The 144179-nt window shown below is 43.9% G+C and overlaps 2 long non-coding RNA genes across 2 annotated transcripts; one reads left to right on the top strand and one right to left on the bottom strand.

Moving 5' to 3' along the window:
- Positions 1-51334: 51334 nt before the first annotated feature.
- LOC137544206 (uncharacterized) lies at positions 51335-59152 on the bottom strand. Its single transcript, XR_011025780.1, has 3 exons — positions 59094-59152; positions 54981-55103; positions 51335-51524 (listed from the first exon to the last, which is right to left on the bottom strand). It is a non-coding gene; the product is annotated as an uncharacterized lncRNA (long non-coding RNA).
- Positions 59153-59238: 86 nt separating this feature from the next.
- LOC137544207 (uncharacterized) lies at positions 59239-113867 on the top strand. Its single transcript, XR_011025781.1, has 3 exons — positions 59239-59356; positions 74501-74653; positions 113761-113867. It is a non-coding gene; the product is annotated as an uncharacterized lncRNA (long non-coding RNA).
- Positions 113868-144179: the final 30312 nt, after the last annotated feature.

Here is a 144179-nt window from a genome sequence, read left to right on the forward strand (position 1 = left end):
CCTCTGGCTACCTAATTCTAAGGGACAGCTGGAGCTACCTATGAAGGGCAAGGGAAGTAAAGAAGAAGTGACAGCTAGGACTGCCAGCACATATACGGTGCGGGTCAGTGTGAGTTTGTAGGTTCATGGAGGGCGAAGTCTTAGGTGCCAGGACATCTGTGCCTATAGGCTCTTGTGATCTCCTGGCACTGCTATTGAAATCAATAGTGTAAACTGTTCCACTGTATAGCGGTAATCATTAACAAACTGTTCCCCATCCCTTTCTTGCACCTCTGACACTGTAATTGCCATTGGCAGGTTTTGGTATGTCATATCAATTGTTATGTATAGAGTGCTTGGGGGCCCCATTGCAAAATTTGCATCGGGGCCCTTAGTCCTTAGGCCAGCTAGAACAACTGGTGCTAAAGCACAGCCTTCAGTTTCCAGCTTCTTGGGGGCTCCCACCAGCAGTTGCTTTAATGTACAGCAGCCAGTCTCTCTATTGGGCCTATCCACACTGGCTGTGTTTTCATTTTTTTTTTAGAAATGCTGCATGCAACAATTTTGCATTGATTCATTCACTTGAATGGCAAACGCAATTGCGGCAAAATAACAGAAAAATCAGCCCTGATATGGACATAGATGGATGCAGCTACCCTAGCATTTTATAATATAGGATAGTGATTTTTTTTTACAAAAATGTTTGACTTTATATTTTGGTTATTTTTTGTAAAAAAAAAAAAAAAAAAGAAACAATAATAATAACAGAAGAAAACATAATATTAAATAACAGCATAAAAATATGCCATAAATGTTAAACATGACCGCATCAGAGAGGCTAACATATACTGCATAACCAGGTGTATGTATCCCACATAAAGGACGAAGGTAAGTGTGCCACCCAAACTAACCATAGACCAAAGCATACATTTCAAAAATCGTGGACAAACTGACAGTGCCACCAACAGTTCACTTGACAAGCGGGCAATTTGCAACCCCTAAAACATGTGCCATTTGTAGTTAGGGCTCTTTAGACCAGCTGTCGAGGAGTCTGAAACCAGTCATATAGTATTCTAAAGTTCCTCTCCTTCATAGTGCAATTGATTAAGGTCCTAGCCACAGCAACAAATGGGTCAGACCATTCTTCCTCACTCTGCTGAGCATTTAATCTGTCCTGCCATTTAACCATTGTTGGAGAGAGGGTCGGATGATTCTGGTACCAGACTTCATAATATGCCAAGGAAAGAAAGGCCATCCTAAAGTCTAGGTGAAGAATGAACCCTCTCTAGGTTATTAATAGTCAGTCTAAACCCACTCCTACTCTTTGCATTCACAAAATGACAAAGTTGAAGATACCTTAAAAGGTCTGAGGAAGGGAGGTTATACTTTTCAACCATTTGGGGCCATACTAAGAGTGCACCATCTTGTAAGGTGTTCCCAGTGTTGCTCATACCCCTTGAGAACCAGGATACACAGCCTTCCCCATTCACCCTAGAAGAAAAATCAAAGTGTCAGAATATTAATTCAACGGTGGATTCAAAGGTGGTCCTGCGCATATCCCAGCTTTCTGAATAGAAATTTCTTGAACTGTATGTATCCATTCACTATAAAGGATTAAGTCTGAGTTGGTACACTAGGATTGGAAGTCCACATATACCAATTAAGGTAGTGATTTGTTCTGTGTTTTAAGTTCTTACCTTGCTTTTACCACTATACAGGTTTTTTTTTTACTTATTTAGTAAAAAAAATACGTATATTTATTGTTAATGTGTGATGTTGGTGGTTGAGTACAATATTTCATCCTGTCATTATTTGTTTAATCAATATACAAGTATTTTTTCACAAGCTTTTTAAAAATTATCTACCATATTTTTGGGACCATATAACACACCTTTTCTTCCCCAAAGTGTGGAGAAAAAGTCACTGTGTCCTAAGGTCCAAATACAGGGAGTCCCTGATTTACGAACAACTGACACTACTGTTGCATACTTTCATTCATAGAATGTTTATACATTTTAGAGCTTGTAGTGCTAATAGCATCACTATATTCTAACTGATTTGTATTGATTTGATACGTGGCTATTATAAGGTTTTTAATAAAGTTGTCTATTATACAGCACACAGTGGCCTACCTTTATTGAAACCTTTTCTTTTGTTTCACCTTGCCATACAGACATTGATTTTTAAATGAAAACATTGTGATGATTGCCATAAATGTCACAAATATGTAGATCAATTAGAGAAAGAGCGATGTGAAGAAAAGCAATTGTTTCAGAATTTCCAGCACAAGGATTTAATATTTATAAATGTACTAATTGAAAACAATAAAATGGATGTGAAAGTGCTCACTTAGCTTAGCTGATTATCATGTCCATGATGGCTTTTAATTCTGCATTGATATTAATGGAGCAAGGTTTTTTAAATTAGGCATGTATCTAATGTGCTTTTCCAGTACCATTGGAACTAGTTTGTACTGAAATTTCCATGTGCATTTACTGTGATAATGTTAATGGGCAATCATGGCAATTATGGCTATGGACTACTTTGCACATGCGCACATCAGGCCAGAACCAAGTCTGGAACCATTGAGGCTAACTGTTTCCAGAGCACGTTGGTTGAAATCTACAGTACATCCTGCAGGTAGCTGCACTGCTTTGACAGGATGCAGATTTCAATTTTTTATGGACAGGGTCAGGAGCCAATGAAAGCGGCTCCTGACTGGTGCACAGAGCTCTGTCGTCATAGAGACAGCAGAGAGAGGGACTTGTGGTGATGGGAAAGCAGCATGACTGGTGAGAGTGGAGGGTATGTGCGGCGATTCATCAGTAAGCACTGTTTTGTGGTACCAGCAGTCTCTGGTCCTTAAACCCCCTAAAGACCAGGCCATTTTTTGCTAATTAGGCCACTGCAGCTTTAAGGCCTCGCTGCAGGGTCATACAACTCAGCACACAAGTTATCCCCCCCCTTTTTCTGCCCACCAACAAAGCTCTCTGTTGGTGGGCTTTGATCGCTCCTGGTGTGTTTGTTTGTTTGTAAATATTTTTGTCTTAATTTTAAAAATACGGTACATTTCCTTATTTTTTATTTATTTATTTTACCCTCCCTCCCTCAGCCAGCCAATCAGTGAGATTGGCTGTTATAGGCTTCTGTTCGCCGTCTAACAGACTCCAAGCGGCGATTGCCGCTGGGAGGCTGATGATGGAGTGGAGCTGGGGAAACCACCGTGTTCCCGGTTAAGGGGCCAGAGACTGCTAATATGCAAGAGGTTAATAGCGAGGGGAGTAAACAACTTAGGGCTCTTTCACATTAGGGCATATTTTTTGCGTTTCAACGCAATGGGTAAAGTTTGCGTTACCCAAGGTAAAATGAAAGTCCATAGACTTTCATTTTAGCTTTCACATATAACACTGCATTTTTGTGCGTTGCTTTACGACGCACCCAGGTGCAGTTTTTCGGCCGATGCTAGCTTTATGCGTTAAAATTTTAGTCAATGTAAAACGCACAATATGCGCGTTTTTAAAATGTTAACGCAGGCAATCAGTCCCAGAATGCAACAAAGGAACAATGTAGAAAGTTGAAAACTAAAAAGAAAAAAAAAATTACCTGCATTTTCCTATGTGCTGTAACGCATTGAAAACGCATGAAAAACGCACACTCACTGCAGTGCAACGCATATCAAAATGCATTAAAACGCATACAACAAAATGTATGCTTTCAGCGTTCTCCAATGCCAGCTCTAATGTGAAAGAGCCCTCAAGCTAAATAATAATAGTACTAGTACATGGTTGTCAGCAATTCAAAACAAAATTATATTAGCATCATTGATAAGTACATGAATAGGCCTACTCAGCAGGGGCATGTGGCACATACATGGGATACAATAGCCTTCAGCCGGGGAAATCCAGTTGCTAGAGGTAATTTTGTGAATTCTTAAGTATCATCAAAGGTCAGACACACTCCACCAAAAAAGTGTGTTCATTTTTAATTAATACATGTGCTATAAGGAATTTTACAATGACAGCAGATTGTGGCTTAAGACTGCAATAGAAAAGCATTTCCAAAAGAGTACTGTATACATATTGCCAAAATCATTAATAAGAAATTTATATTTTTAAACCAAATTGTTACATTTTGGAATTATATAAGGCTTTATCACTCTATTTGTATTTTGAGGGTACAGAGCACTCCTATCAAGGCCCAGCTAAAAAAAATAATCTGTTGATGCCATTTTCAGTCTCTTGCCCCTCACAAATCATAGCAGTTGGTGAGACCATAAACAGACTGTACATTCAGACTGTAAAGTGTGTGGCAGGCTTAAGTTTCCTATCAATCTACATACATTATAAGTACAAATAATTCATCCATCACCTGGTATAGGATCCCATTTTAATAAAGTTAAAAAGAAATCAACTGTTATACTTTTCACTGAAAAGTCTATTTACTTTGTGCAAATCCTTGCTTTGTTTCAATTGTGTATCATGTGGCCATGGTTGCTACAAAGTTTCTTCTATATCAAATCAAAAGCAAGCAGACTTGAGTGGACATTTATAAATGGGAACCCTTACATATTTATTTACGGGAAATCCACTTGGATTCTTAAGGGAAACCTGAGCCCAAAGAGGTCTCAGGTTTTATACTTACCTGGGGCTTCCTTCATCCCCCTCGAGGCAGTTCAGTCCCTTGCCACCTCCCTGGGCTGCTAGGTACTGTGGCTGAGTCGCGCTTCATTGTGCATATGCAACCCAGCCACACCCGTTCCCCTGTTGTGCTCCCACAGCCGAGAGCGTTCTGCACCTGCGCAATAGTTACTTTCCCCTTTGGCCAAGTATTATAGTGTAGTATTATTAATGTAGTAATGTAGTATCGTGTTTTAATGGGCAGTAGCATCCCTCTCATTCCATGTGCAGTAGCCACCATGTGTATTATGTATGAACTGTGGCCCCTCTTTCATATACAGCTCCCTTGGGCATCAGTTTCCCTTTTAAATGTGTTGCTCCCCATTTTAAATCTTCTTTCAAATGTAGCAACCCCACTTTCATGTCCAGGTGCACCCTTAGGCTGCAGCCACCCAATGCCCAGGCCTTTGTTGCCTTTCCAGAAATCTGGCCATGATTACAAGAAAGACGTTTCCTAAATTCCCCAATTGTTTAATGTGAAGCAGAATCCAGTTTATGAGTCCATATAATACTACTTGATTTAAATGCTGACAAGGAGCCATTCTCACAGGAGAAGGCTGTGTCACATATGATGGACTAAACAGCAATTTTCAATTTCTCATGACCTAATAAACTGTAACATTTTATTCACATAATACAACCTTTCCTATTGGAATATTGTTTGCAGACTTGGCATTAGTTAGTCTTTTAGTCCTAATGGTTGCAAAGCTTGTAGGTTCATAAGACAAAATGCAAGACCTGAGTTGAGGCTTTTGCTGGTTTATTTTGTTATACTAAAATGGCAGTTGCATTTATGATATCCCGTGGGACACATTGGTTTTCCAGTAGTAGTACCTGATCACCAACATATATTTTTTTGCATTAGAACTTTTTGCATATCTTGACATTAATATTCATCAACTTTTACTCAAATTTAACACAGCTGTGCTTCTTGAAATCTGTATATGTCTCCTAGAGGAAAAGATAAGAAATAGCGGGTATCTCTGGCAACAGTACACCCTGTGCTCATATACACACTGTGCAGGAGACCTTCCACCACATGCAGGTTGGGGACCAGCCCCCCTAGGTGCCCTGCTCACCAGATATTCCTCTTGCTCACAAGCGTATCAATAAGTCTTTCCACCACTCCAGAGTTCCCAGCAGTGAAGTGAAATCAGCCCTCTACCAGAATAAGGAGAGGGCTGATTTCACTTCACTGCTGGGAACTCAGTATACTAGTAATAATAATTATAACAATTATAGCTAAGGTATAGGATAGAAATATTCATGACCATGTTCAGTGAATATAGTGATACAGAATTACTACAAAGGGGGCGGGGGGCTGGGACTTGTCACTAAGCATAAACAAAAACATAAGTTGATAACTGATAAGTAACTACAATTACACTGATTTTCTTCTCTCACATTGAAGGGCTTTTAAAATATAATCACCAAACAAAGAACCAATTTTATGTACTAATACAAAGTCTCATCATTATTATAATTTCATGAGAATAAAACGGAACAATTAAATTGTAGTAATCTCATAGAAAAGATTATAAATTCACAAACAAAAAATAAATCCATGCACAAAATATATCTATGTTCTAAGTTTTTGTGTAAAGCTACCTAAAGTAATGTCCATGTGTTGAAATGCTTTCAAAATAGAGAGCATTGATCTCCATAGTGAATGAGGTTGTCAGTGTAAAGAAATAATTTTGCGATGGTTAGACTTATTCCAATGAGCAATAACTGCCATCAGTTTGTGCGGCTGTGTTTACATTTTTGTAAGATCAAAGCCAGATGTTCAGAGAACATTGTTCAAATACATATAAACAATTCCCACTGGTAACTGTGTATGTTTGAAAACAGAACATCCCTTTATAGCTCACTATATATTATTTAAAGTTGTTAAATATATACTGTTTATATAAAAACATTAATGATTATCACATTGGTGGGCAGACTGTGAACAGTGATGACAGAAACAGAAAAGGAAGTTATTTAGCTATTAATAATAAATCATAAAATTAATGTATGTTTATGTGAGCGTAAAAGTAAGCCATGTAACTTTTTGGGATCAAGTGTTATAGGACTTTGATTTAGTACTAAAGAACAAGTAAATGTACAGACTTAAGTGCATGTAACCTTTTGCCTAAATCAAATGAATGGTTGACTCCCATGAAGTTTTCAGGCATCCCTTAACAAGATAAAAAAGAAAACAATTTAAAGGTCCATACAGTACAGGTATTTATTTCATTTTAATGGTTAAAGATAAACATCTTCCTTTCTCCCACCAGTTGCACCAGTATTTTTCACCCTTTGCCAGCCCTTACCAGAGTGGTTCCCATTGCAATAGGTACCCCCATTATGCAGAGTATGCACATGAAGGGTCTTACACAATTACAAAACCAAGGCAGAGGTAAGCAATGCCATTGTCAAAATCATACAATTTCTCAGTATTAGCTTGCCCAACAGTGTGAGAAATACATTTTTCTCATCCCAAGGCCATTCCCCCTGTTATATATATATATATATATATATATATATATATTTATATATATATGTATATAAATATATATATATATATATATATATATATATATACATATATATATATATATATATATATATATATATATATATATATATATATATATATATATATATATATATATATATATATATATATATATATATATATATTGTAACGATCGGTGTAACACAGAGCGGACCTCTGGACACCTGAGAGATGAGAGTGTTTTGGTGCAACAGTAATACTTTGAGGAACACACCCGAAAGATGGGTGCTAGGTAGTAACAGATACTGCTATGGAACAGATTTCTTCTACAGGCCTGCAGCTCCCCAAGGGGAGAAGCAAGGCTGAGAGAGAGAGAAGGACAGAAGGTGAGTGACACCAATGGTGAAGTGTCACTGACAGGACTGTGAACTATCTCCAGACAGGGAAGATAGTTCTCGAGGTCGGACAGGCCAGGTCGGCAACAGGCAGACAGATAAGGTACAGAGACAGGAGGCAGATGCGGATTCCAGAGACTAGCCGAGTTCAGCAACAGAGTATCAGAATGACAAAGGTACACAATCAGAGATCAGAAGAATGGTCAGGAAAGCAGAAGGTCATAACAAATAATCAACAATGCCTAGACTTGAGTGTGAGCTCCAAGATTCTCACACTCCAGGAACTAGACTAGATAATACAAATATACAAATGGTACAAAATTCCTAGACTAAGGTGTGAGATCCTTGGCCATCAACACCTTTGGAAACTGGTCTAATAACACAGATACAGACAAGGTCTGAGTGCTACCACGTTGTTATCGCAACGGCAGACAACCAGCAAATGCCCAGCCACCAGTATATAAAGTTCAGCGCTCTCCAGCACCTCCCCCAAGTGCTGGACCAATGGAAACCGTCTCTGGCGTCAGCTGACCAGCTTGGTCAGCTGATCCCACACTGATTGGTACAAAGCTCTTTCTCTAAGCGCGCGTGCACGTCCACCTAAACCAATGTGGACTACAGCTCCCAGCCACACCAGAACCCTGCTGCGAAATGCCTCTTGTGCTGCACGCGGAATCCGCCGCCATGCCGCCAGCGCATGCCGCAGTTCCTCCGCGTTCAGGCAAACACAAAGACGCGTGAGCACATACATCAGTGGCCACGCTGGACGCGGAATCCGCCGCCTTGCCTTGATTGCGTGCTTCCGCGTTTTCTCACACACATACATATATATATATATATATATATATATATATATATATATATATATTGAGACAAGCTAGGCTTTCTCTTGGCGTTACCTGTTTCCTAAGTGTCTTCTAACTTATGATAATTTTACAGGGGAAAATATAAATAAAAGCAGAAAATACAAATTTTTCATTCTTCACCCTCCTAATTTTCATGAAACAAATTCCACTTTATAAAAATACCTAAAAATGATTCCCTGACTCGTCCTGATTCATTACAAGTTGAGCATGCAGTGAATCATTATTCCCAGACTGTGAATCTGTATTGATTGGATATGATCGCTACAGGCATCTGATTGCTACATGCAGCAGTCACTACAGATCAGGGTTGCTCGCCAGTGATCTCGTATTAGAATTTACCAGTGATCACGGGGAGTTTTTTATGAATCCAGAAGTCAAATTCAAATTCGAAGATCGATACCGATCACGAATTCGATTGTATCCGAATTTTACTCTCGAATTCGGCCATGATCATGGGTGTTAAACCCGTGATCACGAATTCGGATTCAGCTACTGTCGCCCAAAACCCGCCGACTTTAAGGGTTGATAGCAAAGCCCCCTTAAAAGCCAGAATCACCAAATTTGCAGGTTATGTTACGAAGAAAAATGGGAGCAAGGATAATTTTTTTTTTCAAAAAGACCATATACTTTCAGAGAAAATCGATTTTAAAAGTTCAAAGAAAAAAAACAATACATTTAAATACCGGCCAATGACAGATCATGGGAAATATTTCCCAGCAGTTAATAGCAAAGTCCTCTTACATCCTAGCAACACCAAATTTGCAGGATATGTTAAAAAGATATTGGGAAACAATATTTAAAAAATATATATTTTTGGGTAATTTTCTGAGTGTGGGAAATCTGTAAAAAAATGTCATGGGGTCCTCCTTCCTGAGCCTCTGTAACACCTTGTTCTCCATGCAGGCTGGGATAGCCAGAATGCGGAGCCCCAGCTGACTGGGGCTTCACACCCTGAGCTATACCAGCCCGGATGGTCCATGGTATGGGGGGGCTCCGGGGGAGAGGGGCGTGCCAAGCCTTCCCCTCTCCCCTCGAGCCCTTGTCCTCCTCCGGTGCCCCAGGAGGAGGTGGGGGTGACGACTCCCTAGGGGGGTTCATGGTGGGATCTGGGAGTCCCCCTTATGAAGGGGACCCCAGATAACCACCCCCTCCCACGAGAAATGAGTATAGGGGTACCCTTACCCATTTCCACAAAGGGTTAAATGAAATAAAAACACAACCACAAAAAAAGTATTTTAATATACTTAATTAACCAGAAATACTTACCTGTACCTTTAAAAAAATGTTCCCGCGCCCATAATGTTCCCACCGGGTTCCAGCCTAGGTGTGGGTGACAGGTGTAGCCAGGTAGGAAGAGACAGCGGGAGCCACACTGCTATACGTCCACACAGGACGCATTCTAGGCTATAGTAACCGGCTCATTAACCGGCTCATGAATGAGCCGGTTCTTTTTGTATTGAATCAAATGAATCGCTCTGAACTGATTAATTTGATTCAATACAAAAAGAACCGGCTCATTCATGAGCCGGTTACTATAGCTTAGAATGCGTCCTGTGCAGACGTATAACAGTGCAGGTCCTGCTGTCTCTCCCCACCTGGCTGCACCTGTCACCCTCACCTAGGCTGGTACCCGGTGCACCCATGGGTGCACCAGGTGCCTGAATCAGCGCTGCGTAATATGTGGGCGCTTTATAAATACAATAAATAATAATAATAATAATAATATTGTTGTACTTGCACTCCAATTTTGGGGTCCCTATATCTCTGCAAACCAGAGTTATGGGGGTGAAAAAGTGCTAAAATCCCCCATAGGCTTTCATTGGGGCTTAAGTTTTGAGGGTACAAAAGCGCAGGTTTCTGCGGAACGGTAAGGAAAGAGCCCGAAACTTACCAGCCCTGAGCCCCCTTAAACTCCCTACAAAGCCTGAAAATTTGGGGCTGCTCAGCCGTACCGTTCTGCAGAAACCTGCGCTTTTGTACCCTCAAAACCAAGGCCCCAATAAAAGCTTATGGGGGAATTTTATCACATTTGCACCCCCGTAACTGTGGTTTGCAGAGATGTAGGGAACCCAAAATTGGAGTGCTAGTACAACAATATGCCTTCTACCTGCATGCCAAATGTCGTGAGCTTTAGACTTTGCTAACGGCCATAGCTGTGATTTATGTTCGTCAGAATCGCCACCAGTACCATTGCAAAAATAAACAGATTTTTGTGACCCTAGGCTATGACCTCTTTGGCCTAGGGGCCCCAAACTCACCAGTTATGTGCGCCTTAAGAGTCCCTACAATGCTAGAAAATTTGCCACTGCTGAGCCATCGTCCTTTTAAAAAATGTGAGATTTTGGAAAATGAAAAATAGGAAGCCCGATGAAAGCCTATGGGGGATTTTAGCACATTTGCACCCCGTCACTTTGGTTTGCAGAGGTGTACGGAACCCAAAATTGGAGTGGAAGTACAACAGTATGCCTTCTACCTGCATGCCAAATTTCGTGAGCTTTAGACCTTGCTAACGGCCATGGCTGTGATTTATGTTCGTCAGAATCGCCACCAGTACAATTGCAAAAATAAACAGATTTTTGTGACCCTAGGCTATGACCTCTGTGGCCTAGGGGCCCAAAACTCACCAGTTATGTGCGCCCTAAGAGTCCCTACAATGCTAGAAAATTTGCCACTGCTGAGCCATCGTCCTTTTAAAAAATGTGAGATTTTGGAAAATGAAAAATAGGAAGCCCGATGAAAGCCTATGGGGGATTTTAGCACTTTTGCACCCCCGTCACTTTGGTTTGCAGAGATGTACGGAACCCAAAATTGGAGTGGAAGTACAACAGTATGCCTTCTACCTGCATGCCAAATTTCGTGAGCTTTAGACCTTGCTAATGGCCATGGCTGTGATTTATGTTCGTCAGAATCGCCACCAGTACAATTGCAAAAATAAACAGGTTTTTGTGACCCTAGGCTATGACCTCTTTGGCCTAGGGGCCCAAAACTCACCAGTTATGAGCCCCCTAAGAGTCCCTACAATGCTAGAAAATTTGCCACTGCTGAGCCATCGTCCTTTGGAAAAATTTGAGATTTTGGAAAGTGAAATAGGAAGCCCAATGAAAGCCAACGGCAAAATTCAGCATGTTTGCACCCCTAAAACTCTGGTTGATTTATCACCCACCGACTTTAGCAGTTAATAGCAAAGGCCCCTTACATCCTAACTCCAAATTTTCAGGATTTGTTAAAAAGATAGTGGAAAACAATATTTAAAAAAAATAAAAAAAATAATTTTTGGGGAATGTTCTGTGTGTGGGAAATCTGAAAAAAATGGCATGGGGTCCCCCTTCCCGAGCCTCTGTAACCCCTTGTCCCCCATGCAGGCTGGGATAGCCAGAAAGTGGAGCCCCGGCCAACTGGGGCTTCACACCCTGAGCTATACCAGCCCGCATGGTCCATGGTATGGGGGGCTCTGGGGGAGAGGGGGGCCAAGCCTTCCCCTCTCCCCCTGAGCCCTTGTCCAATCCATGGACAAGGGGTTCTTCCCCACCTCCGGTGCCCCAAGAGGAGGTGGGGGCAACGACTCTCTGGGGGGGTTCATGGTGGCATCTGGGAGTCCCCTTTAAGAAGGGAACCCCAGATGCCCACCCCCCTCCCAGGAGGTTAAATTAAATAAAAAGGGTTAAATGAAATAAAAGGGTTAAATGAAATAAAAACACAACCACAAGCAAAGTATTTTAATATTCTTAATTAACCAGAAATACTTCCTTGTACCTTTAAAAAAAATGTTCCCACGCCCATATCCTCTGTAAATGATCCAACGAATACAGTATCCTCCAATCTTGTGATCTTCAATTACCTTGAATGAAGATCTCCCATGGCAATTAGCTTTACTATACCTTAGAATGCGTCCTGCCAACGCATAGCGCTGGCTCCCGCTGTCCTCCCCGCCGCCTCACCTGTCACCCTCACCTAGGCTGGCACCTGGGGTCCCCTTCTTAAAGGGGACTCCCAGATGCCACTATGAACCCCCCAGGGATTCGTCACCCTCACCTCCTCCTGGGGCACCGGAGGTGGGGAAGAGTCCATGGATTGGACAAGGGCTCGGGGGGAGAGGGGAAGGCTTGGTAGCCCCTCTCCCCCAGAGCCCCCCCACATACCATGGACCATGCAGGCTGGTATAGCTCAGGGTGCGAAGCCCCAGTCGGCCGGGGCTCCGCATTCTGACTATCCCAGCCTGCATATGGGACAAGGGGTTACAAAGGCTTGGGAGGGGGGACCCCACATCATTTTTTTCAGATTTCCCACACTCAGACAAAACATTCCCCAAAATTAGAAATGTTTAATTTTTTTTTTCAAATATTGTTTCCCACTATCTTTTTAACATATCCTGCAAATTTGGTGTTGCTAAGATGTAAGGGGCTTTTGCTATTAACTGCTGAGAAATATGTCCCACACCCTTTGACCAGCGGCATTTAAAAGTATCGTTTTTTTTTTTCTTTGAACTTTTAAAATCGATTTTCTCAAAAAGTATAAGGTCTTTTTGAAAAAAAAAATTCCCCTTGCTTCCACTTTTCTTCTTAACATAACCTGCAAATTTGGTGATTCTGGCATTTAAGGTGGCTTTGCAATTAACCCTGAAAGTCGGCAGGTTTTGAATTACGAATTCGTGATCACGGCCGAAGATTCCATTTGAACCGGCTGAATCCAAATTTAACCCGGACCCGAATTCGAATGTACTCAAATCGAATTTGGGTACATTCGAGCATCCCTGCTATAGATGTGCAGAAATCTTAAAGGATACCCGAACTGACATGTGACATGATGATATAGACATGTGTATGTACCGTGCCTAGCACACAAATAACTATGCTGTGTTCCTTTTTTTCTTTCTCTGCCTGAAAGAGTTAAATATCAGGTATGCAAATGGCTGACTCAGTCCTGACTCAGACAGGAAGTGACTATAGTGTGCCCCTTACTGATATGAAATTCCCCTTTTTTACCTCTTTCTTGCTCTCAGAAGCCATTTTCTGCTAGGAAAATGTTTTATAGTTGGAATTCCTTATCACACTGTAGTCACTTCCTGTCTGAGTCAGGGCTGAGTCAGCCACTTACATACCTGATATTTAACTCTTTCAGGCATAGAAAGAACGAAAGGAACACAGATTAGTTATTTGTGTGCTAGGCACTGTACATACCCATGTGTATCTCATCATGTCACATGTCAGCTCGGGTATCCTTTAAAGGACTCACGAGGTGAAATACTAAGAAAAAGTTAAATACCTGCAGGAAATTTGAATGCACGGAGGACGCCATCCGCGCCCTCCGTGCCGTTCCGCTGGGTCCCCGCTGTTCAATTGCCCCCCGGGCCGTCTCCCAACCCCACCGCCCTGTCGGGCTTTTCTGCCTCCATCAAAATGGCCACTGGAGCTGGCCGCGGCTGCGCAGTCCACATAGACGCGAGTGCGGCTGTGCAGCTCTAGGGTTTTTAGTGATTATAACCCTGCTGTGCGTCAAATCCGTAATTTTCCCCGGGAATTTTGGCATGTATCCCACTCCGCCATGCTCCGTAGTTTTTAAAGTTCGCCTGCCCATTGAAGTCTATTGCGGTTTACAAAGTTTGCAGATTCACAAACTTTTTCGGAAGTTCGAGTTCGAGGTTTGCCATCTCTAAGTATATTGCTACAAAGGGTGGTCATGTGCTTAGTGACTGTGGGGCCCTTTACCAGAGGCGGGACAAGGTTCTCCAGCACCCAAGGCTGAGACCAGGGGCGTAGCATTCAGTATAGCCTCCATAGCGGTTGCTATGGGGCCCCTACGTCACCCATGCCGAGTCAGAGGACTTTTATTTTTTAAATTATAATAATAATGCCGTCCGCGCCCCCCCCCCCCCCAATAATTTTAGCACAGCGCCCAGGCCTCCCCCGGCCCACCTCCTCTGATAACGTGGCTGGTGAGGAGGGGGACTACGTGACGGCTCATTGCTCGTTCCTGGTGGCCGGGCCGACACTTACTGTATAGCTCTGGCTTCCGGCCAGCCAGGGAGGGAGAAGGAGGACAGTCTCAGACGGACGTGCGACAAGGAGGGAGCGGACCGGCTGCGAGGAGGAGAGCGGAGCACCGACCCAACGCAAGCTGGCAAGCTGCAGCTGCAGGTATTGTAAGTATGTTGTGCATGCCTGGTGCAGCTACCTGCAGTGGACGGAGGTGGGTGAGTGGAAATGGGGGCTTGCCCGGGGGACTTGCTGGCTGCTGCCTGACTACATATACTGGGCACATATAACCCTGACTACATATACTGGACACATATAACCCTGACTACATATACTGGGCACATATAACCCTGACTACATATACTGGGCACATATAACCCTGACTACATATACTGGGAACATATACCCCTGGCTACATATACTGGGCACATATAACCCTGACTACATATACTGGGCACATATAACCCTGACTACATATACTGGACACATATAACCCTGACTACATATACTGGGCACATATAACCCTGACTACATATACTGGGCACATATAACCCTGACTACATATACTGGGAACATATACCCCTGGCTACATATACTGGACACATATAACCCTGACTACATATACTGGGCACATATACCCTGACTACATATACTGGGCACATATACCCCTGCCTACATATACTGGGGACATACCTCTGGCTAAATATACTGGGCATAGTGGACGGAGGTGGGTGGGTGGAAATGGGAGCCGGCCCGGGTGACTTGCTGGCTGCTGCCTGACTGCATATACTGGGCACATATAACCCTGACTATATATACTGGGCACATATAACCCTGACTACATATACTGGGCACATATACCCCTGCCTACATATACTGGGGACATACCGCTCTGACTAAATATACTGGGCACATATACCTCTGGCTACATATACTGGGCACATATACCTCTGTCTACATAGACTGGGCACATATACCCCTGCCTACATATACTGGGGACATATACCTCTGGCTACATATACTGGGGACATATACTTCTGGCTACATATACTGGCTATATATACCTCTGGCTACATATACTGGGCACATATACCCCTGACTACGTATACTGGGCACATATACCTGTGACTACATATACTGGGTACATATACCCCTAACTACATATACTGGGCACATATACCCCTGACTACATATACTGGGGACATATATCTCTGGCTACATATACTGGGCACATATACCCCTGACTACATATACTGGGCACATATACCCCTGACTACATATACTGGGCACATATACCCCTGACTACATATACTGGGCACATATACCCTGACTACATATACTGGGGACATATACCCCTGACTACATATACTGGGCACATATACCCTGACTACATATACTGGGGACATATACCCCTGACTACATATACTGGGCACATATACCCCTGCCTACATATACTGGTAAAGATATAAAACAGAAGACCAAGAGCCCAATATAGTGTAGTATGCACTGGATGAAGGTGAAAGTAATGTAGATCGTAAGTATTATACTCACAAACCAGAGTTACCTCCAAGGTAACCACTGAAGAGGCAGGTGGGGAGAACAAGCCTGTCCCCACTCAGGATTAAGATGTCGCTCTCTGCGGATAGGAGGAAGAAAAGTAGGGTTTAACACCCTTCCGCCAAGGGTGGATTCTACATATACTGGGGACATACCTCTGGCTACATATACTGTGCACATATTCCTCTGGCTACATATACTGGGCACATATACCCCTGGCTACATATACTGTGGACATATACCTCTGGCTACATATACTGGGGACATATACCTCTGGCTACATATACTGGGCATTTATACCTCTGGCTACAGATACTGGGCATATATACCTCTTGCTACAGATACTGGGCACATATACCCCTGACTACATATACTGGGCACATATACCCCTGACTACATATACTGGGCACATATACCCCTGACTACATATACTGGGCACATATACCTTTGACTACATATACTGGGGACATATACCCCTGCCTACATATACTGGGGACATATACCTCTGGCTACATATACTGGGAACAGATATCCCTGGCTACATATACTGGGGACACTGGCTGTTTGTCATTATGTGCATTTACTGGTAAAAAGCTGTCTCTTATTATGTGCATTTACTGGTGAAAAGCTGTCTCTTATTATGTGCACTTACTGGTGAAAAGCTGTCTCTAATTATGTGCATTTACTGGTGAAAAGCTGTCTCTTATTATGTGCATTTACTGGTGAAAAGCTGTCTCGTATTATGTGCACTTGCTGGTGAAAAGCTGTCTCTAATTATGTGCACTTGCTGGTGAAAAGCTGTCTCTAATTATGTGCATTTACTGGTGAAAAGCTGTCTTTTATTACCGTGTTTCCCCTAAAGTTAGACCTACCCCGAAAGTAAGGCCTACCTTATATTTCAAGTGTGCTTGAAATATAAGCCCTACTCCGATATTAAGACCTAGCTGAGGGACGCTTTGTGTATGGGGAGGTGTGTGGTCTCTTACCGTACCTCCCTTGTGGCTGCGTCCCCCTCCATTCCTAGCAATTCCTCCGGTGGCAGCGGCGGCATTGTAATTCATCTGTGAGGGCACCCTTTGATCCTCACGCAGTATACTAGGTTGGGCTCTGCGCTGGCGCTCTCTACCCTGTCATCATGTGCGCCCGGCTGGGACGCATCCTGTCATCATGTGCGCCCGGCATTGAATCAATGTGCGGCTGGGACGCATCAGCCGGGCCCACAAGATGACAGGGTAGAGAGCGCCAGCGCAGAGCCCGACCTAGCGTACTGCGTGAGGGTCAAAGGGAGCCCTCACAGATGAATTACAATGCTGACGCCGCTGCCACTGGAGGAATTACTAGGAACGGAGGGGGATGCAGCTACAAGAGAGGTATGGTAAGAGCCTCCCCATACACACAGCGTCTAGCCCCTCCCACCCCCGAAAATAAGCCCTAATTTTCTGCCCAAAAAGAATATAAGACAGTGTCTTATATACGGGGAAAGACGGCATGTGCATTTACTGGTGAAATGCTGTCTCTTATGTGCATTTACTGGTTAAAAGCTGCTTCTGATGTGCATTTACTGGTGAAAAGCTGCTTCTTATGTGCATTTACTGGTGAAAAGCTGTCTCTTATTATGTGCACTTGCTGGTGAAAAGCTGTCTCTTATGTGCATTTACTGGTGAAAAGCTGTCTCTTATGTGCATGTACTGGGGAAACGCTGTCTCTCATTACGTGCATTTACTGGTGAAAGGCTGTCTGTTATTATGTGCATTTACTGGTGAAATGCTGTCTCTTATATGCATTTAGTGGGGAAACGCTGTCTCTCATTACATGCATTTACTGGGAAAACGCTGTCTGTCATTGTGTGCATTTACTTCATATTTTTTTATGTAACTACATTAGCTAGTATAACTACATTACAGTTAGCCCCACCCACCTGACATCATGGCCATGCCGATTTAAAAATTTTCTCGAACATGTTGCCCCCTACCCATTTTGACTGCCCCCTCATATGTGCCAGTCTAGAACCGGCCCTGTACCCCTGCCTCCATATACTGGGCACATATACCCCTGGCTACCTGTTGTGGGGACATCTCTACCCCTTGCTACCTGTTCTGGGGACACCTATAGACCTGGCTACTTATACTGTACTTAGAGGGGTGTGGGAATGTTTGGATGGAGGGTCCTGGAGGAATGTTTGGACGGGAGGTCCGTGGGGTTGGAAAGTCGTGGGGGGGGGGGCATAAAAATGTTTTGCTATGGGGCCCAGTCATTCCTAGCTACGCCCCTGGTTGAGACATCAAAGTGCGCCCCCCATCCCTCCCAGCCCAGCCGTCGCACACTGAATGCTATTAGACAAGGCACCCCAGGGCCCCCAACACCTTAATCTCTAGTTATCTGGCTTGTAGTCACTGCCATGTATCTTCTTTTCTTATTTCTTTCTGCTTCAAACACAATAAGGGAATGATATTTGAGTAAGTTGTGTGCCCTCTCCTACACTGCGTCCTGAGGGTGAAGCATCTCTCACCTCCGCCTCGGCCCGGCCCATCACAATTTCATTATTAGAGGCAGAATGCACCTAAAGATGCCTTTAAAATATACCTGATGTGTGTTATCCTTTCCTCTGAAGATAACAATGTATACATTTCTTAAATTTGTCTCTTATTTCCACAAATATCCTCACTTCCTTACTTTTCCATTTTCTCTCACTCAGAAGCAGTTATTAACATTTTGGACTTGCCCTCCTCCCACCTGTCCCTCTGTAATGTAAACATTGTTAATTGAAAAATTGACTGTTTAAATGTGAAAAAAAAAAAAAAAAGAATATTAGATGCATGTGCTGTCTTCTTCACAACTTGCAGATAGCAGAATGGCAGCCCTCATGACACAATATATTCTGCACTTCTGGCCAGAAACTCTAGATGGCAATACGCCTTAGTTAATCACTTTCTTTAATGAATATACAACATGGCAAAGATAATATCAAGTGAATTAAAGTTTAGACTACATTTGCTTTAAAAAAATACAATGTAAACTGTTTCCCAGAAAAAAAGGTTTTAAAGGACAACTGTAGTGAGAAGAATATGGAGGCAGCCATATTTATTTCCTTTTTTGACAATACCAGTTGCCTGGCAGCCCTACTGATCTATTGTGCAGTGGTGTCTGACTAACTCCAGAAACAAACATGCAGCTAATCTTGTCAGTAGTGGTGCTCAAATACCCCTTTTCAAAATTCGAGTTAGGTCGAATTCGAATAGTAAATTATTCGAGATCAGTCGAATATTCGAGTCGAATAATTTTTACTATTCGATTCGACCTCGGAATTCGAGCTCACTATTCGAGTCGGTATTCGAGCTCATTATTCGAGCTGACTATTCGAAATGGCCTTAAATAGCTTCCAACACTTGTTTTGAGGGTGAATGATGCAAGAAACCTCTTTTTTTCCAAGTAACAACAGCAAGTGATTATGTGGGGATGTTCCTTTAAAAAAAAAAGTTGAAAAGAGAAGTTGTGTCCAGAAATTTGTTCAGTACTGTATATACTTCTTCTTCTTCTTCTTCTTTATCTTCTATATCTTCTTCTTCTTCTTCTTCTTCTTCTTCTTCTTCTTCTTCTTCTTCTTCTTCTTCTTCTTCTATATCTTCTTCTTCTATATCTTCTTCTTCTATATCTTCTTCTATATCTTCTTCTTCTTCTTTTATATTGTCTTCTTCTTCTTCTTCTTCTTCATCTTCTTCATCATCATCTTCTTCTTCTTCATCTTCTTTTTCTTCATCTTCTTCATCTTCTTCTTCATCTTCTTCATCTTCTTCTTCATCTTCTTCATCTTCTTCTTCTTCTTCTTCTTCATCTTCTTCATCTTCAACTTCTTCATCTTCTTCTTCTTCTTCATCTTCTTCATCTTCTTCTTCTTCTTCTTCATCTTCTTCATCTTTAACTTCTTCATCTTCTTCTTCTTCATCATCTTCTTCATCTTCTTCATCTTCTTCTTCTTCTTCATCATCTTCTTCTTCTTCATCTTCTTCATCTTCTTCATCTTCTTCATCTTCTTCTTCTTCATCATCTTCATCTTCTTCTTCATCTTCTTCTTCTTCATCATCTTCATCTTCTTCTTCTTCATCTTCTTCATCATCTTCATCTTCTTCATCTTCTTCTTCTTCTTCTTCTTCATCATCTTCATCTTCTTCTTCATCTTCTTCTTCTTCATCATCTTCATCTTCTTCTTCTTCATCTTCTTCTTCTTCATCTTCTTCTTCTTCATCTTCTTCATCTTCATCTTCTTCATCTTCTTCTTCTTCTTCATCATCTTCTTCTTCTTCATCTTCTTCATCTTCTTCTATATCATCTTCTTCTTCACTTATTTCTCTTTTCAATTTTTTTTTTTAAAGAAATGCAGCTATTTTTGAGCGTAACAAATAGCTGGTGGCGCACGCATGTTGGAAGCGCCATTGTATGTGCTCCCTGGCAGTGGAAACACACAGACAGCAGGAGGTAAATTCAGCAGCAGGAGGAGGAGGATGAGTGTGTGGCAGCAGGCAGCCAATGAGGCAGGCAGCGTGACATAATAGCCCTGGTACCTAGCGGTGATACCAGGGCTGTAAATAAACACAGCAGGCAGGAGGTCCCAGACAGCGGTCGTGCAGCCCACATTGTGTCCAATACACAACTGGGACAACACAGTTTTCAACCCGGGCACCTCAGAAAAATTAAACCTTGTTTTTTTTTTATGGTTTTGTAGTTTTGTTTTTACAACAAATTACACAGACAGATATAGCTATTTTTTGACGTAATAGCTGGTGGCAGAGTGGCAGCAGAAGGTAAATCTGTGTACCCTGGCGTTGGGAAACACAGACAGACAGACAGCAGCAGCAGCAGCAGGAGGAATGGAGGAGTAATGTGAGCAGCTATTGTTTGACGTAATAGCTGGTGGCAGAGTGGCAGCAGAAGGTAAATCTGTGTACCCTGGCGTTGGGAAACACAGACAGACAGCAGCATCAGCAGGAGGAATGGAGGAGTAGTGTGAGTGTGGCAGCAGGCAGGCAGCGTGACATAATAGCCCTGGTACCTAGCGGTGATACCAGGCCGTAAATGAACACAACAGGAGGTCCCAGACAGCGGTCGTGCAGCCCACATCGTGTCCAATACACAACTGGGACAACACAGTTTTCAACCCGGGCACCTCAGAAAAATTAAACCTTTTTTTTTTTTTTTTTTTATGGTTTTGTAGTTTTGGTTTTACAACCAATTACACAGATATAGCTATTTTTTGACGTAATAGCTGGTGGCAGAGTGGCAGCAGAAGGTAAATCTGTGTATCCTGGCATTGGGAAACACAGACAGACAGCAGCATCAGCAGGAGGAATGGAGGAGTAGTGTGAGTGTGGCAGCAGGCAGGCAGCGTGACATAATAGCCCTGGTACCTAGCGGTGATACCAGGGCTGTAAATAAACACAGCAGGCAGGAGGTCCCAGACAGCGGTCGTGTAGCCCACATTGTGTCCAATACACAACTGGGACAACACAGTTTTCAACCCGGGCACCTCAGAAAAATTAAACCTTTTTTTTTTTTTTTTTATGGTTTTGTAGTTTTGGTTTTACAACCAATTACACAGATATAGCTATTTTTTGACGTAATAGCTGGTGGCAGAGTGGCAGCAGAAGGTAAATCTGTGTACCCTGGCAGTGGGAAACACAGACAGACAGCAGAAGGGCAGTACACAGCAGCCCACTGTAGGTGTAAAATGTGTGGCTGCAGGCGACTTAATAGTCAAAGTGAACCAGGCTGGCTTAGTGAGCAGGAGCCAGGAGGTGGTAAAGGGTGGTAAGGCACATTAACAATGGTTCTTAGCCAGTTCATGTCCCCCTCTCGCCGACAACAGGGGCCAGGAACTCGCCTTCCACCCACGCCTGGTTCATCTTGAGAAACGTCAGTCTGTCCACAGACTTGTGAGACAGACGTGAGCGTTTCTCGGTGACCACGCCACCAGCTGCACTGAAGCAGCGCTCGGACAGCACGCTGGAAGGGGGGCAGGACAGCACTTCCAGGGCGTACTGCGCCAGCTCGCTCCAGATCTCCAGGCGCTTGACCCAATACTCCATGGGATCAACAGGGGCATCGCTGTCAAGCCCGCTGTAGGACCCCATGTAGTCAGCCACCATGCGGGTCAGGCGCTGGCTGTGACCGGTGGAGGATGCTGCTGCATGCACCTCCTCTCTAGTCACTGCTGCCGGAGCCTCTACAGTCCTGTAGAGCTCGTGGCTGAGAGACAGCAGGTCTGTGGGGCGCTTGCTGCTGGATGCAGGCACCTGCTGCTGCCTCTGTGCTGGCTGCTGGACAGTGGGGGTGGAAGGCTGGGGGAAGGCTTCCTCCAAGCGCTCAACAAGGGCCTGCTGCAAGCTCCTTATTTGTTGCGCTGGGTCTCCTCCTGCAGGCGGCAGGAACTGGCTCAACTTCCCCTTGAGGCGTGGGTCCAACATCATGCTGATCCAGATGTCCTCCCTCTGCTTCATCTGGATCACCCTGGGGTCTCTGCGCAGGCACGTCAGCATGTGCGCTGCCATTGGGAAGAGGCGGGCCACGTCTGCTGGCACATCGACGGCAGTGCTGCTGTCCTCATCCTCCTCCTCTGCCTCGTCAGCCTCATCCTCTCTCCACCCCCGCACCAACTCAGCTGCACTGTGCTGCTCCCCCTCATCAGCAGCAAGGTCAGGGACCTCCACCAAGTCCTCCTCCTCCTCCCCCTCAGAGGTGGACTGTGCAGCTGCTTGCCGCTCCTGCTGGTCCAAGGCTGCCGCTCCCTGTTCCAGCAAAGCATCGAGGGCCCTGTTCAGCAGACAAACCAGGGGCACCCACTCGCAGACCATAGCATGGTCCCTGCTCACCATGTTAGTGGCCTGCAGAAAGGGAGCCAGCACTAAGCACACCTGCTGCATGTGCCTCCAGTCATCATCGGGGACGATGGATGGGATGTTGCTGGTCTTGTCCCTTCTCTGAGCGGCGGAAACAGTGGCCAGGGCAAGGTACTGTTTGACAGCGCGCTTCTGTTCAACCAGACGCTCCAACATCGCCAGGGTGAAGTTCCAGCGAGTCGGAACGTCAAGGATCAGCCGATGGCGTGGCAGATCCAGCTCCTTTTGCACGTCTTCCAGGCTCGCACAGGCTGCAGCCGAGCGCCGGAAGTGACGCACAACGTTCCTTGCCGTTTCCAGCAGTTCGCCCATCCCTTGGTAGGTGCGCAAGAACTTCTGCACTACCAGGTTCAGCACGTGGGCAAGACAAGGGATGTGGGTCAGGTTTCCCCTGTCTATTGCGGCAACCAGATTGGCCCCATTGTCGGCCACCACCTCTCCGACTCTGAGGCCTCTGGGGGTCAGCCAAATCCTCTCCTGCTCCTGGAGTTTGGCCAACACATGGGTTGCCGTCAGCTTGGTCTTCCCAAGGCTGACCAAGTGCAGCAGCGCTTGGCAGTGGCGGGCCTTCACGCTGCTGCTGAGGCGGGGGGTTTGGCCAGGTGTGCCGGAGGATGGCAGAGGATCGGAGGAACCTGCTGCAGTTCCCCTGACCCTGCGGGGTGGCACCACCCACTGTGTTGCTGCTGCTGCTGTGCCCGCTGCTGCTCTCCCATCCTCACCCCCTTCCACCAAGCTGACCCAGTGGACAGTGAAGGACAGTTAGCGGCCTGTCCCGAAGCGGCTGCTCCAGGAGTCCATGGTGACATGGACCCTTTCACCAACCGCGTGCTCCAGCCCTCGCTCCACATTGGCCATCACAAAGCGGTGCAGTGCAGGAATGGCCTTGCGGGAGAAAAAGTGTCTGCTGGGGAGCTGCCAGTCTGGGGCTGCGCAAGCAAGCAGCGCACGAATGTCGCTCCCCTCCTGCACGAGCGTGTACGGCAGGAGTTGGGAGCACATGGCCCGTGCCAGCAAGCCGTTCAGCTGCCGCACGCGACGGCTGCTGGGAGGCAGAGCCCTAACCACCCCCTGGAAGGACTCGCTCAAAAGGCTCTGGCGTGGCCTTTTGCTGGCACGGGAATCAGCAGACACAGCGGAGGAGGCCACTGAGGACTGGCTGCCAGAACAGGCCTCAGTGTCGGCGGCAGGAGTTGCAGAGGGGGGAGGAGCAGTGCGTTTCCGCACTCCTGCTGGTGCTGCTGGAGGAGCAGGAGGGCGGGTGGCTGCTGTTGCTGCTGCTGCTGAAGGCTGTGCAGTGATGGGTGTGGTGCCACTGCCAGCACCAGATGCCTTCAGCCTCTGGAACTCCTGATGCTGGTGGAAATGTTTCGCAGCAAGGTGGTTGATGAGCGAGCTGGTGCAGAACTTTAAGGGGTCTGCTCCTCTGCTCAACTTCCGCTGACAGTGGTTGCAAGTGGCGTACTTGCTGTACACTGTGGGCATGGTGAAAAAGCGCCAGATTGGTGACAGAAACATCCCCCTACGGCATGGAAGCGCTGCTGCCTGTCTCCCTGTGGTGGTTGGGGGTGGGGCTTGGGGGGCTTGGGTGCGGCTGGTGGTGGTACTGGCAGATGCTGCTGCTGCTGCTGCTGAGCCTGAGACACCAGCAGGCTGTGGGACCTGCCTACTGCTGCTGCCAATGCTTGCAATGATGCGCCTCCTTGCAAGGCCCACAAGAGCATCCTCCTCCTCCTCCTCAGAGCTGCTGAGGACGACATCCCCTGGAGGTGGTGGCACCCAGTCTCTGTCTGTCACCGGGTCATCAACATCCTCCCCCTCCTGAAACATGTCCTGCTGGGATGAGGACCCCCCAAACTCCTCTCCTGATGCATGGATGGGCTGCTTGACTGTCGAAACAGTCTTGCTGTCCAATCCCTCATCCCCCAAAGTGCCCATCAGCATCTCCTCCTCAAGATCGCCAACAACAGCAGACAATTTACTCATGATGCCTGGGGTCAAAAGACTGCTGAATGACAGGTCGGCGAGTGACGGTGAACTGGCCTCCTCCCCAGACCCTGCTGGGCGGCTGCTGCGAACAGGGGTGGTGGTGGTGGTGGTGAGGGTGGAGGCCTCAGATGCAGAGCTGATGGCGGGCTGCTCATCCTCCGTCATGAGTTGCACCACAGTGTCTGCATGCTTTTCCTCAATGGGACGTTTCCGACCCGGCTGGAGGAAAATCGGAGCAGGTGCTACACGCTGCTGCTACTGTGTCTCTGCAGCGTGAGTTGCATATGCTCCTGCTGGGCGGCGCCCAAGGCGTCCACGGCCAGTGGCTATGGGAGGAATGTTAGCCACTGACGCTGCTGCTGCGGAACTGTGCATGGTGGCGCGCCCGCGGCTTGCCACAATGCTGCTCCCTCTCCTCCTGATTCCCTTACTGCCCTTCCCCTTGCCCAAACCGCGCTGGCTGCCACTTCCAGACATCTTCGATGTTTTGGGCGTATAGACAAAAGTTTTTTAAAAGGGCGGGTGAAAAGTGGGGTACTTTAATGGAGTGGGTTGGTGGGTGAGGTGACTGAGTGAGTGTCCCTAGTACAGTAAGTAAGTAGTAACAGTCAGGAAGTACAACTAGCAGTTACAATAATCAGTAGTAATCACAAGTAAATTTAGTGTGTGTACACTACAGACAGTGAGTGCACGCACGCGCAAACACGCGCAGGAGCTAGCCTATGAACAGTGACTGAGTGAGTGTCCCTAGTACAGTAAGTAAGTAAGTAGTAACAGTCAGTAAGTACAACTAACTAATTACAATAATCAATCAGTTATCAGAAGGAAATAGAGTGTGTGTAGTGTGTACACAGACAGTGAGTGCACACACGCAGGAGCTAGTAGCCTATGAACAGTGACTGAGTGTCCTAGACTCCTAGTACAGTAAGTAGTAACAGTAAGTACAACTAACTAATTACAATAATCAATCAGTTATCAGAAGGAAATAGAGTGTGTGTAGTGTGTACACAGACAGTGAGTGCACACACGCAGGAGCTAGTAGCCTATGAACAGTGACTGAGTGTCCTAGACTCCTAGTACAGTAAGTAGTAACAGTCAGTAAGTACAACTAACTAATTACAGTAATCAATCAGTTATCAGAAGGAAATAGAGTGTGTGTAGTGTGTACACAGACAGTGAGTGCACACACGCAGGAGCTAGTAGCCTATGAACAGTGACTGAGTGTCCTAGACTCCTAGTACAGTAAGTAGTAACAGTAAGTACAACTAACTAATTACAATAATCAATCAGTTATCAGAAGGAAATAGAGTGTGTGTAGTGTGTACACAGACAGTGAGTGCACACACGCAGGAGCTAGTAGCCTATGAACAGTGACTGAGTGTCCTAGACTCCTAGTACAGTAAGTAGTAACAGTGAGTACAACTAACTAATTACAATATTCAATTACAATAATCAATCAGTTATCAGAACTTGGAAATAGAGTGTTTGTAGTGTGTACACAGACAGTGAGTGCACACACGCAGGAGCAGCTAGTAGCCTATGAACAGTGACAGTGAGTGTCCTAGTACAGTTACAGTATATAACTACAATACTAATACAATCAGTAGTAAAGGACAGCAGAAATACTGGTATAGAATAGAGAGAAATAAACAGAGGACAGGAGGACAGCTGCCCACACAGGCAGGCCCTGAGGCCTAAAGCTGTAAGCCTGCAGCAGCTGGCCTGTCTCTATGTAACACAAAAGCTACTAACTAAAATACAATGTCTAACTAACTAACAACAATATAGGTGTGTATAGGAGGTGTATGTGAGCAAAAACGCTAGGTAAATGACCACAATAAAGCTCTTGCTAAGCCAAAGCACAAAGGAGCAACTCTCTCTCTATGCAAGTCTCAGGCAAGGACGGAGAAACGTAACATGGCGGCCGCTATTTATAGGGTAGGGGCTGGCCAGGGTCCCCCTCTGTGATTGGCTGCCGTCAGAGGGCCTGGGAGCCCTCTGATTGGCTCTAAGGACATCAATCTGGGCTATGACGCTATTCGAGCTCGGTACCGAGCTCGAATAGCGCCGTTTGCTCGAATAGCTCGAATAGTGAATGGGCTATTCGAGTGTACGCGAATAGCCCATTCGAATAGCTACAGCTATTCGGAGCTCGAATACCGAGCTCGAAGAGCTGGAAAAGAGCTCGAATATTCGAGCTACTCGAATATTCGAGCTCTGCTGAGCACCACTGCTTGTCAGATCTGACAATGTCAGAAACACTTCATCTGATGCATGCTTGTTCAGGGGCTATGGCTAAAAGTATTAGAGACAGTGCATCAGCAGGACAGCCAGGCCACTGAATCAAGAGGGATATGGAGGCAATACACATGGCAGCCTCCATATCCCTCTCGATTCAGTTGTCCTTTAAGTATATGTCTTTTGTTTTAATCATTTCTGTTTGTTTGTTTGTATATATGTATGTATATATGCATGTATTTATTCTGTGATACATTTATTTCAAAAGTAATATTTTAATTGGTGGAACCTGCCAGGAGTAAGGGCTACTGGATCCAACACTGCCTGCTGCAGGTTTGGAGGTCAAGAAGGAGTTTAAAACATTATAGTCCCTGGAAAATGACTCAAAAGAGGAGAAGGAGGTGAAGGAAGAACATTGAGCAACAACAAGAAATGCCTATGCAACAGTTGTTGGGAGCTAGTGTTTATTACTGGATGAGAGACAGAGTGGACAACAAGAAATGCCTATGCAACAGTTGTTGGGAGCTAGTGTTTATTACTGGATGAGAGACAGAGTGGACAACAAGAAATGCCTATGCAACAGTTGTTGGGAGCTAGTGTTTATTACTGGATGAGAGACAGAGTGGACATGCACCAGGGCCTCTTCATTCAGCATGTTGCAAAGACCTCAGAAGATTACAAGGATCGAGACACTTATTGTAACTTGAATTACAGCTTGGAACAAAAATACTTTTTTTTCTTTAATTGTTTCAATAAAGTTCTTTTTTCATCCTCTTTACCTTTTACCATGCCCCCAATGAACCCTACACATATTCTCATGGTGGTCCTGTATTATTTAACAGGAATTGCAAATTTTAAGATATGTTCCCACTATACTACTAGTAGTCCCCTCTTTCCTCTTGGGGACATGGAGTTGCGGAGCTTGTTCCTGTATCTAAAATATAACATGCACTGAATAATCATTTTTTTCATTATTATGTTTTACTTTATTTATCTGGACCATACCATTATAATTTGACTATTTTGACACTTTTGTGCATCAGTTCCACTATATAAACAAATACTACCTTTATATTTCCTAGATGGGTATATTTTATTCAAGATTAGCTTTGTTAATAGCACAAAGGCCAAAGGGAAGGTTCATCTGACATATCTGATCCAAAGCATGTGCATCAATGCACATAATTACCAAAAGACAATACAAAGCCTGTTAACAGACACCAAGTGAAAGTCCAAGGAAAATAAATCAAGTCTTACAGTGTGAACATGTGAAGTAATGACAGCACTAAATGAATGGTGCAAGTCATGCATGGGCCATTTAGTAAGCATACTTTACGTATTATTTGGTGGATCATTAATTTGAGAAAATTGAATCTTCCTTCTGAATAAATTAGCTTGTACTATTTAAAAACTTGTTTATTGACATATAGTGAATTACAGATAAACAGTTTGCTGTTGTTTAAACAAAGTACGTTCACTTTAGAAATTACTTTTTAGGCTAAAAGCATTTCATTTATTTTTTAAATGGTATATAAATATAAAACTACAACAGGGTTCTACTGGAGGCTACTCTATAATAGCTTCTGCTGTCTGTGCTGACAATGTGGATTTTAGTTTTACAAATTAGAACTTACAATGTAAACTAAAAAATGCAGGGCTCTCCCCTACTATGTCTATACACAATTCCTTAGCTGTGTTTAATTGTGTATTACATGCAGTGGTATTTTCGGGGACAGACATTCTAGACACTTGTCTGGAGTGCCATTGGCACAAAGGGTGCACACTCCTTGCACTGAGCTCTATATGGTGTCTCTCATTCTTATCTCACCCTGCCATATGGTGGAGGATGCAATGCAGGTGGAGGATGAGATGGCTGCAGGAACAAGCCTATTTTGCTTCTTTGCTATGTGACTTTATGAAATGTTTTTCATTTGCATACTTTTTTTACAGCAAAGGTAATTTTCCTTACATTCAGAAGCCAGTCTTAGGATAGGCAATATAATAGTTAGCAGTCCCAAAATTCTTAAGGTAGGAAATGGCCAATTTTCCCATTACAGTTGATACCTTAAAGATGGTAATATCAGATGTACAACAATTACATGAGAACTGGGTGGTGTAATTGTTTACATATTTGCTTTGTACTTTTTATTCTTTTTAATGTTACATTGTTTCATGTATATCTATGTGAAAGCTAATGGCACATATTTAAAAGCTTTATCTACCATATATTATGATGCAATTAACATAGGGGAGAGTCCTCTCAACCAGATGTAAAGCCAATGTTTATGATGCAATTAATACAATGGCCACAATGCAACAAATATTCTTTTTTTTTAACAAATTTTAGTTAGAAAGCTCAAAAAAATTGTTCAAATTCTCTACATCTAATTAATAGAACTCAACTGTAAGTGGTATAAAACTCAGAAATGTCACATCTGCTCTAAAATATTAAACAATTTAGTAATTTTAACCCTCCTCCCCCCCTTAGATTGTAAACCTTTGGCAGGATCCTTCCTTCCCTAGTGTAATCTACAGAATCATGTGCTATGACAGCCTGTACTTGTATTACTGGGCCTACCTAACCAGCCCATAATCACATGATCATGTATCTTGTAACATTTGCCATGTATTACTTTGTTCTATGTCGTATAACATTGTTATGGCTGTCATCCTTTATTTATTGTCCAGCGCTGCATAATATGTTGGCGCTTTATAAATACAATAAATTATAATAATAATAACACAGCATAAAACAAATAGAAAAATTTCACTGGATAATATTGTGGATTGCCAGAGAAAATGTCTTGTAATTAAGTGTTTAAGGCCCTTTTTACAGTGCTCTTGCTTTGCAGAATAGTTCTGCATGTCAACTCACTGCCCATACAATATGACGGTTCTGTTCACAGTACTGCGCTGTAACTGACCATTTTATTCTAACTTTCTGCATGCAGGTTTGGATTAAAGTATATGCCCAGTCTCCATTGCAGTTCACATCTATTACAACACGTGAGTTATGCAACTGACCATTGTGAACCTAGCCTGAAAGAGGAAGCAAAGCAGAAAAGCTTCTCCTGCATCCAGTGGGTATGCAGAAAACTTTATTCAGATTGTCCAATTTATCCCAGATCAGGAGGATCATCTCTACATAACTCAGCTTGCATGTACCTAAAAGGTATCCTACACATACAGTGCTGCCCATACTTATCCATACCCCTGGCACATTTTTACTTAAAGTTACTTTTATTCAACTAGCAAGTATTTTTTTGATGGGAACTGACAACTGACATAGTTGTCTTTCAAAAGATAATAAAACAATGTACAAGAGGCATTATTGTGGAAAAAAACACTTCTCAGGTTTTATTTACATTTAAGCAAAAAGTTTCCAGTCCAAAATTATTCATACCCTTCTCAATAATCAATAGAAAAGCCTTTATTTGGTATTACCGCACTAAAGTGCTTCCTATAATTGCAGAGCAGCTTTTTTCATCTCTCCACGGGTATTTTTGCCCATTCATCTTTAGCAATCAGCTCCAAATCTTTCAGGTTGGAGGGTCTTCTTGCCATCACCCTGATCTTTAGCTCCCACCACAGATTCTCAATGGGATTCAAGTCAGGACTCTGACTGGGCCACTCCAAATTGTTAATGTTGTTGTCTGCTAACCATTTCTTCACCACTTGTGCTGTGTGTTTTGGGTCATTGTCATGCTGAAATTTCCACTGGTGCACAAGGCCAAGTTTCTCTGCAGACCTGATGTTGTTGTTGAGAATCCTCATGTATTGCTCTTTTTTTCATGGTGTCATTTACTGTGGTCACTGGTTAGGTTCCCTGGTTCACTGGCTGAAAAAACACCCCCAAAGCATTAGGTTCCCACCACCATGTTTGACAGTGGGGATGGTGTTCTTTGGATTGAAGGCTTCTCCTTTTTTTACGTTAAATGAAAGAAACATCATTTGTGACCAAACAATTACATTTTTTGTTTCATCTGACCATAACACAAAAGACCAGAAGTCTTCTTCTGTGGAACCCAGCAGTGTGCAGTGTCTTTTGGATTGTCTGCCTTGATACATTTCCACCATCAGAGCCCAGATTCATTAGGATGGCCTTGGTGGTGATCCTTGGATTCTTTTTCACCTAACTCACTATCCTCCTGGCCAGCACAGGTGTCACTTTTGGATCCCGACCAAGTTCTATGAGATTTTCAACAGTGCGGAACATTTGCACTGTAGTCACTGGAACTTGAAAACATTTAGTAATGACCTTGTAGCCCTTTCCTGACTTGTGAGCAGCCACAATGTGCAGCCGCAGGTCCTCACTGGTCTCCTTTGTCTTAGCCATGACAGTCCACAAACCAACTGCAGAGAGCTGCTGTTTTTCACCTTTTGAGTTGATTAAAACAGCTGTTCCCAATTAATCAGGGTAATTATGATGATTTAGAACAGCTTGGACTATTTGAAATGTTATAGAACTTTGGATTTTCCCACAGACTGTGACAGCTTGTGAGGGGAATGAACAATTTTGGACTGGAAACTTTTTGCTCAAATGTAAATATAAAAGCTGAGAATTGTTTTTTTTTTTCCCACAATAATGCCTCTTGTACATTGTCTTATTATCTTTTGGTAGACACCTATGTCATTTCCCATAAAAAAAAAAAAAATACTTGCTGGTTGAATAAAAGTAACGTTAAGGCTACTTGCACACTAAGACGTTGCGTTAGGTGCCACGTTAAGGTTGCATAACGTGCACCTAACGCGACGCCTGGTGCTCATCGTTGTGGACGTCAGAGTGAGCCGCGTTGTGCAGCTCACTCTGGCGTCCGTGATGCCATGATGCGTACTCTTGTGCGCATGCGGCATCACGTGATCCCTCCGGCCAATCACTGCACAGAGCGGGCGCTCCAGGAACTAAACACTGCACGTCACAACGTGCAGTGAATATTAATTAGCCATGTGCCTGGCCGCTCTCCGCTCCTCCCCAAAATGACTGCGCATGTGCAGACAGTCTAACGCGGCTTAAGCCGCTGTAACGCCATAGCATGCTGCACTTCCTTAAGAACGTGCAGCGTTACATGTAACGCAACGTGGGCTGTGTGAGCAGCCCACTTGTGTTACATTGCTGTGCGTTGGGGAGTGTTACAGGCTGCACTAATGTGCGCCTGTAACGTCTTAGTGTGTAAGCAGCCTAAGTCAAAATTTGCCAGGCTATGAATAATTATGGGCAGCACTGTACACATCACACTAGACTTTTCCTATTACACTAGGTGTAGACAGATGTAGGCTGGAATACATACCACCAAATGTATATGCCCAGTATGCCATGACACTAACAACTTTTGAACATGGTTAAAATTATTTTGTCCATTACTATGCTGTGTAGTGTTTTTTGAAAGATTGTAGTCAAAGGGAAGCTTTTTTGGCACTTTGGGACACTGTTTAAGACATTAACAAAAATAGAGATGGCCCAACCTCCGATTTTTGGTTTGCGAACCGCGTTTGCAATAGTGTTGGGCGAACAGTGTTCGCCACTGTTCGGGTTCTGCAGAACATCACCCTGTTCGGGTGATGTTCGAGTTCGGCCGAACACCTGACGGTGCTCGGCCAAACCGTTCGGCCATATGGCCGAACTAAGAGCGCATGGCCGAACGTTCCCCGAACGTTCGGCTAGCGCTGTGATTGGCCGAACGGGTCACGTGGTTCGGACCCGAACGCGCTCTGATTGGCCGAACTGTCACGTGGTTCGGGTAAATAAATACCCGAACCACGTCATATCTCCGCCATTTGTCTGTGGGTTTAGCTTTGGGTAGGCAGGCAGGGTAGTTCGCGCTCCAGCCACGCTAGCCAGGGTCCCCCCCAGTCATTGTGTGTCGCTGCTGGGAACAGTAGTACACCGCTCGTTCAGCCACACTATATAGCATTCTGTGTACTGTTCTGTGTCTGCTGGGAACAGTAGTACACCGCTCGTTCAGCCACACTATATAGCATTCTGTGTACTGTTCTGTGTCTGCTGGGAACAGTAGTACACCGCTCGTTCAGCCACACTATATAGCATTCTGTGTACTGTTCTGTGTCTGCTGGGAACAGTAGTACACCGCTCGTTCAGCCACACTATATAGCATTCTGTGTACTGTTCTGTGTCTGCTGGGAACAGTAGTACACCGCTCGTTCAGCCACACTATATAGCATTCTGTGTACTGTTCTGTGTCTGCTGGGAACAGTAGTACACCGCTCGTTCAGCCACACTATATAGCATTCTGTGTACTGTTCTGTGTCTGCTGGGAACAGTAGTACACCGCTCGTTCAGCCACACTATATAGCATTCTGTGTACTGTTCTGTGTCTGCTGGGAACAGTAGTACACCGCTCGTTCAGCCACACTATATAGCATTCTGTGTACTGTTCTGTGTCTGCTGGGAACAGTAGTACACCGCTCGTTCAGCCACACTATATAGCATTCTGTGTACTGTTCTGTGTCTGCTGGGAACAGTCGTACACCGCTCGTTCAGCCACACTATATAGCATTCTGTGTACTGTTCTGTGTCTGCTGGGAACAGTAGTACACCGCTCGTTCAGCCACACTATATAGCATTCTGTGTACTGTTCTGTGTCTGCTGGGAACAGTAGTACACCGCTCGTTCAGCCACACTATATAGCATTCTGTGTACTGTTCTGTGTCTGCTGGGAACAGTAGTACACCGCTCGTTCAGCCACACTATATAGCATTCTGTGTACTGTTCTGTGTCTGCTGGGAACAGTAGTACACCGCTCGTTCAGCCACACTATATAGCATTCTGTGTACTGTTCTGTGTCTGCTGGGAACAGTAGTACACCGCTCGTTCAGCCACACTATATAGCATTCTGTGTACTGTTCTGTGTCTGCTGGGAACAGTAGTACACCGCTCGTTCAGCCACACTATATAGCATTCTGTGTACTGTTCTGTGTCTGCTGGGAATAGTGGTACACCGCTCGTTCAGCCACACTATATAGCATTCTGTGTACTGTTCTGTGTCTGCTGGGAACAGTAGTACACCGCTCGTTCAGCCACACTATATAGCATTCTGTGTACTGTTCTGTGTCTGCTGGGAATAGTGGTACACCGCTCGTTCAGCCACACTATATAGCATTCTGTGTACTGTTCTGTGTCTGCTGGGAACAGTAGTACACCGCTCGTTCAGCCACACTATATAGCATTCTGTGTACTGTTCTGTGTCTGCTGGGAACAGTGGTACACCGCTCGTTCAGCCACACTATATAGCATTCTGTGTACTGTTCTGTGTCTGCTGGGAATAGTGGTACACCGCTCACCCGTCACTGTATAGCATTGTGCTCTGTGTCGCTGCTGGGAATAGTGGTACTGTATAGCATTTCTGTACTGCCACTGTACTGCTGCCAGTCAGCGTGTACTGTAAGGATAAGTGAAATGAGGAAGAAATCCGGTGAAAGAGGGAGGGGCAAGGGAAGAGGTGTTTCCCCTGACGGTTCACGTACAGGCCACAGGGGAGCACCCAAGAAAACCCACTCAATACCGCCCATGTTGTCCAGGACAACAACCCTCACAAATCCAAAAGAACAGGACCAGATAATTACTTGGATGACCTCTCAAGCGTCCAGCAGTGGGTTAAGCAGCACCAGCACATCACGCACGAGGTCCGAGTCCTCAGCCAGTTACAAGGAGCCAGTGGGCACAAAGCTGACACAACCGGCAGCGACACCACGCACACAACTGCCAGATAACCAGTCCGATGAATTACCTCAGGACACAATGGGGTATTCGCAGGAGCTATTCCCAGCCCAACAAACTTCCACCTTTCAAAGGTCAATGGAGGAACAGCCAGAAATGTTGTGCCTGGATTCACAACCGTTAACTGTGGGAAATGCACCGCGCACTGAAATACGAGGCGAGTCCGAAGAGGACTCGGAAACCCAAATCCCAGAGCAATTTGGGCAGGAGGGGTTGCAATTGCAGGAGGTCGGCCGACAAGATCTGGAAGACGACGTTGGAGTGTGCTGCGCAGAGGTTGTTGTGGGGAGCTCTACTCCACGGCGGTGGCCCACAATGACATATGACGAGTTTGAGGAGATGGAAGAGGAGGGTATGGACAATGTGGACAGAGACCCAGATTTTGTTTGTGAACGAGAACATCGCCGTCGTAGCAGCAGCACAGATGAGTCTGTTGAAGAACACACTGCTGCACGAGTTCGCCTTGTGCCACAAGGTAGGCGGCGCGCAATTTCAGGCACCACAAGCGTGGAAGTTCAAGTGAGAGGCAAAAGAGGAGCAAACAGAAATCGCCAGCAAGGAGGCAGGTGCTCCAAAGTCTGGGCTTTCTTTGAAGACTGCACTGAGGATGTTACCATGGCGATTTGCAAGGTGTGCAAGACCCGCCTGAGCAGGGGGAAAAATATTAACAACCTCTCCACCACCAGCATGAGCCGTCACATGCTATCCAAACATCCCACTCTTTGGGCAAACGCGTCAGGACAGGGTACCAGAAACAACACTGCCTCCCTTGGGTTCACCAGACCCGCCTCAGCAGCAGCAGTAGCCCAGCCATTGCGTGGTTCACAACATTCACAAACATCAGACGACGCTGACACTGTCACTTTCCGGAGTAGTGCTCTTGAGGTCTCCCAGTGTTCATCAAACACAACAACCAACAGCCCTTCCGTGTGCAGCGCTACGGTTCAGTTGTCTGTGTCGGAGATGTTTGAGCGCAAGAGGAAATTGCCAGCAAATGACCCCCGGGCCGTGGCAGTAACAGCCAGCATAGCCAAGCTTCTGGCCTGCGAAATGCTGCCATATCGATTGGTGGAGACAAACAGCTTCAAGGGCATGATGTCAGTGGCCATCCCACGTTACGTGGTTCCCAGCCGCTACCACTTTGCACGCTCTGCAGTGCCTGAGTTGCATGAGCACGTGGTCAGCAAAATAACCCGAAGCTTGAAGAATGCCGTTGCCTGCAAGGTTCACCTCACCACTGACACCTGGACGAGTGCGTTCGGCCAGGGTCGATACATCTCCCTTACCGCGCACTGGGTGAACCTTGTGGAGCCTGGCAGCGATTCCTCACCTGCTACGGCACGGGTGTTGCCCACGCCACAAACAGCTGCACCGCCGTCCCTCCCACTGGATAACAGCAGCACCTACCTCTCTGACTCCTTCTCCTCCAACGCATCTCAAAGCTGTACCTCATCCGGAAACGCTAACCCAGCAGCAGTAGGATCGTGGAAGCAGTGCAGCACAGCTGTTGGCATGCGTCAGCAAGCGTTGCTGAAGCTAATCTGCCTTGGGGATAAGCAGCACACAGGGGAGGAAATTTGGAGGGGAATAAAGGAACAGACGGATTTGTGGCTGGCACCGCTGGACCTGAAACCGGGCATGGTTGTGTGTGATAATGGGAGTAATCTCATTCGCGCTTTAAGGTTGGCTAAGCTGACACACATCCCTTGCCTGGCGCACGTGATGAACCTAGTAGTTCAGCGGTTCCTGAGGACATACCCAGGCGTGCCCGATCTGCTGTTGAAGGTGCGTCGAGTGTCCAAACATTGTAGAAATTCCAGTACTGCTTCGGGGGCACTCGCCAAGATGCAGGAGCGCTTCAATCTCCCCCACCATCGCTTGCTGTGTGATGTCCCTACGCGCTGGAATTCTACGCTGCACATGCTAGCCCGCTTTTGCGAGCAGAAGAGTGCAGTGGTCCAGTACATGACGGCGCAGTACCGAGGCGCATCCGGCCAGCTGCCAAGCTTCTGTGGATCCGATTGGGCCAACATGTTGGACCTCTGCCAAGTCCTCCAAAATTTTGAGCAATCCACGTTGCTTGTGAGCAGTGACAACTCTTCAGTCAGCATTACCATACCACTGCTGTGTTTACTGAAGAGGTCGATGTTAAAAATCAAGGAAACAGCTGTCATGATGCAACTGGGGGAATCTGAAGGAGAAAACGATCAGCGTGATGGTACCAACATCAGGCCATCCGCCTCAGGGAACGCTGGCCCCAGCAGCTATGACGAAGAAGAGGAGGAGGAACAGCTGGAGTTGGAGCAGGAATTTCATGCCACCACTGACGAGGGCCAGAGCGGTGCACGTTGGACTTCCACAATTCAACGCGAATGGTCAGCAGAAGCAGACCAGGAGGAAGGTGACGACTATGATGCATCACAACAACTATCACAACGCTCACAAGAGGATGATGAGGATTCTGGTAGGACTCTGGCACACATGGCTCAATTCATGCTAGACTGCATTGAACGTGACCCACGCATTGTGCGCATTCTGGACAACACCAATTACTGGGTTTATACCCTTCTGGATCCACGGTACAAACACAATGTTCCAAAACTGCTTGAAGAAAGAGTCAGACAGGTCAAAATGGAAGAATACCAGCAGGCCCTTGTGGAGACTTTAGAGAGGAGATTGACATCCTCCCCCTCCTCTAGCCAGTTGTACGCAGACAGACTGACTTCCGCAAACCCAGGACGACCAGGAGGGCAGCAAACAACGCAAGCCGCAGCTAGTACCCAAAAGGGAATGGTATCGGCAGTGTCCTTGGAGTGGGAAAATTTTCTGACACCCATGCAGCCGCAGCCCACTGAACAGCAAGCGTGCAGATCCACCTCCAACACCGATCGCCTGGAGAAGATGGTCAAGGACTACATGTCAGATGGCGTAGCTGTGTCGAACCATCCATCTGCACCCTTCAACTATTGGGTATCGAAGCTAGACACCTGGCACGAACTGGCAATGTACGCAATAGAGGTGCTGGCTTGCCCGGCAGCCAGCGTTATGTCGGAACGCTGTTTCAGTGCTGCCGGAGGCATCGTCACAGATCGGCGTATCCGCCTCTCTACAGAAAATGCAGACCGTCTGACTCAAATTAAAATGAATCAATCCTGGATTGGAAATGACTACGCAACACTCCAGGACCCCAACCAAGTAACATGACCAATGAACATCTGGGATGGTGTTGCGTTTCCGGGCCCTGTTTATTGAACCTCTCATCTGTATTACATTTATGACTGCATGGCGGCAAAAAGCATTGCTGCTATATCCGCACGCTTTTTGTCCACATGCAAGGCCTGGGTTGTTGTGTCTCACAAAGCGTGGCCTTCTCCTCCTGCGCCTGCTCCTGTTCCATCACGTCTGCTGCTGCTGGGTTAGCGTTGCCGCGTGGTCCCTGTTTATTGAACCACTTATCTTTATTACATTTATGACTGCATGGCGGTACAAAGCATGCTATCCGCACGCTTCTTGCCCTCATGCAAGGCCTGGGTTGTTGTGTCTCACAAAGCGTGGCCTTCTCCTCCTGCGCCTGCTCCTGTTCCATCACGTCTGCTGCTGCTGGGTTAGCGTTGCCGCGTGGTCCCTGTTTATTGAACCACTTATCTTTATTACATTTATGACTGCATGGCGGTACAAAGCCTGCTATCCGCACGCTTCTTGCCCTCATGCAAGGCCTGGGTTGTTGTGTCTCACAAAGCGTGGCCTTCTCCTCCTGCGCCTGCTCCTGTTCCATCACGTCTGCTGCTGCTGGGTTAGCGTTGCCGCGTGGTCCCTGTTTATTGAACCACTTATCTTTATTACATTTATGACTGCATGGCGGTACAAAGCATGCTATCCGCACGCTTCTTGCCCTCATGCAAGGCCTGGGTTGTTGTGTCTCACAAAGCGTGGCCTTCTCCTCCTGCGCCTCCTCCTGTTCCATCACGTCTGCTGCTGCTGGGTTAGCGTTGCCGCGTGGTCCCTGTTTATTGAACCACTTATCTTTATTACATTTATGACTGCATGGCCGTACAAAGCCTGCTATCCGCACGCTTCTTGCCCTCATGCAAGGCCTGGGTTGTTGTGTCTCACAAAGCGTGGCCTTCTCCTCCTGCGCCTGCTCCTGTTCCATTACGTCTGCTGCTGCTGGGTTAGCGTTGCCGCGTGGTCCCTGTTTATTGAACCACTTATCTTTATTACATTTATGACTGCATGGCGGTACAAAGCCTGCTATCCGCACGCTTCTTGCCCTCATGCAAGGCCTGGGTTGTTGTGTCTCACAAAGCGTGGCCTTCTCCTCCTGCGCCTGCTCCTGTTCCATCACGTCTGCTGCTGCTGGGTTAGCGTTGCCGCGTGGTCCCTGTTTATTGAACCACTTATCTTTATTACATTTATGACTGCATGGCGGTACAAAGCCTGCTATCCGCACGCTTCTTGCCCTCATGCAAGGCCGGGGTTGTTGTGTCTCACAAAGCGTGGCCTTCTTCTCCTCCTGCGCCACCCTCCTCCTGTTCCATCACGTGTGCTGCTGCTGGGTTAGCGTTACCGGTCCCTTTTCCTGGAACCTCTTATATGTATTACATTTATGACTGCATGCCGACAAAAAACATGTTACCTGTGCAAAGAAAACAGACATTTCCCGCATTTAAAAGACAGTTTTCCCTTTGAAACTTTAAAATCGATTTTCTCAAAAACTATAAGCTCTTTTTGCTAATTTTTTTTTCCTCTTGTACCCACTCCCAAGGTGCACATACCCTGCAAATTTGGGGTATGTAGCATGTAAGGAGGCTTTACAAACCACAAAAGTTCGGGTCCCCATTGACTTCCATTATGTTCGGAGTTCGGGTCGAACACCCGAACATCGCGGCCATGTTCGGCCTGTTCGGCCCGAACCCGAACATCTAGATGTTCGCCCAACACTGGTTTGCAAACCTCTGCAAAGGTTTGCAAACATGCCAACTTTCGCGAACCGCAATAGACTTCAATGAGGAGGCGAACTTTGAAAACTAGAAACATTTATGCTGGCCACAAAAGTGATGGAAAAGATGTTTCAAGGGGTCCAACATCTGAGTTTATGCATACTGACAGGATGCTTGAGGCAGGGCAAGACAGAAGTTGGATGGTGAATTGGGACAGCTCTGGCCACAGGTCAAGCCTGCCCACCCAGTAGTTCAAGGATTCATCACTGCTCCCAGTGTCTACATCCACACTTAAGGCCAGTTAGTCGGCTACCTGTCGGTCGAGGCATTGGTGGAGGGTGGATCCAGAAGTGCTAAGGTGAGGCGTTGGGTTAAAAAATGTCTGCATGTCCGACATCACCAAGAGATCGCTGGAGTGTCCTGTCCTTGCCTGCGTTGACATGGGAGAAGGATTACTGGCAGTGGTACCTTTTGTCCGCTGTGCTGTGACATGACCCTTAAACACATTGTAAAGCATAGTTGCCAGCTTGTTTTGCAAGTGCTGCATCCTTTCTGCCTTCTGGTGATTTGGAAACATCTCCGCCATGTTGTGCCTATACTGAGGGTCTAGTAGTGTGGCCACCCAGTACAGCTCATTCCCCTTGAGTTTTTTATATGGGGGTCCCTCAACAGGCTGGACAGCATTAAAGACGCCATCTGCACAAAGTTGGATGCAGACGTACTATCCATCTCTTCTTGCTCTTCCTCAGTGAGGTCAGCTAAGTTCTCCTCCTCCCCCCAGCCACGAACAATACCACGGGAAAGCCCCCTGTGACACCTGCTGTGGGTTTTCTTCCACCTAATCCTCCTCCTCCAAAACAACACCTTCCTCATTATCTGACTCCTCTTCTGCACACGACTCTTCCTCCTCCTCCTCCCTCTGTACTGCTGCAGGTGTTGTGGAATCATCTGCTTTTGCTGAGAATTGATCCCACAACTCTTCCTCCTGTTCCTGTTCCTTGATCTACCTCTCTACACACAGCACGCTCCAGGAAGAAGGCATATGGGATCAAGTCGCTGATGGTGCCTTCACTGCGACTCACCAGATTTGTCACCTCCTCAAACGGCCACATGAGCCTGCAGGCATGTCTCATGAGTGTCCAGTACTTCGGCCAGAACATCCCCATCTCCCCAGACTGTGTCCTTTGACTGTAGTTGTAGAGATACTGTTTGACGGCTTTCTCCTGTTGTAGCAGGTGGACGAACATCAGGAGGGTCGAATTCCAGCGAGTCGGGCTATCACAAATCAAGTGTCTCACTGGCAAGTTGTTTCTCCGCTGAATATCGGCAAAGCATACCATGGCCGTGTAAGACCGCCTGAAATGCCCACACACCTTCCTGGACTGCTTTAGGACGTCCTATAAGCCTGGGTACTTAGACACAAATCTCTGAATTACGAGATTAAACACATGTGCCATGCAGGGTACATGTGTCAACTTTCCCAAATTCAAAGCCGAAATGAGATTGCTGCCGTTGTCACACACCACGTTGCCGATCTCCAGTTGGTGCGGGGTCAGCCACTGATACACCTGTTTGTTCAGAGCAGCCAGGAGAACTGCTCCAGTGTGACTCTCCGCTTTGAGGCAAGACATGTCTAAGATGGCAGGACACCATCGTACCTGGCATGCAGCATAGGTCCTGGGGAGCTGGGGCTGTGTAGCTGGAGAGGAGATCGCAGCACCAGGGAGGCTCATCCGGGTTCCGGATATTCGGGTAACCCGGATATCCGAACTTTTTTACGCTATCCGATTTGGATTCGGATTCCAGATTTTTTTTAAAATCCGGCTAGCTATCTGCGAATCTTTGCCCAAATAACGCGGATATCTGCGGATATTGTGGATATCCGGATCTGAAATACTGTAACTAAGGAGATGATGTCCTGGAGCCAATCAGAGGGCTCCCAGCAGAAGCCCTAGCAACCAATCACAGAGGGGAACACTGGCCAGCCCCACCTGACCTCATTGAGCCAGTCAGAGGGCTCCCAGCCTAAACCCTGGCACCCAATTACAGAAAGGAACACTGGCCAGCCCCCTGTATAATAAGGAGGGCTGCCATGATGAGACATATCGTCTTAGCTTGCTGAATGCTCACTGAAAGAATGCTCCAGTGCTGGTGGCCTAGCAAGGGCTGTACACAGTTATAAACCTAAAGCTGTTCAGTGATTAACCCCTTCACACTACTATCACTACACTATTGTTAAATCGTTAATTAGCTTGATTGATGTCATAGTGTGACAATCAGAGTGTGTGCTCCAATGCTGCTTGGCCTAGTAGCAAGGGCTGTACACAGTGATAAGCTGTTCAGTGATTAACCCATTCACTACTATCACTACACTATTGTTAAATCATTAATTAGCTTGATTGATGTCATTGTATGACAGTCAGATTGTGTGCTCCAGTGCAGCTGGCCTAGCAGTGATAAACCTAAAGCTGTTCAGTGATTAACCCCTTCACTACCACTACACTATTGTTAAATCATTAATTAGCTTGATGTAATTTGTGTGACAGTCAGAGTGTGTGCTGCAGGCAGCTACTATGTGTCTGTGCTGTGCACAGACCAGGCCAGCTGCGGCCGGCTGGCCAGCTATTAGCCTTAGGTATAGGTTCGGTTAGGGATTAGGGGATAGGAGTACTGTGTTATTGTGTAGTTAGTACTGTAGTACTGCAGTCAGTGCTAGTAGTTGTTAGAGTAGTAGTATCACTGTGTTAGCTTTCTACAGAACTGCTGTGCTGTGAGCAGTGCCAGTGTGACAGTTAGTGTGCTCTAGTGTCTTCTCCTCTGCTGTCTGACTGTCTGTCACTCGGCACTTGGCACGTGTCACGTGGCACTTGGCACGTGTAAAGTGGCACCTGCCACATGTAAAGTGGCACTTGCCACGTATCACGTGGCACTTTGCACGTGTCACGTTGCACTTGCCACGTATCACGTGGCACTTGTCACGTGGCACTTGCCAAGTGCCACGTGGCACTTGCCAAGTGCCACATGACACTTGGCAAGTGTCACGTGGCAAGTGCCACGTGACATGTGGCAAGTGCCATGTGACACGTGGCAAGTGCCATGTGACACATGCTAAGTGCCAATTGCCACGTGCCTTGTCCGGCATGCTCCTGGCACACGTTACACCTGCTGCTGCTGCATTGCCCTGCTCCTGCTGCCTGTGCAGCTCCCACCACCAGGCCAGGGTGCCACAGGCCACTGATACCACCTATATTTATCCCAAAACACAATTGCTGTGTAATTGTTTGGAGGTGTCTTGGCTGAAAACTATCATGTCCCAGTTGTGCGGTTGGACTTTGGACACAATGTGGGCTGCATGACCACTGTCTGGAACCTAGGCCTAATGTTAATTGACAGCCATTTTTTAAGTCCCTACATCATTAATTAGTGTTCCCCTTTAAAAAATAATGATGCTACATGCCTCATTTACCCTAAAAAACGTTTTTAAAGCAATTTAAAGGGCACTTCCGGTTTTTCTATCCGGATATCCGAATCCGCCCGGATAATGCGTTCAGATATCCGCATGACCGCAGATATCTGAAAGTTCGGATTCGGATATCAATTTGGATTTTGAAAAGGGGTATCAGAGCACCCCTGTGCAGCACCAGTAGAGTTGAACTGCCACTCATTCAAGGAAGAGGAGGAGGACGACAGCGAAGAGGATGTAGCAGGAGGAGAGGAGGTGACAGCAGGCCTGCCTGCAAACCGTGGAGGTGTCACAAGTAGGTCCGCTGCACAGCCGCGTACTCCCTGCTTGCCAGCGGTCACCAGGTTGACCCAATGGGCTGTGTAAGTAATGTACCTGCCCTGACCGTGCTTGGCAGACCAGGCATCCGTGGTCAGATGGACCCTTGACCCAACGCTGTGTGCCAGAGATGACACCACTTGCCTCTCAACTTCATGGTACAGTTTGGGTATCACCTTTTTGGAGAAATAATTGCGGCCTGGTATCTTCCATTGCGGTGTCCCAATGGCCAAAAATTTTTGGAAGGCCTCAGAGTCCACCAGCTGGTATAGTAACAGCTGGCGAGATAACAATTCCGCCAAGCCAGCTGTGAGACGCCGGGCAAGGGGGTGACTGGCAGACATTGGCTTCTTCTGCTCAAAGATTTCCCTCACGGACACCTGGCTACTGCTGTGGGCAGAGGAGCAGGAACCACTCAAGGTGAGAGGCAGAGTGGAGGAGGGAGGCTGTGATTGTGACGGTGCAAGGGAGAAAGCAGCTGAAGATGATGCACCTGAAGGAGGAAGAGGAGAAGGAGGGTGGCTTTGCTTTTGTGTGCTACTTTTACTTAGGTGGTCTTCCCATTTCTGCATGTGCCTTCATAAGGCAGTTGTCCCTACGTGGGTGTTGGTCTTTCCACGGCTCAATTTTTGGTGCCAAAGACTACAGATGGAATTGCTCTGATCTTTGGCATACACATTAAAAAATGTCCACATCACTGAGCCTCCCTGGGGTGTGGGCACTATGGTGGCGTCAGCAGCTGACGTTGAAGGGCATGTTGGCTGGCTGTCCATAGGTGGCGCCGGACACTGCCACCAGCTGTTTCTGATGATGAGCTACCCCTGCTTCTTTCAGCAACTCATCTCCTCCTACTCCTCTATGACTCCCCCTCTGATCGTGTCTCTTAGGATCCCACATGGCATCCATGGCAGTATCATCATCATAATCATCCTTCAAAGCTTCACTTGTATCAGACACCTCATAAACTGCACCAACAGCAGGTACTTCATCCTCCTCCTCCTCACATCTTACGTCTATAGTGTCGCCTAACTCAGACATATGAGGTGGTGTAACTTGCTTAGCGCCTTCATCTTGTTGTAACAATAATGGCTGTAAATCAGTGATTTCCCCACCAAATAACTCCTGCGAAGTGTCAAATGTAGTGGATGTGGTACTTGGAGTAGTGCTGGTGGCTGCGGAAGATGAGGTGTTCTGTGTTAAATAGTCAACCACATCCTGACAATCTTGCGAGTTGATGGGACGTGCTTTCTTCTGAGCACTGTACTTTGGGCCAGGGCCGCACAAAATCACATCAGCACGACCTCGAACAGACCTGCCGGGTGGCCTGCCTCTGGGTCTGCCTCTGCCTCTGTCTGTTGTTTTGTCCATATTGGGGGGGATGAAGTGAAAGGTATGCACTGACTTGACTAATACAATGTGTAGTCACACAGGTGCAGTGAAAGGTAGCAGTGACTGGTATTACAATTCAATGTGCAGCTGTCACACAGGTGCAGTTAACAGGTATGCACGGACTGGTATACTAAACAGCATGCGGTCACACAGGTGCAGTGAAAGACTGGTATTACAATACAATGTGCAGCTTTCACACAGGTACAGTTAACAGGTATGCACAGACTGGTATACTAAACAGCGTGCGGTCACACAGGTGCAGTGAACAGGTATGCAGAGATTTTTATTACAAATCTGCAGCTGTCCCACACAGGTACCGTCAACAGTTGCAATGACTGGTGGTATATTACACTGCTTGCGCTCACGTAGGTAGGTAGGTAGGTGCACTGAACAGTGAACAGGTGCAGGGATTGGAATTAAAAATGTGCAGCTGTCACACACAGGTACTGTGAACAGGTGCAATGACTGGTGGTATATTACACTGCTTGTGCTCATGTAGGTCCACTGAACAGGTTACAGGTATGCACTGCAGTGATTGGAATTACAAATGTGCACCTGTCACACACACACAGGTTCTTTGAACAGGTGCAATGACTGGTGGTATTAACAATGCGTGCACTCACGTAGGCACGTAGGTAGGTAGGTAGGTGCACTGAACAGTGAACAGGTGCAGTGATTGGGATTACAAAAGTGCAGCTGCCTGTCACACACACTCAGGTAGTCACTGAATGTGATGGGCCTGGCAGTGGCACAGTAGGAATTACCAACGCTGTCTATGCAACACAAGTGTCTGTGGGACACACACACACAAAAATATATCACAAAGTTTAGCTCTCAAAAGAGCTTTTGAGGGGTGCTTTTTTTAGCAATAAGAATCAGCAAGGATCAAGCTAAGAAGTCTACAAGAGCCTAACTAAGCTTTCCCTATAGCTCTCTCTGCAGCAGCAGCAGCAGCTCTCCCTTCTCTAATTACTGCAGGCACACGAGTGAGTCCAATGCCTGATGCTGCCTGCCTTTTATAAGGGGGTGGGGCTCCAGGAGGAAGTGTAGCCTGATTGGCTATAATGTGCCTGCTGACTGTGATGTAGAGGGTCAAAGTTGACCTTAGTGATGCACTATGGGGGCGAATCGAACTTCTGGAAAAGTTTGCGGTTCTCCGCGATCGCGGACCTCGGAAGTTAGCCGGTTCCGGTTCGCCGGGCCATCTCTAAACTAAAACAGTAATTTTAAACTTCCTAGTGATCAGCTCTTATTACAAACGTTGTCTTTCCTTTCATATTATGCTCTTAAACAGAAAAAATTAGAATTACCACAGTCTGTTCTAAATGTATTGCACTGACCAGGAAGGGACAATGAAATAACAGAAGATGATAGAAGACAGGGCTATAAAAAAAATAGAAGTGAAAGCAGGCTAATTGAAATGTAATGCAATTTGCAATCAGAATATATGTGTTGTGTGTAAACTTATTTCTGTTTCATTTATTTATTTATTTATTTTTTTTTGTGTTGGAAATGCCCAGAAATCACACAGCCCTATACTGGGAAATACAGAGGATGTTCCACTGCAGTTACCCCTATTTTAGTCAAAGCAATGCAACAACATTTGCCTGGGCATATTGATGGAGCAAATATCATTGTCTCATGAACAAGTATAGTTGTTTTCTCCTCATAACTTCACACACTCAAGGTGCATAGTAGTCACTGTTAGCAGGCTGTTCATAATAAGTGTGTGTAAAAAGAAGCAGAAGCGTGCACCAATGTCCTCTAATAAATCTCGCCTTTTAATCCTCCAGATTAGTTTCATACAAACGGGGTTAACATCAGTGCATACATTAGTATAGTTGCATATACATACTGGTGCTGGTAGCAGTGGTCGGCCGATCCCTTCACACCCTAGGCACCCACCAGACCACTGCTACCAGCACCGGTATGTATATGCAACTATACTAATGTATGCACTGATGTTAACCCCGTTTGTATGGAACTAATCTGGAGGATTAAAAGGCGAGATTTATCAGAGGACATTGGTGCACGCTTCTGCTTCTTTTTACACATTGTTGCCATACTCTTCCTTCCATGAATATTGGCGGAGCACATGTCTCAGCATCCCCTGGATTCCTTTAAAGGGGTATTGGTGGCAATGAGTGGTCAGTTGTTTCATTGCTTTCTCCTGCATACTGGTCATATCATTCAGGGAGTGCCACCCTGGCCTGCTTCTTTGATTCAAATTGTTCATAATAAGTGTGCATAAAACTGCAGTTGCACAATCCCTATCCCTACCTAGCCTTTGGCATCATTCTCTAGAGTTGATAATATCTATGCAATGATTGCAGCCTCTGATGCCGTGAGTGTAATGCAATTCTTGTGCCATCAATAGCTGCAGTAGTCTATTATCTGGTGAATATATTTTACCCCTTGTCTTTGTTCAATGGTAAGATTCAGGACCTATAGAAGCTTTGACTAAAAATTCAAACATGCCTTTGTTTCAGGCTCGTTTATGTGCAAAACACTTGTTAATTCCTTACAAGAACTCCCCATTGGTCTTTGGAAATGACTAATGAGAAACCAGAGTAGGAAAAACTAAACATGTTTTTGCAAGGGTGTCCTCCAGTTAATATTATGTCATAGTGCAACAGTGCTGACAGTTGTCAGGGAGTCTTCATTAAATACATAAAAGACACCAAAGGACACTTAATCCTTTCTACTAGACATGTAAGTGGGAATGAGCGCCTTGTCCATGATATGGAATTTTGCATGGGGGATTAATTACCATATCAATAGTCATGTTAGCTGGGGGAAGCTGCAAATTCTCATGTTCATGAGCTCGGTTATTGTGGCAGTGCTAACCTGCATAGAGGGCAAGGTATAAGAAAGGCATGGATGACATTTTAAAAATAACTATATATATATATATATATATATATATATATATATATATATATATATATATACATATACAAAAATATGAAAATATTAAGGCTAGTGTCAAAAAGGGGCATTGGATTGTGTTGTGTTATAATTACAGATGGCTCAAGGGGTTCGCCCCCTATACCTCGTCATTGGGCTAAACTTGGACCCCGTACATCACAGACAGCAGAGCAGACACATGGCAGCCAACCAGGCAGCACTCCCCCATGGACCCTTCCCTCCTATAAAAACACAGCAGCACCAGCCATGTTCTCAGTCTCCGGCTGCTGCTCTAGTGAGTGGAAGGGAGAAATTGATGCAGAGAAAGGGACAGTTAGCTAGGTGCTTCTGTTTATTGCTAAAAGCACCCCAAAACAAAAGCCCTTTTGAGGGCTCATATTGTTCTGTTTTGTTTTTGTTGTGTGTGTGTGTGTGTGTGTGTGTGTGTGTGTGTGTGTGTGTACGTGTGTGTGTGTGTGTACGTGTGTGTGTGTACGTGTGTGTGTGTGTGTGTGTGTGTACGTGTGTGTGTGTACGTGTGTGTGTGTGTCTGTGTGTGTGTGTGTGTGTGTGTGTGTGTGTGCGTGTGTGTATGTGTGTACGTGTGTGTGTGTGTGTGTGTGTGTGACATTGCATACAGGCCACAGTCATTGATGGGCTTTGCAGTTCTACTATCCTCTTATTATATCTATCACAAGCCAGCACACTGTCTATCATAAGTTATGCTTAGCTTGCAATTGTATTTGTGATTGACCATACTATAGGATATCTGTCTGTGTGAGTTGCACAGTCCATACAGGCCAGGCCAGGCCACAGTCACTGCTGGACCTTGCAGTTCTACTATCTATTGCAAACCAGCACACTGTCTACCAAAAGCTGTGCTTAGTTTGCAATTGTATTTGTGATTGAACATACTATAGGAAATCTGTCTGTGTGAGTTACACACTCCATACAGGCCAGGCCAGGCCACAGTCACTGCTGGCCCTTGCAGTTCTACTATCCTGTTCTATCTATTGCAAGCTAGCACACTGCGTATCATAAGCAGTGCTTAGCTTGCAATTGTATTTGTGAACGGACATACTATAGGATATCGGTCTGTGTGGGTTACACACTCCATACAGGCCAGGCCAGGCCACAATTACTGCTAGTTTTCAGACAATGGAATCAGTGGCATCACATTGCAACTGATGATATCCAAGCAAGCTGTATATAGACTTTGGCTTGCAGCATGTTACAGTGTGCAAAATAGTGTTGTTTCAGTGTCCTACAATGTGTCAGTGTGAAATTACCTTAACCACTTAATGACATGCTGACTTATAAAAAAGTCCCGCTAGAGCTTCTTAATGGCTCCAGGACATTTTTATAAGTCAGACAGTGCTGCTGCCAGTGTGCGCGTGCACGTGCGTGCTGCCGCGGGTGCAAGTGCACGCTCCCGCCGGTGCACATGCATTCCTGTGCACGTGAAAATAGTGATAAAAAAAACCCAAAGAAAAAATACACCTTTATTTCCAAATAATATATTGTCACCATACTTTGTACTACGGACATAATTAAAGATCTTGTGATAACCAGGACAAATAGGCAGATCAAATGTGTGGGTTTTATGTACAGTAGCAGTGTTTATATTAAAACCATAGGGGATGAAATTGGAGAAATAGTGTATTTTTTATTTTATTTTCTTGTTTTCCCCTTTAAAATGCATAGAAAATAACGTAATTACTGAAAACAAATATCAACCCCAAAAAGCCCAATTGGTGGTGAAAAAAACCAAGATATAGATCATTTCATTGTGATTAGTAGTGATTAAGATATTGGCAAATTAAAGGGATGAGCACGGAAAGGTGAAAATCGCTCTTGTCCGTTAGGGTAAAAAGGGGTGAAGTGGTTAAAAAAAAAAAAGAAAAAAAAGCTTATGATTTTTTGTAACATATTGGTGTGAAAGTAATAGACAATAAGTGATGTGTAGCACCACACATCACTTATTGTCTATTACTTTCACACCAATATGTTACAAAAAATCATAAGCTTTTACAATGGAAGAGCAAAGTTCCTAGACTTGGTGGCTCATAATTGGACTCAACTGTTCTTTCTGTAGCACAATTTTCTATGACTTTAGTATACTGAGGTGAGGCTTACATTTCTTATTTTGATATTTTATATCAATGGTTTTCAAAAATATATTTTAAAATATAAAAATTAAAAAATTATATATCAGACACATTTCTGAGAAATTCCTATTGCCTTTGGTGTACTCTTTTCAGCACCGAAAAGAGTACACCAAAGGCAATAGGAATTTCTCAGAAATGTGTCTGATATATAATTTTTTAATTTTTATATTTTAAAATATATTTTTGAAAACCATTGATATAAAATATCAAAATAAGAAATGTAAGCCTCACCTCAGTATACTAAAGCCATAGAAAATTGTGCTACAGAAAGAACAGTTGAGTCCAATTATGAGCCACCAAGTCTAGGAACTTTGCTCTTCCATTGTTAAAGACTTTTTTTTTTTACTGTAAAAAAACAGTGACTCTCTCCTCTGCTAGCAAAATGCCCTCAAAACAGATCACAGGTCTATTGTCAGTTTTCACAGTTTCAGTACCTGCGACAATGCCACCAGTTACATATTATGCACATATAAAGACATACATTAATAGACATAATCACAAAGAGTAATATGGTAAATATTCATTTTTAGAGCAGTTTTTATTGGTACTTAAGCAGTTAATAATAGTGGTATTTTTGCATTTCAATTATTATAAAGCAATATATATATAAATATGCATCTTAAAATCAATGTACACTTTCTATATGTTGTAGCTATAAAAACATAAAAAACAAGTCGTAGTAAACAAATAAAAAATATATATTGTTGTGATTATTACATTATTATGTATTATTATTATTATTATTATTATTATTATCATCATCATCATTATTATTATTTTATTGTATTTATAAAGCACTACCATATTATGCAGCCCTACACAATAGATAAGTGGGTGACATACAAGGTAGGCCATACAAGAAGCTCACAACAAAACAAGATCATGCAAATGTCTTTGAAAACAGTAGTTTAATGTCTTCGGTAAAAAATAAAAATAGATAGAGCCTGTACTAGTCCACGAGAGGGGTGTCGGACAGTGAGATTGCATAATCAAAGGGTGGAGGTAGAGACAATAGGTGCATCTATATATTCAGTGGCAATCTAATGATAAAATCGAAATGATGTAAAATAGTATCTTCTAAAAAAATTGATTGTGCAGAAAGGCAAAATCAGATGTTACTCATTAGTGTGTGTGTTTACGTGAGTGTATAAATGCGCACGCGCAGACATGACGATACATACATAATCCAAACCAGCAATATTTTGTTTTTCTTTTGCAAGATAGTGATGTTTATGTTTCTGCTTGAGCCTATTAGAGGAAGAAAAAAAATCCATTGCTCACCTTCAGAAAATAAGATCATAATCATAGCATCAATTTAATGTCAGTTCCATACAATCTACCATTCTATACCAAAGGCACACTTAGCAGTTTGTTGTCCTTCCCTGTTTAAGCTCTCAGTGTATTTTGGCAAATAAACAAACCATTCTACTGCTTTGGAGAGATTCCAGAGAGGCAGAGAGCCTTCCCTAGCTGGCAATCACTAGATTGAAGTCAGGAACTGGGAACATTGGAACTGCCAACATCTATTTGGTTTCAGATCATCTAGAAAAAAAAAAAGAGAAATCCTACTTATATGGGTGTGTTTTAAAACTGATCGTTCATAATATGTTAAGGACAACTATAAAACTGAATGTCGGTAAATCTTGGATCATTTAGTACTTTTAACACTCCTGCTACTCTGTGGAAGAAAATTGGCTTAGGTTATTGATGAGAAATAGGTTGGTCCATTATAACTGCCCACGTCTGTACTGTAGTGGAATGTTTGACAGTTGTTAAAAAGTGAAAGTTTTCATTCCCTTTTTCATCACTGGTAGCTATTACTTAGTATTTTTTTTTTTTTATGAAACTGGCCATAGTTTCTCATGTAGAAAAACATGACGTGACGCTCTCTGCTTACATTAATATCAGGTAGTGCAGTTTCCTACCAAGCTAATTCAGTAAATGTGTATAAGGTTTACCTCAAATGTGAGCCAATGTAACATAAGCATTGCTCAGTATGTGCTCAGGCAACCTTAGCACATTTGCTCAGCAGTTGCAGCACATGAACTATTCCATGACTTAAAAAAAAGCCAGGAAAAAAATAAAAATATAGAATATCCCATTTGTATTTCCAGGCCTGTCTTCTTTAAACGCAGCTAACTTCCTGCCAATGGCTCTGCATCTATTTGTAGAATCAGTTTGGGATTGTGGTGTGCAGACATAGCTGATGTGACTGATCAACTGCAACAAGGAATTGAAATGGGCTTGTTTTGTTTGAACTTCCATACCAGGTGGCCGCATCCCTCCTCTGCAGTTCCAGCTAAATGTTTAAATGCAAGGGGGAGCCACAAACAGGACATTAGTTGAACAGAAAAGCTTCAGAGTGCTATCAATATGAGAAGGCTGCAATCAACTAAAAAAGCCCAGACTGCCACCAAATTGGTCGACTAAGGAGGACTTTGGAAAAGAATATTTAAAATTCTAGTATGTACTTCCTAAAATACTACTATAAACAATATTTTTACGAAGTCTAACATTTTCACACTTTGCTCTGATTTGGGTGGTAAAGAAAAATAGCAAAATATCACCATCAACCCCAAATCCCTTCTTACCATGCGTGCTTCTATCTAAGAGGGTGTCCAAAGAGATTGTTTGCCAAAAAAATGGGTGTGGCAGTTTGGAGGTTATCCATAATGCACCGCTACTGAATAGGCAAATTATCTTCTTATGCCCATAAAGAAAGGCTTACGTCCAGAACCGCTGGTGTATAGCAAGCCTTTAGCTTTACATTTTACAGAGCCACATCAATGGGGATGTGGGGTTGATGTGGCGTTGTAAAATGTAAAGCTATAGGCTTGCTCTACACTAGCGGTTCTGGATCTAAGTCTGGCTTCAGGGGCATAAAGGGATAATTTGCATATTCAGTAGTGGTGCATTGTGGGTGACCACAGATGTTCACTTAAAGTTGTGTTATTGCAAATACTTTCTGTTTTAAGAATGCAAATCACACTAAGCATTGCTTTTAGAAGGAGGGCTTTTTGGTCTCTTTTAGCTCCCTAAACTTTACTAGTGGTTTTGAGTCACCCCAAGCTGCTTGGTTACTCTGCAGTTTGGAGGGAGAGGCTATGGCAATTACAATATGCTGCTACTTTGTGCTGATGGCTGTAGTGAACTGGCATATATGTTTTGGGATACCCCCATTTATGTTTTTTTTTGCGTATGCGTATTACCTGCTCTTATAGCCAGGGGGTAAATCTGTTGTATAGCTAAGGGAACATAATATTATACTGGATTCCTCCCAGATCCCAAAAACAGAGATAGGTTGAGTAGCCTCCCTAAAAAATGACCTCATAACTCTATTTGAACTAGGGACATATAAATCACCCCCACAATGGGGGTGGGGGTGGGGGGTCAGAGTACAGAGGAGCCCAAGCCTGCCTATAAATTGACAAGTGCCTTCACTAGAAAGATGTGGACCACCCAGAGACAGGATGAAGTAGAGAGAAATGCCAGGGTGGATGTTACCTCCTGGGCTAACCTTCATTGTTGGATGCTGATGCTCCTATGCTCTCCCACCCACGCTATCTCTAAATGGCTTTGGTGGCCATGCTGTAGCTCCATCCCTGTATGTGGGAAGTGTAGGGAAATGGGAAAATTAATTAAAAAAATAATGTAATAAATATTTATAAAAATATAAATAAACATCGGGGGGGGCGATCAGACCCCACCAACAGAAAGCTGTGTTGGTGGGGAGAAAGGGGGGGGTCACTTGTGTGCTGAGTTGGACGACCCTGCAGCGAGGCCTTAAAGCTGCAGTGGCCAATTTAGTGAGAAATGGTATGGTCTTTAGGGGGGTTTAACACTGCAGTCCTCAAGGCATCAAAGAAGTTTTCTGAATCAAACACAAAATAAATAATAAATGATAAAATGTAAAAACTACTTTAAAGGTCTGCAGTCATTGATGATCAAACAAAATGCATACTTGCTCAAAATACACTTAACTATTTTTAATAAAGTCTTCATTGATGAACGCATAATTCAAAATGCATATTTGCTCAAAATACACATACCTGTTTTGTTTTTAATATAGTTCATTAATCAGGGTTGTCTGTTTAGTGTTTCTATGCTGCAGACCTGAGTTATAAACAAACCTTTGATTCCATACATTTCAAGCACATCTCTTCTCTCCTGCCATAATTTATTTTGTCCACATAAAAACTCTTTTTAGCACACATGATCACCTGAACGGATTAGTTCTGAACAGGGGAACATTGTTCTCCACTAAGTTATGTTAGTTGAAGATATTTGAAGCTAGTTTTAAGGTTGGCTAGATTTCACAGGCTTTATTTTAATGGAAAATTAACTTTGCGTAAAATAAAGGGCTCAGCTTGGTGAAAAAAATCTACTTCAATGCACAAATTCATTTTCCATGCATATCATATTAGCTCACTACAGAATTTATTCATCTAATTCTTTCAATAACTTAAATTAGCTAAAGGGCATTAAATGCAAATAATACGAGGAGTATCTCATTCATACTGAAACATTCTAAATGATGCCTACTTGTCTACCTGTTCGCCCCTAAAACTCTTATTTTTGTATTTATTTAATTAATGCAATTTGGAAAACAATAACTTCAGTTTCAGGTGTCAGGTACAAAAGAATATTGTCGGTACATCAAATAACTGCTAAAATCCATTACTTTCAAAGTATTTGGGAACAGCAGACCAAATAAAGTTTAAAGGGCTGCTTTACAGAAACAGTTGCAGAGAACTTTATTGCAACACAGCACAGGTGAAGGACATTTCCAAGTTTTCCAATAGGTCACTTTACATTTGTGCATTTCTTTTGAAAGCTTTTTCACAAATCACAACATACTGCTGCATGCAATATGCACAATAATGCAAGAAAACACATAGCAGCTGTTAGAGACATTAACATGTATGCATTTGTATGCAAAATCTGTAAGAATTGGTTTAACTTTATGTACAGTATATAGTCTATGACAGGTAAAACTACCTTTTCTTTCATTGCCTTCCCATGTCATGAAGTCAACTTCTGCAATTTAAAGAGGGGGAGGAAGAAGTACACAAAATGTCTTGAAAGAATAAGGTTCTGGATGATGAAAAGCCTCTCCGAGCTCTAAAAACAAGATCAATATTAATAAAGGACATTCGGAGCCATTATAGTGTAGTATGTTGTAAAAAGAGAAGGTATAGAATTGCTGGCACTCACAAAGCTTGGTTTTACAGCCTGCAACCAACAATACTACTTGCAGACACTGAAAGACACAGGTGGGGTATGTTATATAGTACGATCACAGTTAATTCACTTGCATGCTTTTAAGGGGACTCATTATTTTTCCTTGCATGTTCCAGTGGATTTCCCCCTTGGCTATCTTTTTATTATTTTATTTATTATCAATATTGCATCAAAATTAATAAAGGTTCGGTTTATATAATTTTTTATGGTGCTACTCCAAAACCTTTTACGGGTGCCGAGTTTTTATCTTGTTATGGATGCATGACTTCAACTGGACCTGAAAGCCAAACTTGACAAAGACAAAAGGTATTGCTACTGTAGATAAAGGTAATGGATATCTAATGTTACGGGGTAACTTCTAAAATGAAAGCTGAAGCAGAATAACAACATGTAAAAGAAGACAGAGAAAAGGAGGTTTATTCCATAAGTTTGGAGAAGAATGAACATTGAAGAAAGTAAAAGTGATCTAGCAAACATGGACTGTAGTTATACAACAAATTGTATGCTGTTAAAAGACAAAAATTGAAATCTTTGCAAGGATCAGAAGAGAACATCCTGTAGTTAACATTGCTGAAATATTAAAGGACCACTATGGTGAAAAAATTGTAAACTGTAAAATACATGGACACAAATACAAATAAGAAGTATTGAACTATACGTAGTTTATAGTTCAGAGGTAAATTGAACTATAAACTACTTTTCGCCTATATTGCTGTCACTTACAGTAGTTAGTAGAAATTTAACAGAACTAACAGTTTATTTGACTAATTCATCTCTTGAGCAGCTGCCATTGACTTAGCGCTTTTGAAAATAAATAAAACCCTGAGAACCCCCATGAGGATAAGGGCTAGTCCAAAACCTGTAATTTTTGGCCTGATTTCTATGATCTACTGTAAGTGACAGCAACACAGGAGAGAATAAATGTATAGCACAGTTTACTCTGAAAGTAATACTTTTTTTTATATGTGTTTTAATTTTTTGTGATAGTGGTCCTTTAAATAATTAGAATTTGTGCTATTGTAGTTACATACATGCACTAGGAATAACAAGTCTATCATGCTAGGTGCTATGTGGACCAATACACAATATCAGCTGGCTGCAGTACGGTGAGCTATGTAGAATCGGAGTCGGTAACAGGCTAGGGTCATACACGTTAGATCAGATGGCTGCAGTACAAAGGACTAGGCAGAATCAGAATCGGTAACAGGCTAGGTTCATACACGTTAGATCAGATGACTGCAGTACAAAGGACAAGGTGAGAGAGTGGTCAGTAAAGCTAAGGTCGTATCTAAGTCAGTCTGGCAGTCGCATTGAAATACAATATGTTTTTCATGGCGTGATAAAGTGCCCAGCAAAAACCAGCGTACTGATTGCTATCACGGGCAGTGTGCAACTGAAGGAACAGAGCTTATATACAGGTGGAAAAGATCACAGACCAGCCCAGAAAAGGAAGTGGCCAATCAGCATAGGTTCCAGCAAAAAAGTGTCAGCTGACTAGTGTGTCAGCTGACACCCACTAGACCCACCTCCTCAATCTATAAGAACTGCTCTAGGATGGGCGCGTCCCCCTGGAGAGGCCAGAGGAGCGTACATGTTGAGTCACAGCCGCAGGGGTGCTGGGGATGCCGCTGCAGAAATTGGAAGTGGAAGCTTCCTGCAGCAGCCCAGTGCTGCCTGAGCCCTTGCTGGAACCATTAGCAGGTAAGAGCGTTACAAAGTCATTTTTAAAGGACCTCTATCACAAAAATCTTAAAATTTAAAAGACATGTAAACATACGCAAATAGGAGGTATGTTTCTTGTAGAGTAAAATGAGCCATAAATTACTTTTCTCCTGTGTTGCTGTCACTTACAGTAAGTAGTAGAAATCTGACATTACCGAAAGATCTTGGATTAGTACATATTCTTATGAGGGGGTTCTCTGGGTTTTCATTTTTTTTAAAAGCACTTAGTGAATGGCAGTTGCTCCGTCCAACTGCCAAAAAAAATGTGCAGCGAGCGGGGAGGCTGGCCAGCATCTTTGTATAATTTTTTTTAAAGAATGTCTTGGCCATGCTGAGAATTCCCCATGAAGAGATGGACTAACACAAAACCTGTTGGCAATGTCAGATTTCTACTACCTGCTGTAAGTGACAGCAACATGGGCAGCATGGTGATGTAGTGTTAGCGCTCTTGCCTTGCAACGCTGGGTTCCTTGGTTTGAATCCCAGCCAGGTCAATATCTGCAAGGACGTTTTCACCGTGATGCAGCGCTCAGTCCCTTATCTCTGATGAGGCTGCTGACTATAAACGGAGAACAATCCCAGTCACAGTTACAAATTTTGGTAATAGTCGCGCCAGTAGTCCACACACAATCAATCGATCTGCGGAACCTTAAAAACAAAAGCAGAACAGAGCCGGCCTTCTCATCATGAAATATTGCCTCAACAGTACACCCATGTGCTTACACACACTGTGTGAGGGAACATAAACAACCACCGAGGAGTTCTGGGAGATCACACACACCCTTTTGTGCCCCTGCTCACCGAATCACTGCTTTCACATATGCATATCAATAAATCCTTGCTGCGTGCATCCTAAAAGACACCAGAAACTTCTCATCGCATAAAACTGATTTAATATGGCACCCAATGGCCCCCAAGTTAAAACTGCATACATAAAGCACTCTTTAACATTTGCATATCATAATACCACATCGCCGCCGGCACCGGTCACCTCTCACATGCCCAGGCCGCGTCTCTCTCCGTGGTTGAACAGCATGCGTACTCCAAGCTCCGCCCTATGCGTTCCGTCACGTGGGTTGTGACTCATCATGGGCTGGAGTGCACACGTTCCCTGTTGCATTATCAATGCATAACCCCTCCTACCTCCCCTCCCTCCCCTCCCCGGCATGCCTCTAGGGTTTTAGAGATCGAGCGGGGCATCATGGGGGCTGGATAAAAATACCTGTAAATAAAAACAATAAAACAATATATACAAAAAACATAAAATATAAAAAGCTGATTCCACGCCTATCGCGTTACTATCAATGTTGTCAATATTACTGCAGATTGTGAATTCATTTTACATCTCCGCACTGCTTTACTCTGTCAGCGCTCCACTCCCACCACTGCATATGCAAGAATCATATGAGGGCAATATTCTCCATAATATATATATATATATGTCATATCTCTTGCATCTAATGCTGCTACAAATATAACTACAACCATCCATAGTATGCATAGCCCATGCATCAACCTATGTGCAGTTATGTAATCACATACTCGTAGTGACCCACCCCCCTACTGATCCCAATATATACACATGTACAATTACTTCATTTTAACCTATACATCCTATGCACTAATACACATATGAATCCAGTAGCAAAAAAGTTTCTGTACCGTGACAACCTCCCAATTTGAGACAAATAATTATCAGAAGTGCATTATCTACACCAGATACTCCAGGCACATTACCCTGCAATAACACAAGGTGTGAGACCTGCCCTTATATCTTGAGCACAAGCCAAATACAAATACCAAACTCACAGAAATATCATCAAATACAAGACCAATTTTCCTGCGAGTCATCCAATGTTGTATACATGATACGCTGCATGAAATGCCCCTCAAGAGGAATCTATATAGGAGAAACAGGACAAAAACTGCGCACAAGAATGAACCATCACCGCTTTAAAATTAATGAGGGTAAAATGGACACACCAGTGGGCCAACACTTCTGTGAACCAGGACACAGCATGCAAGATCTAAAAGTACTTGTTCTTAAGGGTAACTTCAAAAATGATCAATCAAGAAAAGAGTACAAATTTATGAAAATGTTCAAGACATTAACAGAAGGTTTAAATTGTGGAACAGGATTCATGACACCTTATGTAACATGATTGATTTGGCTTCACGATCTTCAGAAACCTGCTGGATTTCATGTATGGTTGCACTAACTCACTGGCTCCAGCCTGCTGATCACCTGACACCTAACGGATAAACAGTAACCAACACAACTGTCATCTTCGTGTTTACCATTTATCTGCATCAGTGTTTTACTTCAGCTTACATCTGGAAATATGCCTGAAGAAGGGGACTAGATCCCAGAAAGCTTGCATCATTTAACTCTATTAGTTAGCCATTAAAAGGTATTATTTCTTACAAAACGTTGTTTTTTTTTTCTACATATGAATCCATAAACCTATACATAGTGATACCCATCCTAAGTGCTTACTTACCCCCTCCCCTCCACCCCCCCCCCCCCACATTCCGATACATAATACACCCTGAAATTATGTGCTTCTCAATCTTGAGGCATAATCGTACTCCTGCCACCTAGTGGTGAAACAAAATTATAACGTAGCTTTCTGTATTATGCAGTTAATCATTAGAAATGAAGCAATTTAAATCAATTTCGATGTTCATACCCTCTGGTTTAAGTGTATGGAGATTATAAATCCATCGTGTTTCCATCTTAGATAATTCACGTACCCTGTTACACCCTCTCTACTGTGGATTTAGTTTTTCTACCACACAAAAATACATCTGGGCAGGGTCACAATTATGTTCTTTCTTAAAATGTGCCGGTACACTGTGATTTTCATGTCCCTTGTTAACCTTATAGATGTGCTCATCGATCCGTACTTTTAGCATTCTTGTGGTTCGTCCTACATATTGAATTTCACATGCACACCATATCATGTAGGCTACGTATTTAGTTGTACATGTACTGAAAGATCTTATTTTATACTGATTTTTTGTCACATATGATCCAAAGATTAATTTGGTCTTCCTATTTTCACTATTAAGTTTACATTCTTGACAAGTTCTACAAGGGTAGAACCCCGGTTTTTGCCACAGATTCCCGTTATTAGTTCTGGGGGGTTCCACACAGCTGGGCACCAAACAATCTCTTATATTCGGTGCTCTCCTATAAATGAAAGACGGCTTTCCTGGTATCGCTCTCGCCAGTACCTAATCGCACATCAGAACTGGCCAATGTTTTTTGATTATTTTTTCTACCTGCTTGTGCTGCACGTTAAATTCACTTATAAATGACATCTCATTTATTTTTTGCTTGTTACCTCTGCTCCCATTCACCAGGACATCCCTGTTCATACCCCTAACTTGCTCTATAGTGCTTTCTAGTGAGCTTACTTTATACCCCTACTGTATGAATCTATCCTTCAACATGTTTGCTTGTGTGTTGTATTTTTCAATATTGGTACAATTTCTGCGAATATGTATCATCTGGCCGTTTGGGATCCCTTGGAGCCATCGTGGGTGGTGGCAACTACTAGTAGGTATGAAACCATTTTGGTCAGTTTTCTTAAAGAAGCATTCAGTTTTTAAGGCTTGATCCTCCACATATATATTAAGGTCAAGAAAGTGTATCATAGAGGTACTACTTTCCAACGTAAGTTTTATATTGTTTTCAATACTATTGGCTTCCACAATAAACTCGTGTAGTGATGACTCCTGACCCCTCCATAATAGCAGCAGGTCATCTATTAATCGCCACCATGAGATTATATTGCCACCCCCTTTCATTATTGCTTTCTCCTCCCATCTGGCCATGTATAGATTTGCCAGCGATGGGGCAAACGATGCCCCCATCGCACAACCGTATCGCTGTACATAGTATTTACCCCTATACCAAAAATAATTTTTCGTCAATGCAAACTCCAGTAATTTGACTAAGAATTGTATCTGTTTGTCCCTTAGCTCACCATTCTGCTGCATATAGAATTTGACAGCTTCAATTCCCCATACGTGGGGTATGTTTGTGTACAGGGAGCCTACATCTGCCGTGCCCAACACCATGTTTTCCTCAAATTTTACTTTTTGCAGCACCTGCAGTGTATGCCCCGTATCCTTCAGTACACGTGGTAGGTTACGCACTAATGGTTGCAGAAATCTATCTAAGTAGATCCCCACCCTGTGCGTGACCAACCCAATGCCACTAATGATAGGGCGGCCAGGAGGCTCAGTTACACTTTTATGGATTTTTGGGGTTTGGTATATTATGGGTACTCTTGGTGCTGAGGGAATTAGGTACCTGAAAGCCTGATCTGATAATACACCGTCATCTACTCCATCTTTCATTAGGGCTAGCAGCTGTCTTATATATTCCTGTGTGGGGTTCCCTCCCAGCGTTTCATAAGTATCAACATCATAAACAATTTTGTCTAATTCAGCAAAATACTGTTCTTTGTTTAGGACTACCACCCCTCCCCCTTTATCAGCCGCTCGGATGACCAACCCTTTTTGTTCCAACATGCTTTTTGCTTCCTTTTTAAACCCAGGTATAGTGGTCGTTTGAATATTTTCAATATCCTTTATTACCAATTTCTTAAATACTTCAATGGTATTTTGGCTCCCATTAAATTGTGGGTTAAACGATGAATTGTTTCGCAAGTCAGTTTGTTTGAATTGTATCACACAATTATCTCTCTGATTGGGCCCTTCCTTATCCAGGAAGTAGCACCGAAGGTTAACTTTCCTCACAAATTTATTAACGTCAATATATGTGGAGAATATATTGATATTTTTTGGGGGAGCAAATTTTAGACCCTTATCAAGGACACTCATTTCTCCCCTACTCAATTCAACCCCAGTCAAATTAAAAATTCCCTCCCCTATTGGTTCTTTACTATTTTGTTTTCTCCGTCCTCCTTTGCATCCTCTTCTGCTCTCCTTTTTGTTTGGATGCCTGGCATGTATGGTTGGTGGGCTGGACCCATGCCCCCCTCCCTGTACCCTGGATTGTGTCCTCTCCCTAAAAAAGATTGTGATTGTTCTCAATTGTTCCTATCTGGGTCCAAGTGTTGGAATCTATTATAAATCGGTACCCCGTTATTATGCATTGGTGTTCGTGGTTTGCCCACCTCTTCCTCGCGGGGGGGGGGGGGGGTGTACCAACCATATGCCCCCCCTGGATGATTGAACTCCATAGGTTTCTGTGCTCTAAACTGAGGGCTAGGAATGTAGTTCAGAGGTCTTGGCCCATTTGGATTACCTCTCGGTGGATAATACTGTCCTCGATACGTGGGTGGGCCATTACCCTGTGTGTTTGGTTTGGGGGGCCGGGGGTTAGCTACTTGAATAGGTTGAGTCGGATTTTGAGGCTGAGGACCCACTCCAAGTGCATCCCCTCCCTCCCCCCCTCCCTGTGCGCCACCAGGTTCAGGCTTCTTTTTAGCTTGCCATTTATAGACACAATTGTTTTTATAAGCTTCTAGATCACGGGAGTATTGTTTATGTTTGTCAGCTATCATTTCTTTCTCAATTTTAAACAGTGAATCCTGTATAAATTTAGATCTTCTACCATATTCCTCCATATCTTTGTATGGCTCTAATTTTACCCGTATTTCCTCCACCTCCCTTCCCAAGGTGTGCATGTGGAATTCAATATGTAGGACGAACCACAAAAATTCTAAAAGAATGGATTGATGAGCACATCTATAAGATTAAAAAGGGACATGAAAATCACAGTGTACCGGCACATTTTAAGAAAGAACATAATTGTGACCCTGCCCAGATGTATTTTTGTGTGGTAGAAAAACTAAATCCACAGTAGAGAGGGTGTAACAGGGTACGTGAATTATCTAAGATGGAAACACGATGGATTTATAATCTCCATACACTTAAACCAGAGGGTATGAATGTCGAAATTGATTTAAATTGCTTCATTTGTAATGATTAACTGCATAATACAGAAAGCTACCTTATAATTTTTTCCACCACTAGGTGGCAGGAGTACGATTATGCCTCAAGATTGAGAAGCACATAATTGCAGGGTGTATGATGTATCAGAATGTGTGTGCGGGGGAGGGGGGGTGGTGGAGGGGAGGGGGTAATTAAGCACTTAGAATGGGTATCACTATGTATAGGTTTATGAATTCATATGTGTATGAGTACATAGGATGTATAGGTTAAAATGAAGTAATTGTACATGTGTATATATTGGGATCAGTAGGGGCGTGGGTCACTACGAGTATGTAATTACATAACTGCACATAGGTTAATGCTTGGGCTATGCATATCATGGATGGTTGTAGTTATATTTGTAGCATTATTAGATGCGAGAGATATGACATATATATTATGGAGAATATTGCCCTCATATGACTCTTGCATATGCAGTGGTGGGAGTGGAGCGCTGACAGTGTAAAGCAGTGCGGAGAAAATGAATTCACAATCTGCATCAATATTGACAACATTGGTAGTAACGTGATAGGCGTGGAATCAGCTTTTTATATTTTATTTTTTTATATATATTGTTTTATTGTTTTTATTTACAGGTATTTTTATGTGAATGGAGCCGATCCGGCCTCCCATGATGCCCTGCTTGATCTCTGACACCCTAGAGGCCTGCCGGGGAGAGGAGGGAGGTAGGAGGGGTTATGCATTGATAATGCAACAGGGAATGTGCGCACTCCAGCCCCTGATGAGTCACAACCCACGTGACGAAACGCGTAGGGAGCTGTTCAACCACGGAGAGAGACGCGGCCTGGGCATGTGAGAGGTGACCGGTGGCGATGTGGTATTATGATATGCAAATGTTAAAGAGTGCTTTGTGTACGCAGTTTTAACTTGGGGGCCATTGGGTGCCATATTAAATCAGTTTTATGCGATGAGAAGTTTCTGGTGTCTTTTAGGATGCACGCAGCAAGGATTTATTGATATGCATATGTGAGAGCAGTGATTCGGTGAGCAGGGGCAAAAAGGGGTTGTGTGATCTCCCAGAACTCCTCAGTGGTTGTTTATGTTCCCTCACGCAGTGTGTGTAAGCACAAGTTTGTACTGTTGAGGCAATATTTCATGAAGAGAAGGCCCGCGCTGTTCTGCTTTTGTTTTTAAGGTTCCACAGATCGATTGATTGTGTGTGGACTACTGGCGCGACTATTACCAAAATTTGTAACAATATCTGCAAGGAGTTTGTATGTTCTCCCTGTGTCTGTGTGGGTTTCCTCCGAGTACTCGGGTTTCCTCCCACATCCCAAAAGCATACAGATAAGTTAATTGGCTTCCCCCTAAATTGGCCCTAGACTATGATACATACACTACACAATATAGACATAGGACTATGTTAGGGTTTAGATTGTGAGCCCCTCTGAGGGACAGTTAAGTGACAAGACAACATATATATATATATATATATATATATATATATATATATATATATATATATATATATATATATATATATATATATACAATACTAAATAATAATAATAACATAGGAGAAAAATAATGTATGGCAATTTTACTCTGGAAAAAATGTACTTCTTATTTGTATGTGTTATAAATTTTAAGATTTTCGCGACAGTTCCTCTTTAATAAGATGAGGACAATGTGCATTCATTTTTAAACAAAGTTCTGTACATGACCATCACCACCACCTTTTAACACTGCTGTTTCCCAATATGACCCTGATAAGGTTTACAAACTTCAAAAGCAAGGCCAATGTAAAACAAACAGAGTAAAACCAGACGAAAAAGAAATCACAGTGCCATTATTACCACTGCACATTTCTGTTTCCTGTGCATAGTGCAGCTATTATTTCACTTTGGCTTTCTTGCATTTCTTATTAATAATGTTCTTTTGTGGAACACATTACTTTCCACTTTAGATATTTATGAGAAGAAAAAGGAAAACTATGTCAGGAATTCTATGATGATAACAAAAAGATTTAATTTTATTCAAGTTTGTCCGAGTTGCTGGCCTACACGAATTTCTTGCTCAACACTAATTATGTACAGGCCTACTGAACATTAAGAAACCCTCAAAATATTTTTCAAATTTCCTAATTTGTGATGACAGCCAACAGTGTTGAATTTCCCTTGTTAATGGTCCGAGTGATCTTGAAGGGTCCATGTGGTCCTAAAGTGCTTTCAGAAATATATATTACATAAGCCAGTCAAACATGCACTATGTGGCATTGAACTAATGCACTGAAGGAATCTGGAGACCTCATGAGTGATACGTATTTCATACATAACGTAATACTATAAATTACAGCTACAGGCCTAAGTGATGGATTATACAAATACATAGTGTAGTATATTATATTTTTTATCCATTAGGGACTTTTATAAATAAATATAATTTCCCCTGTTTGGATTGACAGAATGTGCAGTGGAAGAATTGCCATAAAAAACAAAACCACACCGAGGACTGACTGTGGTTTTAGATGCAGAAGTTCAGCGTTTCAAATGGATCGTACATGTTGGTGAAGGTATTTAGCAAGAACAGGGTAGCTGCTGATCTGTAAGCTTAATATTAGTATTATACCTGAATAGGCAGTGATTTTAATATTATTGTAATATACTATAAGAAGCAAACAAACCTTTAGAACAGAATTCTTAAATATGATGCACAGAAAGAATTAAAGTAGCAAGCTGAAATTAATAGTGCAATATGATACCAAACACCAGGAAATCAATGTATCTGTTAGAATCCTAACCAAATCCTGATTTATTTTAATTGGCCAAATAAGTTGACACGTAGAAGAAATTCAACTCTGCGATTACTAAAGAATAAACAATATGTCAGTCAAACACATCAATGTTTAACACTATGCCTGGAGGAAGGAGTAGGAGAATGTATTGGGTTTGGTGAGAGGGTTCAATAGTAGTCATGTTGACCCCCTTTGTTGTATCTGCTGATAAAAGGTCCTGTGGGGAGGACAGCATAGAAGCAATGCACATTTCTTTTGAACAGATGATGTGTTGTTGATTTGCCTTCTTCCATACTGTGCTTTGAGCCAATCCAAGCCATCACCGAAGATGCATGGACTCATTCAAGAATATCAGAATAAAAGTGTATGTAGCAGGCTGATTTACCTTCAGCTGTCTCAGGGGCTAGATCTTGTTTTCTTAATGATAGATTCATTCTTTCTCTCCTGTTCTTGATCCAGTGATAGTGTGGACCCACAGGATTTGAATGCCTTTACATGGGTAACCTCAGAGTTATTATAGGCCCAGCACATAAAATGCTACTGTTCTTTTGTAAAAAGAAGAACATTTTTCCTCTGTTCACACAGGTACATCATAATGGATTTTTCATATATATTTGTAATGATCCGCTCAGCTGGCTGCACAGGCAGACAGCTGTTTGACCATTCCTTATGTCTGAGAGATGCAGGTCTCTGGAAAAGAGACCTGGCTTCATCTTGCAACTTTCAGAGTTGCTTTGCTGAGGGATTTGCATACATGCAAATTGCCCAGCTGTCTCGTTTGAGGGCTGGCAGTATAAAAGCCTTTTGCTGACCAGAAGGCTTTGCTGGTCATAACGGTTTGTTAAATACACTCCTGGAGTGTCAGCCTTCCCTGTTGGATTGTTATAGTTATCTTAGAGTAATTCTGGGAACTGCACTAGGCAGCTCCTCTAGTGCAGTTAGCCTGCCTATCTGCTTTGTCTATGTTGCCTCTCTGCTGTGATTGTCCTGTCGCCAACGGTGGTCGATAGGAAATCGTCCTGTCTGTCTGTGGGTGCTAACCAGTGCAGCGGTTGCTACTGGTAGCCCCTTCTGTTTCATCTGTCTTACTTGGATCGCACCAGCCTCTAGCAGTAGCAGCTGTCGATCCTTCTGATCTGCTTTCTTGGAGTATAGCTGGAGCAGCGGTTGCCACCGGCTATCTCATCTGCCTGTCTTGCTTGGATCACACTAGCCCCTAGCGGTAGCGGCTGTGGATCCTTCTGATCTGTGATCCTGTCCCTGAACCCGGATCGCACTCGCTCTGGCGGTAAGAGCAGTGGATCTTTCCTATCCTGTCCCTGAACTTGGATCGCATTCGCTCTGGTGGAAAGAGCAGTGGATCCTGCTAAGCTCTGTTGCTTTACTTGGATCGCACTCGCTCTGGGGGAAAGAGCAGTGGATCTTTCCTATCCTGTTTCCCGGTCGTCTGTCTGTATTGTCTGATACGAACGCTTGCTGTAGGCTCAGTGAGGTAACCGTTAAGCAAGCACTCGCGTTCGCTGTTTCATGTTTGGGTGGTGGGGGTGAGTTAGGCATGCTTGTCTCTGTTGCGCTTACCGTGCGGAGATCGCGCTGTAAACGCGTTCGCTGTTGCGAATTAGTGTGGTGTTCGCGTTTAGTTAGCGTTTGTTATTTTCCTTATCTTCTCATTGTATGATTTGCTGTGCCTTTGCTACTCTCGTGCCCTGTCTTGCTCTAGCCTTGTGTCACCTCTGGCAATTGCCTCTCTCGCGATTGCGTTCCTACTTCGTATCCGCTGTTGTGTGTGCACCGTCGCGGGTTGGCAACTAGATTGGTGCACACACATACATTCTGTCCCTGTGCTCATTCTCATTCACAATCGCTTCTCTTGCGATTGCGTTCTCACTTGGTTTCCTCTGTTGTGTGTCCACCGTCGCAGGTTGGTGACTAGATTGGTGCACACACATACATTCCTCCTCTGTGCTTATTCTGTCTTGTGTCACTGTTAGCAATCGCCATCTCTTGCGATTGCCTTCTCACCTGATCTTCATGGTTGTGTGTTCATCGTCGCTGGGTGACGACTAGATTGGTGGACACATATACACTGTCGCTTTGCTCTCTTTCTTTAAGGACTATCTTGCCCTGCGTTCTTCCCTTCGTACAATTCCTGTCTGGCATCTGTGGCAGGGCAGATGATCTGTTCCTCTGCACTCCACAGCTCCATCTGCCGACAGGAATTTCCCTCTACAGGTGCTTTGCACCTTTTGCTGGGTTCTCTCAAATTATACGCTTGTGGAGGATTTCCGCAGTGTCAGCGCGCGTCCTGTGCACTGACCACGGAGAGAATTCCACAATCGTTACAATATTATATTGGTTATATTTGTAAAAACAGCCACATGCTTAGTTCAGCATTTATGCCAGCAAAGTGAGTTTTGGGAGTAATGCTAACACCCAAAAGGAGAAGACATGTAGCTTTCCCCCAGCAGTTTTTCAAAAAGTAGCTGTCCCCAATTATAATTTATAAACAGAACACCTCATCAGAAATATTTTCAAATACATTGTTCAGCCATGAGAGTGTGTAAAATAGCAATTAGTTTCTATGGCCATTTGCGTTTAGCCATAATTTTTGCACAAATGTTACATATTCATTAGAGATGGCCTGAACCTCCGATTTTTGGTTCGCGAACCACGTTCGCGAACCTCCGCAAACGTTCGCGAGCATGCAAACTTTTGCCAACTGCAATAGACTTCAATGGGGAGGCGAACTTTGAAAACTAGAAACATTTATGCTGGCCACAAAGGTGATGGAAAAGATGTTTCAAGTGGTCTAACATCTGAGTTTTTTCATTGATGAGTGGGATACATGCCAAAAGTCCCAGGGAAAAATTTGGATTTGACGCAATGCTGCGTTTTAAGGGCAGAAATCACATTGCATGCTAAATTAGAGGCCTAAAGGGCTTTAAAACATCTTGCATGTGTATACATCAATCAGGGAGTGTAATTAGAGTACTGCTTCACACTGACACACCAAACTCACTGTGTAACGCACCGCAAACAGCTGTTTGTGTAGTGGCTGCCGTGCTTGACTGGTGCGCACTATGGCCAGAGTGCAGGCCATGGCGGTTTTCATTCCCATATGGTCCCATATGGTCGCCGAGCTGAGGTAGCTCAATGACAGAACAGTGACTGTCCAGCTGATCGAATTTGGTCTGCCCACAATGAAGCAATGACCTTATTATCTTGGGTGTGCCCCCCCTTCCCCCCCTTGAGACACTCATATAGCTGTTGGTCATTGCTTCATTGTGATACGCAAGCTCCTTCACCGCAGCAAGGTAATGATCACGAAGGGGAATTGACACATATGCATGCCTTTTGTTTTGTTGTTGCAGCTGAAGGGCAGGCAGAAAAATTAGGCAGGCATGTACACGCACCAGAAACATTATTATAGCGTCCGCTGCTAGCAGTGGACTTAAAAATTCAGGAATCTGCCTGGAGTCCTGGTGGACCCTGCTGGTGGTGGCGGATAAGGCAGTCAAGCAGCCTGCAGGCAGAGATGCTGTGTGGGGACCGACGTAGTCTTGGGGCAGGCAGTCACATGGCGTTTAGGCAGAGATGCTGTGTATGGGGACTGAATTAGTCTTCGGGCAGGCCTGAGCATGCTTTGCAGACCAAGGGATCCATGGCTAGATGGACCCTTGACCCAACGCTGTGTGCCAGAGATGTCACCACTTGCCTTTCAACATCACGTTACAGTTTAGGTATAGACTTTTTTGAGAAATAATTTGCGGCCTGGTATCTTCCACTGCGGTGTGTGGCTTTGCTTCTGTGTGCTGCTTTTCCTCAGGTGGTCATCCCATTGCAGTTTGTGCTTTGTAATCATGTGCCTTCGTAAGGTAGTTGTCCCTACGCAGGTCTTGGTCTTTCCACGGCTCAATTTTCGGTGGCAGAGAGTACAAATGGCATTGCTCTCATCTGAGGCAGACATACAAAAAAATGTCCACACCGCTGAGCCCTGGGGTGATGGCACTTTGGTGGTGGCGGCTGACTGAGTGTTAAGTGGGGTGCCAGAATAAGAGCAGGAGGAGGAAGATATGTCACTTTTCTATGCGGAAGCTGAGAAAGATGAGGTGTTCTGTGTTAAATAGTCAACTACATCCTGACAATATTGGGGGTAGATGGCACTTGCCTTCTTCTGAACACTGTACTTTGGTCGAGGGCCGCATGAAATCATGACAGCGTGACCTCGAACAGACCTGCCAGGTGGCCTGCCTCTGGCTCTGCCTTTTGTTTTGTGCATATTGGGGGGGATGAAGTGAAAGGTATGCACTGACTTGACTAATACAATGTACAGTTACGCAGGTGCAGTGAACAGGTTGCAGTGACTGCTGGTACAACAATGTGCGGTTACACAGGAGCAGTTAACAGGTATGCACGGAATGGCATACAAAACAGTGTACGGACACACAGGTGCAGTGAACAGGTATGCAGTGACTGCTGGTACAACAATGTGTGGTTACAAAGGTGCAAGTAACAGGTATGCATGGACTGGTATATAAAACAGTGTGCAGTCACACAGGTGCAGTGAACAGGTATGCAGTGACTGCTGGTACAAAAATGTGCGCTTACACAGGTGCAGTGAACAGGTTGCAGTGACTGGTATTACAAATGTGCAGCTGTCACACACAGGTACCGTGAACAGGTGCAGTGACTGGTGGTGGTACATAAAACTGCGTGCGCTCACGTAGGTAGGTAGGTTCACTGAACAGTGAACAGGTGCAGTGATTGGGATTACAAATGTGCAGCTGCCTGTCACACACACACACAGGTACCCTGAACAGGTGCAATGACTGGTGGTATTAACAATGCGTGCACGTAGGTATAGGTAGGTAGGTGCACTGTCCAAATGTGTTTATTCAAAGCAACAGCAAAAACAGATCAACATTCCATGGTAAAATGCATGGGAAGCTGGCAAGGTGTGGGTGCCAGGGTGTGATGTAGACCAGCACAACAGCTGTATTGCATTTTGCACAGTCACTTTCTCACATGCTGGGTCTAAAAATAAAAAGGGGAGGGCTGGAAGTGTCGTAGATATGCACCAACAGGTGACTCCTACCGACCCTCCCACACCCCTTTTTGACCAAACCTTCATTGGACCTTTTTATTGATTATGTGTTGCACCTTGATATTATCTGCTTATACGGAATGTCAGAGGGGATGTCTATGTTCTTAATTGAGCACTGTTTTATATATTTTTATGTACTTTTTGATACACATGTAATATACCTTTAAGAAAATGTTTTCTATCTGTATCTGCTTACTATGTTACTAACCACGCCCACTATGGCCAGGTTACATATGTATAAATTATGGTCATTGTAGGATATGTTTTAGCTATGACTAAGGAGCGATTGTGAGCCTCCGGTACGCGTGAGCTATTGTGCATGTCCAGCTTTTCTATTTTTCAATAAAAATCGGACTTTTAGTATGGTGGTGCAGCAGATTTTTCCTTTTTCCTACGGTGTTCATGGGGCTTGGCTGCTTGTGATGCTGCTCCTGGTTGCTCTGGTGGGGTTGTGAGCAGTGTTCATCTTTCCTACAATGTCATTAGACCATGGCTGGCATTGCCATAGCAATGGTATAAACAAATCTGCCACAGGCCAGTGTCCTCCATCTGTTAGTGACTCACAAGGTGTGTGTTGTCAGTCTAATGGAACAAAAAAAGCTGACTAAAATGGAAGGGAGAGAGAGAGGGAAACATAAAGGTGTTCTGTCTAGTCATGAGCATGAATTTTGCACAATCATAATTTCGCAACGTAATTTACAATTACCATGAAAAATCGTAATGCAAAGTTTCGAGAAAATAGTAAGCAATTTCATATGTAAACATAATTAGTAACCATAATCTTGTAATATCATGAAATGTTTGCACAATTTAATGCCTATTTTAGTGGCTAATAGCAATGCCCCCATTCATGCTGTTGTTACCAAAATTGCTAGGGAAAAATATTTTTAAACTGACATTTCTCTGAATTTAAAAACATTTTTCCTTTGCATTTTCAAAATTGATTATCTCAAAAACTCCATGGTCTTTTTTGACTTGTTCTCACTCTTCTCCTATTATTAACCGCTAAAATCGGCACAAAAGGAAATAAAATGTTGCCTAATTATGTGAAATTATGAATGAATTACGTGAAATCAATTGCATATCCAAATTGTAATAATGTAGGGCAGTCAGTGGCGTAGCTAAGGAGCTATGGGTCCCAGACTCCCAGTGCAAATTTTGCATTGGGGCCCCCCAAGCATGCTATACATAACAATTGATATGGTTCGCCAAAACCAATCAAGGACAACCACAGTGTTAGAGGTGCAAGAAGGGGATGGGGAACAGTTTGTTAATGATTACTATTATTCAAAGCATCTACAGAAGTGAATATTATCAGCACAGGACTAATAAAGAAGTGGATGAGGGTGGGCTCCACAGGGCCCCTCTTGCCCAAGGGCCCCGATGTGGTCGCTACCTCTGCACCCCCTATTGCTATGCCACTGAAGGCAGCACTTTTAAAAAGTATGCAACATTTTGTGAAATTGTAATTAGCAGATTACAATCATCACTAGTTCTGTCATGCTGTAAGCATAACATGGAAAACTAGGGTCTGGTAAAGATCTATGCATCCTACTCCTCATTTATGGAGAAAACAAGGGGTAGGGATAATTCCCATATTGGAACTGTGTGGATAGGTTACTTAGTTCTACTACCAAGCCAATAGGAAACAATGTGAGGGGTAGGGGCAGGAAATGATAAGGGAACCAGTCAGAAATAAAAGAGGATTTAGACTACTAAATGGAAGAAAACAAACTAGTTTACTGACAACTAAAGTGCCCCACACACATCAAAAAGTGGAATGGAGTAGGACGCTGTTTTTATCAAAGCATACATACCTGCATGTAGTTGACCATTACATCTTTCATTTGTTAAAATAACACTCATGTCATACTTCAATGCCAAAAGACCAGGCAAGATGTTCAGACTTTTGAAAGCATAGTGGAATGGAGTAGGACACTGTTTTTATCAATGCATACATACCTGCATGTAGTTGACCATTACATCTTTCATTTGTTAAAATAACACTCATGTCATACTTCAATGCCAAAAGACCAGGCAAGATGTTCGGACTTTTGAAAGCATAGTGGAATGGAGTAGGACACTGTTTTTATCAATGCATACATACCTGCATGTAGTTGACCATTACATCTTTCATTTGTTAAAATAACACTCCTGTAATACTTCAACGCCAAAAGACCAGGCAAGATGTTCGGACTTTTGAAAGCATATGTCGTACTTCTAAGGTACATATTTCTAACCCCCTCATTTTCTGTGTGCTGCAGGTACAATGTGTTGCCTGTGTTCGATTTGTAACCCCCCCCAAGCCAGACCGGAATTTGTGACTTCTTCCGTGCCCAAGTTCCGTGTGTCCCCCGCAGCCAGAGCAGAACTCATGCTTTCTGTGCCCTGTGCTCGAGTTCCCGAATGTCCCTCAGGAATGGCCTTAATATAATAGCCTTAATTTTCTTACGCTAAGAAGGTATGGGCAACATAGGGTGAAGACTGTGGTATAGAAGATTGAGACATAGGCACTGAAAAGAAGGCAAGATATCTGCCAGTCTTTACATATATACACCCCACTTACATTTTGTTCTAGCTATGTTTTTTGTTTAGCATTGCAGAGAATGAAGTGCCTGTCAGATGTTTACTGCTGTTTCTGCCTTGCGTTAATACATTCACGTCCTTGTGTGTGTGGAACGTATTACAATTTCTTGTCCCAATACAGATATAAATTAAACTAAGACAGATGTTCCAACCCATCCTGGCTGTATGTAAGCTGAAATAATTATTAGAAGGGGTTGGTAATCTCTTATTTTATCAGAAGACAATTTCACATACAGCCTGCCCTGGGGTCATGGGTTAACCTCCTTGAAGCCCATTGGTACTTTTCATAGTTGAGAAAACCAGTACTAAAGAATGAGACACAAATGAACAGTGTGGTGTCTGGCCTTACACCCCATTGTAGGTCAATCCGCTGGACTATGAGGTGAGATTATATGGATGAGCATTAGAGAAAGATGAAGGTAATGGATGGATGAGAAACACATGCAGTAACCAAGACTTGACAAATCCAAAGTCGTAATCCCTTTTTTTATGTTCATTGCTCTTCCACCTTTTTTATTTCTCCCCTTTTTATTCTCTTCCCACATTCCCTCAGTCAATAATTCTATATAAATCATGTGTTGATCTATACACTGCCCCATAAAGAATCCTCTAAACTAACACTTGTAAGCAATCACAGACAGATTATGATAATCTTACTTTCAAAATGGATTAGTATATATATATATGTGTGTGTGTGTGTGTGTGTGTGTGTGTGTGTGTGTGTGTGTGTGTGTGTGTGTGTGTGTGTGTGTGTGTGTGTGTGTGTGTGTGTGTGTGTGTGTGTGTGTGTGTGTGTGTGTGTGTGTGTGTGTGTGTGTGTGTGTGTGTGTGTGTGTGTGTGTGTGTGTGTGTGTGTGTGTGTGTGTGTGTGTGTGTGTGTGTGTGTGTGTGTGTTGTGCCAATTATTTTCAATGTGTTCACCACTCACTTTATATTTAGGTTTCTTTGACACAATCGTGTTTTCTCTTTTATGATTTTTTTATTGTTATGCTCTTTCTATTGTTGTTGAAGCAAATAAAAATGATTAAAACATTAAGTTGAATCCTTTGATTAGAATTTCCTATAAAATATTATTTTCTAGCACAACGTTTACTCCTTGATGGTAACACTTCTCAAAAATATCTTTTTTTTTTTTTTTAGACTTTGTTATAAAGGACAACAGAGAAAGTCGCAAAGTCACAAAATGGCAGGTATTCTGATATCAGCTGTTCTACACTCGAGTGACTTGTTTGGTAGATCCTGCATTAACTACTCTAACCTCTTCTCGGAAGCAGCTGAAGTAGAAGATCAATTGTATGGCTCTAAGAATATTTTGTTTTCTTACTCTAACTGTAAAAAAAAAGTCATGTTATAGAAGCCTGTGATTAATACTATGTCCTGGTCCATGAAGTTGCCAGTATCATGACTTCTTCAGTATGTAGCTTAGTAGTTGGGGAGTAAAAGATGCTATGGGTGAGCTTTGTTAACTTTTTCCTTAGGTATTATTCATGAAAGAATCCCTTTAAACATGGAAGTTTTTGGTTGTCTTTCCCTCACTAGATTCATGGTATCTTTTTATAAAACCTCTGGAGACCAAGTTGGTTTTTTACTGCTATAGTGCCTAATCATTAGTGTGATTGCCAATTACAAGCCCCCCTGCATTTTTTTCCTGACTAATGATGTAATTGCTTACAGCAAACACTGATAATGTCTTATTTTATGCTTTAATATATGCACTGTAATAAGCAGAAAACTAGTCTTGATATTCTTTCCTATTGCCATCATTTTTATTCTCAGACATGCTTAGACTCACTGACCTTCTGTAAGCATTGTTTCTTTTCATTTCCCCATGTACTGTGCATAACTCTCGAATTCTGCTCCTCGGCTAAGTTCAGTTGCTGGCAATCCTGCCACTTCATTGTAATGTATTCTTCTACCTGTTTATTTTGCTATATTGGCTTATTACCCAAGGGAACACAATCAAGAGTGCACTCATCTGACAAAGATTTAAAGACTTCCTTTAATTCATATTTTAACATTAGGAACATAAGAGAAGTGCAAGTAGAAGACACAGACCATCAGGCTGCAAAGCATTTTTTGTGTCTGAGATCACAGAATACTCTGAGCTTTAAGTCTCAAGAGGGGGTGTTGTGGGTTATTTGTAGAGCCATATGCATTACAAGCTTCTGTAAAAATGCCCAGATATACCAGCAGTCGCCACTTTAACAAGTGGTTATAATTTAACTAATACAGATCTAGCTGTTGACCTGACAACACTTAACAATCAGTACGTGTATCTGTTGGCTTATTAAATAGAACAGGAGCTTTTTGCTGCCTGAATGGCTGCATAAACCAGAAAACCAAGCACGATCTTGTACATTTCTGATTTCATACCCATAATCCCAGTAAGTTTGTTTAGGGAATTGTTCACTATGCTGTGGATAAGGAAGTCATTACATGAATAAGTCAGTTATAGGAGATTTTGAAGATAAATATAGTAACATTTTAAAACATTTTTGTGTAACTCACTTCAGTCCTTCCTTCCTTAATTTACACATGTATCTTTTTTTATATGGAAGTTTAGCTTAAAACATAGAAACTGAATGCTGATACTATCTTTCCAAATGCATGATTGTACATTTAGATCTGTGGGGTAAAAAAAAGAAACATCTTTATGCTTGTTATTACTAGTGTTGGGCGAACACCTGGATGTTCGGGTTCGGGAAAGTTCGCCGAACATGGCCGCGATGTTCGGCATGTTCGGGCCGAACCCCGAACTCCCCGAACATCCCGCTTTTGGGGGCCCTATGGGGTCGCAGGCATAAGGGGGGAGCATGCCCCGATCGCGGGGAGGGGGTCGGAAATTCCCCCCACCCCCTCTGCTAGCGCTCCCCCTCTGCCCGCTTCCCCATACAAAAGTTTAAGGAAGTAAAACAGTACTGGTGGTAGTGGGTGGCTGGCAGTGGGCGGCACTGTGAAGTGAGTGACTGAGGAGGAGGAGTCCGGAGAGTGACGCATTGAGGGAGGCCGGGCAGCGGGCGGTTCAGCAGTAGTACCGTACTACTGCTGAACCGCCCGCTGCCCGGCCTCCCTCAACGCGTCACTCTCCAGACTCCTCCTCCTCAGTCACTCACTTCACAGTGCCGCCCACTGCCAGCCACCCACTACCACCGGTACTGTTTTACTTCCTTAAACTTTTGTATGGGGAAGCGGGCAGAGGGGGGAGCGCTAGCGAAGGGGGTGGGGGGAATTTCCGACCCCCCCCCGCGATCGGGGCATGCTCCCCCCTTATGCCTGCGACCCCATAGGGGGGCAGTATTCGGCCGAACAGGGCCATGTTCGGCCGAACAGGGGCCCTGTTCGGCCCTGTTCGGCTGGCCATTCAGCAGTTCGGGCGAACCCCGAACAGTTTGGCCGAACACCACCAGGTGTTCAGCCGAACTCGAACATCACCCGAACAGGGTGATGGTCTGCAGAACCCGAACAGTGGCGAACACTGTTCGCCCAACACTAGTTATTACTGTCACTTGCTTTAGGCACATTTTAACATGTATAGGAATAAAGCAAAAGACAATTTTTATCAACAGTGGAAATAAAAGTCTAATAGTATGGTATAAATGTCTCATCAAAGAGTTAGTACCTTAAAGAGAGTCTGAAGCGAGAATAAATCTCGCTTCAGACCTCATAGATAGCAGGGGCATGTGTGCCCCTGCTAAAACGCTGCTATCCCGCGGCTTAACGGGGGTCCCTTCACCCCCAAATCCCCTCCGTGCAGCCGGGGAGCGCTTTATCATTGGGGCAGGGCTAACCGCCGCAGCCCTGCCCCACGCTCATCTGTCAGCGCGTATCTCCGCCTCTCCCCCGCCCCTCTCAGTCTTCCTTCACTGAGAGGGGCGGGGGAGAGGCGGCGATGTGCGGCTGATAGACGAGACTAGAGGCAGGGCTGCAGCAGTTAGCCCTGCCTCCAGGAAGAGTTATTTCATGACCAACTTTGCGACCACGTCTTGCGGGGGTGGGTTTGGAGGTGAAGGGACCCCTGTTTAGCGCCGCGATAGCAGTGGTTTAGCAGGGGCACGCATGCCGCTGCTAACTATGAGCTCTGAAGCGAGATTTATTCTCGCTTCAGAGTCTCTTTAAGTCTGGTTTAAATCCAGTTATTTCCAAAAGAGGTCCAGGCGCATGAGCAGCATAAAACATTTTTTTATTTATTTGACTTTAATTAAAATGTACACACAAATTCCACAATAAGTTAACAGCAGAACCCCATGAGCTGATGCCAGAAAGGAAAGCTAGAAATTTGCCCAATTAGGGCTTTTCAAGACCAGCATAAGACTCCCACACCTACAATGCCCTACATATTTACTAAATAGCTCCACCTACCACCACACCTAAATACCTACAATGGGCCGGCAACAATCCACTGTTTAGCGCCTGAATAATGGCAGTCATGCCTCCTTCCAACACTCGTGCCAGTGGGCATAGCAGCAATGATGACTCAATCCCTAGAAAGGTGAATGCTCAAGCCTCCAGCTTACTTCCATGTCCTGCCTGTGGAATGCATGTCTGAGTCACAGACTTCCTGACTCACATACTTTTTCTATCTCCATCTTGAGGTGGAAAAGAGGTATGACATGCCGCTATTCAAATAGTCTTTCAACCAATGTACATCTCTCAATCTGATTAAAGTGAATTGAAACCGTTAATCAAAAAAAAGCCAGATACATACCTAAGGAGAGGGAAAGCTCTGGTTTCTAATGAGCCTTCCCTCTCCTCTCTTGGTGCCCATTACAGCACTGGCTCCCCCGTAGCAGCATTTGACCAATTTGGTCAAATGCTGCTTTCTCCACCACCGGAGGGAGGTTTTGGAAGTCTAGCCCGAGTGCACCCAAAGAAGGGTCGTTCTGCACTGCGCACGCACGAGCACCCTCTCTCATGCACTCACATGTGCGCAGTATGGAGCCGGCGTGGGATTTGAACGGAGGAGTTGCCGCTGCAACAAGGGAACCAAAAGAGGAGAAGGAAGGCTCATTAGGACACAGAGACTTCCCTCTCCTTAGGTAAGTAGCTGGATTTTTTCTTTTAAAATACTGATCACAATAGCTTTAAGGGGTTTAAAAGTTTTGAGAGAAAGTATATGATAGATCCCAGTTGGTTGTGTATGTTATCCAGTGCCCCTGTAGATTCAGTTATGTAAGCATGAAAATGAGGCCTACAAGGGATAGGTTTGTAGAGCTATACAATCACTTAAGGGAGGGAAGAGTATGTCAAGTTGCAGCATTTGGGGTTGAAACCTTGTCCTCCTGTACACCTTATAGCTTTCCTTTCTGGCATCAGCCTATGGGGGTACTGCTGTTAACTGCGTTGTCCTTATTGAAGATTCAGAATTTGTGTGTACATTTTAATTGAAATACAATTAAAAAATAAATAAATCATGCTCTGTGATGCATTTGGATGTTCAGTGCGCCTCTGTCCTGCAGCTGGTTTACCTCAGGATGGAACATCTGTAGGTGATGTGAGTAGCATTGTGACATTCTCCATGTAGGTTCATGTACGTTGGACTCTTATACAGTCATTGCAGCACCCAGCAAGATTAAATTAAGGGAATTCTGATGTCTATAATTAGCCTTCTAGTAAAAAGCAATTCTGAAGCAAAAATAAATGTATGAGATAAGGAATTGTATGTGCAGTACAGCTGAGAAATAGGACATTAGTGGCAAAAAGTAATGAGTTTCTTATTGTTTTACAGTACAGGAAGAGTTAAAAAAACTTCAGTTGGTATCTATGCAAAAAAGCTTCTCTGAGCTATTCAACCAACTTGGGTCGAATACAGTACTGTTTTCTGAAGCACTTAAACAGCCAAGGAACAGTAAGAGACAGCTTGAGATAAGGTTTTACTGCAGGAAAGTCCAAAGGGTCATTATTTCTGCTTTGTTTTATCACCTAAAAGACAGAGTGTGGTTTTAAAACTGCAACTGTAACAGTATGATGCAATAATAAAATATGAGACTCTTTTCTTTGCTACTGGTTTAAAACCCAGTCAGCACCCTATCTGCATGGAGTTTATATGTTCTCCCCGTGTCTGCGTGGGTTTTCTCTGGGCACTGTGATTCCTCCCACATCCCAAAACCATACAGATAAGTTAATTAGGATTCCCCCAAAACTTGGCCTTAGATTATAATGGACATATTACTATAGTAGGAATTAGATTGTGAGCTACTCTGAGGGACAGTTAGTGACAAGATGAAATACTCTGATATCAACTGCGGAATTAATACTAAATAATAATACAATAATAATAATGCATTTGTTAGTACACTTAATAGTGTAACAACCCTTTTGACTTGGACTTTCTTGTAAAAACATTAAATACTGGCCACACACAGATAATCGGATCTGTCGATAATCGATTTTTCGTTTCGATTTACGATCCAATTTGTAGTGAAAAATAGTTCGAGCGATCAGAAAATTCTGATCAGAAGAAAAATCGTTCAGTACACCATCAACGAACCAATCTTTGCTTCCTATCTATCACAACCAACAAGAAAATCCAAATTTTTATTTGACAAAAATCCATTCGGACTACTATTTTAATAATCGTTTGTAATCAATTGTGCCAATCAACAGAGATTATTTACAACCAATCTGATTAGAATTTCTGATCGCTCGAACGATTTTTTGCTAGAAATTGGACCGTTAGTGGCCACCTTTAGAATCCCAAAAAACATCCGGGCAGCACTGGATGAAAGATGCAAGGGCCAGTCAGGAGTCCAGAAACTCGATGACCTTTTATACATACCCACTAATTACAAGCATATAGATCACATGTAAAGATGGTTAACTTTAATAGACATGTAACCCGATTTATCCTTTAGCACTTGGCCCTGACTGAGAGGAATCCACCAGACACTGACTCAGATGCTATTATCAAGGATTTATTTGTGACCTAACAGTGGTCAACTAGTAACTTTTCTCAACCAGCAACTCTCAACACAGATATACACTTCCATTGCACATCACAGGTAAAAATAATACAATCTTCTCCTCTTCACAGCCAGTGCACTGGTAAAAGCTGTGGAATAAAAAGGTTAAGTTACACATAAACATTTAGATGAATTTTGAGCTACAACAGGTCTTCTTGTACAATTATCAACCACTTTACAGTACAACACCTTTTATCACAGTACCATTCACTGAGGTATAGGGGTTTGGGGTTTGAGCAATTTCTACAGTTCGTTGGTTGGCAATTTGGCATCAAAATGAATGTTCACTTTACTCAGAAGATCTCTCAGACTTTTGCTCTTTATACTGTATTTCTCAACTCACTATACTCTTTAACACCACTTGTTTGGATAGGGCTTACCAAAATAATAAACAAAAGAAAAAAAGAATCAAACAATCAAAAATTGGTTAGAGAAACAAAACCACAAAATTGACCAATGCACACAGCTATACCATCAATGTCTCACTCCTTCAATATAACTTTTTTCTTATGCTATTTGAACTTTACGCTGAATAAGCTCTAATTTTGTAATGTTGCAAAACTTGTAACTTCAACTTTGTTGACTCTTCATCTCTGTCAGATGTCACTCCGCTTTACACTGTAGTTCACTTTAGTAACATAAGATGCAGTGAAACTCCTCCTCCACTCCTCTTCTTTAATGCTGACAGGTTACCAAATTTAGTTATCTCTCACTGACAGGTTCTCTTTATCTCCATGGCTCTGTTCTCTTTCTCTTTTTTAGGCCTTGCACTTAGGAAACACAAAACCACACTTTGGTTGACTTTTCAAATCTGGCTTTTAGTAAACACTGCAGAACACATCAACCGATGAACTGATGAACTATGAACTGAGCAGATTGACAGGAACAATGTCTTTGAGTCAGGATTACTATGAACGGCTGAGCTGTATTAGTTCTGAGGGGGCTTAATAGAGGCTGATCACAGCCTCTATTCTGATGACAGAAAGGCACTCACACTTAATATACTTGGTTGCAGTTTTTTATTCCCTTGGCAGGGCAGCACTATCTTGCATCAATAAACTGATTATCATTACAATGTTACTGTCTCTTTAAGGATTTATCAGACAGGCAGATTTTAGTCACACCACTATCATCAGAATATGCCCTTCAGTAACTTGGTTTAACTGTCTCTATACTCATAAAACCTCCACTGAACGCTGGCCCTTTTCTGAACACACACTGTAGCTTGAAGCTGGCGCAAGGTCTATACTCATCTGGCCTAACAGGGTTTCTCTCCTTCCACGCTAGCTGGGATCTTGCCTGCTATCACTTCACTTGACCTCCGATCACTGCCTGGCTCTGTCACTGCTGCCCTCCTCTCTCTACTGGTGGTCTTTAGGTTGCCGCCGGGTCCCCACTTTGCCTCATGGGGTGACTACTGCAGACGCTCTCTCTCCAGCCTCCTTCCCCTCTCATCGCTGCCTCCTGACTGACTGAAATCTGTGAGAAGAACTGGTATCAACCAGTTCCCTCAGCTTCTGCCACGCCCCCTCTGCCTCGCTCTGCTAGTGCAGAGCTTCCATTATTATTATTAATATTATTATTACATTCCCCTCTCTGTTGATGCGGTCACCTTAGCAACCAGTCTATGCGACTATCTGAGCGCCTGGTCTCTCTCTGTGCGCTGTTTTGATTCCACAATACTGCTGTTAAAGGTGCAGTGCACACAGTATGTCAATTTCACAGAATAAAGGCAAATTACATTCCTACTTCACAATACCCCTTTTTAAAGGCACAGTTCACTTAACATGCTAATTTCTAATTACACATGTACATTACACTCCCCCATTACAATGCTCTCTTCTAGAGGGTTACAAACATTAACCACTTTATCCCCCGCGGTACGGATTTCTCCGTACCTTTTTCCACCCTTATAAAACCAAGGGACGGAGAAATCCGTACCTCCCGCGCTACCGCTGCTGTCCGGGCTCCCGCCACTTGTGTGCACGCTCCTGCTGCTCGTGCACGCCGCTGCCCGCTCGCCCGGAGATCAATGAACAGGAAAATCCATTCCTGCTTGTTGATCTAAGCCCCTGCAATGTTCTGCTGCTTCTATTATTATTATTATTATTATTATTAAGTATTTATATAGCGCCGACATATTATGCAGCGCTGTACAGTGTATATATATATCTTGTCACTAACTGTCCCTCAAAGGAGCTCACAATCTAATCCCTACCATTGCCATATGTGTATATTATGTAGTGTAAGTACTGTAGTGTAGGGCCAATTTTTAGGGGGAGCCAATTAACTTATCCGTATGTTTTTGGAATGTGGGAGGAAACCGGAGTGCCCGGAGGAAACCCACGCAGACACGGAGAGAACATACAAACTCTTTGCAGATAGTGCCCTGGCTGGGATTCGAACCAGGGACCCAGCGCTGCAAGGCGAGAGAGCTAACCACTACGCCACCGTGCTCTATGAGAAACAGCGCGATCATTGTGATTTTCCCAGCCTCATAGTGCTTCCTGTAAACGTCCTTCCGGACGCTTACAGGTCGCATGAACACAAACTCACCGTGGCCATCTTGTGGCCAAATAGTAAAACTACACCCTAAAGCATTTTATGTATACAAATACATTAGTTTTAACACAATAAATTAACTCATTACCTCCCACACTTCCCAATTTTTTTTTTTTTTTTTGTAATTAAAAAAAAAAATTACAAAAAAAAACATAAATAGTTACCTTAGGGACTGAACTTTTTAAATATTTATGTCAAGAGGGTATAACACTGTTACTTTATAAACTACGCGCTTGTAATTAGGGATGGATGCAAAACTGAAAAAAATGCACCTTTATTTCCAAATAAAATATTGGCGCCAAACATTGTGATAGGGGCATAATTTAAACGGTTTTATAACCGGGACAAATGGGCAAATACATTTAATGGGTTTTAGTTACAGTAGCATGCATAATTTAAAAACTATAATGGCCGAAAACTGAAAAATAATAATTGTTTCCCACATTTTTTCCTATTTTCCCATTAAAAAACATTTAGAATAAAATAATTCTTGGCATAATGTCCCACCTAAAGAAAGCCTAATTGGTGTCGAAAAAAACAAGATATAGTTCATTTCATTGCGATAAGTAATAATAAAGTTATAGACGAATGAATGGAAGGAGCACTGAAAGGTGAAAATTGCTCTGGTGTTCAAGGGGTAAAAACCCTCAGTGGTGAAGTGGTTAAAACCCATTTGTGTCAAGTTGTGTGCATGTTATCAGGCCAAATTACAAGGGTATGCAAACTTTGGATCAGGGTAATCTGAAAGAATAAACTCCATTGATTGACAATAAATGGCTTCAGCCAACCACTAGCCATGAGTGAAAGAAAAAAGAAAAGTTTGTGTGCTATTATTCATATTCTATGAAAAATGGTTGCGAAATCAAATAAAAAAACCCCAAAAACCTGATTTCACTTTGTGGAAAATGTTAACAAAATCAATAAATATGGAGGGAACATTCTAATTGTAGGATCTGTGGGAAAACACAGAATTTCTTTTCTTTTTTTTTTTTTTTGCAAGCAATTATATATTCAGAATTTTTCTTTAGACAGTCTTATGTAATGATGCTAAATTTGCATGTCAAGTCATGGCCTGTTCTTTTCTTTTTACAGTGCAGCACAATATCTCTAAACACATCTCTAAATGGAAATTATTGTGAGGTTTTACAGGATCTTAATTAAAATCTAAAAATTACATTTCAGAATTCTAATGCATAAGCAAGACACAAATAGAATTTTAAAACAGACATTTCTCCTTTGCAAACCTAGTGAGTTTATTTAGATCAGATGTCATATAAACCAAAAGGCCGATATTAATTGGTCCATGACAGATTACAAAGAGGAAGGAATAATACATTTGTTTTTCCTTATGTGGTTAATGGTTAATGAATACAGTTGTTTACATAGAAAAATTATCTATTAATGACGACATGTGTTTTAATTATTTTTCTTATTCTTTATTCTTTTCTTAAAGGTTGCAAAAGTAATTACAACACTACAATGAATATCCCTTCTGTATAAAAAAAGCCCATAAATTAGCTGGCAAACCTTATTCTAACATTTTTTATGTACATATTTATGAAAAAAAAAATCTTGTAATTGGACATATGCAAAATACGAACACTCCAAATAACCATTGGAGGTAAAACTATTTATTTATTTATTTAGGGTACCTGAGGTGAATGGGATGGGATATGGAGACTGTCATATTTATTTCCTTTCAAACAATGCAGTTTGCCTGGCTGTCCTGCTGATCTTCTGCTTCCAATACTTTAATCCATAGACCCTGAACAAGCATGTAGTTCAGATGTTTCTTATGGAGGTCTAACTGGATTAGCTGCTTGCTTGTTTCAGGTGTGTGATTCAGACACTACTGATGCTAGAAATCTCAGTATGAAAGCCCGGCAATGGGTATTGTTCAAAAGAAAATAAATATGGCAGCCTACATATTCCTCTTACCTTGGGTTCCCTTTATAGCACCTCTAATTAAATGTGTTTCTTTAAATGAATCTCCCCAAACATGGGGTTTGTAATAGTGAGCCATTGGGAGGGTGGAGGTTGGGGTAAGAGGGACTACTTACCTATGGGGGGATACTCTGTATGCCTTATGTCTGTAAGATGGTCACCATCTCCTCAGCACAGTGCCACATTTTATTTTTCATGGCATCGATGGGCGCATGCTCGAGTACATTACTCACATCCATGGACTACATCTCATGTAACACTGTGTGCAGGACATTGCACACCACCATACAGATAAGCCATCCCCCATGTAGGTGAGTAATGCCACTGACACCAAAGGCACTCTGTTATGGACCTCCCTTATGGGGAGGGTCATTTAAAACATAATTATAGGTGCTCAGTTCACTTTAATACCTGCTTTACCTTAAAGAGGAACTCCAGTGAAAATAATTTAATATAAAAAGGTGCTTAATTTTTACAATAATTATGTATACATGATTTAGTCAGAGTTTGCTCATTGTAAAATCTTTCCTCTCCCAGATTCACATTCTGACATGTATTACATGGTGACATTGTTACTGTGGGCAGATTATGTAGCTGTTCTGGCTTTAACAGACAGCTATAAACAGCCATTTCCTGTGTGTGTCATTGTTACATTGTGGCAGTTTGCCCAGAGTACCGTACGGTACCAGAGCCTCTTGTGGGAGGGGTTTCAGCACAAAATCAGTCATACAGCGCCCCCTGATGGTCTGTTTGTGAAAATCATTATATTTTTCATGTAAAAGTGGGTATCAGCTACTGATTGGGATAAAGTTCAATTCTTGGTCGGAGTTTCTCTTTAAGCTTTCATGCCAGTATTTAGCCCTGGTCTAGCCTGCTCACAATTGAACTGTATTATGTCTGGCCATAGTACTGGTAGTTGGGACTGGGATCCATGTTTGGGAAGCAATACACAAACCTATATGGTGTCACAAGAATCTGTGGTTATGGACTATGAAATACACCAAACAGACATGCTTGATGAAGAAACTTGGTAATGTAGATAATTTACTTTACTCTGTTATTTATCAATCACATCATTTAAGCATACATTTATACTAATAGCTAAAATAGGGCAACACCAAGTAGAAAAGGTCTTTTGAAATTGAATGCATTTTTAACTGCTTCAAGACTGGGCAAGTTGAAATCTACTCCCTGTTAATGTCCACTTATCCCTGCCAGGGAGTAGATTTCAACTTCTACATTCGCATGTGAACGCCAATCACAGTGATAACTGCTTGTTTTGTGGAAATAAAATCTCAAATCCTTAAGGAGTAAGAGACAACGGGTCCTGAAATGGTTAAAAAAGAGCTTAAGTAGCTACTACAGAGTTGCTACTATAGAGGTACAGACATGGAAATACATGGAAAAGTTGCAGAAAAGTGCATTCTTGTTGGTGGAGGGGTAACGTGATGAAGCATAGCTAAAACTCTCCATAACCATAGGCTCAAAACGACTACATTGAAAATTATATTTATCATTGATCCTCCTTTGGAGAATTAAAACTCTAATTCAGGACATTAAATTGCTTTGTGTAGTGGCTAGAACCTGTATTTGTCTGCTGCTGCATATGTTTCTCCACTGCAGAGATTTTCCATCGCTTTCCATCCTTGGAGCCAACACAGACTTTTGTGGCTTTAATAAAAATCCTGGTGGTTCTTGAGAGAGAAAATAAGGGACAGCAATACCAAAGTGGTAGAAGATAATCTCTTCTCTCTGTATATTTTGGTGTTGTTAGGGAGATCTACATTTATGGAAACTCAAACAGCAATAGAGTCACAAAATCCTTTCCTCACTATCCAAAATCAAACTACAGTATGTTTTCCTAGAATTGAACATTACATTGCATGAATTGCAAATCTGAATACACAAATCTTGTAGTTAACTAGTAGAATTATTTCCAGTATACTGTAAGAATAAATATATGCTTTAGTGATTTAAGGATGCTTAAATTAACAGACAAATCTATGGTCATTAACTGCACATTATTTAAAATTTTGCTTAAGCAAAAGAGGCTTTTTTACTATGCAAACTCGACAATCTCTTTATATTAATCACAAGTATCTGGAATGCCTTTGTAGGCTTAGAGCCAAGTTAAAGCTTTTCTCCTAACGCAAGATAAACTCAACTGATCATTTTTATGTGCTTGGGCTAAGCTTAACTTTAAAAAGCTTATATTCAATTACAGCATTTCAGTGATGTAGAAATTTAAATAAACTTCCATTAAGCAATTGTCACTAAACTGGGGAATGAAATGTGACTGCTTATATTTTCTTTTTTGAATGAAATATAATTGATACATATGATAATATTTTCCAATTTAGATAACAAATGTAATGCTTCACATGGCTAAAGACATATAACGGAATGAGCCATACAGTTAGTATATTATAATAAACAAATTAGTAACTACGGTATGCAGAAAGTCAGTAAGTAATGAAGCCATAATTACAACGACCTTTAAAGGGCCATTCTGTCCTTGAAGTAAGAAGATATTCACGTGAGTTTAGAGGACAAGTACTTCCACACCAAGAAATACAAAATGCATTCTACATTTACCAATAAAAACTTATAAAAATGTATGTTATATAATACTCAATTTTAGTACATTTCTGTGTGTTGTTATAACTCATTAGCAATTATTTTTAAATAATGTTTGCACTGTATATTGATTGAAACTTTACCACTCTGCTTGGAAATACCTATTAGTGTCAATTCTACCAGCAAAAATCTCACTGCAAAACTGCAAACTGCAACGCTGCAAACTATGGTACATAAAACTAATATAGGCCAACTAAAACTAACCAACCAACCAAACAACCAACCAGATTTATATATTTTACTCTTTTGTACAAGTAGTCAAGTATTTAAACCAGCTGTTTTACAGAGATGTTCCTTAGGTGCAACAGCTGCTCTAGAGCTGTCCTTGGTTTGGTACACAGTGAAGCATTTCTGTTGCTCAGAAGGCATCAGTACTTGATCCCTTGGGTGACAGCGCAAAGGTGACACTGTAGAGATACATCACCAACACACAAAGACATGCAGGATCTTTAGCAGATGTCAGGTGGTTGCTGTACACAAGCTGGTTTCTTTTAAGATTCTCAATAGGCGGTATTTATCAACCACCATGACCGAGATCAAACCAGCGTATATATATGCAGCTTTTCTGTAATAGCTTTCTGGTATTGCTGACACCTGCTGTTGAGATCTAGGGATGGTAAGTCATCAAATTCTGAATCCACCAAAATTTCCAAAATTTTGCATGAAATTCCAAACAAATTTGGCATATTGCAGATTCTGAGTTAATGCATAGGTTCCAATTTTACTTTTTTCACATTTTTGCTTAGAATTTTTGCATGTTTGCTTAAACTTTTCAAAGTCATATCTGTTGAGTATGCACAGTAGACAAGGTTCACTACTTATGCAAAAATTAGAATGATACATTTCTGCTGAGCACGCCCAAGGGACATAAATGCAAAAAATCTATGAGAAACAATGAAGATTATTATCAGATAAATGTGTAATTCTTTTAGAAAACTCCATACTCTTACTTTCAACTTGAAATTGCAAAATGTCAATGCAACAGTCTGATTTAGGAATCCTGTGAAATCCATGTGCTCATCCCTTCAGAAGAGTTGTCTCTACGCAAACATGTAAAAAAAGTTTGTGAACAACATGCAAACTTTTGGAACCGCCATAGACTTCAATGGACAAGCAAACGTTCAAAACTTAAAACACTAATTGTGGCCACAAAAGTGATGGAAAAGATGTTTCAAGGGGTCTAACACCTGTAGGGGGGCATGGTGGAGTGGGATACACTCAAAGTCCCAGGGAAAAATCCGGATTTGACGCACAGCAGGGTTTAAAGAGAATCTGTATTGTTAAAATCGCACAAAAGTAAACATACCAGTGCGTTAGGGGACACCTCCTATTACCCTCTGTCACAATTTCACCGCTCCTCGCCGCATTAAAAGTGGTTAAAAACAGTTTTAAAAAGTTTGTTTATAAACAAACAAAATGGCCACCAAAACAGGAAGTAGGTTGATGTACAGTATGTCCACACATAGAAAATACATCCATACACAAGCAGGCTGTATACACCCTTCCTTTTGAATCTCAAGATATAATTTGTGTGTTTCTTTCCCCCTGCAGCTATCTTCCACTGAAGTGTCAGGCTGTTTCTTCCTGCAGAGTGCAGACAGCTCTGCCTGTATGTAATTCCTCAGTATGTGAAAGCCCAGCCAGCTCAGAGGAGGATTTATCCAGCTTGTAGAAGATAAGAGAGAAGAGAGAAGCTGCCCTAATCTAAATAATACACAGGCAGTGTGCAGAGAGGGGCCTGGAGGGGGGAGATGCATCACAGAACCACAACACTGAAGAACTTGGCAGCCTTCCAGACACAGGCTGACAAGTCTGACAAGAGAGAGATAAGTTGATTTATTACAGAGATGGTGATAGTAGAACGTGCTGCAGTAAGCCAGAACACATTAGAATAGCTTTTGAAACTTGTAGGATGATAAAAAACAGGATGCAATTTTTGTTACGGAGTCTCTTTAAGGGCAGAAATCACATTGCATTGCTAAAGTAGAGGCCTAAAGTGCTTTGAAACATCTTGCATGTGTATACATCAATCAGGAAGTGTAATTATTGTACTGCTTCACACTGACAGACTAAACTCACTGTGTAATGCACCGCAAACAGCTGTTTGTGTAGTGACGGCTGTGGCAAGAGTGCAGGCGATGGTGGTTTTCAAGTCCATATGGTCGGGCCGAGGTAGCTGAATAGCAGAACAACAGTGACTGAGTGTCCAGCTGATCGAATTTGGTCTGTCCACAATGAAGCAACAACCTTATTATCTTCTTGGGTCAGGTGTGCCCACTCCGGCATCACCTCCTCTCCACGACCCCTCACTGCTGTCCCACAAGGCTCAGTACTCAGACCTCTATTTTTCTCTATCTACACTTATGGCCTTGGTCTGCTCATTAGTTCCTTTGGCTTCCAATATTACCTGTACACTGTATAAGTGACTTACACTTATACCCAAATCTACATTTCAGCACCCGACTTTAACAGCTCAAGTCCCTGATTGTCTCAATGCAATAGCCTCTTTTATGTCCTCCCGTTTTCTAAAACTCAATATGGACAAGACTGAAATGGTAATCTTCCCACCTCACATTGCAATGCCCCTGCCTGACATCACTATATCTGTTGAATTCACTTCAATAATGCCTGTCCCCCAGGCTCGCTGCCTAGGTGTAATACTGGACTCAAGTCTCTCATTCAAACAACACATTGACAAATTATCCACCTCTTGCAGCCTCCACCTAAAAAACATCTCCCACAACCACCCTTTTCTCACACAGGACACTACCAAACTTCTGGGGCATGCCCTGATTATTTCACAACTAGAGTATTGCAACTTTCCATTACTGTGCACCCATGCTATGCATTTGAGTGAGCTCAACTTGCCTAATCTCCATGCTCCCATCCAGTGACTGACTAAGCATTACCTTGTACTCATACTGTGCTAAGTGACCTGGTTTTTCTTGTTTTCCTGTATTGTCATATTGCTGTATGTCACTCTAAATATTGTCTTTAACCTAAACTAATGCCCAGCGCTGCGTAATATGTTTTGGGCTTTATAATAAATACAATAAATAACATAATCATCATGAAGTCTGCTGCACGTCTCATCCACCTCTCCTCCCACTTCTCCAGCCCTACCCCACTCTGTCATTCCCCTCACTGGCTGCCAGTTACATAAAGGATACAATTTAAAATCCTTACACTCGCCTCCAAAGCCCTCCAAAACTTTACTGCTTCCTATCTAAATAAACTTATTTCCAGATACCATTCTACACGCAATCTCTGCTCTACTAACAATATTCTTCTGTATTCCTCTCTAGTCACCTCTTCTCACTCCCACTTTCAAGACTTTTCTTGATCCTCTCCCCTTCTCTGGATCACTTTCCCTAAACACATCTGCCACTCACCCACACTTACTCTTTTTAGGTGCAATATAAAAACTCACCTCTTCAGGTAAGCATACTCTCCTACCTAGGACACTTCAGCCACTGACCACAATTTCTGCCATTTCATACACAGCTTCCCCTTACCTACTTTCTTGAACCTTAAGCCTTTAGACTGTATGGCCTTTTGCACACAATGCTGTGTAATGTGTGTGCATACCTCCCACCCCTGTTTAAAAATCTGTAGTTGATTGTTCACTGCATTAGTAATAATCCACCATTGTCTTGTAATTAGTGATGATCGTAATTTGATAATTACGATTACGCAAAATTACGCATACATTTTCGTAATTACGCATACACGCATACACGTAATTACAAATTCATAATTCAATTGACTTTGTTTAATCAATCGTAATTACGCATGAATTTACGCATAATTTACTTGTAATTTCGTGCCGAATTTGGTGGTGAATAGCAAAGCACCCATACATGCTATTGCTAACAAAATTGCTACATATGCTACAGAGAATATTGGGCACAAGTCAAAAAAAATTATGTTTCAAAAAGACCTTGTAGTTTTTGAGAAAATGGATTTTAAAAATGCAAAGAAAAATGGTTTTTAAACCTAGAAAAATGACACTTTCAAAAACATTTTTTTTTTAAATCGATTTTCTCAAAAACTACAAAGTCTTTTAGAACAATTATTTTTGTAACTTGTACCCACTATTCTTCTTAACATATGTAGCAAATTTGGTAGCAATGGCATGTATGGGGGCTTTGCTATTTACCACCAAAGTCGGCACAAACTTACGCATAAAGTACACGTCAATTCATGCATAATTACGAATGGCAACATTTAACTGCGAAATTGCTTACACTGTTCTCCCGAAATTACACATTACGATTATGATGCGTAATTGCGTATTATGATGCGTAATTACACATGGGCGTAATTTCTGCTCATCACTACTTGTAATAACTGTTGTATTGTTTATTTTGTATTGGTATACCCAGTATGTTATTGTACAGCACCACAGAAGATGCTGGTGCTATATTAAGTAATAATAATAATAATAATAATAAGCCTATATAATAAAACCCCTGTGTCTCTGCATCCTGTCCCTGTGTGCGTGTGTCCATGCTTCCAGATCTGGCAGTTTGCTGTCTGAGAACCTCATTGCATTGTGGTAAATAACAGCTTTTTCCAACTGCCAAGCAACCAACATCTCCCTATGTGCATATACTTTGGACAGTGGTGGGAGATGGGTGAGCAGGACGCATCGGTATGCGCGTTGCCGGGTTTAGGGCCATAGCTGAGTGCCCATTTTTTAACAGGCGGACCTTTTTTTACTAGTAATCATAATAAAACCTTCAGGACATCTCTGCAGCCACAATTTCTTTTTTTTTACAAAGTGTCCAAAAACCCAGACAGTAGCATAATAGTCACTGAAACATGTATTTTACACAAGCGCTCTTTTTCTCTTTTTTTTTTTTAAGACATGTCACTGGCCGCCGACTTTATTGGTTAGTAGCAAAGCCCCCATATATTCTAGAATAACCAAATTTGCAGGGTATGTTAAGGAGAACAGTGGGAAGATGGGGACTTTTTTTTCAAAGACCTTGCAGTTTTTGAGAAAATGTATTTTTAATTTAAAATTGAAAAACTTTTCTTTTAAATATGGTTAAATGACAGATAATGTATCAACCTATCAGTAATGTAAATTTACATGTATCAAAAGAAAGAGCAGAGAATTTTATGCCGCAGTTCCCAAGTGGTCAATACACAATGCATAATGACCACCTGGAAAACTGGTGTAACTTGCAATGCTTTAGCCAGGGATCTCCGTATAGCCACAATATTGTTGTATAAGGATCCCTGGGGGCTACTTCATGTATTTTTGGACAATAAAAAGTTGCATTAAAAAAATGATGTGGGGTCCCCCCCTTGAGCCTCTTTAACCCCTTGTCACCCATGCATGCTAGTATAGCCAGAATGTGATGCCTAGACCGCATGGGGCCCAGCACCCAGCACCCAGAGCTATACTAGCCCACATGGTCCATGGTATGAGGGGGGGCTTTGGAAGAGAAGCCAGGCCTTCCCTTTTCCCCAAGAGCTCTTCCCCATCTGATAACATATAAGAAGAAGAAGAAGAAGTTAAATTGCACAAACTCAACCACGTGTAATGCACCTCAAACTGCCAATGGCAGGAGTGACGTCAACAAAAAGGAAATGAAGCAATAAAGCAAAATGAGTGCCATCACTCAGAGATTAATGCAAAAAAAGTAGGCAATCTTTACTAGGGTTGTAGAAAAGGACATCCACTTTAAAAACAATTAAAATATATACACAGCTGACGCTGACGCTCAGAACACTCAAACCCTCACGCCGGTACCGGCAACCACGCAAACTCCGGTGTCTTCGTGGCGGCAGAGGGAGAGAGGCACATCAGCTGCAATATAACTGCAGTACAAACACAGAGCTGACTATAGCACAACTGTGGTAAGTCTCGCTGTTATGATCGCTTCTGCAGCGTTTACTGCTGACTGCAGTGGTATTGCAACCCAAGCAGTTCTGATGTCATTACATGCATTTGCTTGCATAGTTTGGTTTGCACTTAAACTAGTTGCTGATTCCATCTGCAGTCGCTCTGAAGTTAATGACAGTTTAATATGCTTTTGTGTAAACAAACATTGTCTGCTGCAATGGAGGGGCAATCCCTTTCCTGCAGGCTGCATATCATTGTCTGCCTTTTCCTGCTGTTAGCCTGTGATTAATTACCATTCACTTGTGTGGGAATCTGCAGGTCTGCTCCCATTGGATGACCTCAGTAGAAAGAACTGCTTCCTGCAATGCTTGATGGGCTACCATAGTCTCAGATTCTGTCTGTTACTCTGCTCGTGCCCCACCTCGTTCCTAGTCCGTGTGGACTGCGCTGACTCCTGCGAAGGGGTCAGCGAGTCCTCCTAGTTCTGCTTTTGTTCTAGAAGTTGTTACTTTGCTTGTCTTGTGTCATATATTGGTTCATCGCCAATATATACGCATATTTGCGCATTTTGTTATTTTCCTTCTATTCGTGTTACGTTGATACATCAGTGTCGCTGATATATACGTACACGAACTGTTTATTTCCTGTGTTCAGTTAGTCAGCCTTCCAGCACGTTTTGGTAGTTTGCGCGTATCGTGATTACCCGTGCTGAGCTAGTATCCTTCTCCTGGTCCTGTTTGTGGATTGCGTTCATCTCTGTGAGGAGATAATGAATCCTTCTGAATCCTGTCCTGTTACCGTTTGTGGATTGCGTTCATCTCTGCGAAGAGATAGCGAATCCTTCTGAGTCCTGTTCCCTGTATTGCTCCAGTGCTAGTCAGTGTTCCTGCTTATGTCATATATCGGTTCATTGCCGATATATACATATGTTAGTCAGACGTTACAAATAGTTTCATTGATAGCTGTAATTGTAATACGCTAGGAAAACATACTTATTGTATATTTGTCTGTGTTACGTTCATCTATCTTGATCCTCCTATTTCCTGGCTATCCTGTCCTGTCTTTGTGAGGCACGCCATCGCTGCTACGCATTGGCTGCCTCATTCCAGTCTGTCTTGTTGTGGACGCTTGCTGTCACTAAGTAGTGGCTAGTTAAGCAGGCGTTCATTCTGTCTACCTGTCCTGATCTCCTCAGTCCTGGTTTATGCGCTCAGCGCTACTTTGCGCTGAGACGTTATTACGAAAGTGTTGTTTGTGGCTGTTCGGATCTGCACCGGCTCTGTGCGCCACAATCTCCTATTGGAGTCAGTCCTCTCCTCCACTAAACTGGGGATATCCTGATTCCTTGTGCTGGTGTGTGTACCTCCTTCACGTCAGCTTATGTGTTGCATGCTGACTGTGGAGATTACACCTCCAAGCTTAACACTCGCAAAGCCATGGGGTATATGCAGGTAACTAGCAGCAACAAAATGAACTTCCGCTGTGAAAACCAGGCACTTTTTATGCTCAAGGCTTACCCCTCAGGATGTCGCAGGTGCTCACCGGTTGCTATTACCCGTCTCAGTAGACTCTTGGATTCGTTGACGTGCACACTGTTTACCAAGGTGATGAGTCAGTTGTCTGAGGTGAAAGAGCACTCCAATAAACTTCACGGGGTAAAGGCCCACCCACCGATGCGTTGCACCCGCCCTCTGTGAGCTTCAACTGGGTGTGCGTAGCGGGGAGGTAGACGTCATTTCCTTTTATGCGTTCCAGCACAAAAAGGCATGAATTCAGAGCGGCGGAAGTGGGCGGGGTCAAGCCGAGAGATCTCACTGGGATCGCCAAGCAGCTATACCGTCCAACCAATAGGTACTTAGGAGTTCTGTCTCCGTCACAACCATTGGATCATCTGCTGGCAATACACATACACAGGTATATAGGCCGCATACCAGAAATGAACACTTTACTCGATGGATAGAAGTCACGCTGCTACATGAATTACACATCACATTTGTCTGACAACAGAACTGGCCACTATAGATCAGAGGTATAAAGGAGGGAGCATAACCCCCCCCCCCCCGGATATCTGCCAACCATCCGCTTTTAGAGGAGAGCTTCACCCAAGGTAGTGCTTCCTTTTATTCAATCATTTAATTAGAGGAATGGAGCAAAGTCCAAGTCACCATTGAGTCCGTTTGGTCCCATGGAATTCAGGGTATAAATCCACTGGGTCTCCTTTAGAAGAAGTGCCTTTTCCCTGTTGCCACTCTTTCCATGATCTGGCAACCTATAGATCCCCATAAACTTTAGTCCTGTAGAGTTGCCGCCATGTGTTTCCCCAAAATTTTGTGCCAAACCACTTCTATAGTCTCCATTCTTTTGCTTTCCGGCCCGAATGTCACTCAAGTGCTCTCCAACATGTTTCTTCAAAGCTCTAGTGGTCATGCCAATATAGATTTTCAAGCAAGGGCAGATAAGTTGATACACTGTCCATTCAGAATTGCAGTTTATAAAGCTTCTAATCTGCCATTCTTTATCGCCTGCAGCATTAGTAAATGATTTTGACACAACAGCCAACTCACATTCAGAGCATCTCCCACACCTAAACATATAATTTGGTGTTTTTTGTCTTAACCACATAGGGTTGCTTTTAGGGGGCACCTGTGAATGCACTTACATGTCTCTCATGCTGGGGGCTTGACGTGCAATCATCAGGGGCCTCTCACCTCAATTATGGTTGTGATTTTTGGATCAGTCATCAAAACTGACCAATGGCAACCAAGTACCTCTCGTATTTTCTGCAACTGAGAATTGAATGGACTGATAAAGCGGGTTACATCCCCCACACTATACTTCCTAAGTCCATTTTTCAATAAAGCCTGCCGTGGAATGCCTTTTGGAAACTGGAGCACAATGTTTCATGCTTATAACCGCGCTGCCGAAATCCACCATACATTGTGCGTGCCTCTGACTCAAAATCTGACTCGCTAGAACAATTGTGATGGACCCGCAAAAATTGACCCGTGGGGATCCCATTCTTTTGACTATACAGATGGTAGCTGTGGTGGCATGGAGGAGGGTGTTCCCTGCAGTGGGCTTGCGGAAGGTCCTCGTAAGAAGGCTCCCTCCCTCCATCCAAACCCACAAATCCAAAAAGGAAATGCCTTCCCTACTGGAGACATAAGTTAAATTAATATTGCGTTGATTGCAATTAAGACGGGTTATAAATTCACCCAGTGCTTTTTCACCACCCCTCCACACCACCAGCACTTTGTCTATGTACCGAAGTCAAATCTGGACATGCTGTTCAAACATATCCTTGGGATACAGGTCATAGGTTTCAAACTCTGAACTTTTCTTCGCTTCCTCCCTTTCCTTTTGCCTTTGCCTTTTTTCTTTGTTACTTCGTTGTCGCTTTCCCCTAAAAAAGTCACCGATCTGGCCGATGAGTTGGGCGAACCGGTACCGAGGCTGCTGCCCTCGTCTCCCGTAAGTGCCAACCTGTTTCCTGAATAAGATCGCTTACTACCTGCCGTAAATGCAAATATCATGCAAACATATGCACAGCACTCAATGTATACAAATAACCCGGGAAGCAGTGACAAATATTTACAACACCTGACTATCTAACTATGTGCACAATAATATATATAGAAACATCAAAAAAAGAGTTGTAGATCGAGTGCACACCAATGCCTAAAAACTTCACTATCCCCTATAAACAGCTGTGCAACATCCAGATGAAAACAGCTGATTTCCAAACAACAAGGAGAGAAAAGAAGATATCCAGGAGCAACTCGCCATGTATCACTTCAGTAAAACTTCATACTTTAATGTGATACTTCCAATAAAAAACATCAGGGGTAAAAGACATGCATGTAGCAATACTTAACAGTCCAGAGGTAGTACAGTAGGTGCGGAGGCAGGCCGACAATCGTTTTGCCCCTCTATGAGGGCTTTCTCGATACCATCTGACCCCCTAAGCCTGTCCCTGTTCTTATATATCGAAAGCCACACCCCTAGGAACTCAATAAACCAATGGCAACAACTCACCTTCTCCAACACACCTGCATAGCGTATCCCACATTTTACCTCTCCTTAGGATAATATGAGTTCCGCAATTTCCCTCCGCCTCCAGAAGCCGTCAAACTTCCTCTGTGTGGACTGTGGAGCGCGGAATGCGCATCCTCCAGATGGATATGCGTCAAGGGCTACGTTCCTGCCCTCTATCAGCCACATCATCCGTTGCGCGCCGCTCACTAAGATGACGTCAATACACAAACTTTCCCAAACGACGTTAACACGTACGCATCAGCTGGCCGCATGTACGCAGAAGCTGAGCCGCTGCCATCTTGTGGAGGAAGAGCTAATTGCACACTCTTCACATAACTATGATTATGATACATACACCAATAATCTACATCAACTGCCATCTAGTGGCAGAAACTAAATAAGTACATTTCAGATCTAAAATGGTTTTTCAAAGGTGAAACTTTGATAAGGGTGGAAATATTGTGTTATGGCCAAGGGAAATGTATGAGGCAGAATGCCTTACCCAACTGGAAGATGGTATTACATATAAAAAAAACTGTGAACTGATCCTACAGAGAGACATATGAGGAGCCTAAAAAGTTTACTCAAAGGTGCAGTGGAAGCAGGAATTATGAGTCGTACCTCAGCAAATAAACTGGTTCCAACTAACCCAAGAAAACCAGTATGGTATTGTATCCCCAAAGTGGATAAATATATAGAGTGCCCTCCAGGACTTCCCATTTGCTCTGCAATAGGGTCAGTGTTTGAACATTTATCCCAGTTCTTGGATTACAAATACGACCAATAGTGGAGGCACTTACTTCATTTCTTCTTGATTCCACAGATGTTCTTAATAAATTGAATGAATTTGAATGGAAGGAGGGATATGCATTAGCGAGTATTGATGTTACTTCCCTCTACAGCAGAATAAGACACAGCGATGGATTGGCGGCTGTTAAGTTGTTTCTACCCTTTTTTGCAGGAAAGTCCTGAGGAGAACTCGTTTGTGTTGTCTGGCCTGGAGGCGGTCCTGACCGGTAATTCCTTCCTCTTCAACGGGCGGTGGTACCATCAGGAGGTCGGCCCTGTGATGGGGACCCCTGTGGCTCCCACGTTTGCCAACCTCTTTATGGGGCACTGGGAGCTCGAGCAGGTGTTTTCCGGTAGGGGTTGGGGTGCTGCTCGGGTCCGCCTCTGGGCCAGATACATTGACGACATCCTAATTATCTGGACAGGGAGTAAGATTAAATTCCAGGAATGGATAGAGACTTTGAATCAAAATTATATTAATCTACACTTGACCTCCAATTGGGGGGGCCTGGAATTGGACTTCTTTGACTTAAAATTGAAGATAGTGGAAAATAAAGTTACGACAAGTACATATAGAAAGGCTACAGCATCCAACATGGTTTTGCATGGTGATAGCTTCCATCCGATTCGATTAAAAGTAAGTCTACCATATAGCCAAATGGTGCGTATGAAACGTAACAACACAATTGTGGAAGTGGGGAGGCAACAAATGTTGGAAGTGAAAAACAGATTTAAAGCCTGTGGATATAGGGAGGAGACCCTAAGTTCAGCGATGACCAGAGTAGAAGGAGTAGATAGGAGAGACCTCTTAAAGAAGAAGGTGAAAGTTAGGAAAGACTGTTTCTTCATGCACTTTTCTCATTCCCCTCTAGGAGAACACATTGCAGGAGCTATTAAAAGGAATTGGGGCTTACTCAAGTCAGATCCCTTGCTCAAAGAAAAATGCTCACAGCCCCCATGCATCTCGTTCAAGAGGTGCAAGAATCTCAAAGACTACTTAGAAGTGAATATAGAACCGAACAGACTAGAACTTGGCTCAACCGGACAAGAATAGTGGGGAATCACATATGTAATGGATGCATGTATTGCAGATATTTAAAACGGGGGAAGTGGTTTACATTTTTGAATACTACTTATAGAATCCAACAATTCTTCAACTGTCGGACAGAAATGGTAGTCTATGCAGTTATATGTCCATGCAATTTAATGTATATAGGGAAAACAACCAGACCTATGGGGGAAAGATTTTCTGAACATTTCAGGTCCATTGAAAATGGGAAGGGAGCAAAAAGGTTAATTGAGCATATCAGGGATCGACATGGGGGCAACCCAGAATGCTTGAAATTCTTTGGGATTGATAAATTTGTGCAGAACAGAAGAGGTGGGATGTACTCACGGATATAGCAGAGGCGCCAAAGTAGGATAAAAATGTTTAAAAACTGCTTAAAAGGAAGGGGGTGGGTGGATGCACCTCCCTCAGGTAAACAATGATCAGGCAAAATAAGCCGTTAAATGTATAACAATGATATTTATTACAACAAGTCTCCAGATGTGCAACGCGTTTCACTGGCAAACATCCCGCTTCTTCAGGCAATTAAATGCGGAGAATACAATGCCTAGAGGCGCTCTGGTTCTCTGATTGATCAGCATTGTATTCTCCGCATTTAATTGCCTGAAGAAGCGGGATGTTTGCCCGTGAAACGCGTTGCACATCTGGAGACTTGTTGTAATAAATATCATTGTTATACATTTAACGGCTTATTTTGCCTGATCATTGTTTACCTGAGGGAGGTGCATCCACCCACCCCCTTCCTTTTAAGCAGTTTTTAAACATTTTTATCCTACTTTGGCGCCTCTGTTATATCCGTGAGTACATATCTAGTCCACCCTTTGGTGGAGGGGGATCCCCCTAACCCGTTTTTTCTATCTCCGGAGAGCGACTATTTTAAACCTGAGTGGGGTCAGGTCCTAATTCTCCCCACCTGTCTGATCAGTGGTCGCCTTTGAGGTGACCCACACTTGTGAGTATATTTCTTACATTATAATTATTTCAGTTTCATCGTAAATACTACGTTAGATTGGACTCTCGGTTTCCATTTTTTTCGTTCAAGCAGAAGAGGTGGGATGGATGGGGATGAGAGACTCCTACAGTTGGAAAACTCCTACAGTTGGATTATTAAATTGGGTACAGAGGGTCCTTCGGGCTTTAATGATAGAATTGATATGGGGATTTTCTTATGAATTACTGATGGAGACACAAGGATCACATGGAGACTTGAGATGACCTTGTGTTATCCCATGGGCCACCGTGAGTGTCATTAGTAATAGTATTATGATATAAATAAGGCCTGTGGTGTGGATATTAAGGCTGGGGTTGGGTATTTTTCTCTTCAATCACCCGGTCCAAAAAATGTATGTTTATTAAAAGGTTGCCTATTATTAGTAATATATATTCTAGACATGTAGGTTTGCCTAATAGGTGTAAGGGTGATGGACTAATGATAGAGAGTGAACATGGCTGGATTTCCTTCCAGCGCCTGCCTCATTGAAGTCTCACCTATTCACAATTTGTGGAGATTAAACTTGTAATTGCTTAGAATGACTGATACTGTGTTTTTAACTGTATTTACAATGTTTTGTGTGTTCTTCGCCTTGTCCCAGTCTTATGTGATTGAAAGCCTATTTGTTTATTACAGACCCCACCCCACTCTAGAGCCCTTTGAAAAACCATTTTAGATCTAAAATGTACTTATTTAGTTTCTGCCACTAGATGGCAGTTGATGTAGATTATGGGTGTATGTATCGCAATCATAGTTATGTGAAGAGTGTGCAATTAGCTCTTCCTCCACAAGATGGTAGCGGCTCAGCTTCTGCGTACATGCGGCCAGCTGATGCGTACGTGTTGACGTCATTTGGGAAAGTTTGTGTATTGACGTCATCTTAGTGAGCGGCGCGCAACGGATGATGCAGCTGATAGAGGGCAGGAACGTAGCCCTTGACGCATATCCATCTGGCGGATGCGCATTCCGCGCTCCACACGGGGAAGTTTGACGGCTTCTGGAGGCGGAGGGATATTGCGGAACTCATATTATCCTAAGGAGAAGTAAAGTGTAGGATACACTATGCAGGTGTGTTGGAGAAGGTGAGTTGCTGCCATTGGTTTATTCAGTTCCTACGGGGGTGTGGCTTTCGATATATAAGAACAGGGACTGGCTTAGGGGGTCAGATGGTCTCGAGAAAGCCTTCATAGAGGGGCAAAGTGATCGTCGGCCTGCCTCCGCACCTACTGTACTACCTCTGGACTGTTAAGTATTGCTACATGAATGTCTTTTGACCCCTGATTTTTTTTATTGGAAGTATCACATTAAAGTATGAAGTTTTACTGAAGTGATGCATGGCGATTTGCTCCTGGATATCTTCTTTTCTCTCCTTGTTGTTTGGAAATATATACAGAAAGTAGCAACATACAAATATATACAATCATACGCGGTAATAAGGAATCATACAGAGTATCAGAGTCAAACAGGAGAGCAAGTTCAGTAACAGGTAATCAGATAAGTACAGTACCAGGGATAAGGCAAAATAAAAGTCCCAGACAGAAATAACAGGGTTCAGGCAATAGGAAGGCATACACAGAGATCAGTGCAAGGATCAAGAGCCAGGATGTCCAGAAACTCAGACCGGGGAGCTCAAAGTTCTGGTGATTAACAAGAGGAAGAGCAGATCTTAAACAGTCCATGTAATTAATGAACACAGGATGTAGCTGGTGATGAGAGTTCACTTGAAGCCACTTGGAGGCCAAACAAGGAACTGCAAATCCTTATAATAGTATTAACAGGCCCCCTGCTGGTGGATGGTGGAGGTTCAGGACAATGCAAAGTCCTCAGAGCCATCTGCTGGTGGGTTAATGTAACTTCATGACAGTCCTGATCCATGCTGTCACCAGCAGGCAGAAAGCGGCAAAACAAGGTTCCTGACAAGAATACATCATGGCCCATTTGCAATTCACTTTTTTCTCTTAAGATTTCTCCTAGGTGGTATTTTCACACCTTGTCATAAAATGCCTTAAAGAGAATCTGTACTCTAATATTCTTACAATAAAAAGCATACCATTCTATTCCTTATGTTCCCCTGTGCCCCTCTGTGCTTTTTCTGTCACTCCCTGCTGCAATCCTGGCTTGTAATTAACAGTTTTAGGCAGTGTTTACAAACAAATGACTGGCTTCTAACCAGAGTATCATAGGCTGAGAACAGCTTACTGTGTGATTCATGCAGAGCTTGGAGGGGGTGTGTAAAGCTTCTGCCAATGACAAGCAGTGCTGCACATTCCACACATTCCAGCCTCTTGCCGACAGACACGACAGAGGAAAGAAGATAAGATTTATTACAGAGACAGTGCAACTAGAAAAGGTTGCAGTAAGACAGACCACATCAGAACAGGTATAGGAACTTATAGAATAGAAAAAATAAGGCTCAAAATTTTGTTACAGAGTCTCTTTAAAACCACCAGCAAGCAATCTGACAATACTTTTTCACCTACTATTTGTCCTTTTAAATTGCAGAGTGCTGGAAAGTTATTTTAAACAGAAGATACATTTTATCTCCTAAGAAAAAAAACTTAGGAGAAAAAGTGAATTGAATAAGGGCTATGTGATCTTTTTTCTGCTCAGAGTAAATAGAGGCACTTAAATTAGTCATATAAACATTTGCAAGCATGTAGAAGAACATCAGGTTTGTTACATTTATGGAATTATTTTAAGAATAACTAAACTCAGAGTTTGTGCAGCAATGAAAACAATATTATCAGAAGTTAACTCCCAAAAGCTCACAGAGTTCATCAGATAAACATACTTTTCTTCTTATACAGAGTGGGAGGAGGTGTCCCAGTGTAAGTGTAAACTCCCAATTTGGGAGTTAATAAGGAACAGTTTAACCTCAATATAGGTTAAAAAGTAATTGATTGGACACCTAATACAAACAATGCGTTTCTTGGGTTTCAACCACTTCTTCAGGTTACTAATACAGCGTCTTTAATCTGTGAAACATGGGTAAGGAGGGCCTGCAGTCTTGTTGCTCTCATGGATAGCCCATGATTTAAAGGTGTATGAAAAGGCAAAGTAGGCTCTGTTAGCTTGAGTAATTCTTCAATGAACCTCTACATTTTCACTCTCATTGCTGACTAGATTGACTCCCAGATACTTAAAATGTCTTATAGATTCTAGATTGTCAACACCTATTATTATCAATGTTGACCGGATACCTCATTATCCTATTCGAGTTTGGTCGTAGTAAACTATCCGAATACACTCGAAGTTCGATATTCGAGTTAATCGAATATCCGATTCGAACTCGGTTATCTGACGTCACTATCCGAGTCTGTATTCGAGTAAAATATTCGAGCTGGCCTTAAATAGCTTTTAAAACTTGAATTGGAGGTCAATGATGCATGCAACCACCTTTTTTATGAAGAAAAACATCAAGTGATTATGTGGTGATGTAGTAGTTATAAAAAAGGTATCAAAAATAGTAAATTAACTTCATGAAAAGTGTTTGCATGAGAAGGTGTGTCCAAAATGGTTGTAAGTTGGAAGTCTTCATTTACGTCGTCTTCATCTTCTTCTTCTATATCTTCTTCTTCTTCTTCTTCTATATCTTCTTCTTTTTCTTCTTCTTCTATATCTTCTTCTACTCGAATCTTCTTCATCTTCTACTTCTTGTATCTTCTTCAATTATCTTTTTCTTCTTCTATATCTTCTTCTTCTATATCTTCTTCTTCTTCTATATTTTCTTCTTCTTCTTCTGTATCTTCTTCTTCTTCTTCTATATCTTCTTCTTCTTCGTCTTCTTCTTCTTCTAAAGCTTCTTCTTCTTCGTCTTCTTCTTCTTCTATATCTTCTTCTTCTTCTTCGTCTTCTTCGTCTTCTTCGTCTTCTTCTATATCTTTTTCTTCTTCGTCTTCTTCTTCTATATCTTCTTCTTCTTCTTCTATATCTTCTTCTTCTTCTTTTTCATCTTCTTCTTCTATATCTTCTTCTATATCGTCTTCTTCTATATCTTCTTCTTCTATATCTTCTTCTTCTTTCTTCTTCTTCTTTCTTCTTCCTCTTCTTCTCTATCATTATATTATGTGTCTTGGTTTTCCTTTCTTTTGTAATATTTTTTTTTACTTCATTTGCGGAAATATTTTCTTTTAATAACACCATAGTTATATTTGTGTTGATGGCATAATAGGTACTAGTGGCACATTGCAAGCCACAGCGCCTTTTTCTGTGTACCCTGGCGGTGGTAAAACACAGACATCAGCAGGAGGAGGAAGTAGTTGCAGCTATTGTAGTGTGGTAATAGCTGGTAGGAGAGTGGGTGGCAGCAGAAAATAGTTCTTCTTCTGTTCTCCCTGGCAGTGGTAGCAGCACACAGACAGCAGAAGCTCAATGCAGCTACAGGAGGATGAGTAGTGTGTGTCAGGCAGTGTGATGTGACTGACATAATAGGCCCTGGTTCCTAGCGGTGGTACCAGGGCCGTAAATGAACATCATGAGATTCCAGACAGCGGTCGTGAAGCCCACATTGTGTCCAATACACAATTGGGACAGCACAGTTTTCAACCCGGACACCTCTAAAATAATTTAAATTTTTTTTTTAATAATGCAGCTATTTGTGAGCATAATAGCTGGTGGCGCATGGGCAGCAGCACCTTGTAATGTGTTCCCTGGCAGTGGAAACATACAGACAGCAGGAGGAAATACAGCAGCAGGCAGCGTGAGGAGATTGAGTGTGTGGCAGACTGGCAGCAGGCAGGAGGGTAGGCAGCGAGACATAATAGGTCCTGGGTCCTAGCGGTGGTTCCAGGGCCGTAAATAAACACCATGAGGTTCCAGACAGCGGTCGTGAAGCCCACATTGTGTCCAATACACACTTGGGACAGCACAGTTTTCAACCCGGACACCTCTAAAATAATTTATTTTTTTTTTCAAAATAATGCAGCTATTTTTGAGCGTAAATAGCTGGTGGCGCATGGGCAGCAGCACCTTTTAATGTGTCCCCTGGCAGTGGAGACACAGACAGCAGGAAGAAATACAGCAGCAGCAGGTGTAATGTGTGTGTGCCACTTCATGTCCCCCTCTCACCGACAACAGGGGCCAGGAATTCGCCTTCCACCCAAGCCTGGTTCATTTTGAGTAATGTCAGTCTGTCCACAGACTTGTGAGACAGACGAGATCGCTTCTCAGTGACGACTCCACCGGCTGCACTGAAGCAACGCTCTGACAGTACGCTGGAAGGGGGGCAGGAGAGCACTTCCAGGGCGTACTGCGCAAACTCGCTCCAGATCGGCAGGTGCTTGACCCAATACTCCATGGGATCAACAGGGGCAACGCTGTCAAGCCCGCTGAAGGACCCCATGTAGTCAGCCACCATGCGGGTCAAGCGCTGTCTGTGACTGGAGAAGGATGCTGCTGCAGGCACCTCCTCTATAGTCCCTGGCAGCTCTACACTCATGTAGAGCTCGTTGGTCAGAGACAGCAGGTCTGTGGTGCGCGTGCGCTTGCTGCTGGTGGATGCAGGCACCTGCTGCTGCCTCTGTGCTGGCTGGACAGTGGCGGTGGATGGCTGAGGGAAGGCTTCCTCCAAGCGCTCAACAAGGGACAGCTGCAAATCCCTCATTTGTTGCGCACGGTCTCATCCTGCAGGCAGGAACTGGCTGAGCTTCCCCTTCAGACGTGGGTCCAGCATCATGCAGATCCAGATGTCCTCCCTCTGCTTCATCTGGATGACCCTTGGGTCGTTGCGCAGGCACCTCAGCATGTGCGCTGCCATTGGGAAGAGTGTGGCCACGTCTGCTGGCACATCATTGGAAGCCCCAGAGCCGACAGTTCTGTCCTCCTCATCCTCTGCCTCCTCCACTTCATCCTCTCTCCACCCCCGCACCACTCCAGTTGCGCTCTGCTGCTCCCCCTCATCAGCAGCAAGGTCAGGGACCTCCACCAACTCCAAGCCCTCCTCCTCAGAGGTGGCCTGTGAAGCTGCCTGCAGATCCTGCTGGTCCAAGGCTGCCGCTCCCTCTTCCAGCAGTGCATACAGGGCCCTGTCCATCACACACACCATGGGGACCCACTCGCACACCATTGCATGGTCCCTGCTTACCATGTTGGTGGCCTGCAGGAAGGGTGCCAGCACTGAGCACACCTGCTGCATGTGCCCCCAGTCCTCCGTGGAGATGATGGACGGGAGGTTGGTGGCGGCACGCCCAGTTGCAGTGATGGCGGCAACTGTTGCTCGTGCAACGTACTTGCTGACAGCCTGCCTCTGTTCAACCAGACGCTCCAACATCGCCAGGGTGGAGTTCCAGCGAGTTGGAACATCGATCATGAGCCAGTGCTGTGGCAGGTGCAGCTCCTTCTGCACCTCTTCCAGGCTCGCTACAGCTGCAGCCGAGTGCCGGAAATGACGCACAACCTTCCTTTCCGCCTCAAGGATTCGGTCCATCCCCTGGTAGGTCCGCAGGAACTTTTGGACTACCAGGTTCAGGACGTGCGCCAGGCAGGGGATGTGGGTCAGGTCTCCCCTGCTGATTGCAGCAACCAGATTTGCCCCATTGTCGGACACCACCTCTCCGACTCTGAGGCCTCTGGGGGTCAGCCAATTCCTCTCCTGCTCTCGGAGTTTGGCCAGGACATGGTTCACCGTCAGTTTGGTCTTCCCCAGGCTGTCCAATTCCAGCAGCGCTTGGCAGTGGCGGGGCTTCACGCTGCTGCTGAGTTCAGGGGGTTTGGGCTGGTGTGAGGATGGAAGTGGATCAGAGGAACCTGCTGCATTTCCGCTGACCCTGCATGGTGGCACCACCCACTGCGTTGCTGCTGCTGCTCTGACAGTGCCCGATGCTGCTCCCCCCTCTTCACCCCCTTCCACCAAGCTGACCCAATGCGCGGTGAAGGACAGATAGCGGCCTGTCCCAAACTGGCTGCTCCACGAGTCCATGGTGACGTGGACCCGTTGACCCACCGCGTGATCCAGCCCTCTCCCGACATTGGCCATCACAGAGCGGTGAAGTGCAGGGATGGCCGTGCGTGCAAAAAAATGTCGTCTGGGGATTGGCCAATCGGGAGCTGCACACATCAGGAGCGCACGCATGTTGCTCCCCTCCTGCACAAGGGAATAAGGCAGGAGTTGGGAGCACATGGCCCCTGGAAGGTGTTGCTGAGCAGGGTCTGGCAACACCTTTTGCTGGCACGGGAATCACTGGAGGGAGCAGAGGAGGCCACTGAGGACTGGCTGCCAGAACAGGCCTCAGTGTCGGCGGCAGGAGTTGCAGAGGGATGAGGAGCAGTGTGTTTCTGACGCACTCCTGCTGGTGCTGCTGGAGGAGGTGGAGGAGGGCGGGTGGCTGCTGCTGACGGCTTCGCAGTGGTGGCGGGTCTGCCACTGCCAGCTTCCTTCAACTTCATGAACTCCTCATGCTCATGAAAGTGTTTCCCTGCCAGGTGGTTCACCAGAGAGGTGGTGCCGTACGCAGAGGGGTCCTTCCCTCTGCTGAGCTGCTGGCGGCACTGGTTGCAGGTGGCATACTTGCAATCCACATAGGGCAGGGTGAAAAAATTCCAAATTGGGGAGGTGAAGTTTCCCCTTCGGCTCGAAGGTGCTGCTGCCGCTGGTCTCCCTGTGGTGGTTGGGGGAGGAGGTTCTTGGTGTGGCTGGAGGCACTGGCAGAACTCTCCAGATCAGCACGCTGTGTGGCCTGCATGCCATGCCCACTTCTGATCCTGCCTATGTCTGTGATGCTGATCCTTCTAGCAAGGCCTGCAGATGCATCCTCCTCCTCAGAGCTGATGACATCCCCAGGATCTGCCACCCAGTCTCTGTTCTTCACCCTGTCATCATCATCCTCCCCCTCCACAAACATGTCCTGCTGGGATGACCCCACAAACTCCCCTTCTGCATGCATGGGCTGATGGACACTCACCACTGTCTGACTGTCCAAAGCATCATCCCCCAAAGTGTCCATCAGCATTTCTTCCTCCTCCAATTCTGCCACAACAGCACTCCATAGCCTCGCTGTGCTTGGGGATAAGAAGGTGCTGAGTGACAGGGTGCTGGTGTTGCCCGCTGGGGCTGGAGAACTGCACTCCTCCTCCTCCTCCCCAGGCAGTGCTGGGCGGCAGGCTGCTGCTCTTGCGAACAGGAGTGGTGGCGGGGGTGGAGGACTCGGTTCCAGAGCTAATGGTGGCCTGCTCATTCACCATCAGTTCCACCACAGAGTCTGCGTCCTTCTCCTCAATAGGACGGCTACGACCTAGTGGTGGGAGGAACATCTGCGCCACACGCTGCTGCTGTGTCTCTGCAGCGTGACTCCCAGCTGTTGGGCGGCCAAGGCGTCCACGGCCAGTGGCTAATGGCGGAATAGCCACTGGTGCAGACGCAGAACTGCGCATGGTGGTAGTGGTGGCGCGGCTGCCATGACCTCCTCTCTTGCCGATGCCCTTGCTGCCCTTGCTGCCCCTGCCCAAACCGCGGCTGCCAGTGCCAGACATCGTATATTTTTAAGATTATACAAATGAAAAAAAAAAGTTATGTATGTAAAAGCGGGTGGGACAAGTGGGGTACTTTAATGGGGTGGGACTGGTGGTGGTGGGTGTGTGAGGTGACGGACAGGTGTACTCTACAGCAGAGATTGGTGTAGCGCTAACGATAGAGTGCGCAGTGCACACACAAAGACGCTGACTGACGGTGTCCCTATACACAGACTACAGTACAGTACAATTCGGCGAATACACAATACAAGTAATATAAACAATAGGACAGGTGTAGCACTAATGAGAGGGTGCGGACAGCGCAGATGTGCACTGCGCACACAAAGACCCTAGGTAATGCGGTGACGGGCGGTCCCTATACACAGACTAGAGTACACTACAGTACTAACTAAACAATAGAAGAATCTAGCCAAACAATAGAACAGGTGTGACTAGATTACAGAGAGCAGATACAGGACAGGTATAGCAGTAAAGATGGGCCTTGCTAACTACAAAATAGTACAATGATCTATCTAACACAGAAGTAGTACAGTAGAGTAGGACAGGTGAGAGCACAGGTAACTAGAGACTAGAGCACAGAGCAGGGCAGACTGTCTTGCCTAGGCACAGGGCCTAGCTGCTGCAGCAGCACCAGTGACAGTCTCCATCCCTAGTCCCTAATCACACAAACTAAACTGCCTAAAATACAATCTATCTACAATACAAAGCAATACAGGTGAATATCAAGTGTTGGAGTGTAAAAACGCTTAGTGTATTGAACAATAAATGCACTACTTGCACAGACAAAAAGCACTGGAGCAGTCTCTCAGTACAGTCAGTCAGTAAGTCACAAGCAGGACGAGTGAGGCAACATGGCGCCCACTATTTATAGAGGGGGGCTTGGCCAGGCTCCCCCTCTGTGATTGGCTGCAGTCAGAGGGCTGGGAGCCCTCTGATTCGCTTGTGAGGACTCGAGGTGACGTCACCCACTGATGACGCTATCCGAGCTTCGTATTCGAGCTTGGATAGCTCGGATATCTCCGGATAGCTGATTGCTATCCGAATGCGCTCGGATAGCACAGCCCGGATAGCTAATACTATTCGAGCTCGGTATTCGAGCTCGAATAGTGAAAAAAGAGCTAGGATATCCGACTATCTCGGATATCCTAGCTCGGATGAGCATCACTATGCTCTCTGCTAGCCCTCCCTTTCTTAGAAATGTTGTTTTAACAGTATTTATTGCCAAGCCTATCTCCTTGGCCTAGTTATTTAGACAGAAGTAAGTCTCTCTTACCATTGCCATTGTTCTGCCCATTATATTGATGTCATCTGCATAAGCTTCTATCTATACAGATGTATTTATTAATATACTTGTTGGGCTTATTGACATTTTTCTGATGATGTATTCTAAGGTGATATTAAACAGTACCGGGGCCAAACCATTACCTTGTTTTAGACCTTGAATGATTTTAAAGGGATGTTTATTTTCTATCCGTATGTATGCCTGTGTGTCCTCAACTGTGCTTTTTATTCGTTTTATCAGTTTATTAGGAATGAAACCTCCCTTAGTGTTCCATATAATTTTGATCTTTTAATAGAGTCAGATTCCTGCAGAAAATCTACAAAAGTTTGCTAGATGTCAATATAATATCCCAATGCTTTTCTAAGAAGAAGCTTTTTGACACTAAAATGTTGGTCTATTGTGGACCTGCTTGGTCTAAATTTGTACACTATTCACTTAATTTTGCAGAATTATTTTTCAATCTGCATGATCTTATTGAAAGTAAGATCATTTGCTAAAATTTCACCATTATTGGACTCCTTAAAGGGAAGATCCAAGATAAAATAAAATAAAAAAAAAATCCAAATCCACTTACCTGGGGCTTCCTCCAGCCCGTGGCAGGCAGGACGTGCCCTCGGCGCCACTCCGCAGGCTCCTGGTGGTCTCCAGTGGCGCGCCCGGCCAGGCCGGCTGCCAGGTCGGGCTCTTCTGCGCTCCAATGTGCGCCTCAAGAGGGCGCACTGACATCATCGGTCGTCCTCCGGGCTGTACTGCACAGGCGCAGTAGTACTGTGCCTGCGCAGTACTGCCCGGAGGACGTCCAATGACATCAGCGCGCCCCTGTGAGGCGCATTTTGGAGCGCAGAAGAGCCCGACCTGGAAGCCGACCTGGCCAGGTCGGATCAGCCACCGAAGAACACCGGGAGCCTGCGGAGCGGCGCCGAGGGCACGTCCTGGCTGCCACGAGCTGGAAGAAGCCCCAGGTAAGTGGATTTGGATTTATTTAACTGCGTGAACCTTCCCTTTAAGAGCAAAATCATTAAGCCTGTATGTGTTGTTGGGGGCTAAAGGGCTATTGCTGATGTTGAAAATAAAAGTAAAATTATCCCGCATCAATGTAAGTACAGCTGAGAAAATCAGAAATCCACTTGGACAAAACTAGACAGGAAGAAAGTCTGCAAACATTAGATCTGCAATGTATGTATGTTTATAACGTTTTTTCACAAAGGTTACATTTTACTTTAAAAAGAAAATTCAGGTAATGTCCAGAGAAGGAAAGCATAATATAATGAAATAATGCATTATAAATATGAAGACTGACGTGTATGCTAATGTAGCTATTACTAACAGTGGATACATTTTTATTTTTTTGTTTTATTTTTCCAGATCAGTGTCGCAAAATGTGTGCTGAATTTATAGCTAACCTGTAGAGAAGAGCATATTTTTACATCACAGTGGTTTTTATATTCTTAGCACAATAAGAGGAATACCAAAGGGACAACTGCTGTGTGCTGGAAGGATTGTATCAGATAAAAGTAAATTTAATTATGCAGCCTGGAGACTGGTTAAAATTTTCGCTGCAAGATGTTACAATCCGTACTCACTTGATTAAACAAGGAATAGTTTAAAACAAACTGAAAGGTCATCCCTTTTCATGCAAAAGGAGATATTCCTTAAAAATATCCCATTTGCTCTAAGGCCAATCACATTGCATTTGAGGCTTGAGCAATTTTAGAACAAATCTTGTACCTTTTTTCTGACATGAAAACTTGTTTTGCAAGAAGAAACAATGTATCCTAATTTGAGAATACAGGAAAGTTTCCTACAGCTGGTGGTAGTACACACAGCATCTGATACTAGACTTTTATAAGTTGCAGATGATTCCAGTGGTGTACGTGTTGTACGGCGCCGGTGAATTGGGCACGGGGCGAGTCAAATGACGTCTCTGAGTTGTAGCAACTCGGAGGGAGATGTAATTCGGGGTCTGGTGATTGCCGTATCCTCAAATTACTTTTACATGGGGCATGCATCATAGCACTAGTGCTAGAGCGCCCAGCTTCGGCGCTCAGTGCTGAGCTCCATGCGCCAAAGTAAACTGCTTGTTTCAGTGTCATGTATATGGGAACATTTGATCATTAATAATGAGAGCTGAGGTAGATTTATGAACTTCCTAACAATATCTATATAAGCAGCTCTCCCAGTTTGTGTAATCCACACATTTTGTATATGTGTCCACTTTCAAGTGAGAGTTTACCTCCGTAAAAAAAAAAAAAAAAAAAAAACGGTGTAAAAGAAATTTTGTAATTATGAAAATGTATCTATCAGTTTTAGTTTTCAGCCTGCTGTACATGTATTACAGCACTTGGGCACCCACATAGCTTCTTTTTCCATGCCAAAACGTATACTTTTTAGTGCTCAGGTTAAATACAGACCATGGTAAAAGTACTAATTTAAAGACTAAGGCCCCATTTACACTTCATCAAAAAAAAAATTCTTCTCTATAGCAGTGCGTTATGAAAAATCTTTCCATTAAAATGCGTATAGTGTGAACTGAGCCATTGGGTAACACGGGCATTACTTTGAAAATCAGTTGCCCTTTCAGTTATAACTGAGAGCAACTGATTAAGTGTAAATGGGGCATGACACATTCAATGCTCTCTTTTCTGAGCTGTGCAGGTGGCTGTCATTTAAAGAGGAACCCCAGTGAAAATAATGTAATAAAAAAGTGCTTCATTTTTACAATAGTTATGTATAAATGATTTAATCATTGTTTGCCCATTGTAAAATCTTTTAAATCCCTAATTTACATTCTGACATTTATCACATGGTGACATTTTTATTGCTGGTAGGTGATATAGCTGCTGCTTGCTGCTTTGGCAGTTGGAAACAGCTGTAAACAGCTATTTCCCACAATGCAACAAGGTTCACAGACAGGAAACTGACAGGAGTACCATGGTCCTCAGAGTTTCTTGTGGGAGGGGTTTCACCACAATATGAGCCATACAGAGCCCCCTGATGATCCATTTGTGAAAAATAATAGATTTCTCATGTAAAAGGGGGTATCAGCTACTGATTGGGATGAAGTTCAATTCTTGATCATGGTTTCTCTTTAACCACTTGAGGACTGCAGTGTTAAACCCCCTAAAGACCAGGCTCATTATTGCTAAATTGGCCACTGCAGCTTTAAGGCCAAGCTGCAGGGCCGCACAACACAGCACACGAGTGATCCCACCCCTTTTCCCCCCACCAACAGAGCTCTCTGTTGGTGGAGTCTGATCGCTCCATAGTTGTTTATTTATTTTTATTTTTTTTACAAATATTTATTTTATTTATTTTTAATAAATTTTGCTATATTTTTAATTTACCCTCCCCTGCTCCCTCCCCCCTCCCCCCGCCAGCCAATCAGCATGATTACCATACCAGCTGGTGGACTCTGAGGCCTTCCGTAAATTTGTGGCCATTGGGACACCGCAGTGGAAGATGCCAGGCTGCTATCGGGTGCCCCACTCACCACATGGTGGCAGTAAACACTCCTGGGAGTAGCATCGGCTAAGCACAGGGCCAATGACAGCAAAAATTTGCATCAAAGCACAGCATTTATTTTGTGCAAACGCCAGCAAATGCCAGTAGGTGTTCGTACCAACGGCAGTTTAAATGATGAGTGCCGAGGCCGCCATTTACTGTCACAGAACCGTCTGTGTGAAGCAGCCCTTATTGAAGTCAGTAACTCAATTGAAAAATTCAGTAACTGTACTGAATCATTCCTTTTTGGTATGACATTTTATTATTAATAATTAACCATTATTGCTTTTTGTGGGTTTTTTTTTCAGAAAATGAAAAGGATTGAGATGTAAAATCTAGGAAGGCTAAACACTAATGCCACAAGCACGCTAAAGGAGAATCTATATCAGTGAAGCAGACACCTACATCTAAAATGGAAATGGTAAGAGCAAAAAATCTTAATGATATTCCCAAGATGGAATTTCATAAAAGGCCCAAGGAAACTTCTATATCCAATCCCATTTATTTAAAGTCTGCTAAAAAGGAAAAGTGAAAGCAATGCATATTCTGTTATTAAATGTCAGCAAAAATACTGAAAGCCTAAAAGTAACTTGCAGTTTTACATTTTTGTTTTATTATTTATGCAACGATAATTGACCTATAAAAAGAATGTAATTACTATTGCTATATATATATCATGTTCTGCAATGACAATGCTAATATAGAAAAAGAAAAATACATCTGGATGGTAATAAGTCAGATTAAATAGTGTGTGTTATGAGCAGTAATGTGTCACTTTTATCATAAAATCAAAAGCACAGTAGACATCCTTTGAAAATATGTGACATTTTACAGCAGTGCTTACCAAGCTGTAAACTGTGGACTGTGCTTGGCCTTTTCTGCCTTTTACATTTCTCTGAGCAGCCACACGTATCGCTTTTACAGAACGTGTAATGCTCCATATACTTCTTAACCAACAGACTGATGCTTTTAGCAATATTGCAAATATCAATATTTTTCTGACACTCACCACTAGATTCATTTCTCTGATTGGCATTTCCAATCACAATTAGGAAAACAGAAATCGTAATTCCTCGGAAATCCAATTCACTGCAACTCAGTAATTTTAGCCCAACCACAGCATTGGACCAATCAGAGAGTGCAGCATTTTTCTGCAAAATGTGGATTGCCGCAGTAATTTTAGAGCAATCACAATTTCTGATTTTCTGATTTTCATTTTGTGTCATTTTTTTGCATTAAGATACTCCTCAGAAATGTGAAAATCAGGAATCAGTAAAACGGAAAATCGGAAATCAGAAATACAATAAACAAAAAAATGGAGATCAGAAAATCAGAAATCAGAAAAACGGAAAATGGAAATTGGCATTGGCGGAAATCAGAAATGGCCATTTCCCATCATCCCTACCAGCTTGTGGATGATTGATTAATAAAGGAAAAACACATCTGAATATCATGTGCTTTGGATATGTTATATGCTGGTATAGTTAACCACTGAGTAAGCATCCAGGATCTACATGGTTATATTTACACACTGGATTTTTCTTTCAATCCTACCATTCTTGAAGTGCATCAGGCACTAAAAAAAAAACTAGCAGCTATAGTGTTTCAGTAGATCCTAGAGCAGGCTTTCTCAACCAGGTTTACCTGGAACCCCAGAGTTCCTTGAGTACTGTTCATGGGTTCCTTTACATTTTTCCCCATCTTGGGAGTTGGGGGAAGTATGATAGAGAGCACACTATTATAGAGAGTACTGTAAGAAGAAGCACTAAATTGGTGGTCAGAATAATAACGAACACATTAATAAATAGCACTAGAATAAGGAGACATTATAATGAAATGCACCTTAATAAGGGGGTAGTGACATAAACAGCAACACCAGCATTTCAAGACCATGCCACCCGCAGGTGTTCCTTGAGATCCAAAAGGTATGTTCAGGGTTCCTACAGGGTAAAAAGGTTGAGAAAGGCTGTCCTAGAGATTTCAATATTTACTGGTGCAAAGTGAAAGACCAGGTAAGCAATCAGTATCTGGAAGATATATATTACTCAACTGATTCGTCAAAAATGTGATTGGCGTCATCAAACTAACATTTTTAGATCACATATTCAGTTTGGAAATGTATTATATCTTTTCAGACTATGCACTGTTTTAAGGACCAAAGTAAAGCAAAAACAAACTTATGTTATCAACAGAGTAACTGCAGTTCTAACCCCTGTCTGACTTTTAAATGGAATGAATTTAATGATTTTAACATAGTCCTCAGTGAACCCCGCAGGGATAGCACTTTATGTATAATTTAGTGTTCTACTTCTGAGTTACATTACAGATATAAAAAAAAGAATAGCATGGAGAAGATTGTCATATAAGCAACTTCTTGAAATATTTTTTTTTTTCTCACTGTCACTTTGCTTTATTTCTGCAAGAGTACTTGTCAAATGCACTGAAAGCAGGGCCAGTGACCAAATTGTTTTCTCTTTTCTTCCCACAAAGCTTTTCTCTCCATTTGCCTTTGCAAACTATTGGCCGCTGACTTGCTGATGTGAGAGTCACTTCAAACTGGTAACCTGCTGCTAAAATAGAGATTTCTATACCTTAAGAAAACATCAGCAGTGTGTTATTTTGGTTTCAAAATTTTAAACGGCCAATCGCAAGATTCTAAAATACTCGATAGTATCCCTGTTCTGTGATGGTGTCAAATTTTCGAGTTGCAGTAATGCAGCATTTCCGCAGATTTCCGATGCCAGTTTCTGATTACCAGTTTCTGATTGCCAGTTTTGAAACTTGGAAATCAGTATTCTTTGGAAATTTTCAGCCTATCCCTAGCAGTTGTTGGAATAGCAATTGAATCCAAGTGTACAATTAAATATAAAAAAAATTCTGCAGTAGTATTGATAACCATTTCAATAACTTTCATAGAGTCATTAGTTAAAGGGTACAAATTTTGCAACACTAAATGTGCACAAATAGGATGTTTATGAATGCCTATTTTGCAGGAATTGGTTAAAAATCAAATATGTAATTTGTATTTACTTAACCCTCACATAACTAGGACTTATATGAAGAGATTGAAGAGATTGAAAATTCTACGTTAACTTAGAAACGGCGGGATACAATTTTTTTCTCGGCTTAAAATATATGTTCTAATTAAATACCATCAATATCAGAATCAGAATCAGTTTTATTTCGCCAAGTACAGCAAGAGCCATAATCGGAATTATTTGTGGTACACATGGCATAGACAGATACAACAGCACATACAATTTGAAATGCAGTAATCAGATATACAGAGGAGGCAGCGACGGGGACCAGCTGTCGACCCGGCAATTATGAGTGCAGGCCGGACTGGGGAAAGTCAGAGTTCAGTGACCGAACGGCCTGGGGAAAGAAGGTGTTCTTCCGCCTGGTGGTTTTGGATGGTATAGTCCTGAAGCGGCGGCCCAACGGGAGGAGCCTGAAGTAGTGGCTGCCAGGGTGAGAGGGGTCACGGGAGATCATGGTGGCCCTCTTACTCAATCTAGCGGAGTGGAGGAGATCAAGAGGTGGAAGAGGAGACCCGATGATTCTCTCTGCATCAGCTATGACCCTCTGCAGTTTATGTTTATCACTGGCCGATGCACCCGCGTACCAAACAATGACTGAGGAGCAGAGGATGGATTCTATGGTGGCGGTATAGAAGCTGGCCAGCAGCTCCCGTGGCATGCCAAATCTCTTCAGTTGGCGCAGGAAGAACAGCCTCTGTTGGGATTTCTTTTGAATTTTAGTGGTGTTCTGCCCCCATTTCAGATTATTGGTGAGAGTCGTGCCGAGGAACCGAACCGATGACACTATAGAAACTTCTGTTCCTCCAATGAGGACAGGCGAGGGGGGGGGGAGGGTTCCTCCTGAAGTCTACAACTAGTTCAACAGTCTTTGCTGTGTTGAGAACTAGGTTGTTCTCCCTGCACCAATTGCATATTCTCTCGACCTCGCTCCGGTATTCATGCTCTCCGTTGCTTCCAATTAGGCCAATAATGGTGGTGTCATCCGCAAATTTGATGACCTTCACAGAGTCAGCGGATGAGATACAGTCGTTGGTATAAAGGGAGAACAGTAGAGGTGACAGAACACAGCCTTGTGGAGCCCCAGTATTGGTGGTTCGAATGCTGGAGTAATAGTTGCCGAGCTTCACCTGTTGTGTTCTATTTGTCAGGAAGTCCTTGATCCATGCTCGGAGAGTGGGATCAACTCCGAGCTGTGTCAGATTGGTGATCAGGATGTCAGGGCAGATCGTGTTGAACGCTGAGCTAAAGTCTAGGAACAGGATCCTGGCATAGGAGGCCGGCCTGTCTAAGTGCTCAGTGATGTGTGCCACGCTGACATTGATGGCATCCTCCACGGATCTGTTTGCCCTATATGCAAATTGGAGCAGGTCTAAAAGGGCGTCTGTGGACCTCTTCAGGTGGGCAAGGACCAGCCGCTCGAGGAGCTTCATGATGTTAGAGGTTAGGGCCACTGGGCGGAAGTTATTGTGCTCGGAACTGCCTGTTTTTTTTGGGACTGGTACAATTATGGACCTCTTGAAACAGGAGGGGACTGTACCATCAGATAATGACTGCTTAAACAAGGAGGTGAGCACAGGGGCTAGCTGATCGGCGCAGGTTCGCAGGCAGACAGACGACACTCCGTCCGGGCCGGAAGATTTCCTGGGATTCAGCTTCCGGAGGTGCCGGAGTACCTCGGATTCCCGAACAGCGCTAGGAGCCAGGGCGCCGAGTACGTCAGAGGTCGATGTGGATTTGCCTACGGGCTGGTTGGAATGTTGCTCGAACCTGCAGTAGAACTCATTGAGCTCCTCCGCCAGTCGAGGGCTCGGGGTCGCCGTTTGGGATGTTGGTTTGAAGTTTGTGGCTGCTCTCAGGCCCTTCCATACTTCCCGTGTGTTGGTGGACTGGAGGCAGAGCCCCAGCTTCTCAGCGTAGGCCCTCTTTGCCGATCGCAGTTCTCTTTTCAGGGCGAGCCTAGCTTCTCTGAATTCCTCTAAGGAGCCAGACCTGTGCGCCTCCTCTTTGCGTTTCCGAAGTCGGCGAAGCCTGTCGTTGAACCAGGGCTTGTTGTTGGGGTAGACCCTGAAGGACTTGGACGGGATACACGCTTCTTCGCAGAAGGTGATGTAGGAGGAGATGTTCTCGGCCCATTCATCAAGGGTAGGTGCCTCCAGAGCCGTCCAGTCGGTGGTTTCAAAGCAAGCTTGGAGCTGCAGTTTGGCGTCTGCAGTCCATTTTTTGACGGTTTTGGTGATGGGCTTTGAAGTCTCTAGGAGCCTCCTGTAGGAGGGGATCAGGTGTACTGTGTTGTGGTCAGAGTTTCCCAGGGGGGCTCCTTGGGTGGCTTTGTAGGCGTTCTTGTGAACCGTGTAGCAGTGATCCAGGGTGTTACCGCTCCTGGTAGGGCAGGTGATGTGCTGCTTGTAGAGGGGCCTCACGTGCCGAAGGTTCGCCTTATTGAAGTCGCCCAAGATGATGAACAGGGCCTCTGGGAGGGCTGTTTCCCACCGCGAGATACAGTCACTGAGTACATGCAGGGCGGACTTGGAGCATGCATCGGGTGGAATATAGACCCCAACGAGGACAAGGGAAGAGAATTCCCTCGGAGAGTACCGGGGCCTGCAGTTTATGGCAAGGAGCTCAACGTCTGGGGTGCAGGCCTTGTGGAGAGTGGTGGTGTTGGAGCACCAGGAGGTGTTTATGTAAAAGCAGATTCCGCCGCCTCTCGTTTTCCCAGAGAGGGCTGCATCACGGTCTGCTCTTAGGAGGTTGTAGTCTGGTACCTGCATAAAAAACTGTTATCTTTGTTCAAATCTCTATCTACAGTTTCAAACCAATTTATAAATGTTGTTTCTCATATTAGTCTTTCCCTATGTGACTCTATGTGACTGTATTAGTATAATCATTAGAGGGTACCTTAAGTTGTGTCCTTGGGAACAAAAATGTGTAGGCACTGTGAGGCACTGTGAGATCTGTATCATTTTGTTTTTTTTGCTTTTAGTAGGTTAACCTTCTGAGTGGTATGTCTGACACTGTGTCGGGCTAGAAATTTTTTCAGAAAGCAGTATGCCCAACTCAGTGTCGAGCATGCGGCTCAGGAGGTTTTGCTAGGTACAGGAGCCCCACAGTATAAGTTAGCTAGGTGTAGGGGTTCCTGCACAATGTAGACAGCAATAGGGAAGTTAGTATAGCAGTATAGCTGCTTACCAAGCCTATACTGTATCTACCTAGCCTATACTGGTATCCTCTGGTATGAGGAGGATCGGGACTGATGTCATGACGTGGATGATGTCATGACAACGTCGACATCATGACACTGTGCAGTCCCGATCCTCCCCATACTGGAGGATACTGGAGCTGTGCAGGGATGCTGCTGTGATCACTGGATTAAGGTTTGGTGAGTAAGCGTCTGGATCGGATGAATTAAAGGGATCGTGGGGGTGGGGGCACTTATACTAACTTCCCTATTGCTTCCTACATTGTACAGGAGCCCCTACACCTAGGTAGCATATACTGGGAGACACCTGTACCTACCTAGTCTATACTGAGCAACACCTGTACCTACCTAGCCTATACTGGGGACACTTTTACATACCTAGCCTATACTGGGGGACACCAGTGCTTACCTAGCCTATACTAGGGGACACCTGTACCTACCTAGCCTATACTGTGGGCATCTGTACATACCTAGCCTATACTGGGGGACACCTGTACATACCTAGCCTATACTGAGGGACACCTGTACCTACCTAGCCTATACTGTGGACATTTGTACATACCTAGCCTATACTAGGGGCCACTTGTATCAACCTAGCCTATACTGGGGATATCTGTACATATATACTGGGGGGCACCTGTACCTACCTAACATATACTGGGCGACACCTGTACCTACCTAGCCTATACTGAGGGACACCTGTACCTAGCTAGCCTAAACTGGGCGACGCATGTACCTAGCTAGTCTATACTGGTGGCGCCTTGACCTGGCTACCTACGTACAATAATCTGGAGGGGATTCCAAATGGATGATTGTGGGAGCCTGGCTGGATGGTGTAATGGTTAAGGGCTCTGTCTCTGACACAGGAGACCAGGGTTCGAATCTCAGCTCTGCCTGTTCAGTAAGCCAGCACCTATTCAGTAGGAGACCTTAGGCAAGTCTCCCTAACACTGCTACTGCCTATAGAGCGCGTCCTAGTGGCTGCAGCTCTGGCGCTTTGAATTTGATATAAGTGTTCTGTGTTTGTTTGTTTGTTTGTTTGTTTGTTTGAAATGTACTGTCCTAGAAATAAAATGCCATATTCAAATGGAATCTGAATGGACATGCATAGATAAAGTACTATGTAATTCAGATCTCATTGAATATGCAGAGCTATAAAGAAGGTATGCATATAACAGCAAAAAAAATGATAAGTTGATAAGGTTGCAAGTGCGCTGTGATTTTAATATACTGCCACAGAAAGCATAGTTCCAGACTGAAATGGAGGTCAAAGTCAACAGTAGATGTCACTCAGCAAATATCTTAATATATTCTGGTTGTATGCAAAGCAGAACCCCACCCACATAATGCATGGCTGGCAACTTGCAAATACAGTTCATATGAGAGCCATTATTTATGATCAGAAGGCGACTGATTTTGTCATGTGGAAAATCCAAGCATGTATAGTATGCAAAACTGAAATACGTGCAATGACAGATAATACTACATTTAGAATATAAAGCCATGCATAATTCAAGGTGGAAGTGATGATTTAATAGGCATTGTCACATGCCCCCTGGTGGCTGGACAGCACAATGCCTTCCAATCGGTTTCAGCACACAGACCATGCAATCTCGTGGTCGCAATCGGTGCGCAGAAACCGCTGGGACTCGGCTGCAGACAGACCAGAAAGAGGCGTGCGAGCTATAAAACTAGTGTTGGGCGAACAGTGTTCGCCACTGTTCGGGTTCTGCAGAACATCACCCTGTTCGGGTGATGTTCGAGTTCGGCCGAACACCTAATGGTGTTCGGCCAAACTGTTCGGCCATATGGCCGAACTAAGAGCGCATGGCCGAACGTTACCCGAACGTTCGGCTAGCGCTGTGATTGGCCGAACGGGTCACGTGTAGTGTTGGGCGAACATCTAGATGTTCGGGTTCGGGCCGAACATGGCCGCGATGTTCGGGTGTTCGAGCCGAACTCCGAACATAATGGAAGTCAATAGGGACCCGAACTTTCGTGCTTTGTAAAGCCTCCTTACATGCTACATATCCCAAATTTACAGGGTATGTGCACATTGGGAGTGGGTACAAGAGGAAAAAAATTTAGCAAAAAGAGCTTATAGTTTTTGAGAAAATCGATTTTAAAGTTTCAAAGAGAAAACTGTCTTTTAAATGCGGGAAATGTCTGTTTTCCTTGCACAGGTAACATGCTTTTTGTCGGCATGCAGTCATAAATGTAATACATATAAGAGGTTCCAGGAAAAGGGACCGGTAACGCTAACCCAGCAGCAGCACACGTAATGGAACAGGAGGAGGGTGGCGCAGGAGGAGAAGGCCACGCTTTGAGACACAACAACCCAGGCCTTGCATGAGGACAAGAAGCGTGCGGATAGCAATTTGCATTTTGTCGCCATGCAGTCATAAATGTAATACAGACGAGAGGTTCAATAAACAGGGACCGGAATCGCTAACCCATCACAGATGTTCATTGTTCATGTTACTTGGTTGGGGTCCGGGAGTGTTGCGTAGTCGTTTCCAATCCAGGATTGATTCATTTTAATTTGAGTCAGACGGTCTGCATTTTCTGTGGAGAGGCGGATACGCCGATCTGTGACGATGCCTCCGGCAGCACTGAAACAGCGTTCCGACATAACGCTGGCTGCCGGGCAAGCCAGCACCTCTATTGCGCACATTGCCAGTTTGTGCCAGGTGTCTAGCTTCGATACCCAATAGTTGAAGGGTGCAGATGGATTGTTCAACACAGCTATGCCATCTGACATGTAGTCCTTGACCATCTTCTCCAGGCGATCGGTGTTGGAGGTGGATCTGCACGCTTGCTGTTCTGTGTGCTGCTGCATGGGTGTCAGAACATTTTCCCACTCCAAGGACACTGCTGATACCATTCCCTTTTGGGCACTAGCTGCAGCTTGTGTTGTTTGCTGCCCTCCTGGTCGTCCTGGGTTTGCGGAAGTCAGTCTGTCGGCGTACAACTGGCTAGAGGAGGGGGAGGATGTCAATCTCCTCTCTAAAGTCTCCACAAGGGCCTGCTGGTATTCTTCCATTTTGACCTGTCTGACTCTTTCTTCAAGCAGTTTTGGAACATTATGTTTGTACCGTGGATCCAGAAGGGTATAAACCCAGTAATTGGTGTTGTCCAGAATGCGCACCATGCGTGGGTCGCGTTCAATGCAGTCCTAGGCCGAAGAGGTCATAGCCTAGGGTCACAAAAACCTGTTTAGTTGGGCTATTTCAATGGTAGTGATGCTGACGTACATAAATCTCAGCCATGGCCGTTAGCAACGTCTGAATTTCACGAAATGTCTCATGCAGGTAGAAGACATATTGTTAGACTTGGATTCCAAAGATGGGGTCCCTACATCTCTGCAAACCAGAGTTACAGGGGTCCAAAATTGGTAAAATCCCCCATAGGCTTTCATTGCCTCCCTATTTCACTTTCCAAAATCTCACATCTTTTCAAATGGCAATTGCTCAGCAGTGGCAAATTTTCTAGCATTGTAGGGACCCTTAGGGGGAACATGACTGGTGAGTTTCGGGCCCCTAGGCCAAAGAGGTCATAGCCTAGGGTCACAAAAACCTGTTTATTTGGGCTATTTCAATGGTAGTGATGCTGACGTACATAAATCTCAGCCATGGCCGTTAGCAACGTCTGAATTTCACGAAATGTCTCATGCAGGTAGAAGACATATTGTTAGACTTGGATTCCAAAGATGGGGTCCCTACATCTCTGCAAACCAGAGTTACAGGGGTCCAAAATTGGTAAAATCCCCCATAGGCTTTCATTGCCTCCCTATTTCACTTTCCAGAATCTCACATCTTTTCAAAGGGCAATTGCTCAGCAGATCATCATACACACATGATTTAACTGACATTCATCTGCAGATCTGCAGATCTGAAAATCCATCCTGGTGGATCTGATCTGCAGATGAATGTCAGTTAAATCATGTGTGTATGATGATCTGCAGATCTCATAGACTATCATTGCAATTTGCAGGAATGGATTTTTGGCAGGAACAGATCTTTTGCAGATACTGATCTTTTGTGTCTGTACAGCATCTGTGTGTGCAGCATCTTGCCAAGATTTTTTCCTGATGTGGAGTTCAGCTCCATAGAAAAGACTGTGTAGAGTATGGCTCTTATACTACAGGAAGGGTGGTAAGATTGGTCTGTGATCTTTCATTTTCCAAAGACTATGGTCTGATGTCTGTATGTGGCCTTAGAGGCTTTGGATGGCTGCTTTATGGATGAAAGAGTAGATGGAACAGCTGATTGAGCTGCTGACAACAACTCGTTAAGGGGGTATGGTAATTGAGGTAATCTCAGCCAATTGTTAATTAAAAAGGCCAAGAATTCCAGGGGTCTTTGACTCAGGGTGGTATGATCTAACACATCATAATCCCACATTGACATTTCGCCCCCCAACAGAATGTAAACCATTTGGGGGGCCCAGGTAGACACTGGGGTGCATTGGAATTCAGGGTTCGCTAACAGTTTTGTACACTCAGACAAAAATTCATCTGCTGATTCAGGTTCAAGTTTTTTAAACCTCTTAAAGGTACAAGAGCCATATTCGACAAAATCGTACAAATCGGAAATTCCGTCTACACTGGGGTTTTGGGTTTGGCTGGTCATTCTGTAACGATTGTGGAACTTTCTCCGTGATCAGCGCACAACGCGTGCGCTGACACGGCGGAAATCCTCCACAAGCGTATATTTGCAGGCACCCAGCAAAAGGTGCTACGCACCTGTAGAGGAAAATTCCTGTCGGCAGATGGCACTGGGGAGTGCAGAGGAACCAATCCTCTGTACCTCCACAAGTGCCAGACAGGAATTGTACGAAGCGCAGAACGCAATCGCAAGAGAGGCGATTGCGAATGAGATTGAGCAAAGGGACAGGTTGTATGTGTGTGCGACAATCCAGTCGCCACCCCGCGACCGCGCACACACACAACAGCAGATACGAAATAGGAACGCGATCGCGAGAGGTGCGATCGCCAGACGTGACACAAGGCAGATCAGAATAGAATACGAGGGTAGCAAAGGCACAGCAAATAATACAATAAGGAGATACGGAAAATAACAAACGCTAGCTAACCGCGAACACCGCACTCATTCGCAACAGTGCACGCAGTTATGCGCGGTCTCCACGTGATAAGCACAATAGAGACAAACACGCCTAACTAACCATCGACAGACAAACATGAAACAGAGGATGCGAACGCTTGCTTAACGGTTACCTCACCGAGCCTCCAGCAAGCGGTCGTAGCAGATAAGACAGACACATGAAAACAGGGACAAGCGAGAGATAGGATCCACAGCACTAGCGAAAAGTGGCTAGCGCGATCCAGGTACAGAGTAGCAGAACAGAAGGATCCCCAGCGCTACCGAAAAGTAGCTAGCGCGATCCCAGGAGACAGAACAGAAGGATCCCCAGCGCTAGCGAAAAGTAGCTAGCGCGATCCCAGGAGACAGAACAGAAGAGATAGCTGGTAGCAACCGCTGCACCAGCTATACTCCAAGAACAGAGATTAGAACCATTTCCTGTCAACCACCATAGGGACAGGGCAATGGCAACAGGCAAGACAAGACAGAACAGGCAATACAGATAATACAACCTGACTGGGCTAAAAGGGGAGCCTAAAGCAACCCCCAGGAATTAACTATACTAGATAGCAATGGCTGACACTCCAGCAGTGTCCATCAGGAACAGACCATGGAAAGGAAATGACCACCAAAGCCTTCTGGGAAACATAAAGCTCTTATAGTGCCAGTCATCAAAGAAGGCAGGTAGGGGATTTGCATAACGAATGTATGCAAATTCCCCAGCAAGAGAACAGACCAGAAACTTGCAATGGAAAGACAGGTCTCTGTTCCAGAGACCTGCAGCCCACAGACTAGAGGAATGGACAAACAGCTGTCTGCCTGTGCAGCCAGCTGAGCGGATCATCACACTCACCCTTTTGTGTCCTGGAAATTATTATACATTTTATTCATCATGCTACTTTTAGCGCTGACATTATCAATTCTATATCTTCTTGTATTCTGTATTTTGTATCGTTTTTTTGTATTTTGTCACCAGTGATACATTTTGTATATTGGTGTACACCATTATCTGTATTATTATGTACCCCATGTTCGTTTCTCACTTTGTACAGCGCCATGGAATATGTTGGTGCTTTATAAATCAATAATAATAATAATGATAAAAAGTCACATATATGTCATATATTAAATATATTTTCTTTAAAAATGTAGGATAAATTGTTGGTAGTTTAATAAAAGAAGTACATTTTTAAAAATAAATTTAAATGCTTATATAGTGCTGGAAAGAGTAGGGAGGTAATAGTATTTTAGGATGGAAGTAGGACGGAAGACGTTCTGTACAGGGACTGTGAGAGCATGAAGGAAGGATAGCATTGTACATTAGATAATTACTGTGAGAAGAAAAATTGTGGCTCAGAAGTGTCAGGATGCTTTGCTGGGGCATTTAGATCAGAGGTTGGAGTCTCCGTTTCTGTTCCACTTGATCACACATGTTAACACTGAATTTTGCAATGTCATGAAAAAAAAATGTTTCCGCTAAATGCTGTTTTCTTCCTTCAACTTACCCACTAGGTTGCTATAGTATGAATGTAAACAATGTTCTAAAATGAGTGGTATAAAAAAATAATGTTAATACAGATTGTTATAACTATGTAAAGAATAGCTCTCTATTTTTTTTTCCAGCAATAAAAAAAAAATAATCTACATCATTCATAATAGGTATCAAAGATAAAAAGATTGAATCTTAGATTTCTTGTAATTACCATATTAAGGCATTTCAGAGTGTTGAATACCCACTTTATTTAAGAATGTATTAATGAATGCTTATCTAGATGTTATAAATGTCTGAGGTTGGATAAGCATAACATTGAAAGCTCTCAAATGCCATTTGGAAGATCGTACTAAAATTACCTTATATTACCTTTCATACCTTCTATAGTACAGTAGTCCTGAAAATGAGAAGCAAGAAGCGAATGCATATGGTATAAAGTGCAATTAGGATCCATATTTAATATCCTACAAGGTTTGCTCTGTTATCAATGTGTATCTAAATGGATTTTCAATGCAGTCTCACTCCCTTCTCAAATTCTTTCCTTTAAGCAGGCAGCTCTGTGTGCCCTTGTGGCAGCATAATGAGCATTTATATTTGCATTATTTATTATTGCAGTTCACTTTGATTCATACCATTTAGGGTTCTAAAAAGGGTAGCAATATATTCTAATTAGCTATTCCTTGGCAAGAAACAAAGTGTTTTCAGGGCCTTACTTAGCTTCCAGATGTGAGATTTTCACAAGACTCTCAAAAACCTTTTGTTGATTGCCAAAAATGACAGAATCGTGTTATGTCAAAAATATGCAGCAAAAATACCGTATGCTTCCTCTAGAATACATTAACTGCATGGACAATTTATTTTAAAGTCATTGTATCTCAGAAGATTAAAAACGAATTGAGTGGGATGGCAGGCAGGATTAGCTTGTTCCAAATGATTCATTTGCAATCTGCAGATTATCAATATAATATCCAGTTTCCTAGTTACTCGCAATTAAGAAAGGTTGGTATGATGAATTAGAAGAACATATTTCTGAATGTCTTCTGGTTTTAGATCTTCCAGCTGGCACCCTAGAGTTTTTATCTAAATGTAAATGATGATTTTTAAAAACATAATATGAATGCAGATTCTCATTGATAAAGAAAAAAACATTGTATCTTTTACCTTTCCCCTGTCAATTTTGTTTACCTCTAAATGCTTCTGCACTGTGTACTTCTCTGCCTCCCTCAGCCTGAAAGCCTAAATGAAAAGTAGTGCAGGGAGCGCTTTAATATTCATCTGATCCAGACGCTGGATCGAGTCTCCTCTTCCAACACGGAGCGGTGCTGTATGCGGACATCCTCATTTTGGTCCTGATCACATCATGTGTTTGTGGCCCGTAGGGTGATGTCAGCATTCAGTGCCGCTCCATGGTTGATAGAAGAGATCCGAAAAGGTACATATCAAATAAGTCCATGCACTACTTTGCATTTAGGTTAGCAGGATGGGAGGGGGGGGGGCAGCTTGAAAATAGTTGGCTGTGGTAGCTCTGCATTGAGTTATCTACCACGCAATATCCCGGGCAGGACTGCCAAAAGGTACTCCAGTCACAAACATATGTGTCTCTAGTATTGTTATTGTATGGGCATTCAGTGGCAGAGGTGGTTTTATGTAGGTATACCCATTTTGGTTAGCTGACATGAAAAAAATACAAAAAACTGGAGACAATTTCATGGTGCAGATCTAACTACACCATCTGATAGCTTAGTAATCAGAATAAGCTAGTGCTACCATGATTGGTTGAAAATGTGGCTAAATGTGGCTAGCGTTAAAGTCCACCAAGCCTGGGATATAGTAACAAGGGAGACTGCTAGTGTATAATTGTGAACAGTCTTTGGGGGTAGGTAGCTGAGGAGGGGGACACCTAGACACCTCCATCCTAAGATCTAGGTCTGTAGAGAGAGCAAAACCCCACTTCTGATTCTGAGGCCTAGTCATGCTGTAAAGCCGGTGGCAAAGTTAGATGCTACAGCCCATGAGTGTGGCAGGGTCGGCGCAATGGGCCAGGATTGGAAGCAAGGCTTAGCAGGGGCATAAAAAGTGGATCTCTGCAGAGTGTCTTAGCAGACGCAAGGTTTATTAGTGTCTAGCTGTGCAACAAACTGTGAGGAGAGGAGAGAAGATAGAAGTTCAAATAGATTCTACTTTATTACCAGTATATGCAGCCTGCCCACTCTACCGATGCTTGGTCAGGTTCCTAGGCTCCCCAAAAGTTTAGTGGCATGCTCTCAATATGTGTGTAAAGAAGTTGGGGAGGAAGAATGGCAGTGCTTGTTTGTGCTGGCCTGAACGGTTCGCACATGAACATGTTCACGCAATACCTTTCACTGCACCTGTGTGACTGCACATTGTTATACCAGCAGTCACTGCAACCTTTTCACTGCACCTGTGTGACTGCAAATTATTATACCAGCACTCACTGCATTTTATTTTTACTGCCCCTGTGTGACTGCTGCACATTGTATTAAAATACCAGTCCCTGCATACCTTTCATTGCATCTGTGTGACTACAAAGTGTTTTATATACCAGTCAGTGCATACCTTTCACTGTATCTGTGACTACACATTGTATTATACCAGCGGTCAGCCAGGCCACAATTATTTTTCTAAAAAGGCGATACCCAAACTGTACCGTGATGTTGAAAGGCAAGTGGTGTCATCTCTGGCACACAGCATTGGGTCAAGGGTCCATAAGACCACAGACACCTGGTCTGCAAAGCACGGTCAGGGCAGGTACATTACTTATGCAGCACATTGCATCCTTCCTTGGATGTGTGGACCGGAATCGAGGTCACCATGGTGCAGAAAGTACCAAAAAGAGTTGATCACACAGTTGAATGAATGGCAGACTTGCCCTCCATAACAGATACCCTTTAAAGGATTTCAAGCGTACTCATCATTATACAGGGTCTCAAAAGAGTCCTATATTGTTATTTTTCATCACTACCTCCCCGAGTCAGGACTTGCGCGCCGTGCCTGCTGCCTTTCTTGGATGTGTGGTGGTAGCCGTTTCTCAGGCTCCCACTCCAGAATGGAATAGAACCCTGATTCCCTGGCTGTACCCGAGGAATCAGTCAGTCCCCACACAGCATCTCTGCCTCCCTGCCGGTCGCTGCTGCCTGCCCCAAGACTAAGTCAGTCCCCACACAGCATCTCTGCCTGAAGGCCACTTGACTGCCTTCTCCGCCACCGCCAACAGGGTCCAGGACTCCAGGTGGATTCCTGAACAAAAAGAATAATAATTTTTCTGGTGCGTGTACATGCCTGCCTAATTTTTCTGGATGCACTGTGGCTGCAACAACAAAACAAAAGGCATGTACATGTGTCAATTCCCCGTCGTGATTGTTACCTTGCCGCGGTGAAGGGGCTTGCATATCACAATGAAGCAATGACTGGCTATATGAGTGTGTTGGGGGGCACACCTGACCCACGATAATAAGGCTGTTGCTTTATTGTGGACATACCAAATTCAGATGGACACTCAGTCACTGTTCTGTCATTGAGCTACCTCAACCCGACCATATGGGCTTGAAAACCACCATCGCCTGCCCTCTCGCCATGGTGCGCACCAGTCCAGCACGGCCATCACTACACAAACAGCTGTTTGCGGTGCATTACACAGTGAGTTTGGTCTGTCAGTGTGAAGCAGTACACTAATTATACTACATGATTGATGTACACACACGCAAGATGTTTTAAAGCACTTTTTGCCTCCAATTTAGCAATGTAAAGGGATTTCTGCCCTTAAAACCCTGCTGTGCATCAAATCTGCAATTTTCCCTGGGACTTTTGGCATGTATCCCACTCCGTCATGCCCCCCTTCAGGTGTTAGACCCCTTGACACATCTTTTCCTTCACTTTTGTGGCCAGAATTAGTGTTTGTAGTTTTGAAAGTTTGCTTGCCCATTGAAGTCTGTTGTGGTTCGCAAAGTTCGCATGTTCGCATGTTCGCAAACATTCGAGTGTTCGAGGTTCGCAAACCTAAAATCGGAGGTTCGAGCCATCTCTATCCACCATACGATCCAAATCATGCACCCCGCAGCCAAATATTTTGCCATTACAGCTGCTGGAGACTAGAGGTATTGTAGCTCACCAGTAAGGGCTTCTGCTGCACTCTGCTTGGCACATTCTGACCATAAGACACACTGACTTTTCCCCCCTATTTGGTTTTCAAAGACATATTACCTAATTACTACAAAACTGTGATAAGTTAGCAATAGGAAACAAGAAAACGCTGAGAAAAACACTGAGAATAGCCAAGAGGTATTCTAGTGTAGTATAAACTACAGGGGTCACTCAAATGAATAAAATTGAAGGTGCTCCCAAAGTGGGATTGCCTAAAGTAACCTATGTATACACTTATGAGGAACTTAACTTTACCTCTATTATATGGAAAAAGATAAATAATGTAAAATTTCAAAATCAATCACCCACCTAACAAAGTTCTAACTGTAATAGAATGAAAAAAACTGGACCAACAATGTAGTTTAAAAATTGAGTATGAGTGTTGGCTTATGTATTATTATTATTATTATTATTTATTGTATTTATAAAGCGCCAACATATTACGCAGCGCTGGACAATAAATATATACAATGATACAAGGATGACATACATAGGGTTATACACATAGAACAAAGTTATACATGCAAATTGTACAAAATACATGATCATGCAATGTGGGCTGGTTAGGTAGGCCCAGTAATACAAGTACAGGCTGTCATAGGACAGGAGCACATGATCCTGTAGATTACACTAGGGAGTGGAGGACCCTGCCAGAGGCTTACAATCTAAAGGGAGGGGTGGAAACACTACGTGGGGCTGTTAAATATTCCTTAGAGAGTTACTGTGTGGTAGGAGGTGGGTAGGCCATCATAAAGAGGTGGGTTTTGAGGGCTTGCTTGAATGTGTTGAAAGAGGGAGCAAGTCTGATGGGTGGTGGAAGGGCATTCCAGAGGGTGGGGGCAGCTCTTGAGAAATCCTGCAGACGGGCATGGGAGTGTGAAATGCGTGGGGTGGTGAGGCGAAGGTCGTTGGAGGAACGGAGGGGGCGACCTGGTGTATGTAGAAAAACAGATGCCGCAGCCAAGTATTTGCTAAAACATTTATTTATTAGAGAGGGTCAAAGCTAATGGCAAAAAAAAAAGTAAGAACAGCACACTTCATTACTATTAGACACTTTTAAGTGTCAAAGGGGTTGATTCATTAATTGTACCATGCTGAAACAGCGCGAGTTAACTCTTCTTACATGCACTATAACTATAGTGTGGGCAGGCTACGCATGCTACTGAAAGCATAGCATGCGTTCCTTGGCAACGGCTGATCCTTGTAAGTGCCGTGCGGGAGTGATCCTTCTAAGTGACGCGTGGTTGCTACATCAATTAACGTAGTGGCAGCCGCACTAGTGAAGTATTGTGGCAGTGATTCGTCACTCTCGTGTGGCACTTACAAGGATCAGTCATTGCTAAGGAATGCACTCTACACTGCCAGTAGTGCACGTAGCGTGCCCACTATATAATTAAGTGACACTATTTTCATTCATGTGCATAAGAAGAGTTAACTTGCGCTGTTTCAGGGCGATACAATTAATGAATCAACTCCAAAGTGAGGCATATTAAAAATTCAAGCAGTAGATACTGCACATGTAATTTGTCAAGGAGGGTAGAGATTTTAAGGCCCAGGATAATGGATGGTGTTCATAGAATGCCATCAATGATTTTAAGTTTGCATTTGTTTCTCTTTGACACTAGGAATCGTGTGCTCTCTAACTGACTTTGATACAATTTCATTAAAGTTTTCTTTATTTTTCTTTCTCTTTTTTTCCCAAAAGCAGTGATAAAAATACAGCATTTGTAATCTTCACTGATGACACTCTTTTTCCAAAGCTCTTCTTTTTTTTCATCAGAACACCCACTCAGAACACAATATCTTACTACTCCACAGAGCAGGCATTTGCTCCACAGCTTTATATTCTGATATTCTGCACTTATTGCAAACAAAAGATTTATTCATGGTCTAAACAGCTTTTTAATGAAATTAATGTTGTGTTGTAGGTAGATTGCCTTGAGAATGTTTACCTTGCCTACCTATAAAAGTAAAAACAAATTGATCTACATGAATAATGACATCACAAATATTCCCAAATGTACAATACATCAACAGCTGTTACCGAATTCTTAATTAACTGTCTTTCACATGCAAGATTAGTTGGAACTTGCCCAAAACGAACAAAATGTCCATAGTGCTGTTGTCTGTAATGATTAGCAAAATAATAAAATATGTTCTGTAGTTTTCTTTTTTTAAGCCCTAGTCAAGTTTTGTCTGCAATTTACAATCCTTCCTTATATTAATTAAACACAGAAAAAGTGATAATGACATTGACAAATACACTATTAAATTCATTAGTTAAAACAATTTTTGCTGTATGTCTTGGCTCTAGAAGCAAATGCTATTTTTTCTATACTCCTTTTATCCACTTTCTTTATTTTTTTTTAAATTATACTTTAAGAGCATTTAGAGATTTAAACTGTGCTTGTAATTTACTAATAAACATACTGCGAAGCAGGCATTTTTCTCATTATAGTCTTCCAATTATGACATTTTTAGTGCACCTTGGATGTGTTATATTTAAAGTCTGCTCCTAGTCTTATTTAACTCAGTTATGTTTTAGGTCTCCATAATTGTTCTTCTTTCTTTGCATAAGCCATTAATAGTTAGCTTCTGCTTCATAATGAGTCCTTACCATCACACTCTCTTGTAATAGGTTCAAACTGCCTGTTCCTTTGCATTATAGTTGCAGCTGGCTTTCCTCAATTGTAAGAACCAGTGGTGCTCAAATACCCCTTTTCAAAATTCGAGTTTGGTCGAATTCGAATAGTAAATTATTCGAGGTCAGTCGAATATTCGAGTCGAATAAATTTTACTATTCGATTCGACCTCGGACTTCGAGCTCACTATTCGAGTCGGTATTCGAGCTCATTATTCGAGCTGACTATTCGAATTGGCCTTAAATAGCTTCCTACACTTGTTTTGAGGGTGAATGATGCAAGAAACATCTTTTTTTCCAAGTAACAACAGCAAGTGATTATGTGGGGATGTTCCTTTAAAAAAAAAAAGGTGAAAAGAGAAGTTGTGTCCAGAATTTTGTTCAGTACTGTATATTCTTCTTCTTCTTCTTCTTCTTTATCTTCTATATCTTCTTCTTCTTCTTCTTCTTCTATATCTTCTTCTTCTATATCTTCTTCTTCTATATCTTCTTCTATATCTTCTTCTTCTTCATCTTCTTCATCTTCTTCATCATCATCTTCTTCTTCTTCATCTTCTTTTTCTTCATCTTCTTCATCTTCTTCTTCTTCATCTTCTTCTTCTTCATCTTCTTCATCTTCTTCTTTATCTTCTTCATCTTCTTCTTCATCTTCTTCATCTTCTTCATCTTCTTCTTCTTCATCTTCTTCATCTTCTTCTTCATCTTCTTCATCTTCTTCATCTTCTTCATCTTCTTCTTCTTCATCTTCTTCTTCTTCTCCTTCTTCATCTTCTTCTTCTTCTCCTTCTTCATCTTCATCTTCTTCATCTTCTTCTTCATCTTCTTCATCTTCTTCTTCATCTTCTTCATCTTCTTCATCTTCTTCATCTTCTCCTTCTTCTTCTTCTTCTTCATCTTCTTCATCTTCTTCTATATCGTCTTCTTCTTAACTTATTTCTCTTTTCAATTTTTTTTTTAAAGAAATGCAGCTATTTTTGAGCGTAACAAATAGCTGGTGGCGCACGCATGTTGGAAGCGCCATTGTATGTGCTCCCTGGCAGTGGAAACACACAGACAGCAGGAGGTAAATTCAGCAGCAGGAGGAGGAGGATAAGTGTGTGGCAGCAGGCAGTCAATGAGGCAGGCAGCGTGACATAATAGCCCTGGTACCTAGCGGTGATACCAGGGCTGTAAATAAACACAGCAGGCAGGAGGTCCCAGACAGCGGTCGTGCAGCCCACATCGTGTCCAATACACAACTGGGACAACACAGTTTTCAACCCGGGCACCTCAGAAAAATTAAACCTTTTTTATGGTTTTTTGGTTTTGTTTGTAAAACAAATTACACAGATATATAGCTATTGTTTGACGTAATAGCTGGTGGCAGAGTGGCAGCAGAATGTAATTCTGTGTACCCTGGCAGTGGGAAACACAGACCGACAGCAGCAGCAGCAGGAGGAATGGAGGAGTAATGTGAGCAGCTATTGTTTGACGTAATAGCTGGTGGCAGACTGGCAGCAGAAGGTAATTCTGTGTACCCTGGCAGTGGGAAACACAGACAGACAGCAGCATCAGCAGGAGGAATGGAGGAGTAGTGTTAGTGTGGCAGCAGGTAGGCAGCGTGACATAATAGCCCTGGTACCTAGCGGTGATACCAGGCCGTAAATAAACACAACAGGAGGTCCCAGACAGCGGTCGTGCAGCCCACATTGTGTCCAATACACAACTGGGACAACACAGTTTTCAACCCGGGCACCTCAGAAAAATTAAACCTTTTTTTTGTAATGGTTTTGTAGTTTTGGTTTTACAACCAATTACACAGATATAGCTATTTTTTGACGTAATAGCTGGTGGCAGAGTGGCAGCAGAAGGTAAATCTGTGTACCCTGGCGTTGGGAAACACAGACAGACAGCAGCAGCAGGAGGAATGGAGAAGTAATTATGTGACCAGCTATTGTTTGACGTAATAGCTGGTGGCAGAGTGGCAGCAGAAGCTAATTCTGTGTACCCTGGCAGTGGGAAACACAGACAGACAGCAGCATCAGCAGGAGGAATGGAGGAGTAGTGTGAGTGTGGCAGCAGGTAGGCAGCGTGACATAATAGCCCTGGTACCTAGCGGTGATACCAGGCCGTAAATAAACACAACAGGAGGTCCCAGACAGCGGTCGTGCCGCCCACATCGTGTCCAATACACAACTGGGACAACACAGTTTTCAACCCGGGCACCTCAGAAAAATTAAACCTTTTTTTTGTAATGGTTTTGTAGTTTTGGTTTTACAACCAATTACACAGATATAGCTATTTTTTGATGTAATAGCTGGTGGCAGAGTGGCAGCAGAAGGTAAATCTGTGTACCCTGGCGTTGGGAAACACAGACAGACAGCAGCAGCAGCAGGAGGAATGGAGGAGTAATGTGAGCAGCTATTGTTTGACGTAATAGCTGGTGGCAGTGTGGCAGCAGAAGGTAATTCTGTGTACCCTGGCAGTGGGACACACAGACAGACAGCAGCAGCAGGAGGAATGGAGGAGTAGTGTGAGTGTGGCAGCAGGCAGGCAGCGTGACATAATAGCCCTGGTACCTAGCGGTGATACCAGGCCGTAAATGAACACAACAGGAGGTCCCAGACAGCGGTCGTGCAGCCCACATCGTGTCCAATACACAACTGGGACAACAGTTTTCAACCCGGGCACCTCAGAAAAATTAAACCTTTTTTTTAATGGTTTTTTGGTTTTGTTTGTAAAACAAATTACACAGATATATAGCTATTGTTTGACGTAATAGCTGGTGGCAGAGTGGCAGCAGAAGGTAAATCTGTGTACCCTGGCAGTGGGAAACACAGACAGACAGCAGAAGGGCAGTACACAGCAGCCCACTGTAGGTGTAAAATGTGTGGCTGCAGGCGACGTAATAGTGAAAGTGAACCAGGCTGGCTTAGTGAGCAGGAGCCAGGAGGTGGTAAAGGGTGGTAAGGCACATTAACGATGGTTCTTAGCCAGTTCATGTCCCCCTCTCGCCGACAACAGGGGCCAGGAACTCGCCTTCCACCCACGCCTGGTTCATCTTGAGAAACGTCAGTCTGTCCACAGACTTGTGAGACAGACGTGAGCGTTTCTCGGTGACCACACCACCAGCTGCACTGAAGCAGCGCTCGGACAGCACGCTGGAAGGGGGGCAGGACAGCATTTCCAGGGCGTACTGCGCCAGCTCGCTCCAGATCTCCAGGCGCTTGACCCAATACTCCATGGGATCAACAGGGGCATCGCTGTCAAGCCCGCTGTAGGACCCCATGTAGTCAGCCACCATGCGGGTCAGGCGCTGGCTGTGACCGGAGGAGGATGCTGCTGCATGCACCTCCTCTCTAGTCACTGCTGCCGGAGCCTCTACAGTCCTGTAGAGCTCGTGGCTGAGAGACAGCAGGTCTGTGGGGCGCTTGCTGCTGGATGCAGGCACCTGCTGCTGCCTCTGTGCTGGCTGCTGGACAGTGGGGGTGGAAGGCTGGGGGAAGGCTTCCTCCAAGCGCTCAACAAGGGCCTGCTGCAAGCTCCTTATTTGTTGCGCTGGGTCTCCTCCTGCAGGCGGCAGGAACTGGCTCAACTTCCCCTTGAGGCGTGGGTCCAACATCATGCTGATCCAGATGTCCTCCCTCTGCTTCATCTGGATCACCCTGGGGTCCCTGCGCAGGCACCTCAGCATGTGCGCTGCCATTGGGAAGAGGCGGGCCACGTCTGCTGGCACATCGACGGCAGTGCTGCTGTCCTCATCCTCCTCCTCTGCCTCGTCAGCCTCATCCTCTCTCCACCCCCGCACCAACTCAGCTGCACTGTGCTGCTCCCCCTCATCAGCAGCAAGGTCAGGGACCTCCACCAAGTCCTCCTCCTCCTCCCCCTCAGAGGTGGACTGTGCAGCTGCTTGCCGCTCCTGATGGTCCAAGGCTGCCGCTCCCTGTTCCAGCAAAGCATCGAGGGCCCTGTTCAGCAGACAAACCAGGGTCACCCACTCGCAGACCATAGCATGGTCCCTGCTCACCATGTTAGTGGCCTGCAGAAAGGGAGCCAGCACTAAGCACACCTGCTGCATGTGCCTCCAGTCATCATCGGGGACGATGGACGGGATGTTGCTGGTCTTGTCCCTTCTCTGAGTGGTGGAAACAGTGGCCAGGGCAAGGTACTGGTTGACAGCGTGCTTCTGTTCAACCAGACGCTCCAACATCGCCAGGGTGGAGTTCCAGCGAGTCGGAACGTCAAGGATCAGCCGATGGCGTGGCAGATCCAGCTCCTTTTGCACGTCTTCCAGGCTCACACAGGCTGCAGCCGAGCGCCGGAAGTGACGCACAACGTTCCTTGCCGTTTCCAGCAGTTCGCCCATCCCCTGGTAGGTGCGCAAGAACTTCTGCACCACCAGGTTCAGCACGTGGGCAAGACAGGGGATGTGGGTCAGGTTTCCCCTGTCTATTGCGGCAACCAGATTGGCCCCATTGTCGGCCACCACCTCTCCGACTCTGAGGCCTCTGGGGGTCAGCCAAATCCTCTCCTGCTCCTGGAGTTTGGCCAACACATGGGTTGCCGTCAGCTTGGTCTTCCCAAGGCTGACCAAGTGCAGCAGCGCTTGGCAGTGGTGGGCCTTCACGCTGCTGCTGAGGCGGGGGGTTTGGCCAGGTGTGCCGGAGGATGGCAGAGGATCGGAGGAACCTGCTGCAGTTCCCCTGACCCTGCGGGGTGGCACCACCCACTGTGTTGCTGCTGCTGCTGTGCCCGCTGCTGCTCTCCCATCCTCACCCCCTTCCACCAAGCTGACCCAGTGGACAGTGAAGGACAGGTAGCGGCCTGTCCCGAAGCGGCTGCTCCAGGAGTCCATGGTGACGTGGACCCTTTCACCAACCGCATGCTCCAGCCCTCGCTCCACATTGGCCATCACAAAGCGGTGCAGTGCAGGAATGGCCTTGCGGGCAAAGAAGTGTCTGCTGGGGAGCTGCCAGTCTGGGGCTGCGCAAGCAAGCAGCGCACGAATGTCGCTCCCCTCCTGCACGAGCGTGTACGGCAGGAGTTGGGAGCACATGGCCCGTGCCAGCAAGCCGTTCAGCTGCCGCACGCGACGGCTGCTGGGAGGCAGAGCCCTAACCACCCCCTGGAAGGACTCGCTCAAAAGGCTCTGGCGTGGCCTTTTGCTGGCACGGGAATCAGCAGACACAGCGGAGGAGGCCACTGAGGACTGGCTGCCAGAACAGGCCTCAGTGTCGGCGGCAGGAGTTGCAGAGGGGGGAGGAGCAGTGTGTTTCCGCACTCCTGCTGGTGCTGCTGGAGGGGCAGGAGGGTGGGTGGCTGCTGTTGCTGCTGCTGCTGCAGCTGAAGGCTGTGCAGTGATGGGTGTGGTGCCACTGCCAGCACCAGATGCCTTCAGCCTCTGGAACTCCTCATGCTGGTGGAAATGTTTCGCAGCAAGGTGGTTGATGAGCGAGCTGGTGCTGAACTTTAAGGGGTCTGCACCTCTGCTCAACTTCCGCTGACAGTGGTTGCAAGTGGCGTACTTGCTGTACACAGTGGGCATGGTGAAAAATCGCCAGATTGGTGACAGAAACATCCCCCTACGGCATGGAAGCGCTGCTGCCGCCTGTCTCCCTGTGGTGGTTGGGGGGGGGGGCTTGGGTGCGGCTGGTGGTGGTACTGGCAGATGCTGCTGCTGCTGAGCCTGAGACACCAGCAGGCTGTGGGACCTGCCTACTGCTGCCAATGCTTGCAATGATGCGCCTCCTTGCAAGGCCCACAAGCGCATCCTCCTCCTCCTCCTCAGAGCTGCTGAGGACGACATCCCCTGGAGGTGGTGGCACCCAGTCTCTGTCTGTCACCGGGTCATCATCATCCTCCCCCTCCTGAAACATGTCCTGCTGGGATGATGACCCCCCAAACTCCTCTCCTGATGCATGGATGGGCTGCTTGACTGTCGCCACAGTCTTGCTGTCCAATCCCTCATCCCCCAAAGTGCCCATCAGCATCTCCTTCTCCAAATCGCCAACAACAGCAGACAATACCCTGATGGTGCCTGGGGTAAAAATACTGCTGAGTGACAGGTCGCCAACTTGTGACGGTGAACTGGCCTCCTCCCCAGACCCTGCTGGGCGGCTGCTGCGAACAGGGGTGGTGGTGGTGGTGGTGAGGGTGGAGGCCTCGGATGCAGAGCTGATGGCGGGCTGCTCATCCTCCGTCATGAGTTGCACCACAGTGTCTGCATGCTTTTCCTCAATGGGACGTTTCCGACCCGGCTGGAGGAAAATCGGAGCAGGTGCTACACGCTGCTGCTGCTGTGTCTCTGCAGCGTGAGTTGCAGATGCTCCTGCTGGGCGGCGCCCAAGGCGTCCACGGCCAGTGGCTATGGGAGGAATGTTAGCCACTGACGCTGCTGCTGCTGCGGAACTGTGCATGGTGGCGCGGCCGCGGCCTGCCACAATGCTGCTCCCTCTCCTCCTGATTCCCTTGCTGCCCTTCCCCTTGCCCAAACCGCGCTGGCTGCCACTTCCAGACATCTTCGGCAGATGATACAAAATTGTGCAGAATCATCAACTCTAAGGAAGATAGTGTTATATTGCAACAGGATCTGGATAGGATGGCTATATGGGCACATACATGGCAGATGAAATTCAATGTTGACAAATGTAAAGTCATGCATTTTGGTCGTACCAATGGTCTAACACCATACAAAATAAATGGGATACAGTTGGGGACATCAAACTTGGAGAAGGACTTAGGAGTACTCATCGACAACAAGTTAAATAATCGTACTCAATGCCAAGCCGCTGCAGCTAAAGCGAACAAAATTTTGGGATGCATTAAAAGGGAAATAAAAACTCGAGATGCTAGCATAATATTGCCCCTGTTTAACTCTCTAGTAAGGCCACATCTGGAATATGGAATTCAGTTCTGGGCACCACATTACAAAAAAGATATTGCAGTTTTAGAGCAGGTGCAGAGACGAGCAACAAAATTGATACGTGGGATGGAAGGTCTCACTTACCAAGAAAGGTTAGATAAACTGGGTTTATTTAGTCTAGAGAAAAGACGCCTTAGAGGAGATCTAATTAACATGTATAAATACATCAGAGGGCAATATAATAGCTTGGCGGATGAGCTTTTTGTCCCTAGGCCTTCTCAAAGGACTAGAGGACATGATCTGCGCATGGAGGAAAAACGTTTTAGCCATTTATTTAGGAAAGGGTTCTTTACAGTAAGAGTGATTAAGATGTGGAATGCATTGCCACAGGAAGTCGTTATGGCAAACTCTATACCTGCATTTAAAGGGGGCTTAGATGCTTTCCTTGCGTTGAATGACATCCATGGCTACAATTACTAGGTAATGCCAATGATGTTAATCCAGGGATTTTATGATCAACAGGGATATGTGAGGGAGCAGGCTGGAGTTGTACTTTGTACTGGTTGAACTCGATGGACGTATGTCTTTTTTCAACCAAAGTAACTATGTAACTATGATGTTTTGGGCGTAAAGACAAAAGTTTTTTAAAAGGGCGGGTTAAAAGTGGGGTACTTTAATGGAGTGGGTTGGTGGGTGAGGTGACTGAGTGAGTGTCCCTAGTACAGTAAGTAAGTAGTAACAGTCAGGAAGTACAACTAGAAGTTACAATAATCAGTAGTAATCACAAGGAAATTTAGTGTGTGTACACTACAGACAGTGAGTGCACGCACGCGCAAACACGCGCAGGAGCTAGCCTATGAACAGTGACTGAGTGAGTGTCCCTAGTACAGTAAGTAAGTAGTAACAGTCAGGAAGTACAACTAGAAGTTACAATAATCAGTAGTAATCACAAGTAAATTTAGTGTGTGTACACTACAGACAGTGAGTGCACGCACGCGCAAACACGCGCAGGAGCTAGCCTATGAACAGTGACTGAGTGAGTGTCCCTACTACAGTAAGTAAGTAGTAAGAGTCAGGAAGTACAACTAGAAATTACAATAATCAATCAGTAATCAGAAGGAAATAGAGTGTGTGTAGTGTGTACACACTACACAGACAGTGAGTGCACACACACACGCAGGAGCTAGCCTATGAACAGTGACTGAGTGTCCTAGTACAGTAAGAGTAAGTAGTAACAGTAAGTACAACTAATTACAATAATCAATCAGTAATCAGAACTTCAGAAGGAAATAGAGTGTGTTGTACACAGACAGTGAGTGCACACACGCAGGAGCTAGTAGCCTATGAACAGTGACTGAGTGTCCTAGACTCCTATAGTACAGTAAGAGTAAGTAGTAACAGTAAGTACAACTAATTACAATAATCAATCAGTAATCAGAAGGAAATAGAGTGTGTGTGTGTACAGTACACAGACAGTGAGTGCACACACGCAGGAGCTAATAGCCTATGAACAGTGACTGAGTGTCCTAGACTCCTATAGTATAGTACAGTAAGAGTAAGTAGTAACAGTAAGTACAACTAATTACAATAATCAATCAGTAATCAGAAGGAAATAGAGTGTGTGTGTACAGTACACAGACAGTGAGTGCACACACGCAGGAGCTAGTAGCCTATGAACAGTGACTGAGTGTCCTAGACTCCTATAGTACAGTAAGAGTAAGTAGTAACAGTAAGTACAACTAATTACAATAATCAATCAGTAATCAGAAGGAAATAGAGTGTGTGTGTACAGTACACAGACAGTGAGTGCACACACGCAGGAGCTAGTAGCCTATGAACAGTGACTGAGTGTCCTAGACTCCTATAGTACAGTAAGAGTAAGTAGTAACAGTAAGTACAACTAATTACAATAATCAATCAGTAATCAGAAGGAAATAGAGTGTGTGTGTACACTACAGTACACAGACAGTGAGTGAGTGCACACACGCAGGAGCTAGTAGCCTATGAACAGTGACTGAGTGTCCTAGACTCCTAGTACAGTAAGAGTAAGTAGTAACAGTAAGTACAACTAATTACAATAATCAATCAGTAATCAGAAGGAAATAGAGTGTGTGTGTACAAGACAGTGAGTGCACACACGCAGGAGCTAGTAGCCTTAGCCTTAGCCTATGAACAGTGACAGTGAGTGTCCTAGTACAGTATAACTACAATACTAAATACAGAATCAATCAGTAGTAAAGGACAGCAGAAATACTGGTATAGATGAGAGAAATATACTAACAGAGGACAGGAGAGAACAGCTGCCCACTAGTGTTGGGCAAACATCTAGATGTTCGGGTTCGGGCCGAACAGGCCGAACATGGCCGCGATGTTCGGGTGTTCGACCCGAACTCCGAACATAATGGAAGTCAATGGGGACCCGAACTTTTGTGGTTTGTAAAGCCTCCTTACATGCTACATACCCCAAATTTACAGGGTATGTGCACCTTGGGAGTGGGTACAAGAGGAAAAAAAATTAGCAAAAAGAGCTTATAGTTTTTGAGAAAATCGATTTTAAAGTTTCAAAGGGAAAACTGTCTTTTAAATGCGGGAAATGTCTGTTTTCTTTGCACAGGTAACATGTTTTTTGTCGGCATGCAGTCATAAATGTAATACATATAAGAGGTTCCAGGAAAAGGGACCGGTAACGCTAACCCAGCAGCAGCACACGTGATGGAACAGGAGGAGGCGCAGGAGGAGAAGGCCACGCTTTGTGAGACACAACAACCCCGGCCTTGCATGAGGGCAAGAAGCGTGCGGATAGCATGCTTTGTACCGCCATGCAGTCATAAATGTAATAAAGATAAGAGGTTCCATAAACAAGGACCGGCAACGCTAACCCAGCAGCAGCAGCAGCAGCACACGTGATGGAACAGGAGGAGGCGCAGGAGGAGAAGGCCACGCTTTGTGAGACACAACAACCCAGGCCTTGCATGAGGACAAGAAGCGTGCGGATAGCATGCTTTGTACCACCATGCAGTCATAAATGTAATAAAGATAAGAGGTTCCATAAACAGGGACCGGCAACGCTAACCCAGCAGCAGCAGCAGCAGCACACGTGATGGAACAGGAGGAGGCGCAGGAGGAGAAGGCCACGCTTTGTGAGACACAACAACCCAGGCCTTGCATGAGGACAAAAAGCGTGCGGATAGCATGCTTTTTACCGCCATGCATGCAGTCATAAATGTAATAAAGATAAGAGGTTCTATAAACAGGGACCGGCAACGCTAACCCAGCAGCAGCAGCACACGTGATGGAACAGGAGGAGGCGCAGGAGGAGAAGGCCACGCTTTGTGAGACACAACAACCCAGGCCTTGCATGAGGACAAGAAGCGTGCGGATAGCATGCTTTGTACCGCCATGCAGTCATAAATGTAATACAGATGAGAGGTTCAATAAACAGGGACCGGAAACGCTAAACCATCCCAGATGTTCATTGGTCATGTTACTTGGTTGGGGTCCTGGAGTGTTGCGTAGTCGTTTCCAATCCAGGATTGATTCATTTTAATTTGAGTCAGACGGTCTGCATTTTCTGTGGAGAGGCGGATACGCCGATCTGTGACGATGCCTCCGGCAGCACTGAAACAGCGTTCCGACATAACGCTGGCTGCCGGGCAAGCCAGCACCTCTATTGCGTACATTGCCAGTTCGTGCCAGGTGTCTAGCTTCATGCCCGGTTTCAGGTCCAGCGGTGCCAGCCACAAATCTGTCTGTTCCTTTATTCCCCTCCAAATTTCCTCCCCTGTGTTCTGCTTATCCCCAAGGCAGATCAGCTTCAGCAACGCTTGCTGACGCATGCCAACAGCTGTGCTGCACTGCTTCCACGATCCTACTGCTGCTGGTGCTGGGTTAGCGTTTCCGGATGAGGTACAGCTTTGAGATGCGTTGGAGGAGAAGGAGTCAGAGAGGTAGGTGCTGCTGTTGTTATCCAGTGGGAGGGACGGCGGTGCAGCTGTTTGCGGCGTGGGCAACACCCGCGCCGTAGCAGGTGAGGAATCGCTGCCAGGCTCCACAAGGTTCACCCAGTGCGCGGTAAGGGAGATGTATCGACCCTGGCCGAACGCACTCGTCCAGGTGTCAGTGGTGAGGTGAACCTTGCAGGCAACGGCATTCTTCAAGCTTCGGGTTATTTAGCTGACCACGTGCTCATGCAACTCAGGCACTGCAGAGCACGCAAAGTGGTAGCGGCTGGGAACCACGTAACGTGGGAT

The sequence above is a fragment of the Hyperolius riggenbachi genome, chromosome 2 (genome assembly GCF_040937935.1).
Source record: "Hyperolius riggenbachi isolate aHypRig1 chromosome 2, aHypRig1.pri, whole genome shotgun sequence".
Lineage (NCBI taxonomy): Eukaryota > Metazoa > Chordata > Amphibia > Anura > Hyperoliidae > Hyperolius > Hyperolius riggenbachi.